The 140,694-nt window shown below is 50.0% G+C and overlaps 4 protein-coding genes across 19 annotated transcripts in view; 2 read left to right on the top strand and 2 right to left on the bottom strand.

Annotated features, from left to right (window-relative positions):
* Nucleotides 1–1,494: 1,494 nt before the first annotated feature.
* Nucleotides 1,495–39,623, top strand: CCDC62 (coiled-coil domain containing 62). Of its 7 annotated transcripts, none has more exons than XM_036073121.2 (13): nt 1,495–1,704; nt 3,814–4,006; nt 6,444–6,610; nt 8,568–8,669; nt 10,851–11,022; nt 13,876–13,977; nt 18,511–18,599; nt 18,941–19,056; nt 20,830–21,558; nt 23,930–24,086; nt 27,439–27,564; nt 37,490–37,583; nt 38,817–39,623. In XM_036073121.2, the coding sequence occupies exons 1-12, from the start codon at nt 1,669–1,671 to the stop codon at nt 37,541–37,543; spliced, it is 2,043 nt and encodes a 680-aa protein (XP_035929014.1). In that variant the 5' UTR covers nt 1,495–1,668; the 3' UTR covers nt 37,544–37,583; nt 38,817–39,623. The 7 variants fall into 7 exon arrangements, with proteins under 7 accessions (XP_035929014.1, XP_035929015.1, XP_035929016.1 ...); XM_036073122.2 differs by having other exon boundaries at nt 18,514–18,599; XM_078061047.1 differs by lacking the exon at nt 1,495–1,704 and adding an exon at nt 5,801–5,958 and having other exon boundaries at nt 3,943–4,006.
* Nucleotides 39,624–43,429: 3,806 nt separating this feature from the next.
* HIP1R (huntingtin interacting protein 1 related) lies at nt 43,430–71,052 on the top strand. Of its 3 annotated transcripts, XM_036073119.2 has the most exons (32): nt 43,432–43,638; nt 57,136–57,199; nt 57,841–57,983; nt 58,246–58,302; nt 59,457–59,537; nt 59,938–60,014; nt 60,254–60,315; nt 62,066–62,206; nt 63,137–63,194; nt 63,293–63,368; nt 63,529–63,669; nt 63,777–63,838; nt 63,914–63,986; nt 64,072–64,255; nt 64,345–64,433; nt 64,529–64,645; nt 64,739–64,840; nt 65,094–65,288; nt 66,022–66,169; nt 66,320–66,406; nt 66,694–66,801; nt 66,953–67,089; nt 67,337–67,447; nt 67,771–67,829; nt 68,048–68,078; nt 68,158–68,220; nt 68,581–68,681; nt 68,802–68,907; nt 69,031–69,154; nt 69,238–69,299; nt 69,389–69,595; nt 69,839–71,052. In XM_036073119.2, exons 1-32 carry the CDS (start codon nt 43,546–43,548, stop codon nt 69,884–69,886), a joined length of 3,207 nt encoding a protein of 1,068 aa, XP_035929012.2. In that variant the 5' UTR covers nt 43,432–43,545; the 3' UTR covers nt 69,887–71,052. The 3 variants fall into 3 exon arrangements, with proteins under 3 accessions (XP_077917174.1, XP_035929012.2, XP_035929013.1); XM_078061048.1 differs by lacking the exons at nt 69,238–69,299; nt 69,389–69,595; nt 69,839–71,052 and having other exon boundaries at nt 43,430–43,638; nt 68,581–68,695; XM_036073120.2 differs by lacking the exons at nt 43,432–43,638; nt 57,136–57,199; nt 57,841–57,983; ... (2 more) ...; nt 59,938–60,014; nt 60,254–60,315 and adding an exon at nt 61,185–61,297.
* A 1,753-nt stretch (nt 71,053–72,805) lies between these two features.
* Nucleotides 72,806–97,673, bottom strand: VPS37B (VPS37B subunit of ESCRT-I). The gene is made up of 4 exons (XM_036073133.2): nt 97,504–97,673; nt 77,082–77,253; nt 75,608–75,690; nt 72,806–74,829 (listed from the first exon to the last, which is right to left on the bottom strand). Exons 1-4 carry the CDS (start codon nt 97,612–97,614, stop codon nt 74,332–74,334), a joined length of 864 nt encoding a protein of 287 aa, XP_035929026.1. The 5' UTR covers nt 97,615–97,673; the 3' UTR covers nt 72,806–74,331.
* Nucleotides 97,674–122,068: 24,395 nt separating this feature from the next.
* The window catches only part of ABCB9 (ATP binding cassette subfamily B member 9), a 33,631-nt gene continuing 15,005 nt past the window's right edge, over nt 122,069–140,694 (bottom strand). For 7 of the 8 annotated variants that reach the window (XM_078061056.1, XM_078061057.1, XM_078061058.1 and 4 more), the window contains 10 exons: nt 138,723–138,837; nt 138,042–138,172; nt 136,922–137,127; nt 134,610–134,807; nt 133,242–133,370; nt 130,903–131,091; nt 130,277–130,450; nt 127,327–127,486; nt 125,543–125,679; nt 122,069–123,362 (listed from right to left, as the gene is read on the bottom strand). In XM_078061056.1, coding sequence (XP_077917182.1) covers nt 123,102–123,362; nt 125,543–125,679; nt 127,327–127,486; nt 130,277–130,450; nt 130,903–131,091; nt 133,242–133,370; nt 134,610–134,807; nt 136,922–137,127; nt 138,042–138,172; nt 138,723–138,837 — 1,700 coding nt within the window. In that variant the 3' untranslated portion in view covers nt 122,069–123,101. The remainder of the gene's footprint in view (nt 123,363–125,542; nt 125,680–127,326; nt 127,487–130,276; nt 130,451–130,902; nt 131,092–133,241; nt 133,371–134,609; nt 134,808–136,921; nt 137,128–138,041; nt 138,173–138,722; nt 138,838–140,694) is intronic. The other variant, XM_078061063.1, reaches the window with a different exon arrangement.

The following is a 140,694-nucleotide window of genomic DNA, read 5'->3' on the forward strand; positions in this document are numbered from 1 at the left end:
GGGGCTCGAATCCAGGACCCTGGGATCATGACCCGAGCTGAAGGCAGACTTTTAACTGACTGAGCCACCCAGGTACCCCTGCTTGGAGCTTTCATAAAACATTTTATGTATTTTTAAAAGATATCTTTAAAGGTCTTTTCTGTTTCATTTTTTTGAGGAGGGGAGGGGCAGAGCAAGAGAGAATCCTAAGCAGGTTCCATGGCCAGTGTGCAGCCCTAGGTGGGGCTGATCTCTGAGAAAATGACCTGAGCTAAAATCAAGAGTGGGATGCTCAACTGACTGAGCCACCCAGGCGTCTCTCTTTTCTATTTTAAAGGAAACCTGTGGGAGTGAGTGAACTTAAAATACTGAGGTTTTTGATATGCAACTAGTCATCATACTCTTACCACATTCAATTTACTTACAACTCTAATCCCATAAAATGAGCCTCATTTCTTACTATTTTCTGTATACAAAGTATACTATATATATATATATATTTAAAAGATTTTATTTCAGAGTGCATGGGGTAGGGTGAGGGAGGGGCAGAGGAACGAGGAGACTCCCGGATGAGCAAGGAGGCCAACTGGGAGCTCTGGATCCAGAGATCATGACCTGAGCCAAAGTTAGGCTCTTAACCCTCTGAGCCACCCAGGCACCCCTTGGATTATTTTTTTAAGTAATCTCTACACCCAACTCAGGACCCTGAGATCAAGAGTAGCAGCTCCACCCAGTTGGCCAGGTGCCCCTGTACACATACTTTTAGAGAGTTTTAGGTATGTGGTTGCCTGGTAGAAAAACGCCACATTTTAACAATGGTGAAATTTGGGAAACCTGAATTGAAATGCTCCTTAACTGGAAAGTTGACATTCAACCACATTCCTTTTTATCTTTCTCATTCCACCAAGATTTAATTGTACAGTCATCTACCGATAGGATGCTTTTAACTAGTCAGAATCTGCTTTCCCGAAAAGACAAAACAAAACAAAACACACACACACACACACCCAGAATGTGGTAGATTTTTGTCGTGACCAAGTGCCCAAGTTCTCATTGTTATTCAAAAGCTTCATCAAGAGTCAAAAAGACAAAACAAAACACACACACACACACACGCCCCGCCTCAGTCTGGGATTCGTACTTTCGAGCTGTGTGCTAGAATGGCCAGCAGCTGCTGACTACCGGGGCTGGCGTCTGCGTCCGTCCAGGTATTCGGGTGAACGGCCAGGTACCGTTCTCAGTGCCCGGTGTGCACAGCGGCTGACAAGAGCGGGAAAGAAGTGAGCAGCTCAACTGTCAAAACTGGGGTGACGGGGGCAGAAACGGCCTTTAATTTGCTTCCTCGTTCGCGGGCTAACGGCGAAGGACCGGTTCTCTGCGGACAGTGGCTGGTGGACCTCACAACCGCAGATCGACCTTCCCAGAGCCCGCAGCCCCGACCCGCACGCGCGAGAGCCAGGAGGGCGCACCTCAGGTCTCGCGAGAGCCGGGGTGGCCCCTCGGCGACGCCGTAGGCGGGGCCAGCGGGCGCGTTCCTCTGGGCGGGCGGTTTGGGGGCTTACTCGGACCGGCCGAGGGCGCGGGGCTCCGGGGTTCGGGGCTCGCCCCCCGCTCCGGGCAGGCGCGCCTATGGCGTTTGTAAGGTGACGCTGTGCTCACCGACTTTCTCCGGGGGCGGAGGAAGCCCCCATGAACCCTTCGGCGACCTTCCTCGTCGGGCGCCAGGTGAGCGGCCGCCGCCGGCTCAGCGTCTGCGCTGGGGCGTCGGGGTGCGAGTGGACGGCGAGCCTCGCGGGGCGGGGAGCACTGTGGCCGACCCGGGGTGGTTTTTAAGGAACGGTTTCTGCTTAAAATGTAAAGCGATACACAGCACGAAGAGGAGAAACGGAGCGTCGCATCTGGTCCCTTACCTTAGTAAGAACGACATCCGGCCCAGGCGCCGAGACGGGCGGCGAGTAACTAGGTGCTCGCTTTTTAACGACACCTGGGCGTTTGGAGAGCAGCTTTGCTGTGCGCCGCCTCGCTTCCTGCCCGTAATTTGCTTCACGGTAACATGCGAGGGGACGAGCACTCTCGCAACTCCGTTTTACCAGGAAGTGTTGAAAGCGAGCTTTGCATTTATGAGTGTACGAAGAAAAGTGAGCTTTGCATTCATCAGTACGGTGAAATGAGCTTTTTTTTTTTTTTTTTTGGCATGTTTGGCGAATTGCCTGTTTTCCTGTCCTACAATATGTGCTCCTTGCCGGCGCGCTCATTACTGTATCCCCAGGCGCTTGGCGCTCAGCAAATACTTGTTCAGTGAAGTCAGTGAATTAACGAATGGTTTACCAAAGACTTAGAATTTAAGTCTTGTGACTTGGAATCACTTGATCCAAATTTTAGTTTAGTTACTGGTAACTAACTGTAATTCATTCGTCATTATTTATTTACAAACCTTATTTTTCAGAAAGCAGTAATGATACAAATGGGCCTCTCATGAAGATTTAACTACGATTTTTAAGATAGAATTCTTGAAGTAACACTTTCAGTTCTTTTATTTCACGGATGGGGGCAGTACCATATTTCAAAATGTGCTTCACAATCAATAATAGCCAATGTTTGGAAAAACTATATCCCTTTCACGTGTTTAAGTTGGTATCTTAAAATTTTTCCTTAAAAGAAAAATAACGATAGCTAATGTTTGTTGAGTGCTTACCCTGTGCCAAGTCATGTGGAACGCTTTACACAGTTTATCTTGCTTAATCCGCACAACTGAGAAGTTAAAGTGTTGTTATTACCATGTTACAGGTGAGGAAACCAAGGCTTAGAGAGGTTAAGTAATTTGTGCAATGTTACAGAGCCACTAAAGTGATTAATTCTGGATTCACATTTAGGTCAGACCAACTTCATGATCTAGTCTTTAAAATGACATATGCATAAAGGGAATTACTGTAGATAATTTTATTAGGTATGAAATGGCATCATGGTGATATAAAAAATGTTCATTTTTAGAGATGCATGCCAAAATATGTAAGAGTTTTTTTTTTTTTTTTTTAAAGATTTTATTTATTTATTTGAGAGAGAGAGCACATGAGAGGGGGGAGGGTCAGAGGGAGAAGCAGACTCCCTGCTGAGCAGGGAGCCCGATGCGGGACTGGATCCAGGGACTCCAGGATCATGACCTGAGCCGAAGGCAGTCGCTTAACCAACTGAGCCACCCAGGCGCCCCTGTAAGAGTTTTTTAAACAACAAAAAGAGAAAGGAAAATTGAAACAGATGGGGCAGAATCTTGATAATGGTAGAACTTAGGTACTGAACCTAAGAGTTTATTGTACAATTCCCTTATCTTCTGTGTATGTTTGAAAATTTTCCTTTATAAACAGGTGTGTTGAGTTTGGACCAATCTGGTAGATTGAGTTTATGTGCTAGATGTCATGAGAATTCTTTACATTCAAACAGTAATTATTTCATGTTTTCCTTTACTTGATTGAACCAGAATTGCTTGGGAAAGTGTGGGGTAATATTGTTGACTGATACAAGGAATGGGTTGACAGCAAAGACAAAAATGCCAAAATGAGTTTATTTGTGATTAGCCAATGAAGGTTTTACAAACGGTCCCACTTTTTAAGAGTGGCATGTGTGGTATGACAGGAAATTATAGAGGCAGAGTGCACAGTAGGCATGAACTCATTTTAAATATACATAATTTTGATGCCATGTTATAAGCAGTGAATAAAAAATAACTGTCTTGAATTGGCAGCAAAAGAAGATACAATTATTTGGGGGAAAAATGCTTCAGCTGATTTATGTTATTGATTAGTTCTATTGTGATGTAAAACCACTTTCTCTGTCTAGAACATCGGGTCAGAAGTTGAGATTTCCACTATCGAGAAACAACGGAAAGAGCTGCAGCTGCTTATTGGAGAATTAAAAGATCGCGATAAAGAGCTCAATGATATGGTTGCAGTACATCAGAGACAACTTCTTTCATGGGAAGAGGATCGGCAGAAAGTATTGACTTTGGAAGAACGTTGCAGCAAATTAGAGGGTCAGAAATACATTAGCAGTATCTGTTATATATCTCTATGTGCCAGCATATTCAAAGGGCTCATGGGTTAGACACAAATGTATTTATTTTAAAATAAATATTTTTATTTGAGGGAGAGAGCGCGCATGCACATGTGAGCAGGGAGAGGGGCAGAGGGAGAGGGAGAGAATCCCCAAGCAGACTCCCTGCTGAGCATGGAGCGCAATGCAGAGCTCAGTCCCAGGAACCCAGGATCACGACCTGAACTTAAAACAAGAGTCAGATGCTCATCCGACCGCCACCCAGGCACCCGAAACACAAATGTATTTAAATATTAAATACATTAGGGGGAAAAAGTGGGGCGCACGGGAAAGATAAGAGATAAAATATCTCAACGCAATCCCTGCTGCCCTAGAGTTTAGTTTAATTGAAGATAGGAGGCCTTTATCAACACTCAAAATTGAACAAACACAATGTGAGTTGAAGTTGGGCAGACAGTTTAAATGTAGAGAGGGTGCTGGAGAGAGCTCCAGTTAACCTGAAGTGTCACGAGTGAATCTGAATGAAATTAGTTTTGAGCTAGAATATGAGTAGAAATGCCATAGGACTAGCCGTTTCTTTTTTTTTTTTTTTTTTAAGATTTTATTTATTTATTTGAGAGAGAATGGGAGAGAGAGAGCACAAGAGGGGGGAGGGTCAGAGAGAGAAGCAGACTCCCTGCTAAGCAGGGAGCCCGATGTGGGACTCGATCCCGGGACTCCAGCATCATGACCTGAGCTGAAGGCAGTCGCTTAACCAACTGAGCCACCCAGGCGCCCAGGACTAGCCATTTCTGTTGAACTGACTCAAAGATTTTAAATTTTTGGTATTGAACTTGATCTTAAGTATCTAAAACAGTCATCGTTTAAAAATATAGCAGTCTCAAAAGTGGCTTGCAAAAATTTTTTTTGTACCATATTTTAATTCTGGCATCCCTTTAGTGCTGCTCTAAGGTCTGAATGTTCTAGTGACACTACATCAATGCCAGACTGTATTAGAAGGGAAAACACTAGATCTGTTTAATAGATAACTCCTCCTTTTTTTATCTTCTGTTACCCAAAGGATTCTTAAACATGACAAACTAAATATGCATAATTTTCCATTTCTTTGATGATCATTTGATTTTACTCTGACCATACCCAGCCACACACATACACGCATCATGTTTGATTTGATTGCACATTAGATGTAATATAATATCTTGCACAAATGTGTTAAAGATGAAGATGACATTGCATATAGCCAACAGTATCTGGTTTTAAAATAAGAAACTTGAGGGGCGCCTGGGTGGCTCAGTCGGTTAAGCATCTAACGATTTCAGCTCAGGCTTGATCTCAGGGTCATGAGTTCAAGCCCTATGTTGGAGCTCCAAGCCCAGCGTGGAGCCTTCTTAGAAAAAAAGATTCTCATTCTCATTAGTAACTAAGGAAATGCAAATTAAAACCGTAATGAGATACCGTTTACACTTATCAGACCAGCAAAAATGATCAGGTATTGGTAAAGATATCAGGTATATATAAAGGTAGCAGGTATTTTGGAGCCAAGGGAAGACTCATTCACTGCTGGTGGGAGTGTCGGTTGGTACAGCTACTTGGAAAATCATTTGACAGTATCTAGTAAAGTTAAAGATATACATAGCTCATGGCCCCACATTTCCACTTCTAGGAATATACAAATGGGTCAGAGTACAAGTGAATGACCTAAGGATCTTATTAATATGTAGATTATGATACAATAGGTCTGGGGCCTGAGTCTGCATTTCTAACAAATTACCAGGTGATGTCAATGCTGCTGGCTCAAGGACCCCATTTGAGTAGCAAGGCTCTACAAAAACTCTTGCAAAATTACACCAAGATACACATTTAAGAATATTCAGAGCAACATTGTTCATAATAGCTGTAAAGTGGAAACAACCGAAGTGGCTACCAATAGTAGTAAGTACATTTTGGCATAATCATATAATGGGATATTATGTAGCAACAACAGTGCACAAACACCAGTCACATACAACAATGTGGATAAATCTCAGGATCATCTTAGGTGGAAAAAAGTGAAGGGAAGAACTCCTAGAGTATAATCCCAATTATATACGGTTCAAATCAAACTGTGTTTTAGGGATGTGGTCATAGGTGGTAACACTATAATTAAAAAGCAGGCAAATGGTTAAGATCAGGACAGTGGTTGGGAAGGTGGGAATTGGGAGACATCGTGTTTAGGAAGTGACATCCGTGGGGCTTCTGGGTTGCTGACTATTCTGTTTCTATACTATCCAGTATCGTGGATTCCGTAATACATTCTTGAAAAAGAATTATCCTTTAAAAAATTATTTAGCACACTTAACCTTTTAATTGTGTGTTTGAAAATGCATTTTAAGCTTCAGATCTGATCAAAGGGTGGTTATTGATGAAATTTCCCTCAGGTGAACTACATAAAAGAACTGAAATAATCAGGTCACTCACAAAGAAGGTAAAAACCCTTGAATCTAATCAGATTGAATGCCAAACGGTTCTTCAGAAGACTCAGCTACAGCTTCAGGAAATGGCTCAAAAGGCAACCCATTCCTCTCTTCTCTCTGAAGACCTTGAGGTTGGTTTTATTTTGTGATAAGGTTCTCTAGCCCAAATTCTGTTTCAGGTATTGAGAAATTAGATTTAAATGTTTCCATTAAAATGCATGTGTGTGTATGAAAGTCGATCCGTCCATCTGCCCCCATAGTTTTGTGTTCATTTTATGGCTTTGGTTGGCTGCACAGTGCTGAGTTGTCTGGGAGATAAACTTCATTACCACCTTTTCTGACTGTCAGCCCATTTGGTCTAGGAGCATCTGTCACTTTATCAACAATGGGTTATTTTAGAAAGTCTTTCTCAAAGTCTGAGATGAATAGCATCAAATTTTGGTAGCTTCACATGATGCTTTCTAAATGTGCCTTATCTGATACGATGAACAGAATCCACATCATGTTAGTGGCATATGGGGAATAAAATTTGTAGGACTGATTTTTCACTTTTCAGTTCTAACTGGTCATCAGATATTTTTTGAACTCGAGTTTTATGAGAGGCACAGAGAGCCATTATTTTTGTTATAGCCTTTGTATTATGCTTGTTTCATAATGATAATGCCTTTTTTATTCTTTCACATTATTGTTCTAGACAGTTTTTAGCTATAAAATAAGTAAAAACTATTCTATTGATATGTTGAATTAAAAAATGAAAATGTAGGGGGTGCTTGGCTGACTCAGTCAGTGAGGCATGTGACGCTTGTCCTTGGGGTCATGAGTTCAAGCCCCACATAGGGCATAGAGCTTACTTTAAAAAAAAAGAAAAGGAAATGTATGAGAGAGTATGAGGAAGATCTCTGGTGTCTTTTCTTACAAGGATTCTAATCCCATCATGAGGGCCCCACTCATGACCTCTTTTACACCTAATTATCTCTCAAAGGAGCATCTCCAAGTAATACCATGTTGGAGGTTAGGGCTTCAACATATGCATTTTGGGGGGATGCAATTCAGTTCATAGCAGGAAGGTTTTTTTTTTATTAATAAACTTTATTTCTTAGAGCAGTTTTATGTTCACAGCAAAACAGAGTAGAATACATAAATTTCTCCTATACCCCCTGCCTCCACCACCAAATGCAGTCTCCCCTACTGTGGACATTCTGCACCCCGGTAGTACATTTGTTATAATCAGTGAATCTGTTAACACATCATTGTCACCCAAAGTCATAGTTTACACTGGGGTTCACGATTGGTGTTACATATTTTGTGGGTTTTGACAGATGTGTAATGACATGTATCCACCATTGTAGTATTGTACAGAATAGTTTCACTGCCCTAAAAATCCTGTGTTCCATCCCTGTCTCTCCTAACCTTTGGAACCACTGACCTTTTTACCATCTCCATAGTTGTGTCTTTTCCAGAATGTCCTATAGTTGGAATCGTATAGTATGTACCTTTTTCAGATTGGCTTCTTTCACTTAGTAGCATGTATTTAAATTTCCTTCATGGAGATACTATTTAAAAAGCCTCATTATTCTTTTTTTCCAACCAATAAATATATCATGTAGTTCTGGGGTTAAAAAAAACACCCCAAAAACCTGATAAATGGGAATACCCCAATATGAAGTGAAGGTCTTTCAACGTAGAGTAAAAATTATACACACACACACATATATATGCGTATAGAAGTTCACTAATGCTACTTTATTTCAGCAAAGGAAGTCTCTTACTAATCCAATTTTCATTCATTTATTTTCTTTTTGCCAACCTAGAATTATATATAAGAGAGATTGGGAAATAGACATTTATAAGCATAACCAATATGATTCAGGAGGGCAAACATAAGCATTGAGAGGATGCTAGAGGTAATGGAGAGAAAGATTTGTATTTTTTTTTTTTTTTTTTTTGATGACTGCTTACTTGGCTTAGTTTGTTACTAAATAAAAGTTAAAGAGAAAACAAAACAGAATGAGCACAGACTGCGGCTAATGCTAGTAATGAAAACTTTTAAATGACTCAATTAGTATTTTATGTGTTGTTCCCTTGTAGGCTAGAAATGAAAATCTCAGCAACACATTAGTCGAACTTTCTGCCCAGGTAGGACAATTACAAGCTCGAGAACAGGCTCTCACTACAATGATAAAGCTAAAGGTAATTCAAAATAATAATACCTTCATTTGCCAGGGCACTTTGTACTTTACAAAGTATGGTCACATACATTATCTTACTTAAGTCCCATTGCAAATGAGATGGTAGAGCTACCAACGTTGCTGTCTCTTTTAAAATTCTCATTTTAGGGGGCCCCTGGGTGGCTCAATCGGTTGGGCATCTACCTTTGGCTCAAGTCATGATCTCAGGGTCTTAGGATCGGGTCCCACATCAGGCTGTCTGCTCAGCGGCAAGCCCGCTTCTCCCTCTGTGATCTTTCTCACTTTCACTCTCAAATAAATAGAATCTTTAAAAAAATAAAAGAAAATAGGGGCGCCTGGGTGGCTCAGTTAAGTGTCTGCCTTCGGCTCAGGTCATGATCTCAGGGTCCTGGGATTGGGCCCCACCTCCGGCTCCCTGCTCAGCGGAGAGCCTGCTTCTCCCTCTCCCTCTGCTGCTCCCCCTGCTTGTGCTCTCTCTTTCTCTTTCTTTCTTTCTCTATCAAATAAGTAAATAAAATCTTTTAAAAAAGTAAAATTCTCATTTTAGGGGCACCTGGCTGGCTTAGTGGAGCATGTGACTCTTGATCTTGGGGTTTGGGTTCCAGCCCCACATTGAGTGTAGAGATTACTTAAAAATAAAAAAAAAAACACCTTTTTTTTTTTTTTGTTAAAGATTTTATTTATTTATTTAACAGAGAGAGACACAGCGAGAGAGGGAACACAAGCCGAGCAGGGAGCTGGATGCGGGGCTCGATCCCAGGACCATGGGATCATGACCTGAGCCAAAGGCAGACGCTTAACGACTGAGCCACCCAGGCACCCCCCAAAAAATTAAAAAAAATCTTTAAAAAAAAAAAGGGGGGCACCTGGGTGGCTCAGTCAATTGAGTGTCTGACTCTTGATTTTGGCTCAGGTCATGATTTCATGGGTCGTGGGGTCGAGCCCCACATCAGGCTCCAGGCTAAATGGGGAGTCTGCTTGAAGAATCCCTCTGCCCCTCCCCCTACTTGCGCATGCATGCGTGCGCTTTCTTTCTCAAATAAATAAAATAAGACTCATTTTAGAAATGTTGGAAACAAGTTTAAAATGATGTCCCCAAGACATTGAGAGAGGAGACAGGACTCCACTTTTGGTCTCTGTCTCCGAGGCTCATTCCATGGTTTAGCATGTCTGGATTAACTTGTTTTCTTCCAAGGTATCCAGTGTTAGTTCTCACAGAGTCATTGATAATCAGATTGCTTGTTAATGTTCTTTGTTTTTCTTTTTTAATGGAGAGAAAAACTGTTAGCGATCCAGCAGTTGCTAGAGCCGCTACCATGTCATGATAGTGATTGACTGACAGTCTCTTCTGCTATAACGTGTTTGGCAGCTGGTGAATAGGGAATGATTTAGGCATAATGGGACCCTCATGCTAGTTCATATGTGCTTTCTCCCTGCATTTTAATGTTTTAAAGTGGTCACGGGCAAGCTTTCTTAAAATTGAAGAGAAAATATTAAAGTCTACGGAATTGTCTTTAGTCAAATAGTGACCAATTTAGTGGCTTTAACAACTACTCTGGTTTCCGTTGTGGCAAACTCCTGGTGAGGCTGTGAGTGCTAATGAAGATGCTGGAAAAGAATGATTGACTGGTGTGTCGGCCCTGGCTTTTGCTGAACTGTTTGCATACTTAAATGGGCCTGTTGTTTTTTGCTACCAGTCTAATCATGAAGTTCCATTGATCTGCCAACCCCATTTTTCCCATAAAATCTTCCTGGTGTGAGATGTGCAGACCATGAGCATCTTCAGGAATGCATATATGGTGCTATAGCAGAAGCACTTGTCCTTAAGCAGGAGGAAAACCTGCTACTAATAACTATTATATATTATAGCTATTATAATAATAGTTATTCCATGTGAGTGGGGGAGGGAGGGAATTTTACTTAATATATATATATTTTTAAAGATTTTATTTATTTATTTGACACAGGGAGAGACAGCGAGAGAGGGAACACAAGCAGGGGGAGTGGGAGAGGGAGAAGCAGGCTTCCCGAAGAGCAGGGAGCCCGATGCGGGGCTCGATCCCAGGACTCTGGGATCATGACCTGCGCCGAAGGCAGACACTTAACGACTGAGCCACCCAGGCACCCCTGATTAGTTGAAACTTAAAAATCTTACAGAATAGTCTTCAAATTTGGTTCTTAGGACAAAGATATTATCGAGGCCGTCAATCACATTGCAGACTGCTCAGGAAAATTTAAACTGTTAGAGCATGCCTTGCGTGACGCGAAGATGGTGGAGACTTGTATTGTGAAAGAAAAGCAAGATTACAAGCAGAAATTAAAGACACTTAAAATTGAAGTCAATAAACTGAAAGGTAAGGAAGAGACATCAATTCAAGCATTTCACCTTGGGCACATACTTCTTCATTTGGGTTCACTTCATCTTGTGATTAAGAGGTCTGTGGCTGGCCTTAGATCCTACCATGAAATGTTCATTTCATTTGTACAGAATTATGCTGCAGTATTCATGTTATAAGGTAAATAACAGACTTGGAGGAAACTGTATAATGCGTTATATTTTTAAAAAAACTGCCTTTGCTGTAGCGGTTATTGTTAATTTATGCTTCATAACAACCAGCAACAACATCTTGGTGGTATGCACCCAGAAGCATCTGATAAGCTCAGGTATCAGCCCAACGGGGATTGACTTATCCTGGTTGGGCCCAGCTGAGCTTCTCCTCTGGGGCAATTCTGCTTCCCATATCTCACTTCTCACCAGTAAGCTGGCCTGGGCACTTTTCCCCACGGTGAAGGCAGAAACTTTTTTTTTTTTTTTAATTTTTAAAAAAGATTTTAGTTATTTATTTGAGAGAGAGAGCACCCATAAGTAGACAAAGGGGCAGAGGGAGAGGGAGAAGCAGACTCCTCGCTGAGCAGGGAGCCTGATGTGGGGCTTGATCCCAGGACTCTGGGATCATGACCTGAGCCGAGGCAGATGCTTAACGACTGAGCCACCCAGGCATCCCCGAAGGCAGAAACGTAAGAGAAGAAGCAGGGGCACCTGGCTGGCTCAGTTGGGAGAGCATGCAACTCTTGATCTCAGGGTCGTGAGTTGGAGCCCAAAGTTGTGTGTGGAGCTTACTTAAAATAGATAGATAGATAGATAGATGAAAAATAGAAGAAGCAGAAACATGCAAGGACCCAACACACCCTCCCTCTGTTGGCTAAAGCATCATGTGGCTGAGCCCAAAGTCGGGCAGTGGAGAAATATCTGTCCCTCTGGGAGGAATGCAGGGAGGGATGAGGGATTGCCACTAACAACACAATCTGCCAGGGTAGCTTTTCGGCGCATGTTTTATTTTTGAAAATTCCTTTTGCGTTCTCCTTTTCTATTTTTGTTCTCAGAGTAACTCAATGATTCATTTCCTTCTAAGTAATGTTACTTAAAGTTTTATAAAGAAGGGGAGGCGAGGTATACCAAATAGGTTAGTCCTATTTATGTGAATGTGGAGGTAGGTGGTGGAGTAAGAGCTTACATTTGCCTACAGAAGGCATGGAGGTAGGCCCACTTTTCTCTGGCCTTTCCCCTCCCTGGCGCAGGGTCAGTGGTCATCGTGTTAGACACAGACAGACTCCCACTGCGCAGCAAGCAACCTTAGAATGACAAAGCCATGTTTTGGTGGAAGTTACTCTCACCTCTGTCCATAGTGGGGTGCCTCATTGTTAGAAGGTGGAGGAGGGACAGTAGAGTACCCTCCAGACTGAGAAGGCACTTTGAGACTAAAAAGCAAAGCAAGTCACTCCATACCATTTACATGGAGTTTTATTCAGGGTAACTTACTGATGGGGGGATCAGGTAGACCACGATCTTGGTGCTACATACCTACTCTCCGCAAATTCACCCAGACCTTAATCCACAGCTTTTATAGAACAGGGGGCTTTCTGGTGAGGTCCAGGGGTGGTCATCTAAAGTGGTGCCATCTGTGCACTAGAGGGAAGATCAGAATAAGCCTTCCCGAATTCCATTCAGGGCACACATTAACCTCCAAAGGGCCTGGGGCACGTAGGCACGAGGGAGGTCATTGCACGGACATGAACAGGACGGAGTCAGGATTTTCAACACTCCTACACCCTGTGTGAGTGAGTTGCTGTTGAAATTGTGAAAGTTTATTGTGGTCAATTTAAAAGACTCAGCCTTCTAAAATCTTATTCTTATGATGCCCTGACTTGTGGCAAATCATGCGCTTTGTCTACGTTTGTAGCTTCAGCTAAAACCGTAATCACACTATACACCCCTTGACAGCAGGGACAGACTCTGTCATCTCTTTAAAGGACAACAAGGTAATGGACAGGGGAATCAACTCAGTTTGGGTGGACTGGGAAGGTGACTTTGAGGAGAACATTTGAGCAGAAGCTTGGATGGTGGGAAGAACTAGCCATGTGAAGATCTGGGCCCAGAGCCTTCCAGGCAGAAGGAACAGCAAATGCACAAGCCCTGGGTGGGTTTTGAGGTTGGGACATGTTCAAGGAACAGAACAAAAGAAGGGGGAGAGTGATAGGCCAAACCAGGCCATTCAGGGCTTAGGGTAGTGATTTGGATTTCATCCTAAGGGAGTTAGGAGGGCTTTTAGGAGAAGAGTGACATGAGCAGATCTTTTACTGTTTTTTTTTTTTTTTTTTTTTTAAGATTTTATTTATCAGAGAGAGAGAGCACAAGCAGGGGGAGCAGGCAGAGGGAGAAGCAGACTCCCCACTGAGCAAAGAGCCCGATGCGGGACTCAATCCCAAGACCCTGGGATCCTGACCTGAGCCGAAGGCAGCTGCTTAACCGACTGAGCCACCCAGGCACCCCACAGATTTTTTACTTTTAAAAGATTGCCCTGGTGTGCCTGGCTGGCTGAGTCAGAAGAGCATGTGACTCTTGATCTTGGGGTTGTGAGTTTGAGCCCCACTTCTTCAAAAAAAAAAAAAAATGCCCTTATTGCTCTCTGGGCAATAGGCTGTAGCAGGAGAGGCATGGTTTGAGTAGAGAGACCAGTCAGGAATAGGGAAGCCTGAGAAGGTCATTGCCAGGGATGCAGCGAGGTTTAGATATATGTTGGCTGCAGCTCCGACGGGACTTCACATTAATTGGAAAGGGTGCCGAGGGCATGAGAGGTACTCACAGTGTATATTCTTCTAGCAAATAGTATTTATTCAAGGACTTTTGTTTTCTTCTATTTGTGAAGAGGATCTAAATGAAAAGACAACAGAAAATAATGAACAACGAGAAGAGATCATTCGTCTCAAGCAAGAGAAAAGTTGCCTGCATGATGAATTGGTTTTTACTGGTAAAAACAGATAATTAATTTAAGTGATTGAATAGTTCTTTGTAGCCTAAACTTTCTGTGGTACAACTATGACAGATTAAAGGAATTATACCTCTCTCAAAATAGTAACTTTTTAAATACACTTGGACCAGGAGGGACCAGGCAGGGAATATTAAAGTTGTCATCATGCCTCCCAGTTAACCCTGTTTCCTCTTCTATAAAATGAGGAGATACAATTGAAGAAGGAAGGATGTTTATACTTTTGCAAATACTAGGTAAAAATTAGGAATTCAACAATTTTCCAGTTTTGCAAATAGATCACTTGTGATTACAGTTGGAAAAATGCACATGTGTTTTGTTATATCAGCATGAACCTGAAGTGATAATGTTAAGGATGAATTTTTCATAATTAAAAATAGCAAATTTATCAATAGTTTGCCTTAGGCCCCCCTCCAGATAAACATAAAAAATTCCATCTCCCCAGCCGCATTCTCCCACACCGTCCCCTATACACCCCACTAGTTTCCACTAGTTCAGACCTCTCCCTCTCCATTCCTGGTTGAGGATCACTGATGTATAGATCTTATCTCTGTCCCTGCCAGCCAAATTTTATTAGGCTTTGTATTTAGTATGAGGAAAATCATAGATTTGGAGGTGAAGTTCCAAACAGAATTAAATAAATTGACATTTTTGGGGTCTAGTTATATATACCCTCAATTCCCTTTCTTCTAGGAGGAGAATACATTTCTATAAGCTAAAGGGCAAAATGCATTAACATTTTTTCACATAAAATGGAATTCTTAATTTTCATGTCATATGATAAGGATGGGGAAAATGCAGTTTTCTACCATTAGAGGTCACTATTTCTGTTATTTCTAGGATTGCTCTGAAAGTTAATCTATTAATAAAAATACATATGTAAATATACATAAAAATATATATGTATATTTGAAGCTTTACAGTTGATTTACAAACAATCTTTGGATCATCTTTTGTGTGCCAGGAACTCTGCTAGTTGCTAAGAAACTCCTAGGCCCACAGAAAATCCATTTATTTTTAGGCTTGGGACGCCTGGGTGGCTCAGTCGGTTAAGCGTCTGCCTTCAACTCAGGTCATGATCCCAGGGTTCTGGGATCAAGCTCTGCATCAGGTTCCCTGCTCTGCAGGGAGCCTGCTTCTCCCTCTGCCTGTCGCTCCTCCTTTTTGTGGTCGCGCTCTCTTTCTCTCAAATAAATCTTAAAAAAAAAAATCCATTTTGTGAAATAATATTTTATCATTTCCTAAGCTGATTTCTTTTTTTTTTTTTAAGATTTATTTATTTGAGAGAGAGTGAGCGCACGAGTCAGGGGAGGGGCAGAGGGAGAGAATCTTCAAGCAGACTCCCTGTTGGGATCGGAGCCCCACGAGGGGCTCAGTCCCACAACCCATGACATAATGACCCAAGCTGAAACCAAGAGTTGAACACTGAGCCACCCAGGCGCCCCCTAAGCTTATTTCTTAAACACCTTTTCTACTCATACCACTGTCTCAAAACAGTTTTTGTATGTTTAATTATAAAAGTGAATTAAACCTAAAAATAATTTTAAAAGGCTTAACATAATATGCTGCCAGGTGCTCTGGCTAAAAATGTACATATTTTATTTGAAGCTGGAAGATGTCTTAAAATTACACTTTTATGTTAAGTTCAAAACTTTTTCCCTCTCATTGAAGATGAAGTTCTTCACATAAGCTTAGAGACATGTTTCATTTGTTTGTACATAACTGCTTATAAGAAGTTTGCAAATAAAGTGAGGATACCAGTTCACATTTCTGGGGTCCTGACGGTCCTGTAGATGAGGCCCTATGGGATCGAGTGATTGCCTCAGTTCTCCCAGGCTGTAAAAGGCAGAGCCTTGGCCAGACTGGCAGCTGCAGACTTCCAGGCCCCTTTCCTCTGTGCTGTCTTGTTTAGGCTCCTTGCTCAGGCAGTGATCAGCGGAGTCCAATACCTCTTTGTTTTCTGTGACCACTTTGTGAAAATAGGTGGACCCACTCCACTTGGATCTCTCAGCTAAACCCAGCCATGTAGAAAAGTATCTCATCTAGGAAAACATTTATATTTCCAGTAGAGTTGCTTCCTATGCAATAATAGATTATTCTAAAGTCAGAGATTAAGGCAAAATTCAGATATATTTAAAATTACCCTTGAGGGGTGCCTGCCTGGCTCTGTGGGTGGAGTATATGATTCTTGATCTCGGGGTCATGAGTTAGAGCCCCACGTGGGGTGTAGAGATGACTTAAAAATAAAATCTTTAAAAAATAAACAAATTATCCTTGAACTCCAAATAAAGTAGTTGGCTTTTGTTTAGGGGCCATACTGAATTCAAAACAAGTATCTCTACACACTAGGATTTGCACCCAGCATGTCACAGTGCTGTTAATACGAGAGGGGGGTGGAAGTGAGATCAGGAAAGAGTCAGAGATGCCTTGTGGGCATTGCTTCTACTGTTAAAGTAGCTGTGATTCCTTTTATTTTTTTTTTCTTTGTGCTTATGATCGAATTCATAAGCTAGATGCAATTCTGCATAAATAATGCAAATCCATTACATTCATATGCTTTCATTATGGTATTGACTCATGCAAAGAAATAAATTCAAAATTGAATAGAAAAGATGTAGTAGTTTAAACCTGGCCACTGTGCTTGTCTTCACATTTTCGATTTTGTGCACAAGGATTACCTTTGAAAGCGAGGTGATAACTACAGACCCGCATCTGAAGGGCTGAGCATGAACCATGTTGGGGAGGAGAGAGGGTGCTGTGCGCAGACCCCTGTCACTCTTTCCTCTCCTTGGTCCCCTGACCACAGACAAACACTGCAGAACAGCGGTCTAGTGGACTTGCAGTCTATAGCAAAGTGCATGCCTTTGTCCTTAAGTGTTTTATGCGATGTCCATATGTAAAGTGATAATAAAAATTTTTATCCTTTTTCATCCATGAGAAAAATGACATGTAAAAAAAGTGTTTTATGAAAGAACCATAGATACAAATTTTCATTTAGATTGCATCAGATTTACTTAAAATTGATTCATGTAGAGGGTTATTTTACACATTTAGCATGAACTTCTTATAAAGATACAGATGTTTTTCTTAAGCATTTATTGTTGATTTCTCACTTCTGTGTGAATCACTTTATTTCTCCTAAAGAATAATGTTAATGTTTTTTTCTGATATTAGCCCTTGTACAGCACTTTATTTTATTTTATTTTTTTTGAAGATTTTATTCATGTATTTGACAGAGAGAGACACAGCGAGAGGGGGGTGGGGGAGTGGGAGAGGGAGAAGCAGGCTTCCTGCCGAGCAGGGAGCCCGATGCGGGGCTCGATCCCAGCACCCCTGGATCATGACCTGAGCCGAAGGCAGACGCTTAACAACTGAGCCACCCCGGTGCCCCTCATTTACCAAGTTCTGAAACTGTTTTTAGAATATGGCTTTCTTGTGCCCTAACTCTAGTTAGTGGCGTGTCCGTGTTTCAGCAAAGTGTTGATGGTCTTTGTAAAAGAATGAAGATTAAAAAAAAAAAAATTATCTCTTTGCTGTCTTTTTGCACTGAGAAAAATTGAGTGTATAACTATGTGTATTCAAGAGAACGCGGAATCTTAATTACCTATCAGGTGAAGAGTTTTCAAGAAGTAGAAAATCTTTTTTTTTTTTTTTAAAGATTTTATTTATTTATTTGAGAGAGAGAGAGAGAGCATGAGAGGGGGGAGGGTCAGAGGGAGAAGCAGACTCCCCACTGAGCGGGGAGCCCGATGTGGGACTCGATCCTTGGACTCCAGGATCACGACCTGAGCTGAAGGCAGTTGCTTAACCAGCTGAGCCACCCAGGCACCTAAGAAGTAGAAAATCTTTAAAGGAATGCTGGGCAAGTTTATCTGCTATGCGGGCACTTCATAAACACAAATATCTTTGGTCTTTGGTCAGTGACAATATATAGGAAGGGCCTGATTGTGAGATTGTATCAGACTGACTTGCATACTGGTAAAAATCATGATTTATTTTTTTATACCTTGTAATGTTAATTTTTTTTTCTGTTGATAGAGGTAATATGTTGTTTGGGTTTTTACAATGCAAATGCATTCATAAGTTACTCATGTAATGTGAAAAAAATTTAGAAAGTAATATGTATTTTATCATGCCCCCCCCTTAAAAACAGAGGAAAACAATTGTCATTAATCCTCCCATCCAAAAACTTTTTAAAATACTTATGTGTATTTGCTCTCAGACTTTTCCTGTGTGTTTGTGTATACAAACATACAGTGTGATTTGATCATACAGTTGATACAATTCTGAATCCTTTTTTGACTCAGCATTAATTATATTGTGAAAATTTTCAGATTTGGTGAAAGATCTAGTCAGAATCACAGATTAAAGCTCTTCCCAGCCATGCATTTTGCAAATTTTAAGTTCAGGAACAAGGGGAAAACAAGTTACTGGAACACTAAATTTGTGGAAATGAAAAGGTTTGTGTTGATATGGCTGATGAAAAATATTTTAATAATATTTGTTCTTAAATAGCAGAGAGAGAAAAAAGGAAAGATGAGTTACTTGATATTGCAAAGTCAAAGCAAGAACGTACAAATGCAGAACTGCATAATCTGAGACAGGTATGTCCCCAGTTATACTGTTCTTACTATTTGGGAAGCATTTATAAACAAACATCAAATTAGGAGAAGTGTGTGTCTGTCGATTTTTGTTTATGGTGCTTTTGGAATCCTAACTACATTAAAGGTATGTCATATTTAGCATAGCTGATAGGGTCTTGCTTATGGTAATGAAAGGTTTGGAAACCAGTTATACTAACAAATCTGAGTGCTAACATAGGAAAAATAAAAGCAAACATATTTAGCATATCTCTCTATCACTGTCTGATCTGTTTTAGCATTTGAATGTTGGCTCATTATAGTTTTGTTGTCACATCTTATTGATTTATCAATATCTACGGCAGATTTATGTAAAACAACAGAGTGATCTGCAGTTTCTTAATTTTAATGTGGAAAATTCTCAGGAATTAATACAGATATATGACTCAAAGATGGAGGAATCAAAGGTTCTGGAGTCCAGGTAATCTTAGCAAGATGCTATTAGTATGATGTTGTGTTTTATTTTATCATTCAATCTATTTATGAAGTACCTACTATGGGCCGGTATCTACTATCATTTCCTATATGGTATGGAGTCAATAAATACGAGCTAGTAATTGTTGTTATAATCCTGGGTTGTAATGAGACCTGATCTTAGAATTTTAGGCCTGATCCTGATTTAGCCACTTGGTAAAAGAAATTCATTAGCCTTATTTGTGTGTCTGTTGTGTATAAGACTTTGAGCTCAAGTAGAAACCAGAGGTGAGTCATTTACTCTTTCATGCGGACTCAGAGTTTAGTGTTTAGCACTCACTGGGCTGGGAATGGGGAAATAAAGATACATAGGATATGGTACTTGCCTAAAAGAAAAAAACACGAACGAATGGTATAAATAACTGTAGTAGTTGTTCAGCTAGCTGAGGGTGATCTCTGCTTTTAGCTGGATTTTCCTGTTTTCCTTGTTAATAGAAGCAGACACCTTTTCTTACCTATAATCAGTGTGTGAACTAAATTGGTTTTGTAAAGTTAAAATATAAATATATGAGGTGTGGTTTAATTTAATAGGCATATAACTGTCCCACAGTTAAATTTAGTCTACTTTTCCAAGCAGAAGTGTGACAAGGAGTCATGAATGGGAACAGGAATTAGGGAAGTTCCCGGCCAGCAGGTGTGACCGTGCGGCTCCTTGGCCTGGCAGTTAGTAGTTGCAGGAACCGTTGGAAGGAGCAGCTCCTGCTACACACAGAGTGACTCCTGTGCCGGCTTTGCTTTTCTTTCCAGGCCTTCTGCTGGGGGTGTTACACTCTCGCTTTGTGCCCTGGCTGTTCCCGCCGCTGGTACACACCACACCGGCCCGGAGTGCTCGCACAGGCCAAAGCCCCCTACCGTATTGGCTTTTCCCTTCTCTGTACTTCGTTGCCCCTGGGAGACACTTGGGCTAGATGAGTGAGGCTGTTCTTCAAGGGTGTGGAATGGCCTGTGTCCTTCCAGGAGGTGGGGGTTGAGTTTTCTGAGGGCTCCGAACTCTCCATGTCCAAATACCTGAAGACAGTTTATGAAAAGGTTTATCATGTTTGTATATATTTTCATTTTATGCACACCTGTCATTCTTACTTTAGACCAGCTTTCAGTATGTCGCCATATAAATATCCAGCAGATAACTGGGATGGCCGTGAATGCTGTATCTTCCCCCTGTGTCTCTGTTCTTTGAGTCTCTGTCCCCTTTCAGTCCTGGCTTTACCTCTGTTTACTGTGAAACTAACAGAATTAGGAAGAGGAAATAACAGATCAATCAACAAGTATTTACAGAACACTTAATGTTTGTGAAAGGCTATCCTAAAGTGCCAGGAGGATTAAAAATGCCTCTACATATTAAGAAACTTAGGAGTCTATTGAAAGACAGGATATGTGCATGAGAGTGAGTGAACAATATAGTTATAACAGGAAGTTTGCTGCCTGATTAAGTAGATGATACACACAGTAAAATGAGGACTGCGGTATTGGCAGTAAGCACGGTGGGAGTTGAGGACGGGAAGGGGAAAGTGAGCATGTGGGCTTGCTGGTCAGAGAGACTTCCTTGAAGTTGGGCTGAAATCAGGCTCTGAAGAAAGAATACACATTCTCCCTTATGTTTTCATTTCAGACAGATGGGTCTTAATAGGATTTAGCTCAACGAACAAGGTTTGGGTGAAATATCTAGAGTGACCGTATCAAGTGTATCTTATAACTTCTGTTTTTTGTAATGCCACCACAGCAGAGACATGTGTTTGTCAGACCTTGAGAATCACCGCCCAAAAGTCGATATTAAGAGGGAGAAAAATCAGAAGTCATTGGTTAAAGATCCAAAATTTGAGACCACGTTGATTCAGCAAAATCGGTCAGACAGGAGCCCTTGTGATCTGTGCAAAGAGAAGAAACGACAGGGTAATACTTCATTTGGGGAAAAAGGTGTAATTGCTATCTCATCTCTGTTTACAAAAGACGTACTGGAGAAGCAAAAGTCTTGGTCTCTGGGAGGAAAAATGCAGATCGAATCAGAAAACAAAAGTACATTGTGCAAGATCCATGCAAAGTCACCAAAAGGTAATGGGATCGGGATTCAGAATGAAGAGAAACAACTCTCTGAAACATCCACCTCGTTATCTGATGAGAAACAGTGGCATGATGTCAATGTGTACCTGGGCCTGGCCAGCTGTTCTGGTTCCAGACAACCAGAAAAGCTGGATGTTGAAAGTCAGGATGACATAGAAAGGTCTGGAGTCTGCTGTTGCCATAAAAATGAAACCTGTCTTGGGGAGAGTGACATGTATGAATCCAAGTGCTGCCACCCGAGTAACTTCATCATTGAAGCACCAGGCCACATGTCTGACATGGAGTGGATGAGCATTTTCAAGCCTTCTAAAGTGCAAAGAATTGTTCGCCATAAATCTGTGTGTACTTGTTCAGAAAGTGCCGGTGGAAGGAAATACAACTCTGCCACGAGGTTAGTAACATTTCGTACGGGGCGACGCCGATGCTGGGAAATGGAAGGGGCTGCAGTGGCCGCCGCGTGCTTGCTGCTCCGTGGAGAGCAGTGTTTGCGAACACAAGTCGTGTCTGAGGCAGACCCGGTACTCTCTTCATCAGCACGTAGGCTGTTGAGTTTTCGATTGTGCGGAGACCGTATTAGATTCCAGTGAGGAGTTTGTACCTAGGACGGCTTCTGAGGCAAAGGTTTTGTTTGAAAACAAAGCCAGTTGTCATGAGTTGGGCAAATATGTTTTTTAAAAAAACTAACAGTGGGGTCACTTTACAGAGTAGAATGCTGCTCCGGGGCATTCCTCACCCCTGGATCCAGTGTGAATTGATAAGCTGTCTATGCAGAGATCACACTCCCTAGACCCCTGATAAGAATTTCGCTGGCCACCTCCCCACCCCGCCCCCACCCCAATGGCATATTTACATATCCAACTGCTTCTGCCTTTCTGTTTACTTTAACATTTCCCAAACTTTCTTTCCTTTTTTTTTTTTTTTTTTTTAAGATTTTATTTATTTATCTGACAGCACAAGCAGGGGGAATGGGAGAGGGAGAAGCAGGCTCCCCGCTGAGCATGGAGCCGGATGTGGGGCTTGATCCCAGAGCCCTGGGCTCATGACCTGAGCCGAAGGCAGATGCCTAACCGATTGAGCCACCCAGGCGCCCCCCCAAACTTTCTTATTTTTTAAAATCATGCAAGAAAAAAAATTTTTTTACGTAACAGGCTGGTAAAAGTTAATAGTTTTTTTAAGAGAAGAAAATGGATTAGTTATTAGCCTATGCTGCATTATTCAGTCTCATCTTATTGTTAGAATTGCTAACTCTTGTGGTTGAGGGGCGCTATAATAATGTTTGCTATTTTTAAATAAAAGCTAGCCCTTGGATCTTAAATTACAGAAAGGACAAAGTTGCTATATTGAGAGCCTTATTTTAATCATCACACTGACTTTCCTAGGACTTACGATAAAAATTTCTTTCTGGTATTTTCATTATTTGGATTTGTCTTTGGCCCTTTGAGAAGCCTGAGTCATTTAAAAATCATACAGATAGTTATTCTGTCAGTTGTAAACTTTAAAAAAAATGGTTGTCCCACTAAATGTTATCTATTCATATTAAAGATTTTCTTTAAACAATTGCAAGTATCGGGGCGCCTGGGTGGCTCAGTCGTTAAGCGCCTGCCTTCGGCTCAGGTCATGATCCCAGGGTCCTGGGATCGAGCCCCGCATCAGGCTCCCTGCTCGGCGGGAAGCCTGCTTCTCCCTCTCCCACTCCCCCTGCTTGTGTTCCTGCTCTCGCTGTCTCTCTCTCTGTCAAATAAATAAATAAAATCTTTAAAAAAAATAATTGCAAGTATCAATAGGGCACAGCTGCACATTGTTCACTACTGAACAAACAACACGCGTATATTAAGGGAAAACTTTATGTTAGTTTTAAGAGCATAGTGGACCTATCTTAAATTTAACATATGAAAGAAATTCAAATTTAAATTTGGAGTTTTGTTTCAAGACCCTTTTGACCTCCCTGGCTTGAAATAACCCAAACGACCTGTGCTGTGGGCAGAGGTACATGCCGAGACGGCACATGCCAAACACGTGATTAAACAGAAAAGATAATTATGTTTTCCTAGTTTTCCTTAGATTATAAGAACTTACCGTGTACCTGCTCTATTATCAGACCACCATTCCGTATGACAAATAGGGCTTTAGCTGTAGAGGGAGAAGCCGGCAGCCTGTTCTCCTTCAGGTGCGGGGAACGTGGAAGGAGGAGGCTCCAGTGCCTCTGGTCTGCTCCAGACAGCTTTTGCAGTTCACTCTGCTCTGAGCCTGCACTTGAAGAACATACCAGACGCTTGGCTGCATGTGTCTCTTCTCTTAATACTGAGGACTTACAGAAGAATTAATAGCTGACAATGCTGTTCTACTTTCACAAAAGGACTTTTAAAAACCATTAACAAAAATCAACTTCACAAACCAAAAACCCAAAATTTTCACAAGTTTTTTCCTCCCTTTTGGATGATCCTGTCCCTTGAACCTTCTTTTTTGTTTTCCTGTTTTTGGAAGGGAGAGGGAAATTCTCTGTTCTGTTGTTAACCCTTGCACTAAGAATTTTGATTTAATTCTTACTGCAGAGTATATGCATTAATTTATAATATTCCACTCAAGTATTCCATTCAAATCTATAATGTTCTACTTCAAACTTGAGCTTCTTCATTAAAAAGAAAAACAACTTTTTTGGGGGGGGGGTCCTGTTGAGATACTTTTAAGTATAAGACTATGGGTGATAATATGTTTGATATTGTTTTAAGTTGTCTGTTTCTGTTTGGTTTTATTATTTATAGTGAGCTAATTGCCATCCAGCATTCCCACTGTTTGGGTTCTTCAAAATCTGCCACAAGAGAGGATGAGAAATTAATAGAGACAGAGCCCTCTTCTGATACAAAGAACTCACCTAAGATTTTGTTATTCAACAAAGAGACACCATTATCCACTGACAAGGTTTGTGTTTTGCTTAGAAATACCCAGTTTATTCAAGCAAAACTTCTCCCCGACGTACTTTTAATTCTTCTGTAGTACTGCTTTTAGTGAGCTTAATTTTGGTCATTCTTCCATTTTTTTTTTTTTAATTATGGGATTTTAATTACGTCATTTAACCGAAGTCAGAGTTTCCTTAAAATATTATCCTATAGATTAAGTCTAGTTAAAATGTCCCTCAGGCCCTCCAGGTGATTGGTAGATATATATATACACACATAGTATATATATATATATTGAAGGCTATAACTAGCAGTGTGCACCTACATTCAGATTTAACATGTTTACATTTGCCATATTTGCTTTATTTTTCTTGTTGGAGAAATAAAATGTTACAGATAAAGTGTGAGTCCCATGCACCATTCTCCCCATGCCCCAGCCCCCCACCAGTTAATCACTATCCTGAAGTTGCATTCATGCTTGTTCTTACACTTTTACCTATGTAAAAATATATATTTAAGCACTACATAATGTTGTTTTATGTTTAAAATGTACATAAATGGGGGCGCCTGGGTGGCTCAGTCAGTTAAGCATCCCAGTCTTGATTTTGGCTCACGTTGTGATCTCAGGGTCCTGGGATTGAGCCCCACACTCAGCGGGGAGTCTGAGATTCTTTCCTTCTGCCCCTGCTCTTGCACACTCACCTGGGCTCGCTCTCTCAAATAAATAAATCTAAAAAAAATAATAATAAGGGCGCCTGGGTGGCTCAGTCGGTTAGGCGTCTGCTGTTGGCTCAGGTCATGATCTCGTGGTCCTGGGATCAAGTCCCGCATTGTCAGGCTCCCTGCTCAGCGGGGAGCCTGCTTCTCCCTCTCCCTCTGTTGCTCCCCCTACTTGTGCTCTCTTGCTCTGTCAAATAAATAAAATACTTAAAAATAAAATAAGATGTACATCAGTGGTAAAACACTGTCTCTATCCTTTTGCAATACGATTTTTTCCAACTTTGTGAATATTTTGTGACATTTATCCATGCCCATACTTGAAGACTTAGTCTCTTCATTTTGATTTTTGATTGATGTGTAGTCCATTGATTTGAATACACTCCTCCTGATGGTCAGTGAGGTTGTTACTACATTGTCACTATTATGGATGAGCCAGTCAGTATCTTCACCATAAATGGGATCTTCATTGCAGCTGTTTCACAGAGAAAATAAGTTCAAGTGAACTTAATTACTTTTGGTGTTATTTGGGGGGAAGATAATGGGCTTTGAAATTGATCTGAGTTCAAATCTTTGTTTTGCTTTGTCTTAGCTCAATGACCTGAGTAAAATTATTTACTTTCTTTGGGCCTCAGTTTCTTATGTGCAAATATGCAATAATAACATTACAGTTGCTTGGTCTAAATGTGATACTACGGGGGCTAGCCCCTAACAGGTATCTGATGAGTGTTAGTTCTCTTTGTTAAAAATCGACTCTACCAAGTGTTGACTAGAATCTGGAGCAACACAGACTTTCACTGGTGGTGGGGAAATTCATTTGGGAAAACACGTCGATAATTTCTTAAAAAGTTAAATATACACCTACCATATGACCCAGCTATTCCACTCCTAGAGAAATGGAAACATGTCCACACAGGGACTTGCATGTGAATATTTAAAGCAGCTTATTCGTATTAGCTGGAAAACTGGAAACAACCCAAATACACATCAATAGGTAAAGAGACAAACTGTGGTGTATCCATGCAATGGAGTACTTCTCGAATAAACTCCTTACACATACGTAACATGGGTGAATCTCGAGATAATTACTGCTGAATGAAAGACGCCAGACAGACAAAAGTATGAAAGTGTTTATATAAAATTCCAGAAAATGCAAACTAGTCTCTGGTGACAGAAAACAGATCAATGTTGCTTGAGAATGAGAGGAGGGACTCAAGAGGAAGGAATTCCAAAGGAGCATAGGTTTTGATGAATAGGATCCCTGTTCATTGTGGGTATGGTTTCAGGTATTAGCTACTATCTTTTTTAGCTTTCATGAGACCTTTTTTTCAATGTTTGTACCTATTTTTCTGAGGAAATATATGACATTGCATGTTTATGTAGTCCATATATACATACATATTTAGGTTTGTGCATGTGTGTCTGTGTGTATGCACGCGTGCACACACGTTATCTTCTAGATCCAGGTCACTAGTGATCATCTTTGTTCCTGGAAAATTAGAATTGACTGGAGCCCAGTGCAGGGCTTGAACTCACAACCCCAAGATCAAGACCTAAGACTGGATCAAGAATCGGGTGCTTAACTGACTGAGTCACCCAGGTGCCCCCAGAATTAACTTTCCCTAAATTTATTTTTTTTAAGATTTTATTTATTTATTTGAGAGAGAGAGAGAGTGAGAGAGAGAAGGAGCAGAGGGAGAGGCAGGGACTCCCTGCTGAGCAGAGAGCCCTGACATGGGGCTCGATCCCAGGACTCCAGGATCATGACCTGAGCCAAAGGCAGACACCTAACCGACTGAGCCACCCAGGCGCCCAGAATTAACTTTCCTTAATGAAAAAATTAGTCTAGGTACTTTTGAGAGTTGTTGTCATGCTAAAACTTCAGGTCCCAAAGTTGAAAATTAAACAAGAACAAACTAAGGCACATATCCACGTATTTTAAAAAGCTTACAAGCCTTTAGTGTTAAAGCTACATTTTGCAAGTATTTTGGCTAACACTAATTAGCATGCTAATTATGGCTTTAGAAAGTGGATTTAGGAGAGCTAAACAATGCCTAGGATTCTTTTTTTTTTTTTTTTTTTTAAGATTTTATCTTTAATCTTTACACCCAGTGTGGGGCTCGAACTCACAACCCCAAGATCAAGAGTTGCATGCTCTACTTACTGAGGCAGCCAGGCACCCTAGCCTATAATTCTTTTTATCACATAGATGTTACTTAATTAGTTGTAAGTTCTGTTGAAATCAAATTATTTAGCCAAGTAGGTACTTTTTTTTTTTTTTTAAGATTTATTTGTTAGCGAGAGAGTGTGCACAACTGGGAGAGGAGAGGGAAAGAGAATCTGAAGCGGACTCTGTGCGGAGTGCAGAGCCCGACTTGGGGCTCGATCTCATGACCCTGAGATCAGGACCTGAGCCAAAACCAAGAGTCAGACAGTTAACCAACTGAGCCACCCACGCGCCCCTAGCTAAGTAGGTTCTAAGAAATAAATGGAGTTTGGTTATTCTAGTATTTAATGTCCTTTGATATGTAATATGTAAAGTCAGAGAAATATTAATGGGTAGTTAACATTTGTGTTTATAACATTGTACTTGTAACTATAAACATTTAAAAATGCTTCCTGATTTCTTGAATGCTTACATTGTGTTGTTTTCCCAGGATGACTTTTCGCCCACAAGCAAGCTTCAGCGTTTGCTGGCAGAGTCTCGCCAGATGGTTACAGACCTGGAGCTGAGTACTCTGCTCCCCATCAGCTCTGAGAATCTCAGCAGCAATGCCAGAAATGTATGTAGTTACTTTTCTTTTGACCCCATCTGTGTATCTGAATATTCCACTGAGTACTCATTTGCAAATATCACTGGTCGGGCATCCCTTTCTATTAGAAGGAAAGTTCCTTTATGTCTCTGAGGCAGAGAGGTAGCACACTGGTTTTAAAGATGAGGAAAAAATCACACTCAAATGTCACTGCACCCAAACTTCCTCTTCCTGATTGCCTGGGTTTATGAATATAAATTCTTGGGGATATAAAAAATATACGTTTTACTATGGAAAATTTCAAATACAGAAGTAGAATATTACAGGGCACCTGGGTGGCTCAGTTGGTTGGGCATCTGCTCCCTGTTTGGTGGGGAGCCTGCTTCTCCCTCTCCTCTGCCCCTTCCCCCTGCTTGTGCTCTCTCTCATGCACTCTCTTTCTCTCAAATAAATAAATAAAATCTTTAAAAAATAATAAAGTATCTTTTAAGGGGCATCTGGCTGGCTCAGTCAGAAGAGCATGTAACTTTTGATCTCGGTCATGAGTTCGAGCCCCACATTGGGTGTAGTAAGATTAGTAAAAAAAATAAACTTGAAAAAATAGTAAAGTCTTAATCACTGACAGGTCCTTCCCCATCTTCCTTCTTACTTCCTCCTTTTTCTTCTCCTTCATTTTTTTTTTTTTTAAGATTTTCTATTTATTTATTTGACAGAGAGAGACACAGCGAGAGGGAACACAAGCAGGGGGAGTGGGAGAGGGAGAAGAAGCAGGCTTCCCGTTGAGCAGAGAGCTCGATGCGGGGCTCCATCCCAGGGCCCTGGGATCATGACCCGAGCCAAAGGCAGACGCTTAACGACTGAGCCACCCAGGCGCCCCCTCCTTCTTCATTTTTTTAATACCATTAATCTGTGGAAGAAACATTGGGTCATTTGTCCTGTAGCATTTCCCACATTCTGGGTCTTGCTAACTGTCCTCACTGTTATTTAACACATTCCCCTATCCTCCATGATTCCTAGGAACTGGTATTTAGATCTAGTGACTTGATTAGACTTGGGATCAGTTTGGGGTTTTTGTTTGCTTTGGCATCACTCCTTCACTGATGATGCCGTCTGCTGCGTATTCCATCATACCAGGAAGATCCTAATATCTGGTTGTGCTACTTGAGGATGTAAAGCTTGATCGCAAATTCAAGAGTTTGTCAGCCTGAGCTTTTATTATCATAAAGTTCACTTAATGATTTTAGCATTCTTTGATTATTATTACTCAGATCTATTATTTCTTTATTTAAAAAAATTTTTTTTAAATTTTTTATTTATTTGAGATAAAGCGAGAACAGGGAGGGGGGCAGAGGGAGAGGGAGAAGCAGGCTGTCCACTGAGCAGGGAGCCAGATGCAGGGCTCGGTCCCAGGACCCTGAGATCATAACCGGAGCTGAAGGCATATGCTTAATTGACTGAGCCACCCAGGTGTCCCTAGATCTATTATTTCATTAGGAATTGCAAAATAGTCATTCTAAATCTGTCATTCCTTCAGGGAGTGTTTTACAAGTTAATTTTAATTGCTTCTTCTGAGCACAGTAACATTTCAATAGCAGTGATGTAAGTTGCTTTGTGGATTTTATAGCCTTAACATAAATCGTGAAAAGAACATTGAACTTGAAATCAGGATACTTGGGCTCCATTTTCCTAATCTGTAAAGTAAGAGCTTGGAACTGATGCTTTAAATTTAAGAGACCAGGTACATTACTTGGGTGTTCTGTGTGCATAAAGATAACTTGAAAGCCATCAAATTAAACTTTTTTGTATCCCTGACTGAAAAACTAAAATGAAAAAGGTCTGTAAGAACACTGAAATACTTCTTTTAAAATCAGTTGTTTGTAGCCTTTAATGCATATATACTCATTCTTTAATGAAAACTAGTCCATGGGATACCTGGCTGGCTCAGTTAAGCGTCTGCCCTCAGTTCAGGTCATGATCTCAGGGTCCTGGGATTGAGTCCCGAGTCAGGCTCCCTGCTCAGTGGGGAGTCTGCTTCTCTCTCTGTTCCTCCTCCCAGCTCGAGTTCTCTCTCTCTCAAAGAAAGAAAGAGAGAGAGAAAGAAAGAAAGAAAACTAGTACAGATCACTAGTTCAGTAAGTTTAGATAAACGTATATATGCTCATGTAACCGATATCCCAGTCAAGATATAGAACATTTCCATCACCCCAGAAAGTTTCTCCATGTTCTTTGGAGTGGACCCCTCCCTTACGCCCACCCCAGGGAACTACCGATCTGATTTTTATCATGAGAGAATACTTTTGCCTGTTCTATAACTTACTGTAAATGCAGTCATACAGTATGTAGTCTTTGTCTGGCTTCTTTCAGTAGAATTATTTTGAGATTCCTCCATGTCGTCGTATGTGTTGGTACCTCACTCCTTTTTATTGCTGATTAGTATTCTGTTGTATGAATAGACCACAGTTTGTCTGTTCACCTGTTGATGGGACATTTGGGTTGTTTCCAGTTTGGGGCTATTACAAATAAAGTTGCTATGAACATTTTTATATAGGCCTTTTTTAAAAATTTTTTTTTCTTAAAGATTTTATTTATTCATTTGAGACACAGAGATACAGAGAGAGAGAGAGAAAGCACGAGCAGGGAGAGAGGCAGAGGGAGAGAGAGAAGCAGGCTCCTCGCCGAGCCAGGAGCCCGATGTGGGGCTTGATCCCAGGACCCCGGGATCATGACCTGAGCTGAAGGCAGACGCTTAACCATCTGAGCCACCCAGGCGCCCTATAGGCCTTTTTTTTTTTAAGATTTTATTTATTTGAGAGAGAGCGAGCAAAAGCGGGGTGGGGGGAGGGGCAGAGGGAGAGGAAGAAGCAGACTCCCCGCAGAGCAGGGAGCTCAGTGTGGGGCTCCATCCCAGGACCCTGAGATCATGACCTGAGCCGAAGGCAGCCGCTTAACTGACTGAGCCACCCTATATAAGCCTTTTTTAAATGGACATATGTTTTTATTGCTCTAAGGCAAATACCTAGAAGTAGAATCACTAGTTATAGGACAGTCATATGTTTAACTTTTTAATAAGCCACCATACTGTTTTTCAAGGTGGTTTTACGTCCCTGCCAGCAGTGTGTGCAAGTTCCAGGGTCTCTGCATCCTTGCCAGCACTTGGTTTTGTCAGTCAGCTTGATTTTAGTTAGCCGTCCTAGTAAATGTGAAGTGGCATCTGGTTGCTGCTTCACTTGTATTTTCCTGATAACCTGATGATGTGCATCTTTTCACATCCTCATTGGCTCTTCAGATATCTTCTCTCGTGAGGTGTCTGTTCAAGCCTTCTACCCATTTTAAGTTTGAATTGTTTCCTTTGCTACTGAATTGTAAGAGTTCTTAACATAGTCTGCACACACGGCCTTTGTCTTTTGTCAGATATATCATGAATATTTTCTCCCAGTTTGTGGTTTGCCTTTTTATTTTCTTAAGTGTCTTCTGAAGAGCAGAAAGGTAAAATTTTGATGAAGTCCAATTTATCAATTTTTTTCAAATGGTGCTCTTTGTATCCTGAGAAATCTGCCCCAAGGGTGTGAATATTTTCTCCTCCTGAAAGTTTTAAAGTTCTCTTTAGGTTTATGGTTTATCTCAGTTTAATTTTTTTTTTTTAAGATTTTATTTATTTATTTGACAGAGAGAGACACAGCGAGAGAGGTAACACAAGCAGGGGGAGCGGCAGAGGGAGAAGCAGGCTTCCCACGGAGCAGGGAGCCCGATGAGGGGCTCGATCCCAGGACCCTGGGATCATGACCTGAGCCGAGGGTAGACGCTTAACCGACTGAGCCACCCAGGTGCTCAAGAATTGACATTTGTGAACAGATTATATATCTCCATTTATTTAGGTCTGTCTTCCTTTCTCTTAACCATATTTTATAGTTTTCATAGGTGTCTTGCATATCTTTTGTTAATTTTATTCCTATTATTTTGTTTATTGATGCTATTATACATGATACTTTAAATTTCACTTTCTAATTGTCTGTTGATGGTATGAAGGACTGCAGTTGACTTTTGTAAATTGTTCTTAACTAAATTCACCTATTCTGGTAGGTTTTCTGTAGATTCTTAGGATTTTCTACATAGACAATCATGTCATTTGTAAATAAAGAATTTCTTTTTCTAATCTTTAGGTTGTGTCTTTTTCTTACCTTATTGCTCTGGCTAAGACCTCCATATCAATGCTGAATAGAAAAGTGAGAGTGGACATCCTTGTCTTGTTGGATGAAATGCTCTCTGGTGGGGGTATTGCTTGCTTGGCTCTCCATCATATTGGTATTTTATTAGATTCAGAGTTCCATGGCACTGTTTCCATGTGACACAGATGATCTGAAACTAGAACATTAACTGTTTTATTTATTTATTTTTTTTTAAGATTTTATTTTTAAGTAATCTCTACACCCAACGTGGGTCTCGAACTCACAACTCCCGAGATCAAGAGTTGCACACTCCACCAACTGAGGCAGCCAGGCGCCCCAAGAACATTAACCATTTTAGAATCAACACGCTCATTGCCGTGAGCTTCAATATAGTTTCAAAGATTACCTTTGAATAATGGGCCCCCAAAATAGTGATTTTTGAAAGTATATATACCATGTATGCCATATGAGCTTTTCAAAGTGGAAACCCTGATGGACTTTGTGGTGTTTTCTGGGAAGATTTTTTTTTTTTCTTGACAAACTCTTTAAAGCATTAGTGAAGCAATTTATTTACTTTGGCGCAGAAAATGTTTTTAAGTATTCATAAGGGTTTTTATTTTAAACAGCTTTATTGAGATATAATGTACATAACATAATGTTCTTCCATGTGAAGTGTACAATCCAGTGGTTTTAGTATATTTACAGAGTTGTGTAACCATCACCCTAATCCAATTTTAGAACATTTTCATCATCCCAGAAGAAACCCTGTACCTATTAGCAGTCATTCCCCATTCCCTCTCCCTTAGCCCCTGGCAACTGTTAATCTACTTTTTTTTTCTCTATGGATTTTTTGGGCAGAGATTTTTAATCAGTTTGTTGAATACAATTTGGGGGATCCATAAACTTTGATGGGAATAGAAATCACACATAAGCTTATTTTAACTAACCTCTAATTGAAATTTAGCATTTCCTTTAATTATGAATATAGGAAACAAGCCATAGTAGTATGTAAAGCCTGTGACTTTGTCCCTAGTAGAGATCATAGATGGTTTCATATCACATTATAGTTATTGCAGGTATCTTGAAATATCCTTTATAACTCAGCACTACCTCAGAATTATAGAATAGTAGACCTGCTGCTAGATCTTATTATTTAATGCTTTAATAAAGAAGAGTACAGAGGCACCTGGGTGGCTCAGTTGGTTAAAGTGTCTGCCTTACGCTTGGGTCATGATCTCAGGGTCCTGGGATCGAGCCCCGTGTCGGGCTCCTTGCTCTGCGGGGAGTCTGCTTCTCCCTCTGCCACTCCCCCAGCTCATGCTCTCTCTCTCTGTCTCTCAAATAAATAAATAAAATCTTAAAAAAAAAAAAAAAGAAGGGTACAGGGGCGTCTGGGTGGCTCAGTCTATTAAGATTCTGTCTGCCTTCGGCTCAGGTCATGATCCCAGGGTCCCGGGATTGAGTCCCACGTTGGCTCCCTGCTCAGCGGGGAGCCTGCTTCTCCCTCTTCTCCTTGCTCATGCTATCTCTCTCTCAAATAAATAAAATCTTTTTAAAAAAAAAGTGCAAGGGGCACATGGTTAGCTGAGTTGGTGGAGTGTGCAACTCTTGATCTTGGGGTCGTGAGTTTGAGCCCCTCATGGGGTGTAGAGATTACTTAAATAAAACTTAAAAAAGGGTGCATATTATTATATCACAGCCTTGTTTAATATTTTGATAACCACATTACTTCTGTAATACAACTTATGGATTCCTAAATATGTCCACACAGTGCAAAACTATACAGCTTACAGGAAAAATGGGGTTAGGAGCATAACACTCACTTTGCCAATGATACATTTTTTTTAAAAAGGACAGGAATGTAATCAAAATGGTAGGAGTTTTTATACCTGTTGGGTGGTTAAGAAATACATAAATACTGCAATAAATATGGCACTTTATCTGGAAAGAGACCTGAAGTTTGCATGTCGAATTGGGTGTCAGGGAGATGGCAGCTTGTGATTCACTGGGAAGTGGCAGGAAGGTAATCTGCTGGGAAGTTGTAGCAGCAAATGTGGGTGGGTGTGGCTTATAACACACCGGGGAAGCAGGGGGGCCAGCGGATGTTTGAGGGGTGCATGTGGATGTATGTATTCCTGCATGCCGTGGCTCAGTCCAGCTGGGTATAGTTTACCTAGTGTTTCTCGTGGACAAAGTTGCACGTGAATAAATGCAAACTTCACATTATGCCCAAATTGTTCCCTAATATATCGGCTATGTCGGAACATCTTCATATTTTCCAAACAACTGTTATAACAGAACTGACCGTCCTTCAGTATGATCTGCCTGACAGACTCCTACTCATTCTTATGGCCTCAGGCTCTTAACCTCTTCTGTAGGACTTTATGTTAAATTCCTATCTGAGAGAAAATCGAGAGCTCCTTCACTTCTGTCCTCGTGGCCCGGTTATGTGTATCTGTGTCTGTGCATGTGTCTCCGTGAACATGCAGGTCACAGTGCATGACAGATTACATGCTCGTCTTCCTCTTCTCCGTGAGCACTGGGGAGCCCCTCTTACTCATCTTGGCATTCCTAGTTGTAGCACACACAGTATCTGCTACGGAGATTGCTCAGTAAATACCTGGAATGGACATGATAGGAAAAAAACAAAACAGTAACCTCAGCTGTAGACTGAAAACATGCTAAAACTATTGACGTTGATGAAAAATTGGTTTAAGAGAATTTTTGGGCTAGAAAGACCCAGAAGAGGTACATAATCTCAACCTTTCATCTTATGGGTAAGGAAAAGTGATTAAATCTCTTACTTAACATCCCATAGCCAGAATCAGATAATCATTTGGAATTAGTTGGAAAAAATATTGGCTTCAGATGTAATAAATTTTCTAGAAGATTATGAACTAATTCTGGAAATGTTGCAAAAACAATTAACAGAAATCTAGAGGTGCCTGGGTGGCTCAGTTGGTTAAGTGTCTGTGTGCCTTCGGCTCAGGTCATGATCCCAGGGTCCTGGGATCGAGCCCCGCATCGGGCTCCCTGCTCAGCGGGAAGTCTGCTTCTCCCTCTCCCACTCCCCCTGCTTGTGTTGCCTCTCTCGCTGTCTCTCTCTCTGTCAAATAAATAAACAAAATCTTTAAAACAACAAAACAAATCTACTTGGCAAAGTACTTTACAACTCGCTTCGTCTGGTCCTATGAACTGGGTATAGCTAGTTACAGGAGAAAGCAAATAATTGGTTAAAAATCCTTAATTCTTGCAATATGGAAGCAGGATAAGGTTCTGAGCGTCCTGTCCGCTTCACCGTTTTTTGCCATCTGGTGCTGAGAACAAGGGTCTTATTTCAAAGCCTTTTTCTGCAGTGCACTCTTAGACATTGCTGGGGGAGCACAAAGTGATTCAGACCTTCTGCTGGGGAACTTGGCACTGTTGCCTAAAAATTGCGGAACTGACCCTTTGACATACCAGTGTCACTCTGGGAATCTCTCTTACGAGGACACCCACATGTGTACAAAGGGGTCCGGGTACAAGTTTTTCACTGCAGGACTGCTTTGTAATAGCAAAAGTTCGGAAACCATCCAGGTCTCCAGCAAAAAAGAACTGAGGGAGTTGTGATGGTATGCCTACACGATGGAATATTACAGAACCATTAACCAGAATAAGGAAGATCTTGGATGTGGAAATACTTCTGGGATGTATTATTAAGTGAATAGAAGCGAGATACTGAAAGGTTTCTGTGGTATTCTTCACATGTACAAAAGGGGATGGGAGTAAGAACATGTTATCTTTATTTTCTGTCAGTGTAGTAACCATTTAAAAAGAGCCCCAGTAATTTAAAAAGAGAGAAAAAAGGAAAGAAAGAGTAAAACACTGCACAGCTGACCACGTCACCTTCCCCCACAGCAGGCTTCCTACTTACTTGAGGGGTGGGGATGGGGAGAGATTCAGCTGGAATCTGAATTTGGACTTTTGACAAGTACATGGGACAGGACATCCTCATTGCTTTTTTGAGACTGTTGGTGTTGTCTGCCAGGGTTCTTAACTTTTTTTATCGCAGGCTGATAAACCCTATAGATCCCTTTTAGAGTAATATTTGTTTGTTTTGATATGTATTCTTTTTTTTAATTCAAGTTAGTTAACATATAATGTAGTGTTGGTTTCAGGACTAGAATTTAGTGATTCATCACTTACATATATCATCCAGTGCTCATCCCAGCAAGTACCCTCCTTAATGCCCATCACCCATTTAGCCCATGCCCCCACCCTCCTCCCCTCCAGCAACTGTCAGTTCTCTATAGTTAAGAGTCTCTTATGGTTTGTCTTCCTCTCTGTTTTTATCTTATTTTAATTTTCCTCCCCTTACCCTATGTTCATCTGTTTTGTTTCTTAAATTCCACATATGAGTGAAACCGTATGGTATTTGTCTTTCTCTGACTTAGTTCGCTTAGCATAATACACTCTAGTTCCATCTATATTGTTGCAGATGGCAAGATTTCATTCTTTTTGATGGCTGAGTAATATTCCATCGTACATATATACACCACATCTTCTTTATCTGTTCATCAGTCAGTGGACATTTGGGCTCTTTCCATAATTTGGCTATTGTTGATAGTGCTGCTATAAACATTGGTTGCATGAACCCCTTCGAGTCAGCATTTTTGTATCCTTTGGATAAATACCTACTAATGCAATTGCTGGGTTGTAGGGTAGCTCTATTTTTAACTTTTTGAGGAATCTCCATACTGTTTTCCAGAGCAGCTACACCAGTTTGCATTCCCACCAACAGTGCAAAAGACTCCACTTTCTTCACATCCTCACCAACACCTGTTGTTTCCTGACTTGTTAATTTTAGCCATTCTGACAGGGGTGAGGTGATATCTCATCATGGTTTTGATTTGTATTTCCCTGATGATGAGTGATGCTGAGCATTTTTCCATGTGTCTGTTAGCCATTTGTATGTCTTCTTTGGAGAAATGTGTGTTTATGTGTTCTGCCCATTTCTTAACTGGATTATTTATTTTGGGGATGTTGATTTTGTTGAGTTCTTTATAGATTCTGGATACTAGCCCTTTATCCACTAGGTCATTTGCAAATATCTTCTCCCATTAGAATAATGTTTCTAAATGAATAAAATAAAATACATTGGGTTATAAAATACATAGGAAGGCTGTTTGAGCAGAGAGGAAGCAGCATGAGTGAAAGCCCAGAGAATAACCCTAGCCTAGCTCAAATGCAGGCCCCACGGGGAAGAGGAAGAGGCTGAGGAGGTGGGTTTACCCTGCAAGCTGAAGTTCACCACCTGCGTCTACCCGTGTCTTTCCAGGTATCATTCTCCTCTTTCCTTCTTTTTTCTTCTTCTTTTTAAAAAATATCTCCTGAAACAACTAACAATGCTAATCAGCCCTTAGTAGGGACTTTATTAACAGTGGCACTTACAGTTGTTCATTCCTGTTGATGACCACTGTCTTCATTAAGGGTTCACGACATAGTCCATATTAAGGCTGACAGAGAGCCAGTTATATTTGGGCATTAGCTGATTGCCGTAGTTGAAGGGATGACATACGTGGTAAAGCAAACAGAGCCTTCCTACTAGGCAGTTAGATCCCAAAGGGCCCCACACACGAATAGGAAATCAGTACCTCTTTGCTGGATGGATGGTAGTTGTATGAAATTACTTCTTTGTATTTCATTAATTCCTTAAGGTGTTTTAAAGGCATTTCTGCTATATTTGTGTATTGTCTTAAGTATTGTCCAGTTTTTCTCTCCTGGGTACTAATTTTGAAGTTGTTTTGTAGAACTTAGAAGTCTCAGAAGAGTCAGCTCAGAAAACTGCCTTTCTTAGTAATTGAAGAAAACAAAAGTCAGCTTCACTGTTCGTTGTGGTCATAGGTAAGTCACCTTTGTGTGTATCTCCCTTCTATCTCCCTTGATATTTAATAAGTAACTTAGGAACATTGATAATGTAGAGTCAAGGCCATGCATTTGTTTGACCTGTAATCCTTTCTCTTATGTGACCTATTTATACATACCTTTTAAATTTGATCAGTAAAATGTCAATTATTTGAGAAATGCAGATCAAAAAGTTCTTGATCTCAATGCCTAGAATTTTAAACACAAGGAAGTGAATACAGATAGCTTGCTTTTTTTTTTTTTGTTTAATATTTTATTTATTTATTTGACAGAGAGAGAGAGAGCATGCTGGAGAGATCACAAGCACGGGGAGCAGCAGAGGGAGAGGGAGAAACAGGCTTCCCACCGAGCAGGGAGCCTGATGCGGGGCTTGATTCCAGGACCCTGAGATCATGACCTGAGCCGAAGGCAGGCGCTTAACTGACTGAGCCACCCAGGCGCCCCTACAGACAGCTTTCAAAATCAGAATCTAAATTAACATTTCAGGGGCGCCTGGGTGGCTCAGTTGGTTAAGCATTGACTCTTGATTTCGGCTCAGGTCATGATCTCAGGGTTGTGAGATTGAGCCCTAGGTCGGGCACTGCTCTGGGCATGGAGCCTAATTAGGATTCTCTCTCTCCCTCTCCCTGCCCCTCCCTCCCACCTCTGTCTCTCTTAAAATTAACATTTCAGCGTTTCATTTGGCTGGAAAGAAGTCTTTTCATGGGGTTTTAAGTTTTATAAAAAGGTTCATTGACTGGGGCACCTGGCTGGCTCAGTCCATGGAGCATGTGACTCTTGGTCTCAGGGTTGTGAGTTCAAGCCCCACGTTGGGTGTAAGCATTACTTAAATATAAAATCTTTAAAAAAAAAAAAGGGTTCATTGATGTAGTAAGCACTTTCTTGATTTGTGTTTCCTTCTATCAAACCTGCATTTCAAATGCAAAGTTTCTTCAGAATCCAGTTTGGTAAGTTGAAAAGTATAATCATTTCAGATGCTTTCACTGTAAGCAGAGAGCATCTCAAGAACACTGTGAAAGCAGTAAGTGTAGGTAGCCCTCTTCCTCTCTCCTGTTCTTTCTCTCTCTTTGCGGAGAAGTTTTCATATTTATGGTATTTTGTATGACCTTATGTAGATAAAAATCAGGATGTATAGTTAATTTTTTAGAGGCTGGGAACTTAAAGATGCTCTCTTTGCCTTGGTTTTATTAATTCTGTGTTTCCTTCCTGCAGAAGCTGATTTCTCATCTTTGGAAGGCAGGAAGCAGACATCAATACCTAATACTTAACCTTGAAAACAAAAAGGGGATTGTAATCCTTTGTAAGCAACATTTAATACCAAAGGGAAGCAGAAACTGAAAGTTAATTTTTCAACATCTATATTTTGTTTTCAAGCTGACCATTTTCATGTTGAAGATATTTTTTTTTTATGTGTAAGAAATTAGACCTTACTGTGTATTATCTATATACAAACTCGGAATTATGCTCAGAGAGAAAAGGACTTCTCTGTAAAGATGCAGACTACATCTACTAGAGAAGCTCTTTAAAAGTGTGGACATCCAATAGAGAATCCCTGCATGTAAAATGCTGTTTTTAACTATCTGATTGTTTAAAAACCTGTGCATACATTTAAATTATAACCAACAGCTTCTCAAGAGTCAGCTGCAGACATATGAGAAGTAGTAGTCTCTTCTTTGTGGCTTTAGCCCTGAACTTTGCTGTGTAAAATAGACATAAAATGATATGATACAAAATATTTTTAATCGGAAAGTATCTCCTCAGTTACTGACAATTGAGGTCCTTCTGTCCCAAAGCTGAACAGAGCCCCATCTCATCTGGGTCTGTAGTAAGTCCCATCTACTTACACAAACAAAAGCTTGCTGGAAGATCAAGTTTTATACGCATTTTTTTTTATCATTAAAAACCAGAACACTTCCCTTTTAACTTGTAATTTAATTTTTTAAAGAATATACTATGTGCATTTCTGTCCCTTCTAAGAGAATTGATCAGCTTCATTCAATAAAAAATATTTTTAATAATAAAAAAATAATTTTCTTGGGTTTCTTTTTATTATACAGGAGCAAAATAAGGAAGGTTAGTCCCTTGAAACTGAACCTGGCAAGTTAATTTCCTCGGGAATGGGAATGTATTTTTTTTAAGCATTGCAGATATCAAGGTTCTGTTGTGCTGTATAAATGCCCCTTTGTTGAAAGGTTTCAGTGCTACTTCAGAGATGATTTTCCTGAGAGTGGAGGAGCCACCCCATTTAGCCTTTTTAATTAGGGTGCTGAAAAGAGAAATTGGGTGAGGTTTGGCTGTGTTCCTTATAAATGCTTGCTTTCTCCCTCAGGCACGGCCCGTTTGTGTAGAGGAAGTCTGAGAAAGGTACAGTTGATTCTGAGCTGTTGGAAACCTAAAATGTCCCTGGAGAGGCTCATTTCCAGTCTGAGAAACAAAATATGAAAATTTCTCCTCTTTATGCTAGGTTCGTGGCTACATGTCAGCTTGCCCAGTGAAAAGAGAAGGAGAACACTGATGAGATGCTAAGAAGTAGGAAAATTTCAGGGAACTAAAGAATGAAAAAAGTCAAAAATTATTTTGTGGCTAAATGTATTTGAGCTCATAGGATTACCGTATCTACAGTACCCATCTTATCCCACCACATTATTGTGAATTATAGCACATATAACTAAAAAATGGGGAATCTTGATATTATTAACTTATGTATCTCAGCCTAAGTTATTTAAATACGTGAGCAGTTTCTGTTATGGAGAGTCAGCCCCCGGTCTGTTTGAAAGAGTTGCGAGGTAAAACTGAACATTTATATTTTGTCATCAGCATTCTTCCATCTTGAGAGGAATAGTACTGTAATTCGCCTGCCAGAAATTATCTCAGCCATCAGAAGAGACTGGTGTAATTTTAGAATTTGTGGACAGATCTTCTAAAGTGAAATAGAAATACCCCCAAAGGAAGAAATTCTGAATCAAGATAATACGTAAACACTAACAACAGTTTTACCTAAAAAGTTATAGTAGAAAAGCATGGTATTGAGAGGCTCAGTGGGATGAGGTTGGTTTAGACGAAGAAACCAGACACATTAATCAGGACCACCATAGACAAGGTAGGTTAAAAACCAGAGTGGTGTTATATGCAAACAGTCATGGAACACTACATCAAAAAAAAAAAATAAAAATAAATGAATAAATAGGGAAACAACAACAACAACAACAAAAAACCCAGAGTGGTCTTTGAGAGGAGTTTATCAAATGAGGAGGGCACATTAATCAGTCCTATAATAAAGGATGATTTCTGGGTTCTCAGCCAAATGCACACTTAGGACATCTAACAAAAAAAATAATTTGAGCACACGGTAAATACTGCTTTGCTGGCCACTGGAGACACAAGAGTGAGCAAAGCAGACTGAATCCTTGTTTACAGTGAAGGAGACAGACCTTAGTTAAATAATCACAAATAGTTCATGAAAGACTGGTAAGTGCTATGAAATAAAGCTTGGAGCTACTGTGACAACATACATCAGGGGCATGGGTCAAAGGCGGAGGCTTCGGGCGCCTGGGTGGCTCAGTTGGTTAAGCGACTGCCTTCGGCTCGGGTCATGATCCTGGAGTCCCGGGATTGAGTCCCACATCGGGCTCCCTGCTCAGCAGGGAGTCTGCTTCTCCCTCTGACCCTCTTCCCTCTTGTGCTGTCTCTCATTCTCTCTCTCAAATAAATAAATAAAATCTTAAAAAAAAAAAAAAAAAAAAAGGCGGAGGCTTCAGGGAAGGCTTCCCTGAACTAAGAGCTGAAAGATAAGTAGATGCTAACCAGCAAACAGGAAGAGGAAGAGCATTCCTCACAATGGTAACAGCATACGCAAAGGCCCTGAGGAGGAAAGGAGCATGATGCATTTTCAGACCTGATGGACTAGGATGGCGCAAGATGAAGCTGGACTGAGAGGTTGGGGCCAGATCATACACACGTGTCAGTGAGGCAGTGTGGGGATTGCAGCCCCATCATTTCAGTAAGCCCAATGATGTAAACCCTACTGTTCGTCTTTCTTGGGTTTTCCTTGAAATGAGGTCTTCATAACCCAAATCCTTTGCCTTTGTAGTAGCCTGCAGGAAGCATGAAAACAGCCCTGGAGATACACCAAAATGGCACCCTAATTCTGATGACATGGAGAATCTCAGCCGACCAGTGACAGAGCCAGTACTAGAACCAGGTCTCCTGCCCGAAGATGCTACCAGAGATGAACCTCGACAAATTCAGAGTGGGGAAGCTCATACCCTTGTGACCCACGCTGCTCATTTTATAAAACTAAGCCATATGTTGAAGTATACCAAATTATGGGGCATTATTTGCTCACTTTCTCAACCCTGCATTTCACACACATTTACTGAACATTGCTAATGTGCCAGGCACTCTGCTAAGCACTGAGGTTAGAAAATGGAAGTAAGATGATGTGGTCCTTGCCCTCCACGGGCTCAAAAGCTTACATACAAGCAGATACATTATAATTCATTAGAGATATTTTAGTGCTCTCGGGACCCCAGTAACCAACTATTATTAAAAAGAGCGGTAGGTGGTTGCTAATGTTAAGTCACTGGCAGATGTTCTCGACCCAGAGGGGTCGTTGCCTGGTTTGAAAGAAGATGCTGTGTTAAGTATGAAGTTCACAGGATAACTTGCTTTTGTTCGATGTGGAAAAAGGAGTCTGATAAACAGCTGGTCTGGAGCCAGCAAGCCCCTTTACTGTGGTCTTTATTTGACCACAGCTGTTGACTGGGGTGCTGGGGATTAAAAATGAAATAGTACACGTGAAGGATTTAGCTCAGTGCCTGGCAAATAGTAATCAATAAATATTAGTCATTGTTATTCAGGTAAAGAGACCTTTCAGGGATTGGAAATTAGATAAAGCATGGTTAATTTCTTTTTGGTGGAGTCGGAAGAGAGCCTTGTCAAATACAGCTTTTCAAGTATCCAGTGTCAGTTTGGGGGCAGGCAGAGATTAATGCATGAAGTTGCAGAAAGGGAGACCACCGTCAGGGGTATGTAGGCATCACTCTCCCTCTTCAAGGGGAGTCTTTAGTACCTGTATTGGGTGATTTCACACCTATATTCTGAGAGGAAAACTGAGGACAGCAGAAACAAAATAACCATTTGATAGCATACACTTGAGAGAACTGTGAGATATATACATATATATATATATATATTTTTTTTTTTACTTCAGTCTTGTGATGGATAATTTAAAAAGCAAACCAACAATAACGTTTTTTAAAGACTCCCACGACCTCCTGTGGCGTCTCTTCCATGCACTTTGATGGTCCAGCGGTGTGTTGTGTTCAGATCTGTCCGCAGGTGGTCCCGGCCCTACCTGTCCTCCTCCCCTTGCAGTTCCTCGGCTCTGGCAAGGTGTCCGCGTACGGAGCCTGCAGCCTCCGAAGATTCATCCCACAGCCCCGCGTTGATGACAGCTGCTGTTACGTTGGAGATGCACAAAGCGGACGGCTTACTTGTATGCATTTTCACACATAAATTAAGACTAAAAAAGGAAAAAAAAATGTCTAGTTGTGATTCCACTGGTCAGATTCATTGAGGCCAAGTTTTCTCCAGTTAGCCAGATCCTGCTCTGGTGTAGACAGGACTTAGTGAGCCCGGGTGGGGGATGTGGGCAAAGGGCCTCGGCCCAGGGGTTAGGCGGAGGTGTGGAGGGGCTGGGGGCCTTGGCCAGGGCTCCGCCCAGCGAGGGGCGGGCCCGGGGGCGGGGCGAGCGAGGGGGAGGCCCGCGCCCCCCGCGCGCAGGGGCAGGGACCGGAGCAGGGGCGGGAGCAGGGGCGGGAGCAGGGGCGGGGCGGCCGGGCGCCCTGCGGCGGCCTCGCCGTGCCTAGGCTGGGGCGGGCATCCGTGACGCTCAGTCGCGCGGAGCCGGGCCGGGAGCGCGAGCGGCGGCGGCGGCAGGATGAACAGCATCAAGAGCGTGCCGGCGCGGGTGCTGAGCCGCAGGCCGGGCCACAGCCTGGAGGCCGAGCGCGAGCAGTTCGACAAGACCCAGGCGAGCGGCGGGGCCTCGGGCGGGCGGGGGGCGCCCTCTCCCCGGCCCCCTAGCACGTGCCCCCCGGGGCCTGGCCGGTGCGCGCCTCTGCAGCTCCCGGGCTCGGGCCGCCCCCGGCCACCTTGCGCCGGGGCCTCCGCCCCCCCGAGCCGCCCCGCGCGCAGGTGAACCGGAAGCGCGCGCCGGCGACGGGGCCGAGAGAGGCCGCCGGGGGACTGAGGTGGCGGGGTCCCGGGGTCTGGGGGGAGGCAAGTGGCCTGGGAGCGAGGTGGCGGGCGACCCAGGTGGAGGGGGCCGAGGTGGCCGGGGGGCGAGGTGGAGGGCGGCCGGGTGCGGGGCGGGGGAGGCTGCGGCGGTGAGCCAGGTGGGGTCAGGTGTGCGCGGGCCTAGGTGCGCCTCCCGGCGGGGCCTGCCTGCGCTTCTCTGCCCCGGCCGTGCCGCCCCGCCCCGGCTCCGGCAGACCGGCTCCTGCCACCTTCTGCCAGGCCGTGTGAAAATGCTCCCACCTCAGGGAAGCAGAGCGTTTCCTTGGAGGAAACTCCCAGTTTCCTCTTCGCCTGAGCTGTTTTCCAGGGCCGCACAATATCTTATTATATGCTGGGCGAAAAGTTTCACGTATGTAGCCAGACTTGTTTGCCTGAGCGCTGGCCCACATATAAATAGGTTCACACCCCCTTATTAAATACGGGCGCCTGACAGACAGAAACTTCCTAGGGCTCCCTTCCTGCGCGTCCCACGCGCCTATCCTGGGAAAGGTTATTTTCAAAATTCAGCAATGGCGCGGGTGTGCATTGGTACATGTGTTCCTGCTGAGAACACAGAACGCTGTCGCTGCTGGGCTTCTGGTTTTCTGTTCCTTTTTATTCTACAAATAGTGAGGTGTTCTTATGCCTGGGGGAGGGGAGAGCACGCTTGTTTATTTGCCAAAGTCAGTCAACCAAGACTGAAATAGCAGAACAATTTTGCTTTACAAATAAAGGAAGCTGAAAGGACCCCTCCTGCCCCTGTCTGAAGCCCTATGGTGACATTTGTGGCTGGTTGCTGTTACCAAGTTCCTTCCCACCTGTCCCTGCCCATAGCAGTGACTTCCGCAGTTGCTTTCAAATCAAGTTATCTGCACACCACCGTCTACAACAGCTTTCATTTTGAAATAAGGAAAACTCAAGGGGACCTTCTAACCTTTGTGCTTACGGTTAGCAGTGAAAACGATAATGAAATTTTGGGATACCAAGGCTTTATGAAAGCCAAGGCCTGGAACCAACCCACCTGAAAATTATTAATTTATCCTTGTGATCCTCCTCCTCTGGGCTATTTTCAGCCCGGATAGCCCATCATCAAAACAAATGTGGCATTTAATTTAAAGGCATTAATACATAATTAATTGTGGCAGGAGTTTGTGCAAGGGTGGAGAGGAAAATTTATTTGGCAGAGGGAATCTGGGTGTTGTCAGAAGCTTTATTCACTGATTTTTAAGACTTCTTTCCCCTGTGCTTTTGAGGAGGTATAAAAAGGTCTGTCACAGAGATGAAATCCAGTTTGACTAATCTTACTCTTTTAAGTTATTATAAATCAAGGGCAACCTTCTTTAATGTGAAAAAAAGAATCTCTGATCTAGATCCATACATTTTAGTGGTCGGTTTTGTAAACAAGCAGGTTTTTTGTTTGTTTTTTCTAGTTGGGTTTTTCTTAGGGGCTGAGAGGGTTACTTAATAATGAATAACTTTGTAAAAAAAAAAATGAATAACTTTGTAATGGGTGAATCTCATAGGATTTACCCTTCCCTGACCCTTTTTTTTTTTTTTCTGGATAGATGGAGTTTGAGTTCAGCGTCTGGGTTTGCTGGTCTTCAGAGTGACTTATTGAGGGATGGAGGATAAAGATTTTGTGCATCGTTAATATTTAATTAGCTCGCTTCCAGAAATATCTAGTGAGCTGCCAGCGAGGCCCCATTGGTGGAAAGGAGCCCGAGAGCTGAGGTTGCTACTTACAGGTCTCCTTGTGGACAGAAAATAGCACATCCAATTCACAGACCCACCTTCCCTTCGGAATACACTGCTTCTGTCTTCGTGTTGACCCCGGTGCCCTGTGTTGCGGGGGAGCACTTTGGCTTGCTTAGAACTTGTCATTGGCATCCGCCAGCCTCGCCTTTCTCCTTGGCTCCTGGATCTGGAGCAGGAAAAATGCTTCCAACATTAGCTTTCTTGGCAGGCCACACCCCGTTTTGCAAAGGTCCATTCCCTACCCGAGCCGGGAGTGTTCAGGGAGACCAGTCACGCTTCCTTTGTGTAGCCAGCCCTTGTGACTGTTGCGTGGTGTGAGTGTGTGTATAATCCCAGAGGGAGCGTCTGGAAAGTTGGTCCACTCTTCCCCACAACTTGAGCCTTTTTGGTGATAAAAGCCCTTTTCAAAATGGCGATGACACAGTAGTATTGACTTTTCGTTGTTGTAACATTCTGAATACGGAATACCGTAGAATACAGCATATCTGCAGTTTGAACCCGAAACTGGCCATGCCGTGAAAAAAGATGGTGTATCATGGGAAGCACTTACAGGCAGGTGGACCTGAGTGCTGGAGTCTGTGCCCCTGGGCAAGTTGCTTAACTCCTGAATCTGTTTCCTCACCTGTAAAAACAGATTAATTCCACCTGGTCCCTATGGCCGCTTTGAGGTATAGAGAAACACTGTGTGACAGGCTGGCCCTCAAAGATGGCCACATCCCAATTCCTGGAACCTGGGAAGACTTTATCGTAGCACTTGGTAAGAAAATGCCTATCAGCTGACCTTAAAATGGGCTGATTCTCCTGGGTTTGCCAGGTGGGCCCAGTGTATTACCAGGGCCTTTAAATGTGGGCGAGGGACGGAGGGGAGGAGGTCCGAGGGGTGGTCTGCAAGGAGGAACTGGTTGTTGCTGGCTTTGAGGTGGAAAGAGGGGCCCCTCACCAAGGAAGGTGGGCATCCCGTAGGCGTTGGAGAAGGCAAGGAATGGAGTTGTCCGTAGAGCTTCTAGAAAGAAAGGCACCACCGCTCACACCTCGTTACTAGCTCCGGAAGACCCGTCCTGGACTTCTGACCTCTGGAACTGCAAGACGATCAAAATGTGTGTTGTTTGAAGGCGCTCAGTTTGGGGTGCGTTGTTGTAGCACTCATGGGCTGCTAGTATACACAGAATGCAAAACGCACGGTCCGGTGCTCTGCAGATAGCCAACTGCCACTCCCCCTTCCTTCCCCACCCCCCAGAAAGCTTTACCATTTGAGAACTATTTCAGAACTTCCACTAGAGAGGAGATCCATCTTTGAGGCATATTATGGATGAGGACTCAGCAGATAGGAGTCTTGGAAATGCTAAACGTCAGACTTGCTTTCTCCTTATCTAGGAGTGTTTGTGCTTCTCTGGCTCGGTTTCCTCTGCAAGATCTAGAAATCGAGCCCACAAGCTTCTTTTCAGGTCCGGACGGAGAGGGGCCACCCTGTTCAGTGAGCCAAGCCCAGTGGGTGGGCGTTAAATGGAGAGGCGAGACTACCCAGGTGTTAGGGGTTTTCCACTGGGGAGGACACCGTGCAGGGGTGGGGAGGACACCGTGCAGGGGTGGGGAGGACACCGTGCAGGGGTGGGGAGGACACAGCAGGTAGTAAACAGTTCATAAGTCCAGTTTTCCAGGTCAGTGACCCATCCCCTCAGCACCCTTCCGGGGAATCGAAATCTTGTAAAGAGTAACATTTTTTTGACATTCAGGACTTGTCAGCGCTGGCTCGTGTTAGAGCAATACTGTCCAGTAGAAACGGAATACACGTCTCACGTGTAATTTTAGATTTCCTTGTAGCCACATGGCAAAGTAAACAGGTGGAATTCATCTTAATCGTGTATTTTATTGAACCCAGTGTATCCCAAATGTAACTATTCCAATATGTAATCACTAAAAATTACGAATGGGATCTTTTACATTCTCTTCCTATTCTTCGATATCTATCGTGTGTTTGACAAAGCGCATCTGTTTGGGCTCACGTTTCAGGTGCTCAGGAGCCCCACTGGGGAGTGTCTTTCAAATGTCAGTGTGAAGGTGCTGGAGATGAGGAGTGATTCGGCCTGGATAAGCCCCGGGCGTTGGTTGGTTGGTTGGTTTTGTTGTTTAAGTCCCCTAGCCAAGAATTCTTTAGAGTCTCCTTGAAGGCAGCCCACAGCACAAACATGTGTTTGGGACCTTGAGTTTGGGTTTGAGAGCCGTTCCCGAGTATGCAGTATTCCTTCCGACTCCCGTATTTGACATTCTGGTCCTTCTGCCCTTACTTCCTGTCCCACCTGTGCCCATCACCCCTTCTGTGGGGTCTCCTCTGACCGGACTTACACACGCCCACTTTTGTGTCTTCATTGTTCCTTATAAACGCTGTGGTGTTCTTTTTTTTTTTTTTTTTTTTTTAAAGATTTTATTTATTTATTTGAGAGAGAGAGAATGAGAGAGACAGCACATGAGAGGGGGGAGGGCCAGAGGGAGAAGCAGACTCCCTGCCGAGCAGGGAGCCCGATGCGGGACTCGATCCCAGGACTCCAGGATCATGACCTGAGCCGAAGGCAGTCGCTTAACCAGCTGAGCCACCCAGGCGCCCTTTTTTTTTTTTTTTTTTTAAAGAGATTTTATTTATTTATTTGACGGAGAGAGACACACAGAGAGAGGGAACACAAGCGGGGGAGTGGGAGAGGGAGAAGCAGGCTTCCCGCCGAGCAGGGAGCCCGATGCGGGGCTCGATCCCAGGACCCTGGGATCATGACCTGAGCTGAAGGCAGACGCTTAATGACTGAGCCACCCAGGCGCCCCTAAACGCTGTGGTGTTCTAACGCTCCCAAGTCACCAACTCTTTTCTGGGCCTCATACAAGTGTTCACCAAAAAAATTTCCCCTCGCCTCCGAGTTTGGGAAGAGATCGAAACCATGTGGTGGGCAGCCAGAGCTCACCCCCCCCCCGGTCCCCCCATGGCCGTGGGGTGGGGCGTGAGGTCCCCGCGTGCAGGCACGGTTCCCGGCGCTGGTATAGACCGGTTGGAGACCGGTTGGAGAACAGAGGTGAGCCAAGCCTTCCTGCAAAGGAGAAACCAGGCTCGCAACCTCCCTAGGATGCTGCCCCCGCCAGAGCTGCCCGTGAGCTGCTCCCGTGCCCAGGTCAGCTGGGGTGGGTCCTGGGTGGTGAGCTGCGCCCTTTCCACCTGGCCGCTGCCGTTTCCCACCAAGGCGCCGGACGCCCTCCATTTGGGGATGCCCAGGCAGGCAGCTGACTTCCTGACTCCCCAGGCAGCCAGAATCCCCCGGATTCTCCCTCTGCTCTCTGGGTGTCAGGTGACCTGTCGGTCCAGGTTGGGGTGGGGATGGGGCTGCTCGTCCTTCCCTTCCCGTTGTCAGTGTACGTTTGCCCCCGTGACACGTTCCTGAGGACCGTTTATTGCATGGCTGGTCTGGTGCTCTGGGCTGTGCCGCCGGAAGGTAAAGACCACTCTTGTCCTCTCCGGGAGTTTCCGTATCCATGAAGGAGATGCGAGAGGGGTGGGGGGGCAGGGGTGCTCTGGCCGCGCAGGTCAGAGCCAGACTCCTCTGCAGATCGTGCGCACGTCACCGGGGGGCTGTGAGGATTTGCGGGGCTGCCTGGTACAGAGGAAACACAGGGTGTTAGTGGTTCGTTGTGTACGGAAAAGCAGGTTGGACTGAAAGAAATCGAAATCGTGTCCCTGTTGGATTCTGTCCCTGTGTCCCTAGTTTAGCTGTCTGTAAGGGGGAGCGAGGGCTGTTTGGAAGAGAAGCAGATCTGCAGCACGGGTCGGGGGGGATGCACGAAAGTGGGGGACAACCCCTTCCTGCTCTGGAAGCACTCCCCCTTCTCGGAGACTGCAGGCCCCTGCTTCCAGGGATGCCCCTGCTTCCAGGGATGCCCCCCCCCAGGTTGGGGGAAGCCAGCAGGTTACACCCCCCCCCCCCCCCCAGCGTCCCAGCCAGCCCCAGGCTGGGCCCATTTGTGAATGAAACCCAACTGGGCTCTCGTTTGCTCCTTCCCACAGCTCGCAGTGGAAACTCTGGAGTCTAGGCCTGTTTGGCTGAGGCTCAGGGAAACCCAGTCTGCTAACCTGAGACACTGGGCCTGAAGAGTAGGGCTGCCTTTGCCAGCCGGGCTGCGCTGTTGGCCATGCCCTTCCCCTTCACTTGATTTCCAGGTGGACTCAGGTATCACCTCGTTTGTGAAGCCATCCACCCCTTACCCCCTGCCCAAGCCTTGCTCCACTTCCCTAGTTCTCATGACATTGACACTGTGTCCCTGGGTCCCTGTACGTGGCAGTTGGTTCAGCAGAAGTGGGCAGCTGTAAGCTTGCACACGGGAGAAAGGGTTGCATTGCTTCCCCCTCTGAGCCCCGGAGTCCTCCTCACTGAACCCCAAGATCCTCAGGCGGGATCTTATTGGCTCCTCTTATGTCCTAGCCCCTCGGAGCACATGGCTCGGGGGACACACTCACTGCGTGGATGCCTTGGGGCCAGCGGGTCTCCCTTCTTTGACACGGCCACCTGATGAGGCCTAGGAGACCCCCCCCCCCCGCCCCCGCCAGCACCCACTGCAGGGAAGACTGAGCCAGTGGAGAGAAGTTCAGTCCAGGCAGGATTTTTTTTTTTTTCCCTCTTGTTGAAATAAACACAATTCTCGAACTGCAATATGTCCGCCTGCCCGGGGGAGGGGGGGTGACTCAGCCCCCTGGCTTGTGGGACAGACAGGTCTGTGGAGTGATATCACCAGGGCCCGAGGAACAAAACCACCCGGGCTGGCTCCCTGTCCGTTCAGAAGCAGCTTGTGGAGGCGGGACTCTGAGCTGTGTCATCTTCCTCTTCAAGTGTCCCCTGCAGATCCCTGGGGAGAAGTGGCCTTGGGTCAGGCTGCCCCGTGTTAGCTGCATCCCGGTGAGAGGGAGGATCCTTCCCTGGCGCTCTCCTGCCTGGCTGCTGGAGGGGTGTAGGCGTGGACGTGACCCTCCAGTTTGCATAAACAGCATGATGGCGGGGCCCAGACTGAGTGGGGACTGGGGCATATGCGTGGGGAGAGATCGGGGTAGGACCAGCACTGCTCCACCAACTTCCCATCTGCCGAATCACCAAGCTGCAGGGCACCTCCCTGCTTTGCATGTGACCGCATCCCAGCGCCTCCTAAGCTACAGAAATCCTGTGTTTGCTTTCAGCAGTGCTTGTGAGATGGCAGACGCTTTTGAATGAGGTGTCTCTGTCCTTCACACATCACTTTGGAAACACTAAAGCAGAATTACCCACCTCTCCGCCCAGTCCCTGTGCTTCGGCTCTTTGAAGGACATTTTTGTCCCCGTTGAGTGCCTCTATTAAGTGTGATAACAGGACAAGAAGGCTTAAGTCTGATTCATTTCAGGATTGATTTTCAGAATAGAAAATGTTTTATAGCTGCTTTTACTACGTAACTAGTGGCTAAATTATTAGCTGGAAAAAAGGACACTCACTGCCTTGAATTTAACTAGAACATATATGTGAAAGAGCTTTTGTTCATTCAAGTGTTCACTCTGACTCATCCAATAAAGATTTATTGACTGCCAGGCACGGGTTTGGGGATTGGAGATTCAGCAGGGAGCAGAAGACTCACAGGGTCCCTTGTACCGTGGACATCTGTTTGGGGGTCAGAGGTAGAAGCTGAGAATAAGTGGTAAACAAGATGGTTTCAGATCATAAACGTCCTGGGAGATGTAAACAGAGGATGCTCTCCTCCAAGGAGGGTGGCTGGGGAAGACCCTCCGGGAAGGAGCATTTCAGTTTAGAGCTTGGTCATGGGAGATGGGCCAGGGCCTGGAGGTGGGACCTGACTTGCCCTATGGGGAAGAAAAGGGAGGAATGTGTGGCTGGAACCAAGCGAGGTGTTTTGGACACGCTGCGTGCATGTTTGCATTCTAGAGGACCCAGGGGTTTTTCATTCCTGCTTCCCACATGAGGAAGCCCTTGCCTGGAAAGGGGAAGTTTCTGAAGCGAAGGCTCCCCAGTGATCGGGGATGAGGTGACTGGTGTCTGCAGGCTGGGGAGCTGTAGCATCACTGATGGGACAGGTGAGAAGACCTGTCTTTGTCCCCAGGTGCAGGGGCTCCTGGCAGAGAGGTCTTTTTGAATATCTGGTCTCCCAGAGGACAGCCGGGGCTGTATCCTCTCCAGCCACTTAGCTCCTTGCCAAAGGGCTGTGGGTTTCCAGAACAGTGAACGGGTATTGGTGAGCGTTGGGCCAAGGAGCAGTGGCTCCATGAGATGCCCACACTCTTGCTCTATCCTCATGACCGTTGCCTCCCCCACTGCCCTCCCTGTGTGGCTCTTCCCAAACTTCCCAGGGCCCCACCTGCCCTCTGTGAAGGCCCACAGCCAGTGGGACAGGGACTGCGTTGCCATATGGGCAGCTACTGACTGCAGCTTCTAGGCTCGGTCATCCGACTTCGCTGACCAGGTCTGCGCCCCGAGGCCCTACTTCTGGAGTCTACACCAGGCACCCAGACTCTCGGGTACCACCTGCTCTGGCTCCAGCCCGGGCCTGGCTGCCTCACGGGTCTCCTCTTTCTGCATCAGCACCTGCTGGGAGGCCTCCTGGTATGCGTCCCTGCTAGTCCCTCATCTGGGGACGGGTGCCATTGGTGGCTCTGTCTGGCCTGGTCCTTGGATGGCCTCCTCGGGCTTCGCTTGTCCTGGCTGCAGGACAGAAGCTGCCCTGGGAGGGAGCCAGGGTAAGCGAGATGAAGGTCAGAGCCCAGAGTTGGATGCCCTTGGTCGCGGGAATGGGGAGCCGTGGGCCGCCCCGATGCTGTTCTTACCCGAGGTCTGAACAGATCCCTGATCCAGAATGTGCTTCCCGACTTGGAGTCGGGCCGGGTCCTCCCTGAGCGGTAGTGGCCCCGGGGGCGCTGGGTTCCCGTGGCGGGGCAGAGAAGAAGGTCTGTTGGTGCACTGCTGCCTCGGCCCGGCCTCCCTCCTCCGGGACCCAGTGGCGGCTGAGAGGACGGTGTCCAGAGCCGCGCAGCCTGGGCCCGGTCCTGCAGCTTCCCTGTCCTTGTCGGCGGAGGAGGATCGAGTCAATATGCAAAGCCCTTAGAACAGTGCCTGGCAGGGAGCAGGCACTTGGTCAACATTTCATCATTATGACCTTGGGCAAGTGATTACCTTCCATGAGCCTCGATTTCCTCATCTGCCTCCTCCTAGGGAGACCGGAGATTCAATGAGCTAATACTAGTCAAGTGCTCAGCACGCTGCTTGACCCATGGCTGAACTTGATAAAAATCCTTTTACGATCAGGTTATGGAGCCTAATTTGCCGTTGTTGGGGCGTGAAGCTTCCCGGTGCCGCCGAGTCCGATGGCGTTGCTGGAGCCAGCTGGAGCCTTCCCGTCCCTTGGGCCCTGGCCAGCCCCAGTGCTGTACCCACCTCTGCCCTCCAGAGGGTCGGGCCGCTCCCCACCCAGGCCCCGGGTGGAACAAAGTGCAGACTCTCGGAGGCCGGCGAGGTGGCTGCCCAGGGCCTGGGGTGTGGCTTTTCCCAGCACAGAAGGGGCAGCAGTGGCCTGAAAGCCCACGAAACTGTTGACTGTCTCACAGTCGCCGGTCTAGGAAACCCGTCTCTGCAGACTGTCCAGCTCCCACCAAAGTCCCCCTGGGCATTTCTGGGGTCTCCCAGCTGCCCTGGCGCTCCCCATTATTCTTGTCCTGCCGTCCTGCAGTGGGGGGAGCTGCCCCCTGGCCCCCGTTCCCAACCCCTGGAAGGTCCAGTGGGAGCTGCCTCCCCTCTTCCCTGGGAGTCCGATAAGCAGACGAGTCCCAGACTGGTCGCCACCTGTCCTTCCTCCCACCCAGGACCTTCTCTCAGCTCTGGGTTTTCCACCCACACACTGAGGCCCCTCCTCAATCCATTCCACTCAGAGCTCCTTCTCTCCATGGCGACTGACCTGCCAGCCGTGAGGGATTCAATGGGCTGTTGTCAGAGCTGCTGGGGTAGTTCTGGCCTGGGGGGCTGTCCCAGGGCCGAAAGAAGCCTTTTTTCAGTCCAGCAGGCTGGAAAGCACCCTCGTGATGGTGCTGGGCCCCCCTCTGCCTGCCCCTTATCCTTCAGCCCCCTCCCCGCCGAGCCACCTGTCGGCCTATTCTGAGGGCGCCGTGCTGTGTGGACGGAATCCGTGTTGCTCATCATTGGAGCTGCCTCGAGGCTAAACTCTAGATGCCGAGCTCTGCACAGTCACCCAGCGTAGGTTCCTTCCAGCACCACGGAGCAGAACCCCGACGCTCTCCCCACCCCTGCAGCTCACTCAGGGCGGGCTAGGGCGTCCCCGGGGCCTGACATCCCCTCCTGGGACGAGGCTTGGCTGCTGTGCTTGGTAGGAAGAGCAAGGCCCTGTGAAGTGTGCACAGACTCCCTCTGTGTGAGCACTGTGCCTCCTTATGAGGCTTCCCGACCCGCACATCTGCTGTCCTGCACACAACGGGGCCGTGTTCCCGCCCCGGGAGGGACCCTGTTCCTGCAGCCAGCACAGAGAGCAGGCAGCCGGGGGTGGGGGGTGGGGAGCCTCATGCGCAGACCCTGCCGTGGACCCAAGTCACCACCTCTCACTGGGGCCCCGGGGCCCTCCCTCCATGTGCCAGGCACCATTTAGGGGCTGGGGGGACAGCAGCGACCAGAGCCACAAAAGCACTTCCCTCACAGGGTTGACATTTGGGGTAGGATGGATCAGAACAGGAAAACCTCGGGGTCAGGGGGTGCCATGTCGCCGAGTCCACGGAGAAGTGTTCATCAGGGGAGACTGCACTAGGGTGGCAGCAGGAAGGGGACCGGGAAGCAGAGACCCAGAAGCGGTGGTGGGGAAGGGTCCGGTGCCCAGCAGTGAGCGGGTGCTCCGTCTACCTTTGGACCAGTGATGAAGTAGAGGCCATGCTTAGTGACCTGCAGGGAAGGCTGGGGTGGGGGGGGACGGCCTCCCCCAGGCGCCCCACCTTCAGCTCAACCCTGGCTGCTTGCACCGCTCCCTGCTCAGAGGAAAAGGCGCCTTCCCCACCACTCCCCTCCCTTGCTGGGCCCTAGCCCCCCATTCCTTTAGGGCGTGTCTGTTCTGTGCAGCGGCAGGCCCCCTCCCGGAGGCCGAGCAGTTAGTACCGAAGCCCCTTGCCGGGGTCCGCTGCGGGACTCGCTGCAGGACTCTGCCTGCCGGTCGCATCTCTGCAGCCGCAGCCGCCTCCTGGGCCTGTTCTGCACGTGTAGCTTGGGCCCTGCTCTTGCCCAGAATCTTCCGGATCAGGCTGGGCCAGGTGGCAGTCGTCAGAAGAGCCGGCTCAGGTGTCAGGGCAGCTGGGGGATGGAGTTACACACCACCAGAGACAGGACACACCTGGCGTGTGAGCGGGCAGCTCAGAGGGGGAGGCATGGCCCCCTCTGCCTGCCCCCTCCCAGCTCGGTGCCTGCAGCGGGGGGAGTGCCTGGGGCGCTGATGGCCGCAGTCTGCTGGACCGGCCTTGGCCCTTAGGAGCTGCGCGGACAGGACACCTGACCTCTCTGTACCTCGGTTTTCTCATCCGGAAAGCGGGCTCGTGGCCACTTTCTAGGGCTGTGGCTGGGGGCGTGTTGCCTGTGCCTGGCACGGGGTAACCACCCAGGAAATGGCAGTTGGCGATCGTCACTGTCCCCACCACTGTTGTGGACGGAGCTCTGCCCAGGCGGGGCGTGGTTATTACGTGGGGCGGGGACAAGTAGGGTCTGGGCTCGGCCGCTCTCCCCGCGGCTGCTCAGTGATGCTTCTGGAACAGAGGCGGGCGCTGAGGCCTCAGGGAGGCTGTGCTGGCAGAGGGTCGGCAAACAGATGGCCGAGGGAGCCTCCCGGGTCTGGCTCGCTGAGGCTTTGGGAATAAGAGAAGCCAGAGCCTGTCTGGGTTTCTCTCCGGACCGTGGGGTGGGACGCCAGGAGAGTGGCCCCCGCGGGGCCTTAATTGACAGAGGAAGTCTCCCAGCTTTGCCAAGTAACCCCAAAGTCCGTTCATAGTAGACCTGTTCGTGAGTGAAATCGCCTCCTCGCCAGGCTGGGCAGTTACCGTGAATAGATGCCGGAGGCGGAGGGCACAGTGGCCTTCACGCTAAGAGGAAAGCAAGCACCAGGGCTGCCCCTTGGGGCTCCCTCTGCCCTGTCCCCTTCCCATTCTTGCCCGAGTCAGGCCACCGTACAAGTGTGTCCTGTTGACCAGGCGCTGATCTGCAGGCTCAGGTCCTGGGCTGCAGGGTAGGAGTGCATGGTACCCCCAGCCCTTGCTCCGCCCATTACAGGCCCTAGCACAGCCTAGGGTGGGGGGCAAGCCGGCGTGGGCCCTGGTGAGGGACCCGTGGGAGACGGGAGTATCGGCTGGGCTGGGGTCGTGTCTGCATTGGCCAGGACCTGCCCGTCCCTCCCACCAGCGGCATGGGCAGCTCCCCTCCATCCACACACGCTGATGTCCCAGCTCCGCACCAGGCAGGTGCACCGAGGCTTGTCTGCTTGCCCACAGGTGGAGAAATAAAACTCATCCTCACCTTAGCCCAGGGCTGGCTCGTTCCTGGGTGAGTAGGGCCAGAGATGGCAGTAAGGGCCGGGGACCTTTGGTGAGGGGGCAGCCCCATCCAGGAAGCCGGGGACTGCAGAGCATTGAGCTGAGGGGAAGAGACCGGATCCCGGCAGGCGGAGGTGGGTGAGGACCTCTGCCACCAATGAGTTGGCTGCTTGCTCAGGGCCCAGGTGGCAGCAGTGAGTATGGTAGGTGGACCCCCCCCCCCTCCGCTTCCCGCCACCCCCAGTCGGGCCACCATTGCCCTCTGCTTCAGGGAGGGTGGGTATTGACTCCTCACCCAGGAGGGAGGTGGCCTGCTTGGCAGACAGGCCGCAGGACCTGGGTATGTCCTGGTTCTCCATGGGGTGACACATGTCTTCATGGAGTGTCATGAGGGCTCAGGAGAGACGGGATGGAGGCTACACTGGGGCCAGGGTGGGGGACTCACCTCCCGGGGTGAGCTAAACACATGCAGGTGTCCCACCAGAGGTGGCCTCCTGCAGCCGCCAGCCAGCTTCTGTCCTTCTTTCCCAGCCCCCTGAAGGCTCCCAGTGGCTTTTTGGCATCAGCTATTGGCTCAGTTTGGGCTGCACATATCACCACCTGGGTGACTCAGGTGGTTAAGCGTCTGCCTTTGGCTCAGGTCATGATCCCAGGGTCCTGGGATTGAGTCCCATGTCGGGCTCCCTGCTCGGCGGGGAGCCTGCTTCTCCCTGTCCCTCTGCACCTTCCCCCCGCTCATGCTCTCTCTCAAATAAATTAATTTAAAAAAAAATCTTCATTGCTCTGGTTCGCTCAGGTTGCGAAAATCGCTGTTTCCTCTGTATCTTTACACCTGCCTTTGACTGGCAGGAAGAATCTGTCCTGTGTGCCTTCTGGGGAAGTCCGCCTGGTGGGTCTCTGAACTCTGCCTCCTCTTTTCCCTCCCAGGCCATCAGCATCAGCAAAGCCATCAACACCCAGGAGGCCCCCGTGAAGGAGAAGCATGCCCGGCGTATCCTTCCTTGCCTCCAGGTGGCCCTTGTCCCTCTGGGTGGGGGCGGGCAAGGGGGGAGAGCGTGAGGAGGACGTGGGTCTGCCCTGCGTGGTCTCTGACCATGGACTTGGTGGGAAGTGAATTGGAGGGCAGGGGGCGCTGCAGGGGGCCGGCCACCAGAGCTTTGTCACGTCTGCGCTTACGGAGACAGAGGCCTAAGGAGGCGGCCTTGCTCTGCTCCTTTCAGATTCTCGATCCCATCTGGGGAACACCATTTATCATCTCAGGCTGTTGGGCCTGGTTAAATTCCTGAGGCTTGACCTTGCTCATTTTCTTGACCTTGGCAGAAAACCATAGATTTTGGCGAACTCTGGCAGACATGGAGGGAGAGGGATGTTGGGAGAAGGTGCTGGGTGGCCTTGCGTGAGGGGCCAGCCTTCCCCCTGCATCCCTGAGCTGCACTCGCCGAGCCCCCCAGCCTTCCCCCTGCATCCCTGAGCTGCACTCGCCGAGCCCCCCAGCCTTCCCCCTGCATCCCTGAGCTGCACTTGCCGGGCCCCCGAGCCTTCCCCCTGCATCACTGAGCTGCACTCGCTGAGCCCCCCAGCCTTCCCCACACTTGAGTCTCTGCCTCCTGCACTTGACCTTGACCCTGGTAGGCATCATTCTGGGCACTCACCACGAGAAGGGCGCCTTCACCTTCTGGTCCTACGCCATTGGTCTGCCACTTCCCAGTAGCTCCATCCTCAGCTGGAAGTTCTGCCACGTCCTGCACAAGGTTCTCCGAGACGGACACCCGAATGTGAGTAGCCGCTGTCCGCTGGTCCTGGGCGGGGCAGGCCTCCTGGGCCTCCGTCCGCTGCTGCCTGAGCAGGCCGGCACCCCAGGGAGGCAGAGCAGGGTCCCTTTGAAATGAGAGATGGTCCCCACTTCTGCCTGTCCCTCCCCGCCCTTGGCAGGCCAGCTAGCACGGGGGCGGGGGGTGGCGGGGGGGTGTGCCTGTGTCGGGACCCTGCCCGGGCAGGGCTGGCTTCATCCTCCTCCTCGTCCACCTCATGCTGCAGGTGCTGCACGACTGCCAACGCCATCGGAGCAACATCCGGGAGATCGGGGATCTGTGGGTAGGTGCGGGGAGCGAGCACGGGCCGAGCACCTTGCCCGGGCGCCGTCCAGAAAGTCCCGCCTCGGTCCTGCTCGGGGTTCTGTCCCCCCACACACGGGGCCTGAGCGAATGGGCGCCCCCCGCAGGTGGGCTTTTCCCTCCTTTCCCTCGGAGCAGAAGTTACGGTGCTCCCCGGGGGGGGCAGTGGGGGCAGATGAGCACCATGAGGGAAATGTCGGCCTTGCTTTTAAGGCCTCGGGGAGCGTCACGTAAGTAGTGGGCCCTCCGGCTCCAGACACTCACCAGCCCTGCGGTCCCCGGGAGTTGGGAACCGTGGCAATGCCCGAGTCTGGGTGTGTGACTGGCGGTTACAGCCCGGGTGAGGTGCGGACTCCTTGCCCCCCCCGCCGAAGACTGGCTGCTTTAGAATCTCAGGATTGGAAACTGGGTTCAAAGAACTCCCCAGAAGATTCTTCTCCACAGTGAAGTTTGAAAGTCCCAAGAGCTTGCATGCTAAGATCCACTGCAAGACCCTCAGGGAACTGGGGCGTTGGGGGGAGGCCCTCAGGCCGCATTTGTCCTCTGGGAGTACTGCTGGGGCCTCGTGGGCTGGGCGGACTGACCAGAGGGAGGCCCGGGCGGGGCGGGGCGCGAAGGGCCGTGTCCCACCATGTCCCTCGAGGTAAAGAAAACGGTGCCCGTGCTGCCGTTTGCACACGGCCCAGCTGGTGTGACCGCAGGGGCCACGGTGTGGGGAGGTGACCGGGAGGCAGCTGGGAGGATGTGTACATGCCCCCGGCAGAATGTGCCTCCCTGGCTGCCACCAGCATTTTAATGAAGTGTCCCAGCTCAGAGCTGGCTTGCTGCCCTGGACAGAGAGCCCTCTTCTCAACAAGAGTTTCTTTGGCAAGAAGGACTAGGAGTAAGATTTTTAAAAATTAAACAAAGAGCTGGAGACCAAGAGGAGGGTTGGCGGAGGTCCTTCGGCAGGCCAAGCGGTACTCGTGCGTGCACGTCCGTCCGTCCGTGTGGTGGTGGAAGGAAGGACACTCAGCTGGCCTCCTGCACCTTCCCGCCTCCGCGTGCTCGCTTGCCCCAGAGCGTGGCCAGGCCCTGTAGGGTTTTGGGTGCATTCCGGGGGCGGCAGGCCCTCACCCTGGGCTCCCTCCGCAGGGACATTTGCATGACCGCTACGGGCAGCTGGTGAACGTTTACACCAAACTCTTGCTGACCAAAATCTCCTTCCACCTCAAGGTAGCTTCCTCGGTAGTTGTGGGGCTGGAGGGAGGGGCCCTGGGCTTTCATCTCTGAGATGTCCTGGGAAGCAGGGTGGTGGGGTCCCCCATGTCCCGATCTTGACCTGAGGGGAAACATGGGGTGCCCAGGGCGCTTTGAGAGCCCGCGCACCTTGGGGCATTTCCCGCCGATGCTGGAGGTGGTCTCTGCCTTGCCCTTGGCTCTGGGCAGTCTCCTGCCCTGGCTGGACATCCCCTCTTCCCTTCCCGGTCTCCCTGGTCACCCGCAGCCCCCCTCAGCCAGTGCCCAAGGGCAGATGGGGACTTCTCTAGCCTTGTCTCCTGTCCTCGGAAGCCAGAACCAGCTCTGGGCTGGGGCCAGCATGGGCCTCAGCTGAGTGGGGGTGTCCTCATTGTAGCACCCCCAGTTTCCCGCGGGCCTGGAGGTGACAGACGAGGTGCTAGAGAAGACCGCTGGGACCGACGTCAACAACATGTGAGTCCCACGCATGTGGGTGCTCATCGGTGGGTGGCTGGGGCTAGGGGTCCAGTTCCTGAGGGAGCTGAGGCTGAATCAAAGGCCTGGGGTTTATTTGGAATCGGGCATCTTGGGCTGAAGGATGGCTGCCCTCTGCAGAGGTGTGTGGATGAGCTCCTCCCTCTTCCCACCTGAGGGGGGTCTCATGGGGCGAGTCCCCCGCCCCTCCGCTCAGCGCCCCATCTTCCCCTTCATAGCTTCCAGCTCACTGTGGAGATGTTTGACTACATGGACTGTGAGCTGAGGCTTTCTGAATCAGGTAAGCCAACCAAGGAGGAGGCCCGGCCCGCCCGAGTCCAGTGTGATCCCTCAGGGCCCACAGCCAGATGACCAGTTAGCCCCACCAGCTAACTGCACCCCGGGGTGTCCACACCCCCTCCCGCCAGGAGTGGGTAACGGGGACCCCAGGAGTCCCCAGGACGTGGGGAGAGGTGGTCACTGCCCCTGCAGCTGTCAGGCCCCGGGGGTGTGTCCAGGGCCCAGTGTCGCCTCAGGTTCCTGAGCCAGGCACCCCTGGCCTCGGGCATCTGCAGAGCCCACCCAGGAGAGAGCTGGTTTGGGTCATCTTGCCTGTTTCCTGCCGTTAAAAGGCCTGTGAGTCATGTCGGACTTCCCGGCCCAGGGACCCGGCCGCTGCTGGACAGGAAATCTCAGGGGGCTACAGAGGTGATTGTTCTGGGCGGCAGCTTCAGGACGGCCTGTTGGGTGACTCAAGGCTCTTTGTAGGAGAATGAGTAGCAAATGCCTTTTTAAGGGAAAATCGGGACTTAGAGAGAGCGGGGTCTGGACTCAGAGCTGCACCCAGGGGAGCCCAGGTCCTGCTGGGGGCGTGGCTGCCAGGCGGTGAGCGGCAGAGGTGGGCGGTGCCTCTCACGGCCGTCCGTCCCCAGGAGGGAAGGTAGAGAAAACCCCCAGGCAGGCACCCGCCCCTGGGGACACTGACGTCTTGATGAAGCAGCAAGAAGGGGCCCCCTAATGTCCACAGGCCGGCGTCTCCCTGGGGAGAGGGTGCCAGGGTGTTCCCCGCCATGCTGTTTTAACCGGGAACCGTCCCCAGTGCCCCTCAGCGGAGAAAGGGACGGCTTTGCCTTGTATAAAACCCGAAATAGCATTTTATGTGTGTTTCAGTTTTTACGGGAACACGTACTTGATGTGACACGTTAAGGTTTAGAAAGGTGAAGGACTGTCCTTCGCTGGTTCTTCCTCCTCAGCCCCGCCCCATCCCTGCCGCCCTAGGCCAGGTGAGCATAGGACCCCAGGGCTTGGGGCCCGGCGTCCTGGAACAGTGTCCTGGCCTCTGTGTCGTGTGTGGTCTGCCCTCTGCCCTGACGAAGAGGCTAATCGCAGTGGGGGCAGCCTCGTGTTTGTTCCTTTCCCTCCCGCTCGGCCGATGTGATGAAAGGCTTGACTGTCCGGGACAGGGGAGGTTGACCCCGGGTGCAAGTGAGGTTTTGGGGTCACTTGGGGTTTGTAGAACGGAGTCCTGAGCTGGCTGCCATGTGGCTGACCCCTCTCTCCACGGCCGTAAGATGAGGCACTCGGCTGCACAGCTTTGAGCCTCCTCCTTTCCCTGAGCTTTAGGGTGAGCTTGAGGCCCATGGGTACAGGACCATCTGAGCCCCCCTGTCCCCCGATCCCCTGGGCTCAGGCGTGCTGTGTGGACACTGTCGGGGAAATGCTGGCCATGCTGAGCTGTGTTCTATTTGCCCGACCCTGCTGTGGCCCTAGTTTGGGGGGGGTGCTCTGGGGCTCCGTCTGGGGGAGCCACAGCACTGGGGCTCCTATCCTAGCAGTGGAGAGCGTGTTGGGGTCCAAGGACCCAGAGCAGAGGTGTCCTGCCCGGCTGGGACTGGCACGGTAGGGACCGGGCCGCCGCCCCCCGGGGTGGTTCTCACGATGCCCCGAGATGACGATGTGGGGCCCGCACTCCGCCACCGTTCCCACTGTGTGTGTCCCCGAGGCTGCGCGGCTCCCCACGCGCACGCTCCTCCCTGCACCTCTGTTGGCAGTTTTCCGGCAGCTCAACACGGCCATTGCTGTGTCCCAGATGTCCTCGGGCCAGTGCCGCCTGGCGCCCCTCATCCAGGTCATCCAGGACTGCAGCCACCTCTACCACTATTCCGTGAAGCTCATGTTCAAGCTGCATGCCTGTAAGCCCCCCGGGTCCCCCGCCGGAGCCCCCCACCCCCCAGGGTTCAGCCAGAACCACAGAGGGCTGTGTTTGGGCGGCTTCTGTCACTAGATGTCTGCCGCAGCACAGGGGAAAACCGAGACGTGTTAGAAATACTTAACTAATTTTTTTTTTAAAGATTTTATTTATTTGACAGAGACACAGCGAGAGAGGAAACACAAGCAGGGGGAGTGGGAGAGGGAGAAGCAGGCTTCCCTTGGAGCGGGGAGCCCAATGCGGGGCTCGATCCCAGGACCCTGGGATCATGACCTGAGCTGAAGGCGGACGCCTAACAACAGCCACCCAGGCGCCCCAATACTTACTATTAAATGTAGCAGTAACACATTCATTACCCATGGACTTAACAGCGTAGTTGTGACGGAAAACTGCTGTTTTCCAGCATGAAGATTTAGCGAGGAGAGGGGCGTAGGTTTCCGTGTTGGTGCTTCCCCAAAAAGCCCGGCCTCGGAGGGGGCAGCGGGTGTCTGCGTTCAGCCGCCGGGGCGCCTTACATGCCCTTCGGGCTGGCGCAGCAGGTCCGACAGGGCCCGTGTCCCCCTCCTCCCCTTCGTGTTCACAAGGGGATTGGCCCTGGTGGACCCTCTGAGGAGGTCTTGGTCCCCACATCCCACTCTGGGAAGCCCTGGCCGAGGGGGTTGGGAGCTGTTGGAATGCTCTCCGCCCGGGCTGGAGTCCAGAAGCGACTTCGCAGCGCACCTGCGGGCGAACCCAGGTTAGGTTTGCCATGGTCAAGTCACGCGCCCCTTCCCTCTCGCTCAAAATTGAGAGCTGAACCCCCACTGGGGCCTCCCCTCACTCCCCTCTATGACGGTTTCTAGAAGGTGGCGGAACAGGGTGGGCACGGGAGCAGGGGTCAGAGAGGAAGTCCCATCAAACGTCCTTCCCTCAGGTCTTCCAGCTGACACCCTGCAAGGCCACAGGGACCGGTTCCACGAACAGTTTCACAGGTACGGCCCGGGCAGGGAGGAGGCTCTGGGGCCTCGTGAGCCGGGGCTGCCTGGCTGGGCCTGGCTCCCCCGTGACCTCCCGTCCTCTGCTCCCGCAGCCTCAGAAACTTCTTCCGCAGAGCCTCGGACATGCTCTACTTCAAGCGGCTCATCCAGATCCCCCGGCTGCCCGAGGTACCCATCGTCCCCCCGGGCTGCAGCCTTGTTCCCTCTCTGGGCGCTCGGAGGACCCCGGGTACCTGGGGGGGGGCCCCACTGGGCTCGGGGGATGACTGAGGGGGGCTTCCTCCAGGAGCAGCTCCTGCACATTGCTCACCCCCCCCCCCCACCCCAGGGACCTCCCAACTTCTTGCGGGCCTCGGCGCTGGCTGAACACATCAAGCCGGTGGTGGTGATCCCCGAGGAGGCCCCTGAGGATGAGGAGCCAGAGAATCTCATCGAGATCAGCACGGGGCCCCCGGCTGGGGAGCCAGCGGTGAGTCCCCCTCTTCCCATCGGGTGTAGGGCGACTGGGCGTCCCTCTGCCCCTGGCCTGGAGGCCCCGGGGGTGGGGGTGGCACTGGGTTACTGTGTCTGTGGCAGGTGGTGGCTGACCTCTTCGAGCAGACGTTTGGACCCCCCAATGGCTCCTTGAAGGATGATAGGTGAGGGCCCGGGCGCTGCCCGCGGTGGGGGCCGAGCTGTGGTCAGCAGGGAACTTGAAGGCCGTCTGTCCCCAGGGACGTGCAGATCGAGACCCTGAAGAGAGAGGTGGAGACGCTCCGCGCGGAGCTGGAGAAGATCAGGCTGGAGGTGAGGGCGCGGGCCCGGCTGTGTGGCGCCCCCCCTTCCCCCCAGGCGGGCAGCGCCCCCACGACGCCGCCCCTCTGCTGCGCAGGCCCAGCGCTACGTGTCGCAGCTGAAGGGCCAGGTGAATGCGCTGGACGCCGAGCTGGAGGAGCAGCGCAAGCAGAAGCAGAAGGCGCTGGTGGACAACGAGCAGCTCCGGCACGAGCTGGCCCAGCTGCAGGCCGCCCAGCGGGAAGGCGAGCGCAACCAGGGCCTGCGCGAGGAGGCTGAGAGTGCGGGAGCGGCGCCGGGCGGGGGGGCGGGGGGGGGGTGCGGGGGCGGCGGCGGCGGCGGGGACCACCGCGTCTCCTGTCCCCTGCAGAGAAGGCCAGCGCCGTCGAGGCGCGCTACCACAAGCTCAAGGAGAAGCACAGCGAGCTCATCGGCACGCACGCCGAGCTGCTCCGGAAGGTAGGGGGGGCGCGGGCGGGGCCGGTCACGGGCAGCGCTGCGTGCGGCCCCCGGCGGTGCTGGAGCGGGCGTCTGTCTGTCCCCTGCCCGCGCAGAACGCGGACACGGCCAAGCAGCTGACGGTGACGCAGCAGAGCCAGGAGGAGGTGGCGCGGGTGAAGGCGCAGCTCGTCTTCCAGATGGAGCAAGTGAGACGGGAGGCGGAGGTGAAGGTGCGTCCCGTGCGCGCCCAGGCCCCGCCCCCGCGCCCAGGCCCCGCCCCCATCCCCGCCCCCCGTCCCCCGTGACACGCTGCCCTGTCCCAGCTGGAGGAGCAGAGTGACCTGCTGGAGCAGCTCAGGAAGGAGCTGGAGGCCAAGGCCGGAGAGCTGGCGCGCGCGCAGGAGGCGCTGACCCGCACCGAGCAGGTAGGGCGGCTGTTGGCGGGGCCGCCTCGCGGGAGCCAGCGGGACGGGGTCAGGGCCCTGCCCCGATGCCACTGGCTTGGCCCCGAGGGGCCCCTGGCAGTGGTGGGGTGCCGCTCTGACCCACGCCCGGGGGGCCGCAGGACGTTCTCCATGCACGGGGGGAGTGAGGAGAACGGGGCCCCCGGGCGTTGTCCGTGCACGCGGGTGGGGACCGGGGTGGGGGGCGCCCCGCTCATGGGCCGGGGCTTCGCAGAGCGGGTCGGAGCTGAGCTCGAGGCTGGACACGCTGAGCGCGGAGAAGGCGGCGCTGAGCAGCGCGGTGCAGCGGCGGGACGCGGACCTGCTGGCGGCCCAGGGCCTCGTGCGCGAGAAGGAGGCGGCGCTGAGCAGCGAGCGGCAGCGCAGCTCCCAGGAGAGGGCCGAGCTGCGGGGACAGCTAGCCGGCAAGGTAGCGCCGGGCTGGGACCCCGCACCGGGCGCTGCGGCCGAGGGCGCGGGCCGCTGTCCACACGGCTGTGCGTCCGCCCTATACTCCAGAACATTCTGACCGCTCCGGAAGGAACCTCTGCACCCCCTAAGCCCCCCTCTGTCCCCACCCGCCTGCAACAGCCGCGGCCCCCGGGCTGCTCCCCGCGCTCTGTCTCTGGAATGACCCACTCCAGACACGCACACGGACAGGCGCGTCCGTGCGTCGGGGCGCAGTAATATCCCACCACGGGGACAGACCGCAGCCTGTCCGTCCGTCTGTCCGTCCATGCGTATTTGGCTTGTTTTTACTTCCTGGCTGTTGGTGATGCCGCCGGGAACGTGTGCGGGTTTCCCTTTCCCCGCATCCCTGACGGCGTGCTGCTCTCTGCGGTTTTTTATTTTTGCCCCCCCCCCCCCCCCCGCGGGTGTGAGGCGGGTGGTTTTGCCTTGCGTTTCCCTAAGGGTTAACGATACTGAATATTTTGTGTGCTTGTTGCCTTTTGTGTATCTTGGGAGAAAGGTTAGTTCAGATCCTTTGCCTACTCTTTAACTGGGGTGTCTGTCGCTGAGCCGTCCGCCCCGCTCCCCGGAGGAGCGGCCCCAGCCCTGGGGCGGAGCGGCGGCCCTCCTCAGTCCTCTGGCCGCCGTGCGGGTCCCAGCGGGCGCCCACCCTGGGGCAGGGCCTCTAAGCTGCCTCTCCCCTCTCGCACCAGGAGTCTCAGGAACAGGAGCTCCGGCGGAGGCTCCTGGACCAGCAGTTCGAGGTGCTGCGCGGCACGGCCGCCGAGGCCGAGCGCATCCTGCAGGACGCCGTGGCCAAGCTCGACGACCCCCTGCACCTGCGCTGCACCAGCTCCCCAGGTGGGGGCCGCGGCGCGGGCGCTCGGGCTGTCTGGGCCTTTCCTTTCCTCCTCGCCTGGTAGGGTGCTCAGCCCACCCTGAGAGACCCCGCGGCAGGGCGATGGGGTCCCAGGCAGGCTCCGCCCCTCACCACTTCTCCCCTGCTTGCAGACTACCTGGTGAGCAGGGCCCAGGCCGCCCTGGACGCCGTGAGTGCCCTGGAAAAGGGCCATGCCCAGTACCTGGTCTCCGGGTCAGGTAAGCGTGGCGGCAGGCTGGCCGTGGCTGTCCCCTGCCGCTGGGGAGGCCGTGCCCCCCACCACACCCACCAGGAGCCCAGTCCTGCCCGCTCTGTGGGCCTGGGGTCACTCGGACGTGGCTGCCGTCCAGCCGCTTGACCTTGGCCGCTGCGAGCCTGCCTCCCATCCATACACGGGGGCCCTGGGGCCCATTGGGCTTCGGGGCGGAGGACCCGAGCAGCCCGCTGTAGGCCCCGGCCCTTGCTCTGCGGCAGTGGTGTTGGGTTTTGTTGCTCCTTCCCGCAGACGCCTCCGCGCTGGTGGCAGCCCTGACCCAGTTCTCCTACCTGGCTGCAGACACCATTGTCAACGGCGGTGCCACCTCCCATCTGGCCCCTACCGACCCCGCGGACCGTAAGTGGGCCCCAGGTTTGACTCACCCACGGCGCCCACAGTGGACCCCCCGGAAGGTCGGGGCCTGCACACGGGTCCTGGCGCCAGACTCACGGCGGGGCCGCTGCCAGGGCTCCCCAGTGCCAGCGCCCTGACGGACCTCTCCCCCCAGGCCTGGTCGACACCTGCAGGGAGTGTGGGGCCCGCGCTCTGGAGCTCATGGGGCAGCTGCAAGAGCAGCAGACTCTGCACCAGGCCCAGCCCAGCCTGGTGCGGATCCCCCTGCAGGGCGTCCTGCGGCTGGGCCAGGTGAGGGACGCAGCCATGGCACGGAGCGTGGGCTGGGGTCTGGAGGGGTGATGGCACCGGGCTGAGGCTTGGGTCCTCAATTTCCCTGCACCTCCCTTTAGTTTGGGCTGAATGGGGGCTCGTGTGCAGAGCCGGCAGCTGGAGGACACAGGGCGGGGACGGCGCCCCCCGCCCTGGTGCTGCTGCCCCAGCCTCTCCCAGACTCCTGGGGGTAGTCCGCCCATCTCCCCCGTGCCCTCTGCCCCAGGAGCTGAAGCCCAAGAGCCTGGATGTGCATCAGGAGGAGCTTGGGGCCATGGTGGACAAGGAGATGGCAGCCACGTCTGCAGCCATCGAAGATGCTGTGCGGAGGATCGAGGTGATGCCTGGGGCGCAGGGGCTCTTTCAGGTCCTGCAGGAGCTCTGGGGGCGGAGCTGGGCTGAATGCAGACTCCGCCCACCTGGGCACCCCTTGCTCCTGCGCAGGGGGTAGGCGGCCTCTGCCGCTCACAGCTGGGAGGGTGCCTTGGCCGCACCCTGCCCCCCACCCCATACCCCCTGCCCTGTCTCCCTCCAGCCTCTTCCCCTCCCTCCTCCCTGGCTCAGTGGCTGTTTTGAGGGGGGGGCTGGTCCAGCTCTGCACCCCTCTTCCTCCCGCACTGCTCTCCTCCCAGCCTGCTCACAGCTCTGTCACTGGTGTAGGACATGATGAACCAGGCCCGCCATGCCAGCTCTGGGGTGAAGCTGGAGGTGAATGAAAGGTGAGCCCCGCTCATGGCCCCCCTAGCCCCCGCAGAGTCCAGGGTGTGCTGTCCTGCCTGCTTAGCTCTCCAGCAGGGCCTGGAAACAAGTAGGCACCCCCTCCCGGCCCCCCCCCCCACTGAGCACCCCAGGCCCGGTAGTAGTCGTTCACCAGAGGGCAGACTCCCTGGGGCCACACTGAAGATTCTTCTCTCTCCCCCCCATCTGCTCCCCTCAGGATCCTCAATTCCTGCACAGATCTGATGAAGGTGAGTGGCTGGGACCCTAGGCTGGACCGTGCACCTGGGAAGGCCAGCCTAAGAGTGACCTGTGTTCTGGTCTTGGCAGGCCATCCGGCTCTTGGTGACAACATCCACCAGCCTACAGAAGGAAATCGTGGAGAGCGGCAGGGTGAGTGGGGCCACCCACTGGTCTGACCAGGCGTCCCAGGCTGGGCCACACCGCCGGGCCAGCGAGGGCCGGGCTCCTGAGAGGCGTGTGACCTCCGAGCCCTCTTCATCCCAGACCACAACCCCCTTGGCTTCAGTGGACCTCAGGGCCTCTCTGGGCAAGAGCTACCTGCCCTGTGCAGTGATGAGGACCCCCCCCCGAGAATGCACACAACGTGCCCAGGATTCACACCTGCATCCCCCCCGGCCCCCGGATGTCCCCTCGTGGCGGAGGTGAAGGCAGAGGGACCCCATGGGGATCCCTTGCCACCTGTGACATCACTGACTGGTCCCCCCTGCCCTGCCTTCCTGTTGCCACTAGGGGGCAGCCACGCAGCAGGAGTTTTATGCCAAGAACTCTAGGTGGACTGAAGGCCTCATCTCCGCCTCCAAGGCCGTGGGCTGGGGAGCCACGCAGCTGGTGTATGTCGCCCCAGGTGGGGGGCAGCAGGGCGTGTGGTGCTCAGGGTCTGGGGAGGGAGCGTGGGGTGGCCCGGGGTCCACGGGGTTGGAGACCCAGGCCCTGCCCGGCTCTGTCCGCAGGGAGTCGGCGGACAGGGTGGTGCTGCACACGGGCAAGTACGAGGAGCTCATCGTCTGCTCCCACGAGATCGCGGCCAGCACGGCCCAGCTCGTGGCAGCCTCCAAGGTGAGGCTCGGTGCGTGGCGGCCTCTCGCCGCAGCCTCAACTCTGGGCCGTGGCCGATAGGTCCCCGTGCGGCGGGAAGCCCCCGTGCGGGGGAGCTGAGCCTGACCCCCCGCACTGCCCCAGGTGAAGGCGGACAAGCACAGCCCCCACCTGAGCCGGCTCCAGGAGTGCTCCCGCAGCGTCAACGAGATGGCCGCCAACGTGGTGGCCTCCACCAAGTCCGGCCAGGAGCAGATCGAAGAACGAGGTGAGCGTGGGCCCTGCTAGCAGCTGGGGTGGGGGCAGGCGCACGGACGCTCACCCCCCGCCCCCACCCTGCTCTGGCCACAGACACCATGGACTTCTCTGGCCTGTCCCTCATCAAGCTGAAGAAGGAGGAGATGGAGACCCAGGTGAGCAGCAGCTCCTCTTGGAGGGCCGAGCTCTGGGCGGGTGGGCGGCCCAGGTGCCGAGGCCATCCTGAGCGGCATGCGGGGTGCAGGTCCGCGTCCTGGAGCTGGAGAAGACGCTGGAGGCCGAGCGCGTGCGGCTGGGGATGCTGCGGAAGCGACACTACATGCTGGCTGGGGCCGTGGGGACGCCCGGTGTGGAGGAGCTCGGCCGACCAAGCGCTGCTGCCCGCAGCGGGGCCTCCAAGAAGCCGCCTCTGGCCCAGAAGCCCAGTGTGGCCCCCCGGCAGGACCACCAGGTGCCAGGCGTCAGTGCTGGGGCTGGAGGGGTCCTGGGGGTGCTGTCCCTGTCTCTGCACCCCAGTCTGCAGGGCATAGGGCCTTGGGAAAGTCGGGAACCTCTGGCAGCAACAGGGGGAGGATGGTGGGCAACGGGAGGAGGGAGGCTGGGAGGCTGGCTCCAGGGAAGGATGTAGGGAACCAAGTAGGGTGTCTGGGGGCCTGGCCATGTCCACTGAGCCCCTCCCCTTTGCCTCCTGCAGCTTGACAAAAAGGATGGCGTCTACCCAGCTCAGCTCGTCAACTACTAGGCTCCTGGAGGGTCCGCTGGGGAGGCTAGTGAGCAGGCCTGGGCCTTGTGTGGCTGCCCCGACTTGGCTCAGGAGCCTCCAAGGGGTGCAGCCCCCAGCCCCACGGCCAGGGTCGGTGTCCCCGAGGCCCCCAGCCCTGGCTGAACCCAAAGGATCAGGGATCGGGGCGGTTCTCCTGGACATGAGTCTATCTGCAACGGGCACCGGTGAGAGCAGCCAGAACCTAGCAGGCCTGAGCCACAGGCCTTCAGCAAATATATGGAACATTTGTAATCTGAGTTAGAGCTTTCCTTCATGAGTTTGGATTCACCCTGGGAAGCAGGGCCCCTGGAGAGGGTGTTTGGGCAGGACCTCCCTGCCTTTTGAACTCAAGGTCTGAAAACCCAGTCCTTGCTGCCAGGGTCGTAGGCAAGATGTCACCTAGTTGTAGCCTTCTTGGGGCACGGATTCCATGGAGACGGGCCCGGGCTGGTCTCAGGCAAAGCAGACCGCTCTAGAGGGGGCCGGGGTACTGCCCAGGCTCCTTGGGCCTCCCTCTGAGGCCTCGGTGAGGGGAGCACAGAGGATGTGCCCTTAGTCTGGGGGCAGCGGCCAGAGCCCCCAGCTGGTGGGCACAGGTGCTGGCCTGCTGTCATTCCCAGAGTCTCTGCTCCCATCTGGGGCGACCCTCCTCTTTCCTGGTTTTCATGCCCCTGCTCACTGTTCCTGCCCTGGAGGCCCTGTTCCGCGTGTTTCCCATCGCCCACCCCCTCTCCACCCCACCCTCCCCTCACTCAGTCCGGTCTGCCCTCCCCAAGCCCTCCCCAGCTCAGCCACCAGAAGCCCGGGAACTAGGACGCCTGCCTGCCCTCCGCCAGGCCCAGGGCACCTTGTGCCCCCCCCCCCCCCAGGGAGGGGGCCACCTGGCAGCCCCGCTCCCCCCTTGGCCTGCCTGGCCCCATTTGGAGGATTTGCAAGAACCTGTGTTCCTGGAGCCCCCAGCCCGACGCCAGGGAGGCGTTGGGAGGAAAGGACCAGCAGCTTGGGCCCCGCAAACTTCCCCATCCCACGATGGTCCGGTCCCAACCCCGGTCTGGAGAGGAGTAAAAGGACCAGCTCTTCTGCTTTACCCTTAGTATTACCTTGTTGGAAGAGTCAGATTGGCAATAAAATGAACTTGGACTGTTGCCAGAGGGGCCGCGCCTGGGCTGTTCATTTCTCCGGGGCCGGGACGTGCGACACGGGGTAGGGGACCACTTAGCTTCTGCAGGGGATGGAGCGCTTGGAACCACAGAAGAGCTGGCTAGAGCTGCTTCTGCCGAGAAGTGCCCTGGCCTGTGTCCTGGGAGCTTTGGGACTTGAGGCCCTGGGACGGACGCCGGTGTGGTGAGTCATGGCTCGGGGCTTCCCACCCTGGCCCCCACGTTCTGCCCAAGCCCCCTGGGTTCCTGTCCCCGCTCCCCCAGCCCGCTCAGAAACCACACTGCTTTGGGAAGGGGAGGAGTGACCACGGAGTCCTTGCAGTTAAGAATGGCCCCTGGTGGGGCTCAGTGGTGGTGACCCGGACCCCTCGCTGGTGGGACTTGCCGGCGCGGCCACACCCAGCCTTCCCTCCGATGAACCTGACCAGACTCTGACTGTGCAGGCCCCCGCCTTCCCCGGGGGTGCAGATGGCACCCGGCCGGGCAGGCTTGCCTTGCGTGCCCCCCTCCCCCGCAGGTCACCGGCATTTGTGCAAACAGACACGGTGCAGGTCCGAGAAAGACACGTGGCCTCAGACAAGAGTCGCACTCCCTGAGCCCGGCTTTCCCAAAGGGTGAAATGGGCCCCTGCCTCACTCGCTCCAGGCTGGTCGGGAAGTGTGGGTGGGGCTGTCAGATGGAACCGCTGTCTGGTTCTCATTTGTAAGGGAAAACGGCTGCAGAAAAGACGTTAAAAGCAGATGCTCGGCTCCACCAAATACAAACCCGTGAAAACTGCCCTGCCCGGACTATAGCCGATCCAGAGCAGTGTCAGCCCGACTGACGTTAAGTGGTCCACGAGCAAACCTTTACCCGGAAGCCTCGGGGTCTGAGCTCTGTGCGCCCACCCCCCACCGTGCCTCCCTGACCTGCTCCCAAGCACAGGGGCTTGGAGGGGGGAGGCGACGATCGGACAAGGCTGGGCTGCTGAGACGCCCCCAAAAGCACAGCCCCGTCTACCAGGCGCCCCCACGGGAGGCCACAGATTGGGCCGGAAGCTTCCTAAGCAGCCCCTGGGGAAAGAGCAACTATCAGACACAAATTCTCAAAAAAGCAAACGGATTTCTCGGGAGAAGCCTGCCTCTTCCTCCCAGGACCACCCCAGCCGTGTCCCTAGCACGTCCGCCCTGTGCGGGGACGGGCACGGACTGGCAGCCCAGCTGGAGGCTGCAACAGGGACGCTCACGCGGGACTGGTCTTGGCGCTCCTGTTCCGGCCAACGCAGTGAGGAAAGTCCCTCCCGGGGTGCAGCCCTGGCGGGTCCCTCTCCCAGCACCCAACTCCACCTGGGACCGTCAGGCGGGGAGGGGGTTGTCTCGGCTCCAGAACAAGGTCACCCACTCGGTTCTGTCATTACTCGAAACAGACAAGGGCCTGCGTTTCCCTCAGCAGCGCAGTCCGTGCTGGGGCCCCGGAGGACAGAGCCAGAGAGGCCGAACCCAGAGGCCGGGGGGCAGCTGCAACCCTGGGGACACGCTCTCCCACCCTTCTGCCCTTTACTCCTGGCCAGGAGAATCTGGGCAGCAGCACAAAAGGCTCAAACAGTGCCAGGGGCCCCCGGCAAGGCAGACACCTCAGCCATCTTGGGTGGCTTCTCAACTGCGACAGACACAAGTGAGCTTCCCTCTTGGAACTCTGATCACTGAGCATCTAGAACCAAACACGCCATGAACATCCCCAGGTACAGAAATGACAGGACCGTCGTTAATTCTCTCTTTATTAAAAAGGGTCCTCCAGCTTTACAGCCCCGGCTCAGGCATGGCCCTGGAGGGACACGAGGCCAGCCCGGCAGCCCCTTCCCCACATGCACACTGAGCTCACACGTTTGGCTACGCCCTGCACAGGTTGTGGGCATCCCCCGACCTCGGGGTGGGTGGTGGAGGGATGGCGGGAGCACCAATCTCAAGCTTCCCAGAACGGAGTGGCAGGGCAGTAAACCGTCCCCCCCAGCGTTACAAACAGTGATGGTACAGGGGTGTTCACGCCCAGGGCAGCTGAAGACAGAGCATGGTGGCCTCGGCCCTGGCCTGCTGGGACCGACCCCCTGCGTGCTGTCTCAACTGTCACCTGGGCCGGTGCGACCCTATAGGGCCAGGAAGAGCCGGGGTGCGGCCAGCGCGTCCGCGTTTGTCGGCACCCTCCGAGGATCCTGGTGCTGGCTGGCTCCGGCCCCAGCTGAGATGCTGCTCGAGTCCCTCGTCCCCCTCCTGCCCGGAGGCCCCAGCAGAAGAGAAGACACAACGAACAAGCCCCTCTGGGAACATAAAGCCGCTTACAGGAGCTACCCCTCCGCCTGCCCAGCCTGGGGGGCCTGCAGGGGAGCCGGGGCCGGCCCCTCACTGGCACCAGGGGAAACTAAGGCACAGCACAGGCACCCACAGGTGTGGCCATACGCTGCTTGTAAAAAAGGGAATGGCATTCACTTCTCTACTTCAATCTGCTCAAAACAATACTTGCATTTTTATAAAGTTTCCCTGAATGGTCTTGTGTCCAAAAAGTTTCCTTTGCCAATATAAAATAGGAAAATTACGTAGTAAAAATATTGGGGGGGGGGGGGAGTATTTCTTTGTAGAAACCGCCAGGGGCTGGCCCGCGGCGGGAGAGGAGTGGAGTGGAGGGCACCGCTGCGCAAGGCCCAGCTCAGACCCACCTCCTCCGGCCTGGCTGCAACTCACCCAGCCCCTGGACCTGGCCGTGGGCCTAGTGCAAACGCTGCACGGGGCTGTGAAGCATCCAGGTTTGGGGGGAGGGGGGACTGGCAACCCCCAGCCCCAGATTCAGTAAGCACCTTCCAGGCCAGCCCACCTGGCCCACCCTGACCAGGGACTGTGGCGCGCGGCGGGCGAGGCCGCATGGCCTGGACTTTTGCAAACAAAGCAGAAATGATGGAGCATGCTCATTAAATAGAGTTGCAATGGGAGGACCACAATTCTAAGTGGGGAGGGAGGGACGCTTTTCCCCCAGACTTAGGAGTCCATCAACATTACAAGACTTAAAAAATCATACCGAAAACCAACCAACGTGACCATGGGGATGCCAGGCTGAGGCCTTGCACACACAACCTCCTGGGTACAAAACCGGGGGCCTACGGCTACTTACCGCTGACCTACAGCTCTAAAATCAAATGGACGTGCTGGCCCAGGGCACCGGCCCCCTGGTCCTCGCAGCCTGTGTGTGCAGAGCCCCGGCCGGCAGGTGCAGCCTCCCAGGAAGGACGGGGGAGGCTCACTGGAGGATGAAGCCTGGCTGGTGTGGAGGCAGCCGGGGCGGGGGTCTCTGGGGGAGAGCGGGCGGGTACGGAGACACGAACTGTGCGGCGAATCCTTGCTGGGCGGGCAGGCCCAGGCGGGGGGGCAGGGGAGGGCACTGTGACCCTGGGTACGGGAGGGCCTGTCCTGAGCCCATGGCGGTGGTAAATGGCGTGGCCAAGCGTCCTGCAGGCACCGGGGGCGGGGGCGGGGGGATGCGCCGAGGTAGCATGGAGGGGGGCCCGCTGGCCTCCGAGGTAGGGTAGGGCAGGGGCGCAGCGGGCGCCGGCTCGGGCACCCGGGGCAGCAGTGCGGCCGGCGCAGAGGCCTGTGGCAGTCTCTGCCCCTTCAGCACCAGCTCCTGGAGCTTCTCGATTTTAACTCTTCGAGTGTGGGCCAGTTTCCGCTGGCTCTGATAGACCTCGATGAAGGAGTCCAGAGGAAGCTCTCCATCAAGAAACTTCTCTGCCATGTTCTGAAAGCAGCAGGAGAAAGCTGGTTACAGGGACAGGTCAGCCCTCAGGGAAGGAAGCTCCCTTCACCACCCAGTGAGAGGACACCCAGCTTCCTTCCGTCCCCCGTCCCCCGCTCCCCACTGCAGACCCTGGCTGAGCTCAGAGCAGCCCCCCCGCAGCCCCCCGGCAGAGAGAAGGGGAAAGAGGTAGCTGGTCCTGACCGCCCACCGCACCCCCCCGAGCTGCACAAGGCAGCAGGCCCGAGGGGGAGCCAGCCCTTGAGGAAGCGGGCCTCTCGGCAGCCCTGAGCTGCTGAGCTTCGAGGCCCAGAGGAAACCACCCAACCCACTTCCCACCAGCCCTAGTCCGTTTCCTTCCTTCCACCGTACAGAGTCCGTAGGACAGAGCCAGGCTCTGCCCCACCAGGGAGCCACCCAAGCCCAGGGCTGAACTCGACCACCCGGCCTAACCTGGCAACGCGCCGCCCACCTCAGCTTGCTACAACTGCCACTTGTGACCCGGACTCAGGGCCTTATTGCTTAGTGCGGCTCAAACCTCAAGCGCTCAGCGAGCTGCATCTCAAAGGCTCGGCCCCGCCGCGGATTCAGAGCCGAGGGTGCGTCGGCCGCCGAAGCCCTGGGACCGGCGTGGACTCGCAGTACAGTGCGCCCCGCTCGCTGGAGCACCAGACCCACTACAGCCTCCTGGCCGCGGAGGAACCGGCCTACGGGCTCCCAAAGTGGCCCAGACCCTGGCATCTGTGCCCTGGGGCACCGCACCCACGCCGGCTGGCTTTACCTCGGTGTCTTCCTCAATCTTGGCCCCTTCGGCCTGCAGGAGCGCCAGCAGGGTCTCCAAGGAAGCGCTGCTAGACTGCTTGTCTGGAAGAAGCAAGGGGCATGATGAGAGAAGGGGGCATCCGGGCCCCAGCCCCTCAGAACAACATGCTCCCCCAGGCTCCGTGCCATCCTCCTTTCAAAGAAGAGCGCACCTTAACTGGAAAGGTAACAGACAGCTTTCTAGGGAGCTGAAAGTCAAGGCCTTAAAATCCAAGAGAGAAAGGAGCACAAAGGACAAAACAGGGGACAAACTCGGGGCCACACCATGCGTCCCACACCCCATGTCACCGTTGGCCCTACAGAGGGCTGTCACCCAACACACGACGTAACATGAACCACCCCATGCAGATTTCCTTTGTATAACTTACATCAAGTAGATGTCATTTAAGCCTAGGACCTCCATTTTTACGAGTGTATAAACCCCAACCACCACCACCCAGATCAGGATGCAGAACATTCGCAAAGGCTCGCCAGGCCCGCTCCCAGGGACTGGCCCCGAGGCGGCCCCGATGCCCAAGTCCTGCCTGGCTGAGAACTTCATGGGAGCGCATCACCCAGGGCGCGCTCTGTGCTGGCTCCTTCCAGCCCACACCGTGGGTCTGAGATCCCTGTTTCCTTCAATGTCCACTGCGTAGAGACCAGAACTCACGGACCCAGCGTTCTGTACACGGACATTTAGGTGGTTTCCAAACTCCGCCATTACAAACAAAGCTACGTGAACATTCCTGGGCCTGTCCACGGACAGCCCCAGCGTCCATCCCTGCCGGGGGCACGCCCAGGGGCGGACTGGCAGAGTCAGAGTCAGCACAGGTTTCCTTCAGGGAGGTTTTGCCAAACAACTTTTCCCAAGCTGATTTTTACCAAGTTACATTACAAGGTCCGTCCTCCCAGCCAGGAAAGAGCCCCTCAGGCTGGGCCTGCCTTCCTGAGCTTTTACTGCAGCGACGCAGACGCTGGGGGAGTCCTGGTGTCAGACCTCACTGAAGGGCGGGCCTTCTAACCTTTGCTTCACCGGAGCCCCCTCGAAAGCCACGCAGAGCACTCAGGACTCCACACTCGGTTCCTACAGCTCTTCATAAGGACCATAAATCTAAGTGTGATGTTAAGATGGAATGTCCCCATGAGGACTATTTCTCAGCACTAACTCTGAGGGCCTAACGCACAGGAGGAGACATTTGTTAAATACCATGATTCAGAAAATTACCTTTTTTCTAGGTTGTCTGGAGAAGGTGAAATTTTGTTTAAAAAGTGGCTAAGTCTCTTTTCTAAATAGGTGGAATGACTCTGTATATAAACTTTTTCTTTGTGGCCTTAACCAGTGTCTCAATCTGAAATTTTTCCATAATAATACTTCTCTCCTGGTAGCCCAACAGCTTGAAAATGTGCCCTTCCCTCAACTCTTTATTCTGGAAGGATCACCCTGGAAAAGTTACCTAATTTGGTCTTCTTTATCTGATAGGCTTCAAAGAGAACCTGGAGTTCCTGGTATTTTTGGGTCAAACGTGCTTTCAGGGCGTCCAGTTGGGGCTGGTACAGAAGGTTTCTTTCTGCCAGGCTCCGGTTGCTGGCAAGTGTCATTTCTTTGTTGAGCTGAACATTCTGCGTCTGTAAGGAACACAGGATGATGAGAACCAACGAGTGTTAGTTCGCAGACAAGTCCCCCGAGGTTCCCGAGCCCCGCCCCCGGGAGCCCCAGCATCTGCTTCCGTCGTCGTTGGGCTGGTCCCCAGCTGAGACCACATGCAGGCCACTCCCGGCCCAGACTCCAGCCCCTCTGGGTTTGTAGTTTGGACACAGCTCCCTGTTCTTAAAGAGCAAAGCCACTTCCTTTCCAACGATTTGCAGCCGGGCTTTGTCTTGTGACTTGTCAAGGCTCTTTGCTTCGCTAGCCGCGCTGTGGCTGGGATCCCTTATTCCTCCACTGTGCCTGCGGGGATCAACAGCTGTAAAGATTTAGGGCTAGATTTGTTCAAAACCAGTTTCTGCTGCTCCACAGGAAGTTAAAGAATCACTTTTAACAGCAGAGAACCAGCTGGCATGGTGTCAATTCAGGCTCAATCATCAGGCTTAGAGATCAAACACAAAAGCCTGACACCCCCTGGGAACGAATTCCTTTTACAGTGACCCTGCTCGCTCTCCCACGCCCACCTCCTGCTCCTCCTCTGACTGAGGGCAAGGCGAGGGTCCTCCCAGCTCCAGACCCAAAGCTGGGGCCAGGGGGCTGATCTGCCCGCCAGGCATTATTTGGGAGGGAGAAGGCCCGGCGCCCAGGACCACAAGAGTGAGGGGGAAATGTTAGGGTCTGAAAACAAGGCAAAGAATTCCTAATAAAACTTAGCAAAACTATGTTTAAAGAAAACCCCAAATACGTGGGACACCATCCGTACTGGCCAGTGACAGGACTTGGCCACCATGGCCCGCCCGCAACCTCACTGTGTGGACCTCAAGTTTCACAGTGCACGGTCCTGCCCCGTTGTGCTGTTTTCATGCAGCTTTCCTGCGACCCAACGCCAGTTATCTCATTTTCCCCTTGATATTTGCTGCCACCCCACCCAGGCTATTTTTTTTTTTTTCTAAAGATTTATTTATTTATTTGACAGAGAGAGACAGCGAGAGAGGGAACACAAGCAGGGGGAGTGGGAGAGGGAGAAGCAGGCTTCCCGCGGAGCAGGGAGCCCGATGCGGGGCTCGATCCCAGGACCCCGGGATCATGACCTAAGCCGAAGGCAGACGCTTAACGGCTGAGCCACCCAGGCGCCCCCCACCCAGGCTATTTTCGCCATGACTTCCTTCCTCTTGAGAGTCTGGGTGCAGATTTCCCGCTGTGCCGCCTCTGCTTCTGGCCAAGCCCACCCAGGGTGCCAGCCCAGCCCCAGCGCAGCCGGCACCCAGGCACCCACTCACGCGCGCGCCCGAGTGACGTGAGAGAACACGGCAGCAGCTCCGGCCCCGGGGCGGGGGGGGTCCCTGCAGCAAGCCCGTGGTCTGCACCCTCCACACCCAGGAGCTGGGCCCAGGGCCCTAAAGATTAGGCTCGCCTTCAAATGGAATTTAAATTAAGGATTTAAATTAAGATAGAAAATTGAGCCTCTAGCTCAACACTACAAAATTAGAGCAGCAAAAATACTCTCTCCTCTCTTGCTGCTTTTAGCCAGCAGGGAGAATCTGGGGCCCTCGTGTAAACGGGGTTCCTGGCAGCGCAGAGCTCCGGAAGGGCCCCCTCGCCCCCCGCCCTGTGCGCTGTATCCCGAGCTCCTGCACAAGAGGCTTTCCTTCTATTGTTAAGCCATTTGAAAGAACAAACAAACAAACATAAACCTTTGTGTAGTCCACTCAGGAGCACAGCTCAGCAATTTCTTTTAAAACAAAACATGCAACTACCATGCGACCCAGAAACTGTACTCCTGGGCCTTCACCTCAGGGGAAATGAAAACTTCTGTTCCCACAAACCCCGTACGCGAACGTCCGACACAGCTTTACTGGCAACAGCCAAAAGCCTGAAGCCACGCAGCCGTCCTCGTGTGCGGACGCTGATCAAGTGCGCCGCGTCCATGCCGCGGGACACCGCGCAGTCTAAGAACGAATGAAGGCTGGCACACGTGGCAACGTGGACGAGACTCCAGGGAATTCCGCTGAGTGAAAAAAGCCAGCCCAAGGGTCACACACTCGAGGATCCAGTGTGTACAACACTTCTGAAATGACGATCACAGAAATGGAGACAGGTGAGTGGCTGGGGAAGGGCCTCAGGAAGGAGGCTCACGGGGACTGGCTGCTCCGCTCTCCCCTACCCCGACCGGGGTCAACGGCACGGCCGTGAGGGTGGGGCAGGGAGTGACACACAGGATCTCTTTTGTTTCTTACAACCGCTTGTGAATCTACAACGACCTCAAAATTTAAAGTTTAATTATAAATCAAGAAACTGCTGAGGAGTTTCTCTACAACCCCCCTCCCCCGCACGCCGGTCTCATCTGACGGCTGAGAAGGGGCAGGTGTTCAAGGCCACAGTCAGGCCCCCCAGCTCCCTGCACTCCAGCATTGACTCAATCTTAAGTCTTTGTTCAGTAAACATTTACTGGGCAACTCTTATCTGCCAGGTCCTGAGTTAGACCCAGAGCACTGACAGGAAGAGGAGCACTTCTATGGTCACATAAACTCAGGCGTCATAAATGGAACGGACCTTAGCACGCCCTCATCGCTGGGTCCCCACCTGCCCGCCGCGGGAACTTCCGAGAGCACCCCCAGCCTTTTCATGCACCGCCTCTGGAGCTCAGGTCTGCTCTTCCCACGGGCTCCTTCTCACGGTGGGGCCCCAGCACCCATGTCTTCGCGCCACCGGCTGCAATCTGCGAGGAGGAAGTCTGTCACCCTGCTCACAGTCTTCCCCACCGGAATACTAACATCAGCAGGATCTTGGTGTGCCAAGCACCTAGCAGGGATCACTCAGGAAGGATCTGCTGAGTGAAGCAGAGATCCTTCCCCACCCCCCTAAAGCCAGTCATCTGAGGCCAGGTCCAGCAAATAAGATGGATCACATAATGTAGAAGGGGGAAAAGCTGTGTAGGTCAAGCAACAAATGCCCCAAACCCTTTATGCAGAGCAGACAGGCTCCCTTGATAAAGTCTTTTGAGACCAAGTCGGGGGGGTGGGGGGTCTCACACTGGGGCTAAGGCTAATTCTGGAAGCAGGATTTCCATCTTCAGTGGAGGCACGGCTATGAGCAAAGATCTCCGTAGGGACCGTGGAAAGGACATGGAAAGGCAGCCCGAGGTGCCTCACTCTAGCATGCCGCTAAAGGACTGCTCTTCAGCAGTGCTCGCCCACGGTGGCCGGGGCTTAGAGTCACCTGAGGGGAAGGGGTGCTGGTTTGCTAGACCCACCCTGCGTCAGCCAAACCCTCCAGGAGGCCCAGGCACGGGTCCAGCTAAGCACCACTGCTCTGGTCTCCGTATAAAACGCATCTACAAAGAAATTTTATTCTCGCGGGGTCTAAGTCAGGTCAAAATCACGTCTCCTGCATGTTAAAGTCCTAGAAGAGAGCAGCACAAAGCAGCACAGGCTCTTTGCACAGGATACATAAAGGCTGGTCTAAGCTGCCAGCCAGGAAGGGCCAAGTAAAACCAACGGACAGCCATCAAAAGCTGTAATTTTTTTTTATATCCTTTGGGTATTCAGATGTTTTTATGTTAGTAAATACTGGTAAGTTCTAAGTGGCCACCCACAACAACACCCACAGCACTCCAGGGGACAAGGCCAGGACAGTGTGCTGAGTGGGGAGCAGCTCCTCAAGCATCTGATAAAGCCATCCGGACACTCTGATGCACCTCAGAACGCACCCGGGATGCCGCACTAGACGCAGAAAGACTTCGTCCGTAATATCCCTTCCCCTTGCTCCAATGAGAAACGGGGAGGAAAGAGCCAGTCTTGCTCCATCACTTGCAAAGCAAAGGTGAGCTGGCTGGGACGGGCCCAGGGCCCTCCCCCTGGGGACGGCGCACAGCACGCTCAGCAAGGTCCAAGTGGCAGCCACTGTGGGTGACCCACGGCCCAGCTCTCCACCGCCCGTGAGACCGACCCCAGGCTCAGCGTCTGTGACTGGATCCGTGCCATGACCCTGAGGATGCCTGCAGGGGTCACCGCGGTTTAGGAGCCACGTCACAGGGCCAACAGATGCCTGACACTGAAAACCGTGCTGCCGACCTCTGGATGGTTCTCATGAGCCTTTTTCTTAACCATAGAGAAATCCTGTCAGGAAACAGCCTCACTGTGGTAAGGAAACAGTTTTTAAACACATACTCCACTTCAGTTTCCTTTTCTGTTCATAATCAGAGAAAAACGAGATGGCAGGACTGGAGCATGTGGAACACACCGAATTTCTCCAGCCCTTTCTGCCCCCTCCCTCCGTGAGCGGTAACGATGTTCACTCGGAGTTAACAGCAACCTCTCATCCTTTTTTTTTTTTTTTTTAACTTTCCTCTTTCTCCTTGTACATGGTGCTTCAAGTATTTTTTTTTTTAAGATTTTATTTGACAGAGAGACAGCGAGAGAGGGAACACAAGCAGAGGGAGTGGGAGAGGGAGAAGCAGGCTTCCCGCTGATCAGGGAGCCCGATGCGGGGCTCGATCCCAGGACCCTGGAATCATGACCTGAGCCGAAGGCAGACGCTTAACAACTAAGCCACCCAGGCGCCCCAAGAGTATTATTTTTTAATACAACCTGTTAGTATTAGAACCAGAAGAGCAGAGGCTCTAGCAAAATAAGCTGTTTCAAAAAAGGGTGACATAGGTGAAGGGGATTAGGAGGTACAAACTTCCAGTTATAAAGTAAGTCACGGAGATGGAGAGCCCAGCATAGGGAACATAGTAATATTGTCACAACGTGGGAGGGTGACAGATGGGGACCACACTTATCGTGGCGGCCACTGAATCATCTACACACGAAGTTACAGGTCAACTATGCTTCAATAATAAAAATAGGGCGCCTGGGTGGCTCAGCTGGTTAAGCGACTGCCTTCGGCTCAGGTCATGATTCTGGAGTCCCGGGATCGAGTCCCGCATCGGGCTCCCTGCTCAGCGGGGGGGGGGGGGGGGGTGTCTGCTTCTCCCTCTGACCCTCCCCCCTCTCATGCTCTCTTTCTCTCTCAAATAAAATCTTAAAATTAAATAAAAAAATAATAAAAATAAAGGACCATCGACCACATACACGCACGCACATGAAAAAGAAAACGAGGTATTTTGGACATGCTTGTCCAGGCAGAAACGTGAAGACCCCCCTCGCTCTCCCGCTGCTCGCGTTAACACCGAAGGTCCCCCAGCACGCTCGTGCGACACGCTACCTCCCGTGCAGGCCACTCGGGCTGAGCTCGGGCTGGGGAAGTGCAGTCCAAAATAAAGTTGGTGTGGAAGAAGCCGGATATAAACGCCCTGTGGGTGACGCGCGGTGGTCGCGGCCGAGAGGCGCAGGGACGGCAGCGGCCCGCGCCCTGCCAGCCGCGCGGGCTCAGAGGCTTGAGCTGGCCGTGCGGGTTTTCCGCACCAGACCGTCCCGCGGCGTACAGCGGTCTGGAAGTGAGGTGTAAGAGGAGACGCGGGGTGACGACCGCCACTGCTCTGAAGCAAGACTCCCCATCACGGCAGAGAAACCGGCGACGCGGGACACAGACACCCCTCGGACGGCAGCCGGCGCACACAACCCCTGTCCCCGTCCCCCCCCCCCGCAGCGGGGTCAGCCCCCTCCCGCGGGACAGCGGGGCAGAATGACAAGCGACAGCGCGACAGGGCTGGATTCCCGAAACACACAGACTGCAGGACCTCGCGTACAGCTCGTAACAGCCACAACAAGATGCTCCAGCACAGTGGGGGGCTGGTTCTTCCGTTCGTTCATTCATTCATTCATTCAAGAAATACTAAAAAAGCACCTGTCACCAGGTTCTGGGGAGCCAATAACCAGAACAGTCGGTCCTCACGACCCCGAGTGTAGGCAAGCCCTGTGAGCATCCCGCTGCCCAACTCCAGGGGGCGCCAGACCCTTCCCACGGCAGCTCTCAACACAGACTGCATTTGCTCTTCAAATAAATGAAATGGCTCAAAAGAGAAAAAGAACAACAAAAATCCATACAGATATGAACTTAAACACTTAAGTTACTGGTGTGAAAACTACACTCCCGTCAGCACCCTACATGTTTCAACAGTATCTGCTAACATTTATTGAGCACTTACTGCATGCCTGGCATTGTGCCACCTTCTCTTCCTGTATTCAATCCTCTCAGCAAAGGGGAGACAGATTTGCCCCCATTTTACCCAGGAAAGAAATACAGTCTCAGGGAGGTTTAAGAGACCAGCAGAGTCTGGAGTGCCCGTGAGTGACTAGAGTCCTGAGGTTAAGGGTCAGGATATTCTGTCTCCCAAGCGCGTTTTCTACAGGACTGTGCCCTGCAAGACGCCGTGCCATCTACCATCCACTGCACAGAACTGATCGACTCTCACTTCTCTTTTCAAGTTCCAGGATTCACTCACCTCAATTTCTGTTTATATCTTTCATTTACCTTTTTCTTGAGGATATTTTCAAACACGAAGGGAAAGTAGAGAGAGGAGTATAACGAATCTGTGTACCTTGTCCAGGGTTTGACAATTGTGATATTCGCCCATCCTGCTTCATTGATATGCGCCCCACTTTTTTTAAGGATTTTTTTTATTTATTTGACAGAGAGACACAGCGAGAGAGGGAACACAAGCAGGGGGAGTGGGAGAGGGAGAAGCAGGCTTCCTGCCGAGCAAGGAGCCCGATGCAGAACTCGATCCCAGAACCCTGGGGTCATGACCTGAGCCGAAGGCAGACGCTTAACCAACTGAGCCATCCGGGTGCCCCCCCACACACTTTTTTTCTCAAGTATTTTAAAGCAAATTTCAAGCATCCTATCGTTTCACCCTTAAAAAACTTTAGTATGTATCTTTAATAGGCAAGAACTTTACAACTATAATGCCATAATCACACTAAAATTAACAACAACTCTGTAATTTCAACTTCGGCATGTGTTGGCTTCAATTCCTCTTGTAATGAGCTTCTGCCTCATCTGGTTGACCATCTGAAATCGTTTATATAGGAAAAGCAGGATGACTGTTTATTTCCACCACAACCTCCCCCCAGTCTTAAACCAACTTTTAGAAGACTGAGTTAATGATCAAGCAACCTCTGATAATGACTAATAAGCTTTTTTGGGGGGCATCATTAAGTAATGGATTTCTATTTTTTATAGGTTTCAATTAACTGCAGTTAGTAATCTTCCTGATGCTCAAATTGCCCACGGCTGGTGGGAGACACTTCAAGCTGGGTCCCCAGGGGTTGGACAGCTTTCCCGCTCTCTAGTAGAACAAGGTGTCCCAGACCCATGTGTACATTTGCTGCCCCCGATCTGCACCAGCCCTTCTCGAAGAAATACTGGCTCCTTTTGGTGGGAAATTCATTTTTATTTTTCTATTTTCCTCTCCAGATAAAATTAAATTGAAAGCTATCCATAATATAAAGATGAGGCATAAATTAAATCTTAGCTTTTGTACTTCCCTACCAGTAGAAAACGTTAGGTTGCATTGAGACTCTAAATACACCAAGCTTATGGATCAGGTGACCAAAAGGTTGGCATGCGTTCAGCCAGGTTAATCTCTCCTTTTATTGTATTACACTTGATCTAGCTCACCAATTAATCTTAGGGTAAATATCACCAAGATCACATGCAATTTGAGTGTGGGCTTTCCCGTTAAAGCTTAGGTTATTAGAAAGCCCAAATTCATCTTCCATTCAGTGAAGACCTTGCCAATGACAAATTCCCCCTCTCCAGTCTTCCAACTAAATTCAGGCTTTCAGTGGAGCCTGTAATCCAAGCCCACAATATCCCGGAGGTGTGCTGCAAACGTGGCTTAATTCAATCCAAAAGTGAAAAAACTAGGGGCACCTGGGTGGCTCAGTTGCTAAGCATCTGCCTTCGGCTCAGGTCATGGTCCCAGGGTCCTGGGATCGAGCCCCACATCGGGCTCCCTGCTCGGCGGGAAGCCAGCTTCTCCCTCTCCCACTCCCCCTGCTTGTGTTCCCTCTCTCGCTGTGTCTCTCTCTGTCAAATCAATCAATCAATCTTAAAAAAAAAAAGTGAAAAAACTTAACAGTTACAGAGCTGGACTGTTTAACATGTTAACAAAAATTAAAGATCTGAAAACTCAAAAATACAGTGAAAGAACTGTAGAACATTATGAAACTGTCCTAAAATACAACCACCTAGTGGGTTGTGTGAAACCATCTCCAAGGCTACAGCCTACTCGGGAGAGAAAATTTACCAGCTGCTTAGCTAATGTTCCACCAAAACAACCCACTCAACAGAGCGAACATATTAGATTAATAAAGACTGCTATTTTTGATTGGAGATGTCAAAATCCTTGTTGAGATGAAACTTGCTGCCCTCAAAGTAGCAGGCAACGGGACGGAGACTGGAATGATCCCTTCCATATGGCGCTGGCTCGCATCTTAAAAATTAGTATGTTATTCACTTTACGTGCAACTAACCGTAGAAATGCAAAAAGCTAGGTCTGAAAATAAATGGCCTAGTCCCAGAGAAGAATTAGCTTTCTAGTTCTGGCAGGTTCAACACACCAGGGTGCTTTTGTTTTCCTAGAAGACTTACTTCCTAACATTCACAGGGGTGGGTGATCTCCCTACTTCCTGGACTTACGTGGATAATGATGTCAATAAGAAAGAAATATAATAATAGGTGTGACTGGTTCTGATAACTTGTCACATGCTAGAAAATGTTACTTTCCTAGTATCACCGACCTTATAATTCCTGAGTACTCTGGGGGGAGGGAGGAACAGAAGGCAGGACAGGAACACCAAACTGATCACATGTTAACTGCCTTTGTCCCTGTCTCCTAAAGGCAAGGGGCTTGTCACACTCTGTCCTACCAAATCAACGTGGCAGGTGAGCCAGGGAAGCCATCAAGAAGCCCTCAGTCCATATTATCAGAACCAATTAGCTGCTGGTCAGCTGGGCAGTTTCGTTAAAGCCGTAAATCGCTAAACACACACAATTTTGAAGATATACATCTGTCCATTTCTTCATTCAAGGCAAAGGTCTTTTCCAAGAGAAAGGTTCCACTAGCTCGAGTTCCGGAAGTTCTTTTTCATCCGGACCACATCCTTTGATGTGGAGGGTTTAAGACTAGATGTGTGAGGTGAGTGCAGAATCCTGGAATTCCGTTCTCCCGCAGCCTGGTCCATACCTAGTTCACTAGCAAGTTTGTTTCTAGGGCACCATCTTCTATTAACTCTTCAAAGCACTCAGCTCCAATTTCTCTCCTTGTCTTTTCACTCATGGCTCACCAGCTGCCACAGTACTTAGCGAAATAATTACTGTAAGAAAACCAGAATGGACAGGTTCTCAACTCTCAGTAAGTATACAACTGCCGTGTGGGAGCAGAAATATCCAGATACCTGATCATGATCATGGGGAGGGGGGGCATTAATCACTATATCTGATGGTGGGAAATGCCAATTACTGGAACACTCTGGTTAAGTGGAGGGAGGTCAATTAATAGCTCCTACTGTAATTTTAAATCCAGATTACTTCTCCCTTCCCCAAAAGAAAGCCTATGGAAGACAGAACTTCTAAATTCTGCCTTTTTTTTTTTTTTTTAAAAGATTTTATTTATTTATTTGACAGAGAAAGACAGAGAGAGAGCACAAGCAGGGGGAGTGACATGCAGAGGGAGAGGGAGAAGCAGGCTCCCCGCTGAGCAGGGAGCCCGATGTGTGGGCCCAGGACCCTGGGATCATGACCAGGGCAGAGCCAAAGGTAGACGCTTAACCAACTGAGCCACCCAGGAACCCTATAAATTCTGCTTTTCTTATTAGCAGTTTCTGGCCAGGACAAACCACCAAAGCAATCGTTTGTTTAGTAAGAGCTGAAGGGTTTTTTGCCTTTTCTCTATTTCCTTTTAACCACAATTTACAAGAAATGAATGTATAAGAATTTTCTGGGACAGTCTTTACACAAGTGCAAATACAAAAATGCCTAACCAGGTGGATCCTGGCTTACGTGTATTAAGACTACAATCTTTTGACAATTTTGCTTTTACACTTAAAATACATCATGATATAAATTTTCCAACACCTGAGTCAAGAATTCAGTTTAGTGGATAAAATTTACTCTCACATGACTGAAATTATTCATCTTCTATTCAGTATGAGAAAATGCTATTCTAATTGTGGGATTTCTTTAGTACAGGGGTAGAGAAAGGGATTAGTCAAAGAAGAATCAGTTACCCAGAAATTATTCTACTTAAATTTCTTTCTTTTTTTTTTTAATTTATTTGACAGAGAGAGACACAGAGAAGAGGGAACACAAGCAGGGAGAGTGGGAGAGGGAGAAGCAGGCTTCCTGCCGAGCAGGGAGCCCGACACAGGGCTCGATCCCAGGACCCTGGGATCATTACCTGAGCCGAAGGCAGCCGCTTAAGGACTGAGCCACCCAGGCGCCCCTCTACTTAAATTTCGTAACAAAAAATACCTACAATTTTATTTGATGTTCTAACTAAAAAACTGCCTACTTAAGACTTAAAATATCAATTTTTAAAAAAATGATTAACAGATTTATGTTCAAAGATGTTAATCACAACATAATATGATAGCAAAAAAAAGCACCTAAATATCCATAAAGGGAATGATTACATAAATTAGGACATATCCACATGATCAAGTATCATGCAGCCATTAAACTGCATGGGGCACCTGGGTGGCTCAGTCAGTGGAGCGTCTAACTTTGGCTCTGGCCATGATCTCAGGGTCCTGGGATCGCATGCATGCACACGCTCTCGAGCTCTCTCACTCTCACTCTCTCTCAAATAAAATCTTAAAAAAAAAAAACCCAAAACACTGTCCTATAATAATATTCTGATAAAAAATAAGAAAATGACCAGAGTATAACTTTAGGTTAAAACACACACACACACACACACACACACACACACACACACACACACACAGCAAACAAAAAACTCTCTATACAGAATGATCCCAGTGGGGGAAAAACAAGAAAAAAAAAAAAGCAATATAAAATGTTAACAGTATTCCTTTTCTCTCTGGGTGGTGGTATTACATGTGATTATGTTTTTCTTCTTTATAATTTTCTATATTTTTAAATTTTTCTATAATAAACAAAAAAATTTTTAAAGATTTGATCAATTGGAATCAGAAATTTGAAATACTATATACTCAAAACAAATAAAATAAAATACCATATACTGCCTGCGTTCTTCAACAGAGTATGTGAAAGGAGACCAGCCACTGAGGACACAGAGGGGCGCTGTGAATATCAAGTAACTACGGGACCGTGTGTGAAACAGCTGACCCACGGGCGCTGGAAGCAGATGGCACATTACCCCCTAAATAAGCACTTGCCAAAGCATGCCCCAGGGAAGCAGTCCCATGAGTTCCATGATCAAGTAAGTTTGGGAAACGCAGCAACGTCTGCCCCCCCAGAGCTTCACCACACACCCTGGTAGTAAGTACCAAACAAAGCAAAGCAAAACCTTTTAACACTGGTTTCCCAAATTTATTTACCATGGAACTCCTTTTCATGTAACCACCACTGACATGCACAGAGTTAGCGCCCCAAGGACGGCTAAGGGAAATGCTACCCTGAAGCAAACAGCCCCAGCACCTTATTAAACCGGCCACGGCCTCCATCTACCGGGCACTCAGTCCTGCCACAGCCCGAGCTCAGCAGCTTACAAACATCTTCATGGTTGATCCTCCCGACGCCTCGTAAGGCCACTGTTCTAATGCACCCGTTTTAAAGACGAGGGAACGGACATTTAGGGAGGTTAACGGTGCGCAGGGTTTCCTAGCAACCCAAATCCCATCTTTAACCACTATGCTTAAGAACCGACTTTACGTTTTTTGTGAGGCTTTTTATAACTTTTGCCTCCTCTTTATCATTTATTTCCAGATGGTGTGAGTGGCTCTGTTAGTTTTTCCCTATACCCTTCAAAAATCTGCCTCTGACAGACAAACCATATGACCGAGTGTGTTCCTATTTGAATTGGGTACAAAACAAGACTCCCGGGCCTGCGAAGAGCCTGGTGTGAGCCCTCGAGTCAGTGATTTTGGGCTGCCCCGAAGGTCTTTGTTATCAACCACCTTTTGGCCTTCCAGCTGATCTCCCTGCTTTCTGGTCTTATCCCCTCAAATCCACCCCCACCCCCACCAACGGGGCTGCCCAAACCATCCATTTAAGTCACAACTGTGACCGCAGCACTCCCGTGGCTCCCTCTGCCAAGAGGATCAAGCCATCTGGTCTCGCCTGCCTCTCTGGCCTCTTTCGGTCCCTCCAGCAAGGCTGAATATTCCTGTTGTGCACCCCTCTCTAGGTTTTTCCTCTGTGTCTGTTCCGGCTGTCCACCCCCATGCCTGGAAGGCCTTCTCCCTCATTACCTGGTTAACTCTTCCTTTGAATCACAGCTCATGAGTCATCTCTCCTCCAGGAAACATTCTCTGCGGATCTCCCCCAGCCCCACAAAGGCCTGTTGGGTCCCCTCCCACTACTGTCCCCATCACTACTGTTTCACACATCCAATATTTGTGAAGACTGACTTTTGCATACCTGCGAAATCCTAAAAGAGGAAAGTGAAGTGACTTCGTGGCTTCCCATCCCCAAGGTGCTCCATAAAGGCTGAGTAATGAATAAACTGGCTCGGCCTTAGCTGTGTTCACACTGACGAAAGCTGCTGTCCGATGGCAAGCATTAGTCAGCGCTTACTCTGTCCCTCTGCCAACCCAGGGACCGGGCACCGGACAGGAACAGACCCTCGAGGTGCCACTCTTGGTGGCACCACCTTTGGTGATAATGAAAGATCGGACTTGAAGGAAACATTAACTATGACACTGCTTGTAACAAGCTATTCAAATATCTGCTTTTCACATCAACTCTTTGGCAGAGTCATGAACAATATTCCTCATAATTCCATGAGAAATGCTTTCAAAAGCTTTCTCTTGACATACTGCAACATAACCTAGGACAAAGCTGCATCTACTGCTCTGCTTTCATTCTTCCCTAGGAACCAATTCTACAAACTACTCTCCTCTGCCTTTTCACCACTAGGTAAGACAGTTTTCCCTAATGACGGAATCTGAAAAACCCACATAGCAGAGGGAGGAAATAAACCAACTCTTGTCTCAGCACGTTCAGAGAGCCAGTGATTACATACATGAACAGTGGCTGACACACAGGTCGCTGGAGAAAACCCTGCCCTGCATATTTGGCATAATCCCCACAGCAACATTCTACTACAAATACCATGAGAAAAGCCAAATACTGATCTTCCTTAATTTACAATGGGGTTACACCTCGATAAAACCATCATAAAAAATATCATTAAGTCAAAAATGTATTTAATATACCCTAACCTAGTGAACACCATAGCTTACCCTAGCCCACCTTAATTGTGCTCAGAACACTGACGTGAGCCTCCAGTTGGGCAAAATCATCTACCACAAAGCCTATCTCTTTTAAGACTTTATTATTTTCTTAAATTGTAAGTAGGCTCCATGCCCAACATGGGGCTTGAACTCACAACCCTGAGACCAAGCATCGCGTGCCCTACCGACTGGGCCAAACAGGCGCCCCAACACAAAGCCCAGTTTATGACGGAGCGCTGACGATCCCATGTAATCTCCTGACTACCGCACTGAGAGTGACAAACAGAACGGCCGTCGGGGCGCAGGTGGCGGTCAGCATACCGGTTGTTGAACCTCATGATCATGTGGCTGACGGGGAGCTGCGGCCACTGCTCAGCGTCATGGGAGAGGATGGGACCGCAGATCATGAGCCCGCGGCAAGACACATTCAAAATTCCAAGTACGCTACCCACGGAACGCACACCGCTTTCACACCCTCGTCAAGCCCAACAGTCGTTAGGTTGAAGCAGCGTAAGTCAGGGTCGTCTACAAACAACAAAGTTGGCTTAGCTCAAGAGCACATCGGTTCTGCATGACAGATGAGGTTCAAACAGTTCAGGTTCCTCTTTCGGCTAGTCTGATACGGTCGGGACAAACCCTACAACAGGATGTCGGCTTGTCTATAAAACACCAGCCTCCTTTCTCCCTGTGCTCCTCCCAGCCCGCTAGTTACTCCTGCTGGCCTTTCAAACTTCTAGATTCTTCCTGAAGGAAGTGGGCCCCGAAATCTGTCTCAGCTGACTGTTGCCAAGCTCTCGAGCCGTATTTCCAACTGCTGCCACACAACGGTCCTCCCTGCCCCGCACTCTCGGGCTGCAGAGTCTCGGGGAGCCTCCCCCCGCCCCCCTCACTCATTTCCACCTGCAGCCAGTTAGCGCCACTCACCCAGCAGCACCTACATGCCAAGGCCACAAAGACACACAGGACAAAATGGAGCCCCTGGACTAGCCAGGGACACAAGGAAGTAAATGTGACTTACAAAACGTGTGACAAGTGCCACGGAAGAGGTATACAAAGGAGTGAAGAGACCATGTGTCTGTGACTGAGGAGGTGGGGGGGGCACGTGGAAGGAAGGCAAAGCTGGTGAGGTTGGCGTCCCCTCTCCCAGAACCCCAGCTCAAACCCTGGTTTCTCCTTACCACTGCACTTCCACCCTGGCCTTTCCTGAACCCTCCCGCACTCACCCAGCCCATACTCTGCTGCCAAGTTAACCTCCTAAAGTGTACTTCTGATCATAGTGCTCTTCTGCTCCAAAAAGTCGTGGAAACTCACTGCTACCAAATTACCCGCCTTCCACTCACTCGCTGGCACTCTGCCCGCTCTGGCCTTCGGTCATTTCCCTACTCACGGGCAGATATGATCTGGCAAAGGAGATGGCAACTCACCACTCATAAAGCCTGTCCTGTGCCTTCCTGCTCTGGGCCTGTGCTTTTGCTGTCACGTCCTCCTGATTCCCCATGTTTCTCTCTCAAAACCCTACTTAGAGAAATAAATATCTAATTCAAGACCGTGGCTGGGGGTGGAGTGGGGTGTCATGCTCAGGATGGAGCACAAAGAGGGCTTTTCACTGGGTAGGCAGTGTTTACTTCCTAAGCTGGTTGGCAGGTGCACAGATACTCCTCACATTATTCTAGACCCTCTTAGAGGTATTATTGTATTTGATCATTTATTTTCTTAAATCTTACCCACCTACCAAAGTCTATCTCTTGCACTAGGAATCTAACTACTCTAGCCAGAGAGCCTCTTCATCGGACCTTCAATATCATTTACAATTCACATGTGGCTCTTCTTCTTAGTCTCTCTTTTTAAAAAATTGTGATAAAATATAAACTATACCATTTTAGCCACTTTCAAGTGCCACTTTTAAGTACATTCACACTGTTGGGTTGGGCAGCCACCACCACCATCCATCCTCATCACGTTCATCTTTCCAAACTGAAACTCCCTACCTCTTATTCTCTCTTGCACTGTAAATGTCTGCGTACTTGGTTTCTTCCCGAAATCATAATACGGGGATTATGCCCTATTCGTGTTTCCATCCTTAAAATGCCTCGCACGCAGTTAGTGCCCCACAGCTGTGGAACTGAAGTGGAATCTTCTTGAAATAGCAGCAAGGATATGTAGCCTTTTTCGTTTTAGCAGTAACAGCTGATAACAATTTCCTGAGTGCTCACTGTGCTAGGTGCCGTACTAAGCATCTTATACACTCATTTAATCCACCCAACCAACCCGATGAAGTAGGTTACTGTTGTCATGCCCTTTATTTGCAATGAGGAAACTCCACTCGGGAAGACAATACTTGCCAAAGGTCGCACAGCTAGTGTCAGAAGTCGGTTCTGCACTACACCACTCCCACTGCACTTTTAATCTATGCAAAAGAAGTAGAGAGCAATTCCATAGGCGGTCAGATTTCACCCAAGCCAGCCAGTCTAACAATTCTGAAAATCTCCTAAGCAAGCACGGGGGCTGGCCTCTACGGAAGCCCCCCGGTGCCAAGTACTGCCTTCCCCTGCTACTGCACTGGGCCTCACAAAACCTGCATGGTTACCACCCTCACTTCACGGTGGAGGAACTGAAGCACAGAGAGGTTAAGTAACTGAAATGAGCACGCACGACTCTCAGCTATGCGCTTTCCATGAAATCTTTTTTTTTTTTTGGTAAGCTCCACCCCCAACGTGGGGCTTGAACTGACGACCCCGAGATCAAAAGTCATATGCTTCACCGACTGAGGCAGCCAGCCGCCCCTTTCCACAAAAACTTTTAAGATTTTATTTATTTTAGAAAGAGAGAGTGTGCACAAGTGGGGGGAAGGGGCAGAGGGAGAAGAAGGCTCCCCGCTGAACAGGGAGCCCTGGCGGGGGGTGGGGGGTGTCAATCTCAGGACCCTGGGACCATGACCTGAGCCGAAGGCAGACACTTAACCGACTGAGCCACCCAGGCGCCCCTCCTCAAAATCTTAATGCCTCCTTTAAAAAAAAAATTGAATTTCAGAAAATATTCTCAGGCACAGTAATTTTTTACTCAAGAGTTAAAATAATAAGTCCATGGAAGAGAAGACTCAAACATAAAAGTTGAAGCCTTTGTATACACAATGCCTGCACAACGAGAACAGAAACAAACTCAGTAGCAGACACTCCAAGAGTTTAAATCCTAACTTCCCAAAACCAGTCCCACCAGCGCTCAGTGCCATGTTGAGGAAACAGTCCCTGGGTTTAAAGCAAGGTCAGGACATTTCAATGAGCCGTTATGATTCATGCAGTAGCCCTGCAGCCCCACACAAATCACACCAGAACACGCCTTAGGGAAACAGCTTCTCCCAGACCAGACTCTTTCCACAGAACGATCTGTTTCTCAGACCCTCAGCGTTTTTGCATGTGGGCATTTTCACTTGCCAAAGGAACACAGGTCCTGAATTTGAACCTTCGTGAGGTGGAATTATTAGTTAACATCAACCAATCAATCAACATTTCCTCAGAAAGTGCACTGGGAGACATGACCCAAGAGGTGCGGGTTAGCTGCCTAATCCCCTAAGCGACAGTTCCTTTTAAGGGAGTGCCCTGTAAGTCCAATGGGGTTAATGTGGACGAAGAGAGAAAGGCACATTCCATTGCCATGTAAAAATAACTTTAAATAAAAATAAAATGTGTGCATATGAAATGACAGCCCACAGGAAAGGAAAGAGCAAAGATCACTGGGATGGTACTACATTTAGGGAACTGCATAATGGACAGGAGGAACAGGAAAAGATAAACACACAGGCACTGAAAATGAGACTGTCTATAGCTTCAACATGATTTTAATGTCTTGAGCTGCGCTAAAGCTCACACACCACAATTAAAACAATGTAAGTGAAGTATAATGCACAGCCATATTCAAACCTAACAGCGAATGCCTTCAAAACCTAGCCACGCTTTCCGCCACAAAACATCCCCTCAAGGCTTGAAGAAGTCTTACTCTACAATTTAAAACACTTCCTTCTGCCAATTAAAAAAGAAAAAAAAAAGCCTTTGGTTCAGATGAAGAGATTCTATGCTGGAAAAGGCCTGTTGCATTTACGGTCTCATCCTAGACCTACTGAGACACACAATCGTTTTGACCATAAAAAGGTAAGATGTTTCTTAAGCTAATGGCAAATAAAAATTTACTTAATATTCCTGAAACAAGACCCTATTAACTTGTCAGGATGACCTGCTATTAATGGCTGTCAGTACCTTTCCAAAAAACAATGACTTAGCTGGTTATTAGTAACTGCAATTAGTCTTGATTGAGCAGTAACTATATGCTGTGTTAACACACACTATCTCACATAATCCCCACATCGACTCTATTCTTTCAGCCTTCAACAGATGCTCAGAGAGGTGGATTAACTTGCCTGAAATCACACAGCTGGCAAGTGGCCAAGTCCAGCCTGGAGTATTTGATTCCAAAGTCTCTAAGTTCCCTTTTGGTCAAGAGAGGACAGTTTACAGAGTATTTTCTTCTGTGTCTCACAACCACCCCGAAATAAGCCAATAAACCAATGCGTAACATTAACAGCTGAGTCAAAGTACCATGGCCAAAATTTTAGTTATTCATGTTCTACCCGTTCCCACAGAAACACGCCACATGTGACCAGGGGAACAGGATTTGCTAAGTGTGACTGTAGCTGGGTGAGCTGCTTGGCTGAAGTATTCTGGTCTTCTAGATCAGTTTCCTCGTTTTAAAAGCACTACACCCTGAAGAACAAACTACTGCTGAGTAAGTTAACTTGAATTATGTGGTCTAATCAAGGGCAGTCGGTGAGTCCTCAGTATTTGTATAGGATACTCTGGTAAGACGGTCACCTTTACAAAAAAAAAGCAACCAACAAAGTTCTGCTAGATTAATTTGCCTTTCCCTTTACGTAATCATCTCCAGTTTCTTGGGTAGAGGAAACAAGTCATGCTGTCCCTAACAGCCTCGGAGTCAGAATTACTTGACACTTTCTACAATCTTCCCTCCACTAAAAGGCAGTTTATTTCTATTAAGGTAGAATATAAACAATCTAACTACACCAATATAAATACAGTATTCCGTTCTTACTGAAACAGAATGGTCACACAGCAAAATAACTTGTAGGTGGTATTACACATTAGAAAAATATACCTGTCATTTTATTATTAAACTAGAAAGATGCCTGCTGACATACAACAAAAGGTCTCCCAGCAACTAAAAAGCAGAAAAACTAAGCAAAGATCTTCTTTCTTTAGAGACGTGAAACTCTTTCAGTCAAGAAAGATGGATTTTGTCACTTACTATTCTCTAAAATGGAAAGTGCCACATGGAGACCATAAATGAGGGAAACTGCATCTCGGAGCAATGTTCTATGTGCCAAGTTACAAAGCCCGTGAATACAAGGGGTGTATTAATGGAGAGACTGATACCATCTTACTACAGTAGCCTCTCTGTAGCTCAGGACAATAATCTGTTGAGGGTTTTCCAGTCATTTTGAATGTGCAACCTCCATACAAGCCCCCTTTCAAGGAAGCTTGGCTCAGTGCTGAACAATCCCTCTTCGGAAAGAAAGCCAAAAGCCCCCACTCAGGCTTCTGGGTGAGAGGCTCAGCCCCGTAGGCGTGGGAAGGCTCAGACTTGGGAGACAAAGAAGTAGGAGTGCTAAATGGGCTGCGGAGAGCTGGGATCAGCCTGGGTCCACCTGCCTGGAGGAGACCCAGACCCGCAGGATGGGACATTCAGAGAAAGAGTCCAAAAAGGCTGGAAAAAGGAGAGACCTACACAGTGCAAATCCAAATCCGGAGAGCAAACCATGCCACAAAAGATCCAGTGACATAACTAGAAAGAGGGTGGCCATATCCTTCCAGAGACTGGGCAGGACCTCAACTATCAAAGAGGTGGGGATTGGCTGTCAGCCCCCCAACCCCTGGTTTATCTTCTCCCCCAAAAAATAGCTCCAGGAACTCTCACTGGCCCCAGCAGGGTAGGACACCGGGGCAAAGCCACCATACTAGATTCCCATATTCCCTGCTTTCACAGAAGGGGCAACTTTATGGAGAAAGGGATTCCTGCTCCCACCCACCAGACCAAGGAGAACCACCTGGGATGGCTCTGCTAGGGCCACTTCCAAATGAACGGCAGACCCCACAGGGCCCCTCCAACGCTCTTGGGAACTCTTAGATACACGGACCCCTCAAATCTTAATCTGGCTAAATCCGTGGCCTCGCGCCTCCCACAACCTCAGAGACGCTGCCCAATCCTAAAGTCCTCTCAGGCTGAGGCTCAGCTACAAAGCCTCAGCCCCCAAACACCCATCCTGGAAATGGCAACCCTAAGACTCCTATCCAGCTAGTCCACTCAGCCCCTGAAAACCTATTCGCAGACCCCAATCCCTGCCTCAGTCCGCCTGTACCTCTCAACCCTCTCCTCAAGCCCCTCAACCCCTGCCCAGACCTAGCCCTCGGCCCCCTCCGTCCGGTCTCAGTCACCTAGTCCTCCACCACAGTCCCCTCTACCCTCTCCAACCCAGTCTCATCCCAAGTCCCTCCTCGTCCCACCAGACTCAGCCCCAGCCCCCCGAGCCCCCAAATGCCCGTTCCAGGCTCTCTAATCCCGGCTTCATTCCCAGCCTCCGCGCCTCAAAGCCTCGCCTCGAACCCGATCACGCCTCGAGCCCCGTCTCAGGGCGCTTTCCCCCCACTCAGCTCCAGCTCCGTCCCCTCACCCCGACCCCGTCTCAAGCCCTCCCAGGCCTCGACGCAGTCCTCACCCCACTGGAGGCCCCGAGATCGCCCCCGCCTCCAGCCACCTCCAGCCCGCCGCGGGCCCCCGACCCCGCACGCCCCTCCTCGAGGCCCCGCCGCCGCCGCGCGCCCCCGCCCGGCTCACCTCCTCCATCTTCTGCACCATCTCCGTCAGCTGCCCCTCGTCCTCCAGCAGCTCGTTGAGCTGCACCAGCGACAGCCCAGCAAACCGGGCTTCGCTCCCGGCGCCCGCCATCCCCGCGTCTCAGCCGCCACCGCCGCTCCGGCAGCCAGTCTCCGCCGACCGGAAGCGCCGCCCTCAAGGCCCGCCCCCGGCGGGGGGGGCACGTGACGCCATCTCTGGAGCATGACGTCATCACCGCGCGGGCGGGCGGACGTGACGTAGGAGGCTGGGCCCGGGGCGAGACGTGAAGCGGGGCTGACCCGGGGAAGGTTGGGAGCTTCTAGAGGGAAAGAAAGGAGCTGCGAATGGATTTGTAAGGCAGCGGGCAGCAGTAATGATGTCACCGCGGCACAGAAGGCGTTGTGATGACATAGAGCCTTTTTCCTCAAGGAAAAGAAAGGTCTAGATCCAAAGAAAGCAGGCAGTGGGAAAGAAGTTACTGCAGCCTAAGCCCTGCCTGACCTGGGGAATCTCAAAAAAGGGCATTTTTATGGGGAAGCAATTTTAGAGGCCTTCGGTTCCTCGGAACTGTGGAGCTGCAAAGTCACTCGTTGAACAAATATGGAGACCTTCTACGTGGACTAAGCTTTGGGTGAACAGTTCTGAACAAAACAAGAAGGATCCCTGCCTAGTGGAGCCAACAGACTGACAAGGGAAGCAAACGAGAAACAAGTAAAAGGGCTACAAATTGGGAGACTGTAAAGAAGGACGTAGATGCTGAAATAAGAGACTAGAGAAGAACCTTAGAGATAGTAAAAGATGGCGCACTCAGAAGGGGAGAGCTAAGGAGATCTAGAGGAGGAGAAAGGAGGAACCAGCCACCATTCCTGCAGGAAGTCCAATGTGGCAAGACGAGCATGTGCAAAGGCCCGAACCGGACTAGCTTAGTACACTCAGGGAAGGAGTCCTCAGAAAAGCAGTAGGGCCAGAGGGTCATGAGCAGAGAGACCCGTTCATGTGACCCCTTTGCACCAACTTTGGGGAAGACACCTAGGCATCCAGGTGGGCCAAGCTGTGTTCTTTCAGAAACAACACAATTTGGGGTACAATTGTTCAGTCTCCTCAGCTATCTAGAAGTCTCTCGAGATTCAGGAGCCTGTGAACTCTTTATCCTCCTTTGGAGTCTGTGACCATTCTAGTTGGAAGAAACCTAAGGGCTGAGGTTAACTACTACGGCCTCTTAATCTTACACATAAAGAAACTGAGGCCCTGGGAGGAGAAAATTTTTGGTTTTTCCCAAAATCCAGTGATTGGCAGACCTCCTGGCTCCCAGTCTGGCATTCACGAGGCTGGCATCATACCACATTGACCTCACGCATAACTCAGTACTGAACACAGTTGAGGCATTCAGTAAATGCTTATTGACTGACTGATGAGCTTTGTGTATGATGATGCTTCTGCTCTAACATCTGTGAACATAAGGCCTGAGTTGTCCACCCATACATTAGACTGGGCTCCACTGACCCTGTTCTCGCTCTCCTTCCAGCCCCTCCTGAGGAAGGCACACACTTGTAGAAAAGTTAGCAGAAGTATTTCATATTATCTGCAAGCAAAAGGTTTTATTGAGTTCAAAAGGAGCACTCGGTAGTTTTCTTCTTTTGAACTTGTTATACTTGGTCTCAAAACGTGGCCTTGAGGAGGAAAGTCCACAGCAAAGAGGAAGGGAATGTCAAAAGTCAAGTTAGGTTCAGGGTACTAACTCAGTGTTTTTTTTCTCTCCAGGAAAAGAGTAGACCTGTCAAGTTGGGAATAATTGCCGTTATTTCCAGGAAATTCTCACCCATGAGTCTTAAGATGTTATCCAGAAATTTCTCACAGTCCTCACAGAAGGAGAGAATAAGGTTAGGGGTCAGAGCACTCCAGAATATAGAGGGATAAAGTGACTCAGTCAAGAACACACATCGGGAACACACCCACTTCTGAATGTCACTTTTGTCTACAGTGACCACTAAAATGCTCAGCTGAAACATTCACATCTCAGCCTTGCCTGTTGTTTTTTTTTAAGATTTTAGAGCACGCACCTGCAGGTGGAGAGGGATGGGGGAGGGGCCGAGGGAGAGAGAATCTCAAGCAGGCTCCTTGCCCCACACAGAACCTGACATGGGGGCTCAATCTCCCGACCCTGAGATCATGACCTGAGCCAAAATCAAGAGTCGAACCCTTAACTGACTGAGCCCCCCAGGCGCCCCTCACCTGGTTCTTTTATAACTCTTCTCAAACCTGTTTTCTGCCACAGACCTAGTCAAAGACAGTTTCCTTTGCCAAAGAGGGCAAACCATACAAACATCTTGTTTTCTGCTGCTCTAAAAACTTCTCATCACTCTTAAAAGTGACCGGAAGGAGAAAAGGAACGTCAGAAAATCCTTACATTGAAGGAAAAAAAAAAAAAAAAGAAAATCCTTACATTGGTGCCAAACCTGTCAAGTTAATGTGGGTGGACTTGCACATTTTCCTCCTTTTGGCAGACTGATATTTGGATTTCTCTACACACCTACGTCTGCCTGTAATGTTTGTGGGTTAACTAAGATTTTGTTCTGGCAAACCACGAGCGACGTATGCATGTGCCAGGGCTGCTCTCTCAATGGGAGCATTGTTACCACCAGAGAAATGAATCTCCTGTTTCACAACATCAGGAATCATTTGGAGAGCATAAAGTAACCTTCACATAGTTGAACCTTAAAATCAGCTAGCCTTGAGTTTAGAATTCTTGCTCTTCAACACAAGTTAGTAGAAGTATACATATTTTCGGTTGGAAGAGCTGGGAGAAAATGTGTTGACCTGATGACAGGGTATCCATAGCATATGCCATACAGTTATGTGTGGGCAGGGGAGGAATTATTCCCCAAGGCAACAGGTAAAGCTGTCACGCTCCTCACAGCCTGACGTCACCATCATCTACTAAGTGCCCAACATGACCTAAGCAAGAGTCAACAAGAAAAAAAAAAATCATCTTAGACACAAGCCCTGCTTTGGGGAGAGAAGATAAAAACTTTAAAAATACTATATATCTTTATAAGGTTGATATTTTTGTGTGTTATAAAGGTGGAGGGTGAAAAGAGTTTGGTTATTTTGATTTGAGGTTTGGCTCTTTTGGTTTTTTATTTTCCCCCCTCTTATTTTTTGCTATGTGGAGTTTAATAAACTATTTCAGGCACAAAGAGAAAGGGAGAGCAAGAGAATGAAAATAAAACATTCATAATGACCAGGTTAAGGAATAGATATCACAGACACAATTGAAACCCCTATGTATCCTTTCTCCTCAATCCCATTTCTCTATTCCCTTCTCCAGAGGGTAGCTACTAACCTATTATTTTACCTTATATGTATAGATTCATGAATTTAATAAAAATATTTATATACAGGTATTGTAGGATTTTATTTGACAGAGACACAGCAAGAGAGGGAACACAAGCAGGGGGAGTGGGAGAGGGAGAAGCAGGCTTCCCGCAGAGCAGGGAGCCCGATGCAGGGCTCGATCCCAGGACCCTGGGATCATGACCTGAGCCGAAGGCAGACGCTTAACGACTGAGCCACCCAGGCGACCCTACGGGTATTTTCTGCTACTCGTTTTTTATAGTCAACATTAACTTTGAGATGGATCCTTGCTAGATTATATAGTTTGAAACCTTTTTTTTCCCCACACCGTATGGCATCCCATTATATACATTTATGACAATTTAGGAAATTCTTCTGTGGTTGCGGGGGGGGGGTCCATAGGTATTTACATCTTCAATTTTATTGGATATTGCCAGATTGTTCTCCAAAGTGGTTGTTCCAAGTTTTTTTTTATTGTGATTAAATACACGTAATGTAAAATTTATCATTCTCACCATAGTTGAGTGTAGATTTTGGTGGCATTAAGTACATTCCCATTGTGCAACTATCACCACTATTCATCTCCAGAACTGAAAACTCTGAACTCCTTAAGCAGTAACCCCCATTTTCCATCTCCCTCTAGCCCCTGGTAATCACTGTACTTCTTTCTAGCTCTATGAACTTGACTATGCTAGGTACCTCTGGTATGTTCATTCGTACAATATTGGCCTTCTTGGGACTGGCTTATTTCACTCAGCTGAAGGTCTTTTTTTTTTTTTTTTTAAAGATTTTATTTATTTGAGAGAGAATGAGAGACAGAGAGCACGAGAGGGAAGAGGGCAGAGGGAGAAGCAGACCCCCTGCTGAGCAGGGAGCCCGATGCGGGACTCGATCCCGGGACTCCAGGATCATGACCTGAGCCGAAGGCAGTCGCTTAACCAACTGAGCCACCCAGGCGCCCTGGACTATATAGTATTTTTAATTTGAGGAACTGCCAGGCTGTTTTTGGTGACTGCACAATTTTATATTGTCAGCGGCCATGCAAAAGGATTTCTTTTTCTTCATATCCACACCAGACTTGTTTTCTGGTTTTTGTTTGTTTTTTTGGTAATAGCCATCCTGGGTTGGGTCGTGTTGTCATTGCTGTTAACTAGGGTTTCTTGTGTCAAAAGAATGAGCATCGTTTCATTTCTTATTCAGTACAGTTCAGTTGCAAGAGGTCTGAAACGTTCCAAAACCCGCAAGGATTATCTATAGAGAGAATTTATCTTTCTTTATTCCTACAACCCAGGAAGATAGTTTGGGATGCACAGAAAATTGAATGTTTCTATATAAAAAGTATGTGACTAATTGTTCCTGCAACAAAGGTCTTCTTAGATTAAGACCCAGAATATGAAAGCAAAGAAAGGACTGGGAAGCAGCTGGCTAGAACATCAGAAGGCACTTATGGCAGCCTCCAATACGCAGGCTCTTGAGTAGCCCTTTCTTGGATCACACGGGGTTGGTCTGCGTGATATACACAATGGCAAAAGTGATGGCACATCACTCCCAAGAGGGGATTTCTAGGTTTCCCTCTCCTCCTCACATGACCAGCTCTGGGGGAAGCTGGCTGGCCTATCATGCAGACGTTTAAGCAGCCAACGCAGAAGGGCACATGAAGTGAGCCATCCCCAGTCAAGCCTCAGGCGACCGCAGTCCCCGCCAACAGCTTGACTGCAATCTCCTGACGGTTCCCAAGCCAGAACCATTCAGCTAAGCTGCTCCCGTATTCCTGACACCCAAAAACTATGTGAGATAATACAGGTTTGTTCAACTAAGTTTGGGTGTAGTTTGTTACACGGCAACAGATAACACAGCATCTATACCGTGGTCATAGGAGGGAAGGATGGATAAGTGACATTATAACTTCAATGGGGCACCTGGGCAGCTCAGTCTGTTGGGCGTCTGCCTTTGACTCAGGTCATGATCCCAGGGTCCTGGGATCGAGCCCTGCATCAGGCTCCCTGCTCAACAGGGACCTGCTTCATCCCTCTCCCTCTGTCCCTCCCCCATGCTTGTGCGTGCTCTCAATCTCTCCCCCCACCCCCCGTCAAATAAAATCTTAAACAACTAAAAAGGATCATTTAAATGACCAAGGGATGGTCAAGTAAATCATGGTAAATCTGATTCAGGTATATTTTCCAGTCATTAAAATAAGATCATGAAGCAATATGGAAAATCCAGTATGAATTCATACTGAGGTACAAAAGCAAAATATAAGTGTATGTCTGTGCTCAGATTACACCCATGAACAAGTCAGGTTTGTCTAGGAACATAGAAAGTCTATTTAAGTTGTTGGACCTAGAGAACCTAATTCAAAACAAAAAGAAAGGTTTACAACAGAGAAGCGTCCTGATAGTTAACATGTTTGATTTGCTTTTTGCAGCTCACCAAAAACATTTGAAATAAAGTGCAAAACAAAAACGAGGTAATAAGGGTAAGAGGAGGTAATTTTTACCTCCTCTGTTGCTCAGCCAACCCCACTTCACAGGGAAGATCATCTGTAGGAGTAACTTCTGCTTCTCGGAAGAGCAATTCACAGGTCGTCCCTGGAGAGGACCCCAAAAGTTTTCAAATGCTGGAATTTTGTTCTCCTCACCAAAATGGCCTTTCGAAAACAATCCTTCAATATTTGGGCCTGTTTTGCCTTGACGCTGCCATTTAGCGACAGAGGCCGTAAGCAGCCTGTTCTGTGCTTGCATACATTGCAGTAAGCCCGACTACCTCGAGAATATCAGGTTCATGCATCAAGAAATTCAGCTCTAAATTTCACGTGCAGCCCTGACAAGATTTGAAAAACTCAACACACGGGAAGTGGGTAGGACACTCGAGTTGCTTTATACTTAAGTAGAACTAGAGAGACAGGATTTCCAGGCACTGGGCTTGCGAACTCTCTAGGGAGAAACTGAAACTCTTTCAAGGTGGAAACTTTATAGGGTTTGGGGTTCTGTTTTTAGTCATAAAAGTAATTTGCATCTTTCATTTCTTAGCTGGATGACGGATTTAATATTCTCTATCCCTTTGGGCCAATCTAGAATATTTTTTAAGCATACAAATTAACATTCAAATACTTAAATGTTTATTGTAAAAGCTGTCCAAACATTAAAGAGGTAAACCGCAGGGGTGCCTGGGTGGCTCAGTTGGTTAAGTGACTGCCTTCGGCTCAGGTCATGATCCTGGAGTCCCGGGATTGAGTCCCGCATCGGGCTCCCTGCTCAGCAGGGAGTCTGCTTCTCCCTCTGACCCTCCTCCCTTCATGCTCTGTCTCATTCTAATAAAATCTTAAAAAAAAAAGTAAACTGCAATGTTAAAGACAACAAATCCAACTACAAGTAGTAGTGTTTCTCCCCCTAGAATTCTTCTAAGTCTAGAAGAACAGGCACATATGTAACTTTTCATTTAGCATAAGTGGGGTCTCACTACTTGGCAACTGGCAGTTCAGTCATTTTAGCCAGACCACAATCTCTAACTGCTATAGGGTATTCCAAAGTGCCCACTTTGGGCATTTAGGTTCCTTCTTGTCCCCATAATACGATCTAATGAGCACCTGTGTGTACATGTCTTTGTGTACCTCTGTGAGCATATACATAGGACAATTTCCTAGACATTGAATTGAACCACTTTTTAATAGATTTTAAAAATATTTAAGACTTTGAGAAAGAGAGAGTGCGCGCACGCCTGGGGGAGAGAGAACAGGAGCTGTGGGGAGGGACAGAGGGAGAGGGAGAAGCAGGCTCCCTGAGCAAGGAGCCTGATGCGGAACTCGATCCCAGGACCCTGGGATCATGACCTGAGCTGAAGGCAGATGCTTAACCAACTGAGCCACCCAGGAGCCCTTAGATTTTGTTTAGAATGGTTTTACATTTACAGAAAAATTGAGTAGTTCAGAAAGTTCCCATATACCCCCTCACCCAGTTTCCCCTGTTAACATTTTACATTAATATGGTACAGATGCCCCAGTTAATGAACCCATATTAATACATTAGTTAGTAATAAAGTCCATATTCTTAGATTTCCTTGGTTTTTCCCTTAATGTCCCTTTTCTGCCCTGGGAATCCCTCCAGGACACCGAATTAGGTTTCCTCCAGGTCTCCTCGGGCTTCTCTCAGCTGTGGCAACTGCTCAGGCTTTCCCGGTTTTTGAGGACCTGGCAGTTCTGAGGGGTACTGGTGGGTGGTCCCCTACTGGGATTTGTCTGAGGTTTTCCTCAGGATTAGACTGTGATTATGGGTTTTGGGGAGGAAGACACAGAGGCCACATGCCATTGTCATCATGTCATGAGTATCCACCAAACTTGATTGATCACATTGATGTTAACCTTGATCACCTGCTGAGATTCTCAGCTGTGAAGGGACTTCCCCCCGCCCCCCGGCACCACCCCCAATCCCACCCCAGGCTTTCCATACCGTGCCCTTTGGAAGGAAGTCACTCAGCACAGCCCACACCTGAAGAGTGGGGAATCAGGTTCCCCTCACTTTGTAATTTTTAAAAGTCATATGAGGGGCACCTGGGTGGCTCAGTCGGTTAAGCGTCTGCCTTCAGCTCGGGTCATGATCCCAGGGTCTTGGGATAGAGCCCCGCATCGGGCTCTTCACCTGCTTCTCCTGCCCGCTGCTACTCCTGCTTGTGTTCTCTGACAAATAAACTCTTTAAAAAAAGAGGGCGGGTCGGGGGGGGGGCGCTGCACAGAGGGAGAGGGAGAGAGAATCTCAAGCAGAGGCCATACTCGGCACAGAGCCCCACACGAGGCTTGATCTCACGACCCTGAGATCATGACTTGAGCCGAAATCAACAGTCCGATGTTTAACCCACTGAGCTACCCAGGCGCCTCCAAATGTTTTTTCAATGCATAGTCAAGCAGCTTTGCTCATCTCCACCCTGCCACCGACTCCCCCCCACTTTTTAAGGGGAATTATATTCAACTTCCATGGAATTTGTCATTTTGAAATGTCACTAAAGATGAATAGATACGACTCCTTAACATGATCTGACCCTCGGATAATTCCAAAAGCGCGTGAAGCTCTCTCAAGAGACGCTGCCCAAGTTCACATCGCCTCCTTAGTACTGAAATAATCGGAGCCGTTTTGTTCTTTTAATCTATGCATTTTTTAAGTGAAGATTTTTCTCAGCAGAAGGTGTTAATTCAGACACTAAATCGGGACTGTTCTGAGCACTGTGAAATTTTGCAGGTCTAATCTTAGGCAGAAGAATGTGTGAAGACGTGAGTTTATTTCATGAACACCTTTAGTTGCCCAGGCGGCTGTGACATGCTAATCGCCTCGCGACACCCCCCACTTCAGGCACCTCTTACCTCGACTCCTCCGGGGTTCCAGAAGCCCACCGAATTCACTCTTGAGAGGGGCTGCCTCAGCTGACCTGCCCCAGATCTGCTTCCTCCTCCTGTGTCCCTTGTCTTTTATTTACATACCTTCTGTAATGTTTAACTGCACGAGTAATATATGAACCCAGCCACGTATAGTTTCCCACACCTCTTTAACAAACCACTACCAACTCAACACAGATTTATTCTCTTACAGTTCTGAAACTCAGCAACCGAAGTCAAGAAGTCCCAAAGCCAAGGTGTTGACAGAACAGGTTCCTTCCGGGGGCTGGGAGAAGAGAAGCTGCTTCCTTGCTTCTCTCGCAGCTTCTAGAGGCCCCCTGCAGTCCTTGGCTGGTGGCTCCCTTTGTCCTTCAAAGTGCATGGCAGGAAACTGCTTCTGCTCTCGTGTCTCCTCCTTGACTCCGACCCTCCTGCCTCCCCCCTTATAAGCACCTGTGGTTATATGGGCCACCTGGATAGCCCACCCATGATCTCTAGCTGAATCACACCTGCCAAGCCCCTTTTGCCACCAAAGGCAACACTGACAGGTGCTGAGGATTAGGATGCGGATTTACTGGGGGAGAAGGGGATGGGGGGATGGTATTCAGCCTGCCATGCCATCCTCCTTTAAGAACAAATAAATCAGAACCTAAGACCCCCTTTGACGCCTAGCTCTATTCTCCAGACTTTCCCTCAGGAGTGACCACTATTAACTCTACGGGGTGCATTTTTCCAGACCATTTTTATGCTTTAACGTATGTACATATGAATACATAGCATATTTATTTAGTATTGGTTTTGGTGGAGTTTTTATAAACAAAAAAACCCCCCAAACCTAAAGGGCATCATATTATGTGACATGCTTCTTTTTCTGTTCTAAGGAGCCACCTCTATTAATACATATAGAATAAGTTCAGCTACCACTTTTTAAAAATATTTGTGTATCATGCGAACTATACATAAGATAAAATTTACCATCTTAACCATTTTTAAATCTGCTGCTTAGTGCCATTAAGTACCTTCCTATTCTTGTACAACCGTCACCACTATCTGTCTCCAGAACATTTTAAGGGGAGGGGAAGGGAGGAGAGAGAAAATCCCAAGCAGACTCCCGGCTGAGCTCAGAGCACAACACAGGGCTCGATTTCACGACCTTGAGATCATGACCTGAGCCGAAATCAAGAGTCAGATGTTTAACCGACTGAGCCACCCAGGCGCCCCCCCACCCCGAACATTTTTGAACGGAGACTGTCCCTGTTTACCACCAACTCCCTGTCCCCCTCCTCCACTCCCTGGTGACTTCGATTCCACTTTCTGAATTTGCCTGTTGTAGGTATTTCATGTAAATGAAATACAATACTTGTGCTTTTGTATCTAGCTTCCTCCACTTTGCATAGTTTCTCAGAGTTCCTCCACAACGCACCGTGTTGTCTGTACTCCATTTGGCAACCCCACACATCTTCCATTTGTGCTCTATCGACCTGTCCTTGTTTGCCTTCTCTTTTGTAAACTGACTGAAACCTTTTCCACCTGCATTTGGTCTGTCCTTGCCAATGAACCGATCCAATTTCCCAGGATCGGGAAAGTCAGACGGTGGTCCCCTACAGAGTCCAGTGGCCTGCTTTGGACATGAGAATTTGATTCATGGTGGCAGGTACTGATGTCCATTTTCAATGAGAAGGAACAGCCTCTTCTGGCCCACCAGAGAAACTGGGTTCTGGCAATTAAAAAGGCGAGCAGATCGCTTTGCTTCTTGGACCTCAGTTTTCCCTTCTGGAAAATGAGGCCGATTCCTGTCTCAGCTCTTTCACCATAAAAACAAGCCATTGTAATAGTTCTAGAAAGGCGTGCATGGGGCCAATGATGCCGCATTGACCAATCAGCCCCCTGGCAGCCTAGTGCAGGTGGTATGCAATTCCCCGGATGCCTGGTGGGGGCTCAGCCGAGAGAACGACAATGACACAAACCTGTTCTCATCCTTTACCCACCCCTCCCCCCTTACTCAGCTGAAGGGCTACTCGGATTGTTTTTCTGGGTTCAGAAATCTTTCCCTTTGTTCCAAGAGAAAAAGATGACTAAGCAGGTTTAGATGTTCCTTTTCCCTGAGGGGAAAGTTTTGGAGAATCTCTGGGGTTGCAAGCTGGGCTTGTCTCAGCTCAGTAGCTGGGCAACATTCCTCTCCCTGCCCGTCTAGTTTAAACCACACAGATAACTAGGGAGGCGAGGCAAGACCACAAAGGCTGAACAGTGGGTGAAGGACATCTGGCAGGAGGCTGACAGACTTTCAATCACGTGGATTGGCTCCCACTGTGTGCAAAGTTTTGGGGAAGAATGCGGGGGCTTTCCACCCACAGCAGCTCACGCTGGAAGGGGGAGGGGGGCAGAACAGGCTCACCAAGGAATCTTTCATTCCTATTGAAAGACGTTGAATGGGGCGCCTGGGTGGCTCAGTCGTTAAGCATCTGCCTTTGGCTCAGGTCATGATTCCAGGGTCTGGGATCGAGCCCTGCATTGGGCTCTCTGCTCCGTGGGAAGCCTGCTTCTTCTCCCTCTCCCACTCCCCCTGCTTGTGTTCCCTTTCTCGCTGTCTCTCTGTCAAATAAATTAATAGAATCTTTAAAAAAGAAAAAAAAAAAAACGTTGAATCATTCATTCAACAAATATTTGGCCTCTTCAAATCTGTAGGTTGAGATGTTTTCATCCATTCTGGATAATTCCCAGCCATTATCTCTTAAAAAGCGCCCTCCACCCAACCTCTCTTGCCTCTGTCTGAAACTCCAAACAAATGCATAACAACAACATCTCCCAGAATCTTCACATTCTCATTTTCTCTCTCTGGTATTATCTGTCTTTTTTGTCTCTGTGTGTGGCATTCTGGATAATTTCTTCTGATACCTCGTTAATCCTTCTGCTGTGTCCCATCTTCTGTCAAATACAGTTGAATTTATTATTATTTTTTAATATCTCTAGTTCTGTCTTGTTCTTTATCAAATCTGCTATGCCACTTTTTACAGCCTTCCATTCCTTGTAAACCCCTTCAAGCTTGGTGATTATTTCTTTACATGGGGTAAGCATAACTGCTTTCGAATCTGTGTTGGGAAAATTCCAGTATCTGAGGTCTATGTGCTGCCCTCTTCCTTCTCTTGGTTCTCGCTCTTGGCGCCTTGTTTCCTTGTGGGCCAGGTTTTCTTCAACTGTGTGTGGGGCGTTACCCTTCGGAAATTATTTGCAGGGATTCAGAGACGCCTAGAATGAATGAGCCGTGCTCTGAAGAAGAGTTGTCTTTGCTTCTGCCAGCCTCCCAGGGCACCACCTGGCAGGGCCACCTCAGATCAGCGCCCAGCTGAGGCGTGTCTGTGGGGGAGCTGTGACAACTTCTCAGGAATTTTCTCTTCTTGTTCCTTTCTCTTCTTCCGGGTCGCTCAGCATCCAGACAAGCTTCTTGACCATCCCCTAGGGATTGGGGTCAGTGATGTCTTTCGGTGGTGTCTGGATAAATGTTTAGCAATCAGGGAGAAAAAAAGCCGCGCTGCCCTTTGCGTGCATGGGTTGGCATATGCCCTTGCAAAAGAAAGCCTTTGATGAGTGCTTATGGGACTCAGGGTTTCCCCCAGGATTTGCCTGGATCCCCAAGGGGAGGTGACATTTGAGCAGCAGAAACCTGAATGAGGAGGAGCCAACCAGGAGGGGACTGGGAGGAAGGGGATGCAGACAGAGGGAAGAGCCTCACACAAGCCCAGTGGTGGGGACAGATTTGCATTTTTTTTTAAGAGTTTATTTATTTATTTGACAGAGAGAGACACAGCGAGAGAAGGAACACAAGTAGGGGGAGTGGCAGAGGGAGAAGCAGGCTTCCCGCTGAGCAGGGAGCCCGATGCAGGGCTCGATCCCAGGACCCTGGGATCATGACCTGAGCTGAAGGCAGATGCTTAACGACTAGCCACCCATGTGCCCCCAGAGTTGCATTTTGAGGAAAGAAAGGGGACAGCATGGCTGGAATGGCAAGTTGGGGTGGGTGGTGGCAGAGGTGAGTCTGGGTGGGGCAGGGCCAGGCTACCCAGGGCCAAGGTTTGAACCAGAGGAGTAAGAGGACAGATTTACAGTTTTAATGATCTCGATGACTCCCACTCCTTAGGTGTGGGCTGTTCCTAGTGATTTCCTTCCAAAGAGCACAGTATGGGGGCACCTGCCTGGCTCAGCTGGTAGAGAGTGTGACTCTTGATCGCGGGGTTGTGGATTTGAACCCCATGTTGGGTGTAGAGATTACTTAAAAATAAAATCTTAAAAACAAACGAACAAACAACAAAGAGCACAGTATGGAAAAGGGGGGAAAGGGTCCCTTCACAGCGCAGAAACCTGACAGATACTAGCTCCCCAGGGGATTGATGAAAGTCAATGTCAAGAGTGAGCAATCATGTTTGGTGGATACTCGTGATGTGATGTGCTGACGACGGCATGTGGCCCCTGTGTCTTCCTCTCCAAACCCATAATCACAGTCTGATCACGAGAAAAACACCACACAAATCCTGATAGAGGACTACCTGCAAAGTCCACGACCAGAGCTCCTGAAAACTGTCCTCGTCACCAAACACAGGGAAAGACTGAGAAATTGTCACAACCCTGAGGAACTTCAGGAGATGCGAGGACTATGTAGAACATGGTGTCCTGGACAGGATCCGGGCCAGAAGAAAAACGTTAGGGGGCAAAGGAAGGAAATCTAAATAAACTATGGACTTTAGTTAATAATAACACATCAATATTGGTTAATTGGGGCAAATGGATTGTACTAACATAAGCTATTAATAATGGGAACCTGGTAAGCGAGTTATAGGAACTCTCTGTACTATTGTTGCAATTTTTCTATAACTCTAAAACGGTTCTAAAAAACAAAGTCTGCTAATAAAAAGGTTAGGTCTGGCTGGTGACCGTGGAGAATGGGTTATACGTTGGTGGGAGAGGGAAAAAGAGAATCCAACTCAAGGGATCTGACCCCCTGACAGTGTGGCAGGCCTCACCAAGAGGTGAATTGTAGGGGACAGAGAAAGGGAGGAGTCGGGTATGATGCCCAGATATTTGAACTTGAGCACCTGGTGGACGGTGTCATTAACTAAGATGGAGTTGACTATGAGAAAAGTAGGTTTGGGAGGAAAGCCTGGGGCTGCATTTCTGCCACGATGAGTCCAAGGGGCCTGTGGGACATCAGAGAGGTGAGATCGAGTAGGCAGGGAGATTGTAGGAGTTTGTCCCGTGGTGAAGGTTCGAGCACCTACTTATGAGCAAGGAGCACACCTACTAGGTGGGGGATCCAGGTGTGAAAAGGCTTTAAGAAACTTCTAGTATGTTCGAAGAGCAAGCAACATGCCAGGGAAGCTTTGACAGGTCAAATCAATGAGAACGGAGGAGACCAGCTGGGGTAGTGGGGAATCAGGGAGATGCCAACAGGCCGAAGGGCACAGCAGATGTCAGCCATCTTCCTGCTCTGGGAAAGCCTGTCCTTGACTGGAGCCAGCACACATCAGTCCGGCTTCCAGCCAGTCTCCCCTTCGGAAAAAGCCTTCTCTCTCTCTAGGCTGATATCCAGAATCGCCAGATAATTGAGGGTCAGAGGTCAGGGAACTCATGTCTGGCAGCTGACCAGACCTGTCAACTGAAGGGCTTACATAACTGCCAAGAGTCATTGTTGGGGGGGGGGTCACAGAGTCTCTAATTGCCTCTGGGCGTGTGCTGTATTGTTCTGGGGCTAGGACAGGTGAAGGGCTCTATTGTGTATCTACCCCAGGGCCCTAGCTGATGCCGTTTTTTTTTGTTGTTGTTGTATATAGAGCAGAAAATTCTTTTTTTTTTAAATTTTTATTTAAATTCAATTAACATATAATGTATTACTGGTTTCAGAGGTAGAGGTCAGTGATTCATCAGTCTTATATAATACCCAGTGCTCATTACATAATGTGCCTTCCTTAATGTCGATCACCCAGTGACCCCGTCCCCCACCTTCTTCCCCTCCAGCAACCCTCAGTTTGTTTCTTATGCTTAAGAGTCTCTTACAGTTTGTCTCCCTCTCTGATTTCGTCTTGTTTTATTTTTTCCCCTCTTCCCCTATGATCCTCTGTTTTGTTTCTTAAATTCCACATATCAGCGAGATCATACGATAATTGTCTTTCTCCAGTTGGCTTATTTCACTTAGCATAACACCCTCTGGTTCCATCAGAAAATTCTTTGAAGTGTTTTTCTGAAAGCGCTCGCAACTCACACAGCCCCAGGCCCCTTGGGTTATAAGTAACAGCAGGATGTCCTGAGTGAGGGTCCCTCTCCAACGGTACAGAGGGGGCTGAGCCCAGGCCTGGCTGCTCGGGTGGGGAGTGGGGTGTCTGCTGCCTCTCTTGGGCCCCGTCCAGCCCAGCACATTTTCCACACCCTGATCAAAACCCTCCAACACTCTCCACTCTTGGCAGAGTAGGTCAGCCACCTTCCAGAAGCCGCTGGATCCAGCCCTGTCCCTCCTTCCTCTCTTACCTTCTCCATGGGTCCCTGTCACTGCCCATTTCCTGCTCCACAAATTCCCGGCTTCTTCCTGCCTTGTGATCTTTAAACTTGCCATTCCTTTGCCCAGATCAATCTTTTTCCACCCACCTTTTTTTTGGGGGGGGTGAAATTCACATAACATGCAATTAACCATGTTCAGGTGTGCGAATGCATTGGTATTAGCCTATTCACAGTGCTATGCGAACTCTAGGTCTCTCAGGCTTCAAAACTTTCTCAACAGCTGATAAAGACAGCTCATGCCCATTAAAGCAGTCACTCCCCATCCCCCCCGCCATGCCCTGGTAACCTCTAACCTGCTTTCTGACATTGATTTGCCTATTCTGTATGTCATACAAAGGGAGTCATACACTATTCGCTTTTATGGCTGGCTGCTTTCATTAGCATGATGTTTCCAAGGCTCATCCACGTGGTAGCAGGTGTCGGAACTTTGTTCTCTTTTTACGGTTGAATCATATCCACCGTATGCATACACCACCGTTTGTTTATCCTTTGTTACTTTATGCACAATCCGGCTGTCTCCGCCTTTTGGCTTTTGTGAATAGAGCGGTTACGAACATTTATGTACCAGTTTCTGCGTGGACCTATCTCCATTTCTTGTGGGTCTCTACCTAGGAGTGGAATTTCTGGGTCCTAGGGTTACTCCATGCTCAGGGTTCTGAGGACCCACCCGATTGCTGTTGGCTCTTTCTTTCCCCCAGGGACCTGCGGGTGGCGCCTGGCTTCATTCAGCTCAGATTTCACCTCCTCCGATGACCCCAACTCTAGCAGCACCCTCCCCCAAATCACTCTCTTGTCTTTCCACCATTTGGGGTTCACGCTTCATTAGGACGTAGGCGACCTTGTACCTCTTAGGTTCCGTGGTGACCCACTAGCTAGCACAGGCCCTGGTTCACGGTCGGCCCTCAATACGTAATAATCATTGCTGAATGACTGATCTCAGGTTGTCAAAGTTAAGGAGCGGCAACAACGCGAGGCTTGTCTTTGTCATCTGAGGTTGCTGCTGGGACCGCCCAGGAGTGACTAGCTATTTAAATGGGCTACTTCCTCCTGCCCCGAGAGAGCAAATACTGGTTATGCTCTGTTTCTTCATTCTTCCCTGTTTGTGACTCAGCACAGACATCTTTTCAGCGATTCCCAGTCCTTGGGCCAGAACAAGTAACTCTTAATGACTTATTGCAAAGGTTAAAAAAAAAAAAAAAAGCCACGAAGATGGAAAAGAATTTGGGTGGGGAACTGGTTAGATGAATAAGGCTGTGATCAGCCTGGTACGCTGGTTAAGGGCTCCAGCTTGGGGTTCAGGTGTTCAGGGTGACTGGGTCAGGTCCCAGCTTTGTCACATAGCTCTGTGAATTTTTGCAGCTTACTTAATCTCATTACTCTTATTTGGAAAAACATGGTTTATAGTACTAGCTGCCTCACAGGCTTGTTGTGAGGAGCCGAAGGATGAATATTACACAAAATGCTTAATGTGACATTAGTGTGTTGAAACGTTTTATACCAGAATAGTAGCTAGCGTCACTGTCCTCATCCGCCCGTCTCTGTCCTCATATCTGCAGGCTGGCCATTCAGATGAAAGGAGATAATAAAGGTGTTTTGTTTTGTTTTTTAAAGATTTTATTTACTTATTTGAGAGAGAGAGAGAACGCATAAGAGAGAGAGACCACAAATTGGGGGGGCGGGCAGAGGGAGAGGCAGACTTCCCCGCTGAGCCTGGCTTGATTCCAGGACCCTGAGATCATGACCTGAGTCACCCAGGCGCCCCAATAAATGTGTTTTTAAAAAGTAAAAGGAGGGGGGTGCCTGGGTGGCTCAGCCGTTAAGCGTCTGCCTTCGGCTCAGGTCGTGATCCCAGGGTCCTGGAATCGAGCCCCGCATCGGACTCCCTGCTCCGCGGGAAGCCTGCTTCTCCCTTTCCCACTCCCCCTGCTTGTGTTCTCTGTCAAATAAATAAATGAAATCTTAAAAAAAAAAAAAAAAGTAAAAGGAGGGGCGCCTGGCTGGCTCAGTCAGAAGAGCATGTGACTCTCGATCTTGGGGTCCTGAGATGGAGCCTCATGCTGGGCATAGAGATTACTTAAATAAATTAAAAAAATTAAAATTAAAATAAAAAGTTAAAGGAAAATTGTGAATGTACTTAAGGCCTCTGGGTGGCACAATTTAAAATGGTCGATTTTATGTTATATGTATTTTACCACAATAAAAAAGGCAAATATTAAACAAATCAACAACCTCTTTCTGACCCACCCCGCCCAACACCCCCAAAAAGTGAAAGAACTTTTCTGTATTATTATTTGAAATATAATAGCTCTCCTACCTGGGACCAGAAATTGCTGACCTCGGCTGTAATGGGTGTTTGGGTGCTGCTCTGTGGAATTCCACAGTCCCTGCTCTGTGGAATTTTCTAGAATCTCGGGCCCTGGAGAAGTGCAGGATTGGAGTGGAGATTCTCAGAGAGGGAGGAGGATGAAGATGCCCACCGCGGCCTCTCAGGTCCAAAAGAGATGTCTAGACGGGCTAGCTCGCTGTTGAGCTTTCAACAACTTCTGTTTTTAGTAAACAGAAATCACAACAGCGGCCTTCCATCTTGTTCCAGGAAGTGTGGGTGGGACTCCTCAGTGCTTAGCACGCAAGGGTTGGTTTACTTTGTTTTGAGTGTCCCGTTCCCCCATCCCTGGGGAAAATTTTAATATTCAGAAGCATACATGAGGGCGCCTCGCTGGCTCAGTTGGGGGAATGTGCTACTCTTGATCCCGGGGTTGTGGGCTCCAGCCCCAAATTGGGTGTAGAGATTTCTTAAAAATAAAATCTTAAAAAAAAAAGAAAGAAAAGAAATGTACATGGAACAAACACACATGTGCCCAACCCTCAGAACCGAACGTTGTTAACATTTTATTCTATTTGCTTTCAATTTATTTTTATTTTTTTAAAGATTTTATTTATTTATTTGACACAGAGAGACACAGTGAGAGAGGGAACACAAGCAGGGGGAGTGGGAGAGGGAGGAGCAGGCTTCCCGCCGAGCAGAGAGCCCGATGCGGGGCTCGATCCCAGGACCCTGGGATCATGACCTGAGCCTAAGGCAGACGCCCAACGACCGAGCCACCCAGGCGCCCCACAAATTTACTTTTATTCTTAATGAAATTGTATATGCTTTGCCACTCTATCTAATCACGAGACAAACTCCAACACCAATGAAGTGTATAGCTTCTCAGCCTACTTTTATTTACTTATGTATTTATTTTTAAGGTTTTATGTAAGTAATTTCTACACCCAACATGGGGCTTGAACTCACAACCCTGAGATCAACTGAGGCAGCCAGGCATCCCTCAGCCTATTTTTAAACTTTACACACATGGGGAAGGGGGGAGGGGGGATGGCGGAAATAGGTGCTGGGGATTAAGGAGCACACGTGTCGTGAGGAGCACCTGGTGATGTATGGAAGTGTTGAATCACTATATTGTACACCTGAAACTAATATAACACTGGAATGAAAACTAATTGGAATTAAAATAAAAACAGAATAAACTTTACACACATATTTATATATGCAAGAAATATAGCTGTTACTGTTTTCTGTGTATTAATTAACATAAATAAATTAACTCTACCCTAATAGGTTATTCTGCAGTGTGCTTTTTGGCTCATTTTTATGTTTTTGAGATCTATCCAAGTTAACATGCATAGATCTAATTTATGCCTTTTCCTCTCACAAAATATTCCACCATATGTCCTACCGCACACTTTTTAAAACCAAATTAAAGACAGGGAAGTTGTTTCTAGTATTTGCAAATGCAAACCAGGCTGCTACAAACATCCCTGGGCGGATTGCTCCAGAGCAGTGTTTTTCGAGTGGGGGGGTGGGGTAACTGGGTGATGGGCAGTAAGGAGGGCACGTGACATAATGAGCACTGGGTGTTACATAAGTCTGATGAATCACTGACCTCTACCACTGAAACTAATAGTACATTATATGTTAATTAATTGAATTTAATTTTTTTTCATGTATTTTGACAGAGAGAGACACAGCGAGAGAGGGAACACAAGCAGGGGGAGTGGGAGAGGGAGAAGCAGGCTTCCCGCTGAGCAGGGAGCCCGATGTGGGGCTCGATCCCAGGACCCTGGGATCATGACCTGGGCCGAGGGCAGACGCTTAACGACTGAGCCACCCAGGCGCCCCAATTGAATTTAAATTTTAAAAAAACTTCAAAAAAAAAAAATCTCAAAGCAGTGTTTTTCAAATTGCCTGAGGCATTAATGGGTCACAAAATCTATTTTTTTCTTAAATGACATAGGTCAGAATAGTTTGTAATAAGTACTTTTCTTTTTAAAGATTTATTTATTTATTTGACAGAGAGAAAGAACACATACAAGCAGGGGGAGCGGCAGGCAGAGGGAGAGGGAGCAGGGAGCCCGGCGCGGGGCTCCATCCCAGGACCCCGAGATCATGACCTGAGCCAAAGGCAGACGCTTTACTGACTGAGCCACCCACGCGCCCTGAAAACAAGGCTTAAAAGATATTCCTCCCCCAGCAATTCCACCCAAGAGAATTAAAAATGGATGTCCACAGGAAAACGTACACAAATGTTCACGGCAGCTCTATTCACAACAGCCAAAGGTGGAAACAACCCACGTGTTCATCGACAGATGAGTGGATAAACAAGAGGTGGTCCTGCCATATGCAATCAAATAACTATTCCACCATAATAAAGAATAAGGTGCTGGTCCATGTTCCAACATGGATGAACCCTGAAAACATGATGCTGAGTGAAAGAGGCCGGACTCAAAAGGCCACATAGTGTATGATCCCATGTCTATGAAGTGCCCAGAACAGGCAAATCCATAGAGACGGAAAGCAGATTAGTGGTTGCCAGGGGCTGGGGGGAGGGGAAATGGGGACTGACGGCTTAATGGGTACGGGTTTCCTTTCCGGAGTGACGAGAATGTTCTGGAATTAGATCGTGATGATAGTTTCACAACATGGTGAACTCAGTAAAAGCCACTGAATTCTACGCTTTAAAAAAATGGGTGTCAGTGGTGAATTTTATGTTCTGTGAATTTTACCTCAATTAAAAAAATTTTTTTAAAGCCACTCCTCTCAGGCACATGAAGGGCAGAATTGTGGGTCGTACCACACGTGGGAAATCGCTCTCCAAAGTGGTTGTCCCCATCTGCACTCTTGAGGCAGTGAATGAGAACTTCTATCTCCCCACACCCACACCAACACTTGGCACCGAAGAGAAAAATAATCGAGGGGTGCCTGGGTGGCTCAGTCGGTGAAGCGTCTGCCTTCGAGTCAGGTCATGATCTTGGGGTCTTGGGATCGAGCCCCACGTTGTGTCCGGCTCCCTGCTCATGGGAAGTCTGCTTCTCCCTCTCCCTACGCCCCTCCATTCACCCCCCATTTCCCCCCCGCCCCCGCTCATGATTTCTCTCTGTCCCTCAAATAAATAAATAAAATCTTTATTTTTTAGGTTTTTTAAAATTATTATTATTTTAAAGCAAGCCCTACGTCATGGGGCTTGAACTCAGGACCCTGAGATCAAGATGTACATGCTCTGTGGACTGAGCCAGCCAGGACGCCCTATAAATAAAATCTTTAAAAAAAAAAGGAGAACAGGTGGATTTCTGAGCCCATGAGCTATGGAAGCTTCCTGAGGTAGGGGAGGTCTCAGTCAGACTTGGGGAAAAAAGCAGATTTGGGAGCTTGAGGGGAAGATGGGGTCCGAGCCCTGGCATAGCCATTGGGCGACGGACAGAACGTACTGTCGAGGGACCGTCATTCCTACTATCCAGGTGGGGCTGCTTGCCCTCAAAGAGCCCACCTTCAGCGTCCTCTCCAGCTCTGCAGCTGATGAACAGCATCTTAAGGTGCTGGGTTTCTGTCTCTGGAGCTGTCAGCTGTGACTGTGACCCCAAATCAGATTAACAGCCTCCTCCCAACATGTACACTCTGGATCAGAGTCTGCTGAGACCAGCCATTTGGAAAAACCCATCTGCTGCCTAATGCACTCATTCAGCTTCAGGGACCAGCTTGGAAGAGAGAGGAGGCAGCACGAGGGGAAGGATGACCTACAGCAGGGGCTTGACAGGTGAGAAATGCTCAGGTTAAAAAAAATTAAAAAAAAAAAAAAGCCCCCTCCTCCAGATGTCAAAGATGCAGCTGTGGAGATTGGCTTCCCCAGAACCCTGCCTCCTGCTGGGACAACTACCCAAGACAAGCTACAGAATTTGCAGGGCCCGGTGCAAAATGAAAATGCAGGGCCCCTTGTTCAAAAATTTCAACGTAGGTTGCAAGTGTGTGTGAAGACAGCCCTGCCTCTGTCCTCCTCCCGTCCTTGGGTCCTTACACCAGGATTAAGGATTAAGCCTGCTCTGGGTCCCCACAGCCCCTGTGCCCATCTCCACTCAGTCTCATCCTTACTTATTTCCTTGTCTGTCTCCCCAGCAGATGGTGCTTCCCCGAAGGCTTGGTTGCCATGGTTTTCCCTGATTGCCTCACACAAGATCTGAGACGGAAGAGGACAGCCCTATTTGCTCAATTAATCACAAAGGAGAAAAAGTTTACTTTAAAAATCATGGCTCTCCACTTCAGGCCCACCAGGATGACTGTAATTTAAAATTATAAATAAATAAAAACAGAAAATAACAAGCATTTGGTGAGGATGTGCAGAAATCGAAACCCTAATACTTTAGAATGTAAAATGGGGCAGCCACTATGGAGACAGTTTGGTGGCTCCTCAAAATGCGAGACAGGGAGTGCCCGTATGACTCCGCATTCTGGTCCTAGGTGGCTACCCAAGAGACAGGAAAACTTAGATCCGCACAAAGACATGAATGTTCTCGGCAGCACTATTCATAACAGCCGAAAGGTGGAAACAACCCAAGTGTCCATCAAGGGATGAAGGGATAAACAAAATGTGGTCCATCCACACGATGGAGAACGATTCAGCCTTGAAGAAGAAGGAAGCGCGGACACCTGCTACAACCCGGATGAGCCTTGCAAACATGATGCCGAGTGAGAGGAGCCAGACACAAAGGCCACATAGTGCATGGTTCCACTGATAGGAGATGTCCAGAGGAGGCGCATCTATGGAGACAGCAGACTGGTGGGTGCCAGGGGCTGGGGAGGGGGCAACGGGGAGGGGCTGTTAATGGGATGGGTTTTTTGGAGGGAAAAGATGAAAATGTTCTGGAACTAGAAGATGCTGATTGTTGTCCCACACTGGGAATGTACTAAATGTCATTAATGGTAAATTTTATGTTATGTGTATTTTATTACAGTAAAAACCCCCCAAAATCTTTAAATGCAATATGGTGCCCTGAATTGGATCCTTGAACAACAACAACAAAATCGCATTATTGGAGAATAGGTGAAATAGAAAAAAAGCTTGGAGTCTCGTGGACAGTGAGAGACCAGTGTGGTTTTCTTGGTTATGATAAGTGCGCCACAATCCCATGAGATAGGAACAGGAGGGAAACTGGCTGAGGGACTCTTTCTGTTCACTGCAACTTTTCTGTTATACTAAAATTATCCCGGGGCGCCTGGGTGGCTCAGTCGGTTAAGCGCCTGCCTTCGGCTCAGGTCACGATCCCAGGGTCCTGGGATCAAGCCCTGCATCGGGCTCCCTGCTCTGCGGGGAGTCTGCTTCTCCCTCTGCTGCTCCCCCTGCTTGTGTGCCCTCTGACAAATGAATAAATAATCTTCAAAAAAATAAAAATAAAAAATCATATCTGCCTTCTAAAAAGCAGCTAGCTTGGTCTCTGGAAGGTTCTTTTGTCTGCATAGGGTCTGCTTTTGGGTTCAGGTTTGTCAACTGGGGAGCTGTAGCTGCCACTGGTGTGGAAAAGTGGGGAGAATCTGAGAGCCCAGCCTGGGGTTGTTGGGGGGGTGGGGGTGAGGCAAAGAGACGGGCAGCGGGGAGGGGGTGAGAGAGGAGCCTGGGCTGGAATGGGGCTGGGCTGCAGCCCGTCCCCCCTCCGCCCCGCAAGAGGGGAAACCTCCCTGATGGGGAAGCTCCAAGGACTTTGGAGGAAAAGGACGTTCAGCATAGAGGTCGCAAACTGGTGACCCACAGGCTGCAGACTGCCTCCAGATGTGTTTATTGGCCCTGGGTTTTGTAAAACTAATTTGAGCCAATCTATAAAAAGCCGTCAATCTCACATTAAAACTGGAATTTCCAGCTTTTCTGAAAACCTCTGCAGATCTGCTAACTCAAGGCCACCCTCCTGCGTGGCCTCAAGTGGCTGCAGCCCAGTCCCAGCCACCTCTGCTCACAGGTCTGAGGTCTTGGTTGCCACTCATTCTCAGGCTTGCACCGTGTTCTCTTTTTAATGGAACGGAAAGATTTCTCTGCACCATCGCAAAAATGGAAAAGCAGAAAAGAAACCAAGAGCATTGTCTGACTTTTCTTATACCTGGCTGATTGCACACACTTCTGATCCCTACCTGGTTCTTGGAGGAACTTCTGTTTGAGAACTCAAGTCCAACATTCGATCTGTAGTCTTCGCTGCAAGGCCAATAGAGTGTCCCCAGCCCGTGCCCTTGGAGCTCCACTCCCAGGTGTCCTGTGGTCAGGGTCACACACACACACACACACACTTCCTGGGTGTAAATCCCAGCTCTACCCCTTACTAGCTGGTGGTCTTGAACCAGCAGCTTAACCTCCCTGGGACTCCGTTTGCTCAAGCCCCTGAGGTGAAGCAGGAGACTCAGCTGGTCGCAGCGTGGGTCAGCTTATTTGGCAGGAAAATGGGTACAGGGCTGACACTGAGCTGACGTATGCCGTGTGGCTGTACCAGCAGTTACGGTACTGAAATATTTCTCCACTGGTTGGTAAACAGCCACTGTCCCTCGGCCCCCTCCCGGGACCCCAGACTTCCTCAGCCCAGCAAGTAAGAATAACCGCCACAGAGGTCTTCCTGGGTCCAGCCTCCCCCCTCCCTTCTGATGGAGCTATGACGTAAGACTTCCTGGCTCCGCGGGGTGGAGTGGGCGTGGGGTACCCGGTCCCTGATGGAAGAGCAGGTGGCATTTGCTGGATCTCGGCTGTCCCAGGAGGCACGGAAGTCCCCCAGATTTCAAGAAGACAGGCCTCCATGACCCTGCACAAGCCCCATGGAGACAGACAGACCTGAATAATTCGTCAGGGCTGGAGATCGTGGGGACATGAAGAGCGCAGAAGGGGGGCTCCCAGACCCTGGGGCGGGGAGGCCCTATACCACCCCAAATCTCTCAGGCTAGGTCTGATGGAAAAACCTAACCAGGTGATGGGGCCCAGGGCCCAGGAAGAGGTCAGAGGTCAGGGGTCAGAGGTAGTACACTTTATTGACCGGGTTCTTCCAACATCTTGCAATGCCCCTCCCACCCCACCCCCCTGCAAAGCCAGGGCCTGAGCTTTGCCGCCGTCCTGTCCACCAGACAGGGAAGAGAATGTGTCTCTCAAACATCCAACATCTGAAGGGCTTCCGGGCCTCCGAAGAGCAGAGCGGCAGGGGTGGATGTGGGGGGGGGGGGTTGCCGGCTGGAGGGGGGGTGATGGGAGCAGGGGATGAAGGCGGGCCTGAGGGGCTCAAGCTGGGTGCAGGGCTGGGGACACCCTGAGGCTCTGCCAGGCCTGGCCAGCCCCTCACTCCCCCAGTTAAGGTTAGTAGTGGTTCACAGTGAGACTGGCTTAGATTTGGCAGGGCGGCAGGGACCACGGGCAGACGGGCGCTTTCCACTCTCCCTGCCGACCCTTGGCCTGACTCACGAAGCTGGGAAGAGAGAGGAAATCCCCTCCTCTGTGTCCCCCTTCTGGGACAGGAAAGCCCCTTCTCTCGAGGGGCAAAGGGTAGAGGCCTAGTTCTCCCCTGGCATCCCCTAGGCTATTAGGAAGGATCGTTTACTCCTGGCTCAGAAGTTTCTAGAGCATCTCAGTGACCTTGCCCATCATTACTCCCAATTAAAAAAAAAAAGTTTCTGAAATCTGAGAGTTGACTGGGGCCCATCGAACCAAGCAGTAAAAAACCTGGTAAGATCTTGGTTTAAAAAGGTAGCTCTACCTTCTCTTAGACGCCTTGGGAGGCCAGATGGAGAGAACAGTGGTGTCTCTACTGCCCGACTGGAGGCGGCGGCTCGTGGCAGCGGGGAAGGGGGGCGGGGGGCTGGTGGTGGCCCGGAGGACGGGGCGGGAAGCAGGGGCACGATGCAGGAAGCAGTGACACGCGGGACATGGCAGGTTGCCCTCCAGCGCTGTGGGCCTGGGCTCAGAGGGCAGCGGGTGTGGGGGGGACCCCCATGGGTACATCTGCCAGGCGGGCGCCGGGGCCTCGGCCCCACCGTGAGAGGCCGGGCCCGCGGTCAGGCCTTGTGAGCGCCACTGCCCGGCGGCTCCTTGCGGCCGGCTGAGTAGTCCGAGGCGGGCTCGAGCCCCAGCATCTGCCGCTGCACCAGCTTGGCGTAGAGGCCGCCCTGGGCCAGGAGCTGCTGGTGTGTGCCCTGCTGCACCACGCGGCCCTTGTCCAGCACCACGATGAGGTGCGCGCGCTCCACCGTGCTCAGGCGGTGCGCGATGATGAGCACCGTGTGCTTCTGCAGGTTGCCGTGGATGGCCTGCTGGATCTGGGGAGACACGGGGCGCGGCTCGTGCGGGCGCTGCCCCCAGCCACCCACAACCGCGCCCGGGCCTGGCTCGGCTCCCACACCCACCACATCACAGCGATGCTTTCACCTCTCCGAGCCCCAGTTCCTCATTCAGGGCTCGCCCACGGCAGGCTTCCTGGGCTTTTGTTCACAGGGGACGGAGCTCAGGGCCCGGGACAGGGGAGGTGCACGGCGAGTGACAGGTGAACCCTAACCCCCTAACCTGGTCACCTCTGCTCTTCCTGCTCCTTCCGCTCGCTAACCGCCTTGCCTCATGGTCTCACCGTCAGCCCCAAAGCTCAAGCCGACGAGACCACGGCCCGCAATTCCTCATCCTTCGCTCATTGTCCAAATCCAACCTATGCGCGAATCCTGCAGGTGCATCTCTGCCCAGTTCATCTAGTTCTTTCCATTCTCCTACCGCTACCCCTGTTACTTCTCATCCGAATGCCTGCAACCTGCCCGCACCCCCCCCCAGCCGGCGTGGATTTAACATTTCCATCAGTTCTTGTTGAGTTCCTGCTTTGAGCCCCACAACAGCTTCGTGTCCCAAACAAGAATAAAATCCAGACTCCACCTGACATTCTGCACTTGTCATAGACAAGAGTGCACAACACGAAGAGTGACCCCTAATGTAAACCAGGGACTTCAGTTAGTAACAGTGCATTAAAACTGGCTCATCAATTCTAACAGATGCACCACGGCAAGATGTTAATAACAGGAGAAACTGTGCGGTGAAAAGGAGATATATGGGAACTCTCTGCACTTTTTGCTCAATTTTCTTTAAACCTGAAACTTTTCTTCAAAAAAAAAAAAAATTCCATTAATTAAAAAAAAAAAATTCCAAACTCTGTAACTAGGGCGTGAGGAGGCTGTGTCTACGACTCTGTCCTCATCTTACCTTGTCAGACTCCCACCAGCCTGACACGCTGACCTTTGGGCTTGCCTGTGAATTTGCTCTAGGGCTTTGCACCTGCTGCCCTCTCCTCCTTGGATGCTCAGCTGGCTCCTCTCCTCTTGGGTCTCAGCTCAAATGGCACCTGAAGACCCCGCTTCCATCGGGGAGACGGGCACGCTCCAGCAGGGCTCCGGCAGTGTAAGGCCGTGTCTCGGGGATGACCCAGCCCCCCTAAATGCTCAGCGCTGCCAGGAGAATTGACTGTTCTAGCCAACACTTGACGGTAGGCCCCTGACGTCCCTTTCTTAGAGCATTTAATAAAAAGGGCTTATAATTGTAAATCCTTTCTCTGTCCCTTCGATATATATATATGCGAATCTCCTACAAGTCAAGAGCGTCTTTCTCAAGGACCTGAAGGCCATTTTTGAAATGTAATCATCAGGGAGGGCAGGCCTGGGTCTCGAGGCTCTACGGGAGGACAGAATTCCGGCCCACGGCTGGCAGCCAGCAGACACTGCTCCTAATCACATCCACACTGACCAACCACCGGCTTTCCCGTGAGCCCACTCCCTATGCCTTCATTCTCCTTTAATGCCTGTCACCACTGTCCCCTCTGCACAAAGCAGAAGGCAGTCCCGCTCTTTCCCCTACTGGCACTCGCTACTGAATAAAATCTGTTTTTTCAGCCTCAGTGTCTGGCTGTGTTTCTCTCTGACAGGGGTGACCTGTCTCAATGTCTCTCTCAAATGGCGGTTTCATTTTCTACGTGCCGTAGGCCACAGGTTGAACTCAGGCTTGTCTCCTTGTTTGTGACGTGTCTCGCCCTGGACTGGAAACGCTGCAGGGGCAGGCCTTTGTCTGGTCGGCCCGCACCGCAGCCTGGCGGCCGGGACGAGCTCAGTGAATACCTGTGTAGTCAGTGATTCGACCCACAGAGGGGCCGAGGTAGCTAGTCAGTGACAAATACACTATTGGACGCTCTTTACCTTGGAAAGGGGGCTCAGGGAGCAGACAACCCTGACTCCCATGATGAGCTGAGGGCAGGGCCTCGACTCCAAACCCGCATCACATGGTTTCAGCTCTGCCAAGAGCCGGCTGGCTAGACCTTCCGCCCTGGGTCCCCTCTCCCTTGGCTCCCCGCCTTCAGCCCTGAACACCACAGTCCGGAAGCTGACGGCCTGGGAGAGCCCCCAGGGTGTCTCCAAGCCCTTCCTGGCGCCTGCCCCGTACTCTGGTGTCACCCCACCAGCCCGCAACTCACCAGGTACTCGCTCTCTGCGTCCAGAGCGCTGGTGGCTTCGTCCAAGATGAGGACGGGTGGGTTCCTCACCAGAGCCCGAGCCATGGCCACCCGCTGCTTCTGGCCGCCGGACAGCTGGGCACCCTTCTCCCCAGTCTCTGCACGACAAAGGGGCCGGGGCAAGTGAGCGGAGGGCGAGGCTGGGGCAGCCTAGGGTAGAGAGAGAAGACCCCCTCCTCTTCCTTTCCCTGTTGCTGCAGGAGCTATGCTCTCTAGGAAAAGGTGTGGCTCGAAGGGCCACTGGCTGGGACAACCAACAGCTCCCACACTCACAAAAGGATGCTCTCCTTCCCTGTTCATGCAAATCAATAACTACATTCAACTGGTACTAAGATACCACTTTTTACCTATTAATTTGGCAAAAATCCCAATGTCTGATAATACACCGTCCTGGCGTGGCTGTGGGGAGACAGGCGCTCCCCCACCTTCCTGGGGCAAGCACATGGGGGGTGATCCCTCCGGCTGCAGGGCATATACCTCTGTGTCTATCATTTTGTGCTGTGCAAGTTTATGGATCACGAGTACAAGTGCACAACCCTGGCACTAGCATCCCCACCTCTGTGAACTGTCCCCACAACTGACCTTCCCACGTACAGTGGCAAAGGCACGTGTCGTGCACGACTCACAATACTAATACTGCAACTCAAAACAAGAGATCTACTCAAGCGTCCATCAGCAGGAAACTGAATGAATGATTTAAACAAATTATCATAAAGCCCGTTACCCTGGAATACTATGCAACCGTTTAAAGAAGGATCAAGGGAGCTCTTCAAGTGACAACGTGGAATGGTCACTAAGATACTGTGTTAGGTTAAAAAAAAAAAGCTAGGTGCAGAATATAGGGTGCTGTTTTTTTTCTGTAAAAGGTCAGGAGGAAATAAAAATATATATTCTTATTTGCATGAAGAAGCTCCCAAAGGACATGTAAGAAGCTAACAAAAGAAGTTTTGGTGGGCCAGGAGGAAACAGGGGTAGAGAAAGGGATGGAGTAAAACCCCTCATTGTATATCATTTCACATGTATTTTTAGTTTTGAACCATGCGAACGGCCCCTTCACAAGAGTTAAAATTTTAAAGTATGTTAAATATAACAAAATATATAACATAAATCAGTATATTGTTATATTATATTATTGAGTTATTAATATAAAATTAAGCAACTATAATTAACCTGATATATATATATATATATATATATATATATATATATATATATAATTTAAAAATAATAATGTTTTGGGGTGCCTGGGTGGCTCAGTCAGTTAAGCGACCAACTCTTGATTTTGGCTCAAGTCACCATCTCAGGGTCGTGGGATCGAGCCCCTTGTTGGGCTCTGCACTGGGCTTGCTGGGTGGAACCTGCTTAAGATTCTCTCTCTCTGGGGTGCCTGGGTGGCTCAGATGGTTAAACGTCTGCCTTTGGCTCAGATCATGATCCCAGGGTCCTGGGATCGAGCCCTGCATCAGGCTCCCTGCTCAGCGGGGAGCCTGTTTCTTCCTCTCCCTCTGCCCCTCCCCCCTATGCTCGTGCCTTCTCTCTCTAAAAAAAAAATAATAGATAATAATAATGTTTTAAAACTAAATAGAGGTGGTTGGTTACATAGTACTGTAAAGGTACTAAATGTCAAGTGAGTTTCACTGCAATAGTAAAGAGCGACTGGCAGGGAGTTATGCTTCACTCGGAGGGTCCCATCCCCGAGGGCGGACCTTCCGGCGGGGTGGAGGTGCCGCTCCCGGGCCGTGTACCTGTGTTGTAGCCGTCCTGGAGCTCCATGATGAAGCCGTGGGCGTTTGCCTTCTGTGCGGCCTCCACCACCATCTCGAAGGGCACGGTGGGCAGGCCGTAGGAGATGTTGTCTGTGATGGAGCGGGCGAAGAGCACCGGCTCCTGGCTCACCAGGGAGATCTGTGTGGGAGACAGGATGGGGCATGAGAGGCCGGGCACGCATCCGTCCAGCTGTCACCGGGAACCTTGCCAGCCCCAGGCCTGCCTGACGCCAGGGGTCTTGGGTCTGAAATCTGAGCAGGGCCTGCGCTGGGCTGCTATAATGTCAGCTGCCTCTCTCCTTCAAAAACAACAGAGTCCACTTTCTGCACAAGCCCTCAGCTTCCCCTGACCAAAAATCTGGGGCCAGCTAAGCTGGCCGCTCTGGGCTAAGCCAAGTTCCCTGACCTCTAAGAGAGCTTGCTGTCTGTCCCTGTCCTGGGGCGGCGGCGGGGGGGGGGGGGGGGGGTGGAGAGAGAGAAAGAGAATGTAGAATGTGAGTCAGTCTGTCCACACCAGAAGACAAGAGGCCACAGCAGCCCCCAGGATAAAGGCCTCCCTGGTGTCCCCTCCCTCCAGAGAGAGTAACTTATTTTTTTTTTAAAAGATTTTATTCATTTATTTGACAAAGAGACACAGCAAGAGAGGGAACACAAGCAGGGGGAGTGGGAGAGGGAGAAGCAGGCTTCCCACGGAGCAGGGAGCTGGATGCGGGGCTCGATCCCAGGACCCTGGGACCAAGACCTGAGCCGAAGGCGGACGCTTAATGACTGAGCCACCCAGGCGCCCCCAGAGAGAATAATTTAAAGAAGCTTGTCCCATGATCCCAGTTTTAGGAATGTAGCCTACAAAAATATTATGGAGAATATCACTGCAACATTGTAAATAGAAAAAAAATCAGTTTCATAAATTGGGGCTTGACTAATAATCACAGTGTATCCATTAAATCAAATATGCACACACGCACACACACACACAAACACCATGATTCTGTTTTTGTTAAAAAAAACTTATATATGTAGGGGTGCCTGGGTGGCTCAGCCGTTTAAGCGTCTCGCTCTTGATTTTGGCTCAGGTCATGATCTCAGGGTCATAAGATCGAGCCCCGCGTCAGCCTCTGTGCTGGGCTTGGAGCCTGCTTGGGATTCTCTCCCTCTGTCTATCTTTCTCTCTCTCTTTAAAAAAAACAAAAAAGCAAAAAACTTATATATGTACCTTTACTTATCAATATATTTATGTAAAGATAGGAAACAGGTTGGAAAGGATATTTACTAAATTGCTAACACCAGTTAACCTCCATGGAGTGGAATTTAAAAGGTGAGATGGAGGGGAACTCTCACGTCATAATTACAAAATTCTCTGAATATATGGGAATGTGGTTAGATTGTTGCATTTTACTGTTTGGGGCTTATGAAAATTAAAACTTTTAATTTGAACTAAAGAGAAGGTAGTCACAAAAGAGGAAATCCAAGCACTGAACCGTATGTTAAAGTACTTGATATGTTTGGTCATCAGGAAAATGCAGAAGACCTCTGTGAACTACCTCTACGTATGTACTCAGCAGCTGGCAAAAGGTCAGCACTGACACTATTAACTGTCTAAGAATATTACATGTCTAAGCATATTAGCTATTGCAAAGCCTGAATAACTCTGCCTAAAGGCCATTTCCAGAACTCTGCTGGGCAGCAGCGTTGTCATCACATACCTGGGGTCACTGCTCAGCCATCTACACCTGGTTATATGCAGATGGGTAGGCATATATCACAATGTGTGGCCTCTGCCACCATCTAGAACTTGGCTAGGAGTTCTGGAATCTCTGTGCCAACCCTCAGGCTCTCCTGTAATTTAATGTATGTTGATGATGGAAATGGTGCCTTCTTGATAGTTGGTTTTTCTTGTTATATGTACAACCTGAACAACCATCCAGGGCATCCCTGTTCTTTTTTTTTTAATATTTTAAAAATTTTATTTATTTATTTGACAGAGAGAGACACAGCGAGAGAGGGAACACAAGCAGGGGGAGTGGGGGAGAGAGAAGCAGGCTCCCTGCTAAGCAGGGAGCCCGATGCGGGGCTCGATCCCAGGACCCTGGGATCATAACCTGAGCCAAAGGCAGACGCTTAACGACTGAGCCATCCAGGTGCCCCCCAGGGCATCCCTGTTCTTATGCTAGCACAGGATCAGGTGTTGAGGATCCCTTCCTGAAATGATTACCAAAAACTGTATGGTCATGAATAAGCCTCTTTTGAGTACTAGAGACAACTTAAATGTGGAGCAACTGGAACTCTCACCCACTGCTAGTGGGAATGTAAAGTGGTATGACCACCCTAGTGACAGTAGCTACTAAAGTCCAGCATATACGTCCACTCTGGGAGAACACACGTACCCGTGTGCACCAGAAAACGTGGACAAAATGGTCTATGTCAGTACTGGTAATGGTAAAAACAGGAAACAACCCAAGTCTCCATCAAGAGCAGAATGCGTAGATTGTGACATGTTTACACAGTAGATGATCACCCAGCAACGAAAATAAATGAACTACGACCACAGCCTCAACGTGGATGTCTCACAAATAAGGCTGAGTGGAAGAAGCAAGACCCATCTGAACACAAGCTCTATGATTCCAGCCAGATAACGTTCAAAACTAGGCAAAACACAGCTCTGCTGTTCGGGGAGGCACAAAGCGATGGTAAAACTGAAGAAAGAGAAGATCATAAAAGTCAGGGAGATGCAGCCTCTGGGGGGAAGAGAAGGGACACACGGGGTGGAGGAGTGCTGGAATGTTCTGTTTCTTGACCTGGGTGCCAGTGTGCAGGTGCAACTCTCTGAGCCTGTTTTTACCTGTATCACTTCTCTGCACCTGCGTTATTGCTCGCGAGGGTGAAGGTTGGACAAAGTGCACAGGAGGACAACAAAGGCCCATTCACGTACCACGCGGTGCAGGTACTTGTGGTCATAGGCGCTGATGGGCTTCCCGTCCAGCAGCACGCAGCCCCCCTCCAGGGGGTAGAAGTTCTCCAGGATGTTGACGCAGGAACTCTTCCCACTGCCCGAGGGTCCCACAAGTGCGGTCACCTTTCCTGGGGACAGGCTGAAGGAGACATTCTGCAAGAAACAGGCGGACTCCGTGTGGGGCCACTGGCTCAGATGCTCTGGCCTCGGACATGGCGGGCACCCTTCCCAGCCCACCCGTGCTCCCTTGCCATGGTTGGGCCCTGCCAGTCCCTGGAATGCTCTCCTTTCTAGGATTTGGCAGGACTTGGATGCTCACTTCCACTGCCTGGGTGCCTCCTCTCCTTGTTCAGGACCCAGCTCCAATGTCCTCTCCTCTGAGAAGCCCTCCTTGACTGTTAACACCATCCCTATGAGCTACCCCTATCACACCACCCTGATTTACTGCCTTCCTAGCACTTAGTATCTGGAATGCTCTGTTAATGATCTGCCTTCCCTGACTCCAGCCAAACTCCATGAGGACAAGGACTCTGCCTTACGTGATCCTGGCTACACTGTGAGGGAAGGGATGATGTGGGCGGGCCTCGGGCGGGCACCCCTCTTACCTGCAGGACTTGGGTGTGGGGCCGAGTGCGGTAGGTGAAGGTCACGTTCTCAAAGTCCACCCGGCCCTCCAGGCGGTCAGGGGCCAAGTTCCCATCATGCACCATGGTTGGCTGCCGGTCAATGAACTCAAACACCTTCTCGGCGGCCCCCACTCCTTGCATCAGGCCGCTATAGACGGAGCCCACGGACTGCGGGGGGAGGAGACACAAGTTCTTGGCCCAGTGACACCCCAGTGCTGGGACCCCCATGGTGGCCAGAGAGATGAAGGGGGTGCAGAGAGAGCAGGGACACAGCAGCCATTCTGGGGGGTGGGTGCAGGACACTGCCGGGGCCCCCCAGTAGTAAAGCAGATAATGACAACACTGACAAAAGGAGAGCAGCAAGGGGCGCCTGGGGGGGCTCAGTCCGTTAAGCATCTGCTTTCAGCTCAGGTCATGGTCCCAGGGTCCTGGGATGGAGCCCCATATCAGGCTCCCTGCTCCGCGGGAAGCCTGCTTCTCCCTCTCCCACTGCTCCCTGCTTGTGTTCCCTCTCTCGCTGTGTCTCTCTCTGTCAAATAAATAAATAAAATCTTTAAAAAAAACCCAACAACAATACTGAGCCACTCGTGGGAACACATTAGGAGCCCAGCGCCTCGTGGCCAGTACAGCTAAAGCTCACCACCATCCTGCCCGGTGGGTGTTACCACCCCCCAGCGGAGGAAACGGAAGGGCAGGGTAGTTAAACGAACCAGCCAGAATGTGGCAGAACAGGAATTCTGAACGGAATTCCTCTCTCGGCTGCCACAGCATTTTTAAATTTCGGTTTTAAAAACGGCCCTTGGGGCGCCTGGGTGGCTCAGTCGTTAAGCGTCTGCCTTCGGCTCAGGTCATGATCCCAGGGTCCTGGGATCGAGCCCCGCATTGGGCTCCCTGCTCAGCGGGAAGCCTGCTTCTCTCTCTCCCACTCCCCCTGCTTGTGTTCCCTCTCTCGCTGTGTCTCTCTCTGTCAAATAAATAAATAAAATCTTAAAAAAACAAAAAAACAAAAAAACACAGCCCTTAATTCACGCTATCCATTCTCCTTGGGTAAAAACACATACAACATAAATGAGTGATAATGACGACTCATTTTGCTGAGCACTTTGCATATGTTATGGGGTAGGTTCTAGCATTATCTCGTTTTTTGCTGATGAGAAAACTGAGGCACAGAGAGCTCAAGTCTCTTCCTCCAGCTCACACAGCTGGGACATGGCAGAGCCAGGTCTTGAACCCGGGCACGGCCGGCTCCTGAGTTCAGGCCCTTGTGTGCTATGACCGAGGGGCCTGGCTGGGGAATCCAGCGCAGCTAGGACTGTTATCATTAATATCAAGACATTATCACTGATGTTAAGATACGAGCACCATGGAGCTGTACCCCTCACACCTCCTCCCACTGGTGGCCCCAGGAATCTGCGTACCGTATCCTCCCAGTCCTTCCTCTGTGCATTTACAAGCACATGCACATACATGATAAATAATTTTGAGATTTAAAAACCACACCACTGGAATCAGACTCTTCCCATTGTTTCATGGCGCATCTTAGGGTCCCTTGCACGCTGGTACCCACAGATCTGCCTCATGTCTGTAGCTGCTACCTAGTTTCTATCGTGCAGACGTCCTGCTTCTGGAACACAGATGGGCCATGTTGGCCCAATCCCTGACCCCGGCACTGGACGACGCTTGGACTTTCCACCATGTGAAGCAACGCTCCGCTGAGTGCGCACACACCTCTGCCCACCGGAGTGGGTGTCTCTGCGGCCCGGGTTCCCAGAGGCAGAACTGCGGCGTCAATGACAGGCTGGTGTGGCTCTGGCCGATGCGGAGCGCTAACACCCCCTCCCCCCAGGCACACCCCCAGCTCTATTGGAGGACACGGAGGCCCATCGTAGTGCCAGGGAGTTAAGGCCCCCACTCGAAGCATCCTCAAGCAGCGGCGGAGGGCGGCTCGGGCAGGAACACCCCAGCTCCCTGCCTCAAAGTCAGACCCGTCTGGCTTTGAACCCGGTTCCCCCACCAACATGGCGGGCAAGTCCCTTAACCTCTCTGAGCCTCAGAGAAATGGGAGGTAGTACTGAGACCCCTCATGGTGTTCTTTGGAGCATTTCCTGAAACATCCTTGTCCCTGTCACTCTGCTCAGTAAATGGAGCTGCGGTGGCCACTTGGTAATATTACTGTCATCGTTGGTATGATGTTCTCTCCCCCACCTACTTAGAAAGAAATACCCCACCCGTCAGACCCCGGAGTATTTCCCCCCTTTACATCCCTCTTCCCCATCCCTCCAGGTCCCCCAGAACCCCTCCCCAAGCCAGCCCCTCACCTCCATACAGTCTCCCAGGACAAACTCGTAGATAATGAAGGAGATGAGGTTGCCGCTGGTCATCTGTCCCGAGATGACGAGGTGGCCCCCGTAGTAGAGGATACTGACCTGGACTACCAGCAGCGTGAGCTGGGGGCAGAGGGAAGGGCAGGGGGACCTGGGTCACAGGGGCCTTGGCTCAGACCCTGATACGCCCCCCATTCCCCACCCCCCCACCCTCCCAGGCTGCAGGGGGAGGTGAGAGCAGCTGTGGGCTGTGCTCGCCCAGCCACAGACTGAAACTCCAGCCAGGCAGGGATGTCCTCCCACATGCTGGTGCCCGGCTGTCACTCATGCCCTCCTGCTCCCCGGCCCTGGACTTCTTCCCCGCAAAGGCCCCCAGCTGGAGGGAGCCGTGGGCCTGGCGGAGAACAAGGCTTTCTTTGTGAGGCCCTGGCGCACACCCAAAAAGCCCCCAGCGCTCAGCCAGGCCGGGAGGGAGCTGTTAGTCCTCCTCCTCACCGGAAAGAGCACGGCTCAGGGAGGTTCAGTCCACTGGCTAAGGTCACACAGCAAGCCAGGCAGGGCAGGACGATGGGTCTGTTTCCTGTCCCCACCAGGTTCCATGAAGGAGGGGCTGCGTCCAGGGCACCCTGGCCTCCTACCGCCTCTCCCCACCCCAAGCCCCTGGCTGGGTTAGACCTAGATCGATGGTTAGACCACGGTGCCTTTGTGCCAGGGACAAAAGGCACCCAGGCAGGTGGGCAGATTGCTGAGAGGCTTGGCTAGCTGAGCTGGGTTTCGGGCCCCTTCTCCTCTCTGGCTGGGTACTTTGGAGGGGTGGCCTGTCCTGTCCCCTGGTCCCCTGGTAGATCACCACTCCTTCTTCCCCCTAAACTCCACACCCTTCTCATACCTACCCCAGGTATGCCCTGATGTGCCCACCTCCCAGACGTGGCCAACAGACAGCAACAGGCTCCAAGTGCTCCCCATTCTCCAGGAGGGGCTGTGATTCACCCACAGGGAGTGAGCTAGACACTCCAATGGGGTGTGTGTGATTGTGACATAGGGCCTGCCAGACAGTGGCCTAGGCTGGGTCCCGCTGGCCTCGGGGTGACTCCCTTCCGGGGCAAGGATGCTTCCCCAGCCACCCCATGCCCAGGTGAGAGGAAAAGAGGAGGTGCCCATGAGGACATTCACTGGAAGGGTGAATTCTTTTCCAGAAAGATTTCTCCGCGGACAAGCAGAAAGGTGGGACAGAGTAAAGTCAAGTGCAACCAGCCTGACACTGACACGGAGGGACCAAGGCTCGCGTCCTGGTCAAGGAATCCCCCCATCTTTGCGTCCTGCCCCCCGACAGTCAGACCTGCCCGGGCCAGGGGCACATACCCCGCTGCCCCAGACGTAGTACGTGTAGGCTGCGGCCTCCTTCCTGTTCAGCTTATACACCTGCTGCAGTTTCCGCGAGTAAACCCCCGCCTCCTCCTCCTCGTTGGCAAAGCTCCGCACCGTCTTCATGGCACTGATGGTCTCCTCGGCTGTGCTGCTGGCCCTTGCCAGGGCATTCTGGACCTCTTTGGAGAGCCTCTGTGGGCAGGAGCGGGGACAAGAAGGAAGAGACCCCAAAACAGACAGTCTCACCATCTAACGGCCCCTCGGCCTCTCCGGGTTTTCTGCCCTCAGTTAGCGCCAGCTCTATGCACGGAGTCCAAGGACAAAAGGACAAGACCGAGCTCCCCGTTTTTCCCCATGGCCTTCTAGCTTCATTTGACAGACTCAGAGAATAGACTCTAGCTGGGTTCTTGGGGTGAGCTCCTGAGGTTCCAGCTCCTGAGGGATGGGGGACTGATCATGAAGTCATCTCCACTACTTAAAGGTGGTTATTCACAAACACAGTATTTGGTAATCCTCTCAGAAAAGGAGCCTCAACACCTGATCCTGTGCTGGTATAAGACAGGGATGCCCTGGATGGTTGTTCAGGTTGTACACTATACAAGAAACACCAAGTATTAAGGGGGTGTCATTTACATTATCAAAATACATTAAATTATGGTAGAGCCTGAGGACTGGCACAGAGATTCCAGAACTCCTAGCCAAGTTCTAGATGGTGGTGGAGGGCTCTGAATCTGGCTGCACTGTGTGTGTATGACTGGGTATAGATGGCTGAGAAGTCGTCCCAAGTGGCGGACCACCAGGCTGCTGCCCACCAGCGTTCTGGAAGTGGCCCCTGGGCAGAGCTCTTCAGGCCTTGCAATAGTTAACATGCTCAGATTCTCAAACCATCAAGGAAGGTTGCCAGGGAGGCCAGGCCAGGATCATGCATGGGCGCGTCCCATGACCTTCAAGTCTCGCTGAGGCCATCGGAAGCATGCAGCGTGTTCTGGCAACTCGGGTGGAGCCATTCTGTGTCCTGAGTCATGTCTGACCGTGGGCAGGGTGTGTGTGGCTTGTGGGGATGACTCGGTGGCTGTATTCAACACATTCAGGTACCAGCAGGAGACCTGGAGAGCTCCCTTGAGGCCCCGCCCAACCGATAGGGCCTGAGGTGTGCAGGGGGCTGATAGGGGAAGCTCCAGGGTTTCCTGCCCTGGAAGGGGCTGGCCGGAAGGCAGGAAGGGCGGGGTGGGGAGCAGAGGAAAGGAAATGGCTCCAACTCATATATTTACTCTTTCTACTCAGGGAGGAAAACAGAGGCCCGTGGCCCAGAATCACGGGGGAGAGGGTCCTCTGGGTGGTGGGCTCTGCCAGAAGGCACCACAATGGTTGTGGGGAATGGATGCATTTTGGGGCTGGCCTCGGGCCACGGCCACCAAAGGTTCTAACTGAGCCCGTCTCTCCTGCTCAGGGGGACCCCTGTCCCCTCAGGCCTGGTCACTGGGGAAGGAGCCGCCCGCACCTGTCTAAACCCAGCCTCGGTCACTTACAGCTCAGGAGCACCCACCAAGGTGGGGAGCAGGAGGAGGGTGAGGCTGGGGTCTAGCTCGTCAGGCCAGCCCTCCCAGCAGGGGCAGCGCCCAGGAGTGGCCATAGGGGACCGCAGCCTGCCCACAGCTGCATCGTGGGCGAGGGCCTCGCTCCTGGGGCCTGAGCCACCCCCACATCAACACTCTACAGAAAGAGAGCAAACTCTGCACTCAGTGTAAACCAGAGTTCTTGCAAAGGCCTGACCGTCGTCACCTCCCTGCCCTCACTCCCTCTCACGTCCCCTCACCCCCGCTCTGGCACCACCGGGCCTCCCTGAGGATCCTCAAACACACCGGGCACATTTCCACCTCAAGGCCTGTGCACTGGTTCTGCCCTCCGCTTGGAACATGCTTCCCAGAGACTTCCACCTCTTGGCTCAACTGTCACCTTCTCAGAAGGACCGATTTAAAGTGGCAGCCACCCGCCATGCTCCCCATCTCTCTCTCTCACTTTATTTTCCTCCCGAGCACTCACCACCTCTCATCATACTCTATACTGGCGCTCTTATTGCTGTTACCTATCGTCTGCCTCTTCCACTAGAACATGAGCCCCTTGAGGGCAGAAGCTTTTCGGTTTCACTGATGGATCCTGGTGCCTGGAAATAGGAGGTGCTTCATAAGGATCCCCTGAATGACCCAGTGCACAGGTGGACGGGGGGCGCCCCCGAGCGCCTGGTGAGGCTCCTCCCTCCCTCCGGAGCACTGCGCAGACCCCAGCAGGGACCCGGCGGGGCCTACCTTGTAGTACTTGCCATAGATGTCGGACACCATCATGATGATGGGGAAACCCATGAAAGTGACCAAGGACAGCTGCCACGAGAGGCTGAACATGAAGACCACCACACCCGTGACCTTGACCGTGTTCCGCAGGAAGATGTTGATGTTCTGGGAGACCAAGTCACTGACCATGGTGGTGTCCGAGGTGAGGCGGGAGATGAGGTCCCCTGGAACACAGGCAGTTCAGTTCCCACTGTGGCAATGGGGCCACTGGGGCGGGGGGGGGGGCAGGAGACACGAAGGGGCTTCCGAGAGGCACGATGGAGCTCGGGCCTCCCCTCCCTTCTGGGTGGGGAGGGGAGAGAAGAGCAGACACCCCTCGAGGGCTGTTCTGAGCCCAGCCCTCGTCACTAGCATCTCGTGACGTCACATCCCACCGTACGCGGGAGGCAGCTGAGGCCCAGAAAGGGAAGCTGGTGCCACACGGCCCGTCCCTGACTGCGCCGGAACCAAAGCCATCTCTCCTCCCTGTCACTGGCAGAGGGGATAACTCCCCTCTTCCCTCAGAGAGAAACAATCATCTGGGCTGTGGGGAGGAGAAACTTTCAGCACTTGGCCGGGCTAAGAGTTTCACGACTCCCCCACGGTAGCTCCTACTATTGTTCCCATTTTCGAGAGGAGAAAACAGAGGCTCAGAGGGGCTAAGTTAGCGAATGGTGGAACCAGGGCTGGGCGCCAGGCCGGTCTGTCTCAGAGCTGGGATCTTGGCCTGACACTGTACTGCCCTGGACCCCACCCCTCACACCCCCTTGGAGCTGAGCCTCTCAGGCCACAGGCTTGGATAGTCCTGGCCTTTGTGGTTCTCAAACAGCAGTGGGAAGCAAGGCCTTGGCTCCTGCAGGGGTCTCAGCTGGTCTGGCCAGGGTCCTCCTACAGTGGCCACAGCTCAGACCAAAACCTCAGCCAGCAGGCCAGCTTCCCGGCCTCAGGCAGGGCCTCCTGGGGCGTTTCTATCCTCAACAGGATAGCAGGAAAAGCCAGCCATTGAATCCCCCGACGTGAGACAAGCCCCCCCTGGCTGGGCGCCCCCCCCGGCTGGGCCCCCCCACCGGAGGTCACCCCAGGCCGCGGGAGGACCAACCTGTGCGATTCTCGTCAAAGAAGCTCATCTCCTGGGACACCAGTGAGCGGAAGAGACGGTTTCGAAGGCGAATGTTCAGTCTGGCAAATATGAGGGTAAAAATGCCGCCCCGAATACCTGCGGCAAATGAGCTAATTGCAGATAAGAGATGTTATATATAGCACGACGTCCTTGCGACAACCAACAGCCATAACCCGGCTGCCCCCTCCCGCGGCTGGCAGGTGTGGGCCCCTTGCAGGGCAGACACAGGGAGGGACCCAAGCTCGAGCCCCTTTCCAGGGCTGGCACCACCACGCAGTCTCCCTTGTTCCCCAACTGGAGTCCCCAAGATGAGAGCAGAAAGGGGTTGTTTACCAGGGACGAGGGACCCAATGCTGCCAGCCAGACCCCTCTTCCTTCCAGAACAGCACAGACCAGGCTGTCCCTGGTTTCCCGTTTGGAGAGCAGCCAGGGAAGGTAAAAGGGGAACCCTGAGGCCTGAAGCCAATTTCAGGGACAAGAGGGTATGACTTGAGGGCAGGGCTCAATCGAATGGATACGGGTTCTAAGCCAGTTTGGTTGTTGGTTACCACGATGACCGGCTGAGTGACAGGCCCACCAGGGGCATCTCCCGGGCCTCCCTGACCTCCCTCCCCTGCTGCAGGCCTGGAGGAGGGGGGCGTGGGGGTGGGAGCCGGCTACCTGCCGATGGCCAGCAAGCACATGACAATGACCGCCGTGCTGAACTGCTCCATGCTCTTCTGGATGACGATGCCGTCAATGGCCCGGCCGGTGTAGTAGGGAAGGAAGGTCTCTCCTGCCAGGAGACAAGGTGGGCTCAGGGGGAATCTGCAGCCGGGGGGAGCCCGTACTGGGCCTCCTGAGCCTCGGGAAGCCCGCACACCACGTGTTCCACTCACTCCTCTGATGGGGTTTTCTCTCCTGGCAAACTTCTGCTTCTCACCACGGTGGGAGGCGGGGTGGGGGCCCGTACTGCTTCAGGCCCCCTCTTTTCAGAGACCAGGAACACAGGAAACATGGGTCATTCAATCTATACAGACTGGGGCGGTCTTGTTAATAACGGGCACCAGGCCTGAGCATAAGAAGCTCTGCAGCTGGTCCTGTTATCACCCCATTTTACAGAAGAGGGCAATGAAGCTGGAAGGTGAGGTGACACTCAACGGGCCACACGGCCAAAGTTCACTTCCTTCTCGCCAGCAGAGGGCTGAGTCCAAATGCTAGAACCTCAGAAGATGTGGATTTTCTGGTTCCAAGCAGTGCTGGAAATGGCCACCCAGCCCCTTTTGGTGAAGCGCTTTAGAGTTTGCCATGTGATTTCGTACCCATTATACTACTGTATCTTCAGAACAATGCTGGGGGTGGGGGGTGGGGAGAGGGGGCAAGCGGGACGTCACCCCCATTTCACAGAGGTGAACAGGAGAGTCAGAGGCTGGGTGATTTGCCTGAGGTCACACAGCACAGGGCAGTTAAGAGGAAGGGCCAGAACTCAAACCCAAACTGGCCTCCCATTTGGGGGCTCTTTCCTATCCCTTCCCTCCCAATAACCCAGAAAGCCTGCTGTTATCTTGTGCGGATGATGGACAGGGAACTGAAGGTGGTCAGACCAGGCTGTGTCCTCACTGTCACTTGGCTCTTTCCACGGGCAGAACCTGGCGTACAGTAGGCGCTCAGTAAGGGTCAGCAAATGAATCCTGGCCAACTCTGTGTGAGACAGTGAGGCCTTCTGTGGGGTTCTGCTGCCCTCTGCTGGTCTTGGCACAGGGACCACAAGGTGGCAGCCTCGAGGGCCTCAGTCCCCACGTCCTCCGTTAGATGGGGTTTCTCGCTGCGGACACTGTGGAGTCCACCTGAGTTGAAGTTCAGCCTCAGTTTACCCTCAGCAAAGAAAAGGGCATCAGCGAGCTCCAAGAGCAGCTCAACTCCAGCAAACACTGATGACGATATTAAGCACAAAAGACACTTACGGAGCCCTTCCCGGGTAACAGGCATTGCGCTAAGCATGTGCGCCGACTCTTGTTGAATCCGCGCGAGAATCACATGAAACTCTCCAATCCACTGGCATATCCTGGGGCTCCACCTTCAAAATATTGTTGACCTTTGAACAACGGGGGTTTGAACTGCGCAGGTCCACTTACACGTGGGTTTTTTCCATAAATGCAGTACCGTACTGCAAGTGTATTTTCCTTATGATTTTTCCTAGTAACGTCTTTCCCGTGGCTCACTTTATTGTAAGAATACAGTGTGTAATACATAGAACATACAAAATATGCGCTAATCTCCTGTTTATGTGACCAGCAAGACTTCCAGTCAACAGTAGGCTATTCGTAATTAAGCTCTTGGAGAGTCAAAAGTCATACATGCGTTTTCAACCATTCCCCGTGTTGTTCAAGGGTCAACAGTATCTCCAGAATCCAACCTCTTTCAATGCCCCTACTGCTCCCACCTGGGTTCAAATCTCCAACCCCACTTGGACTTCCTCAGCCAGCTCCTGGTTCTCCCTGCTGCCACCCTTGTCCCCATCAGTCTGTTCTCCACCCAGCACACAGTGGGGCCCTAGGAAACCCAAGTCAGACCTTGTCACTCCTCAGGCTTCCATCTCATTCAGGGTAAAAATCAAAGCCCTTAGAGTGGTCAGTGGCACCCTACATGACCA

Source organism: Halichoerus grypus, chromosome 13 (assembly GCF_964656455.1).
Source record: "Halichoerus grypus chromosome 13, mHalGry1.hap1.1, whole genome shotgun sequence".
Lineage (NCBI taxonomy): Eukaryota > Metazoa > Chordata > Mammalia > Carnivora > Phocidae > Halichoerus > Halichoerus grypus.

Coding starts and splice junctions, on each gene's coding strand:
- HIP1R (XM_036073119.2), top strand. CDS start 43,546: ATGAACAGCATCAAGAGCGTGCCGGCGCGGGTGCTGAGCCGCAGGCCG. Junction 66,170..66,319: donor GCGCTGCACCAGCTCCCCAG/GTGGGGGCCGCG, acceptor CCCTGCTTGCAG/ACTACCTGGTGAGCAGGGCC. Junction 66,407..66,693: donor GTACCTGGTCTCCGGGTCAG/GTAAGCGTGGCG, acceptor TCCTTCCCGCAG/ACGCCTCCGCGCTGGTGGCA.
- CCDC62 (XM_036073121.2), top strand. CDS start 1,669: ATGAACCCTTCGGCGACCTTCCTCGTCGGGCGCCAG. Junction 19,057..20,829: donor TCAAAGGTTCTGGAGTCCAG/GTAATCTTAGCA, acceptor ATGCCACCACAG/CAGAGACATGTGTTTGTCAG. Junction 24,087..27,438: donor CACCATTATCCACTGACAAG/GTTTGTGTTTTG, acceptor TTGTTTTCCCAG/GATGACTTTTCGCCCACAAG.
- VPS37B (XM_036073133.2), bottom strand. CDS start 97,614: ATGGCGGGCGCCGGGAGCGAAGCCCGGTTTGCTGGGCTGTCGCTGGTG. Junction 77,254..97,503: donor TGGTGCAGAAGATGGAGGAG/GTGAGCCGGGCG, acceptor TGTTCCTTACAG/ACGCAGAATGTTCAGCTCAA. Junction 74,830..75,607: donor AGATTGAGGAAGACACCGAG/GTAAAGCCAGCC, acceptor TGCTGCTTTCAG/AACATGGCAGAGAAGTTTCT.